General features: G+C 40.1%; 5 protein-coding genes across 5 annotated transcripts; 3 read left to right on the top strand and 2 right to left on the bottom strand.

Annotated features, from left to right (window-relative positions):
- Positions 1–8,529: 8,529 nt before the first annotated feature.
- rnf220b (ring finger protein 220b) lies at positions 8,530–37,230 on the top strand. The gene is given in 15 exon segments (XM_062424472.1): positions 8,530–9,116; positions 21,952–21,973; positions 27,003–27,118; positions 27,336–27,377; positions 28,236–28,332; positions 29,262–29,304; positions 32,319–32,356; positions 32,686–32,770; positions 33,124–33,220; positions 33,451–33,510; positions 33,784–33,857; positions 34,026–34,110; positions 35,145–35,253; positions 36,387–36,461; positions 36,891–37,230. Coding segments are annotated over 15 exon segments (1,602 nt in total). The 3' UTR covers positions 36,963–37,230.
- A 2,624-nt stretch (positions 37,231–39,854) lies between these two features.
- guk1b (guanylate kinase 1b) lies at positions 39,855–43,576 on the top strand. Its single transcript, XM_062424570.1, has 7 exons — positions 39,855–39,966; positions 40,198–40,239; positions 41,891–41,987; positions 42,635–42,773; positions 43,087–43,171; positions 43,249–43,334; positions 43,544–43,576. The coding sequence occupies exons 1-7, from the start codon at positions 39,855–39,857 to the stop codon at positions 43,574–43,576; spliced, it is 594 nt and encodes a 197-aa protein (XP_062280554.1).
- A 1,254-nt stretch (positions 43,577–44,830) lies between these two features.
- Positions 44,831–86,037, bottom strand: obscna (obscurin, cytoskeletal calmodulin and titin-interacting RhoGEF a). Its single transcript, XM_062424292.1, is given in 82 exon segments — positions 44,831–45,011; positions 45,181–45,330; positions 45,755–45,851; positions 46,094–46,108; positions 46,226–46,449; positions 46,948–47,187; positions 47,677–47,788; positions 47,917–48,084; positions 48,720–48,833; positions 48,951–49,079; positions 49,317–51,054; positions 51,252–51,329; positions 51,423–51,468; positions 51,802–51,954; positions 52,072–52,098; positions 52,952–53,124; positions 53,217–53,294; positions 53,384–53,444; positions 53,528–53,728; positions 53,818–53,905; positions 54,120–54,288; positions 54,691–54,803; positions 54,884–54,996; positions 55,546–55,654; positions 57,541–57,646; positions 57,730–57,859; positions 57,943–58,045; positions 58,626–58,793; positions 59,143–59,256; positions 59,522–59,699; positions 59,865–60,023; positions 60,255–60,419; positions 60,668–60,769; positions 60,895–61,054; positions 61,357–61,530; positions 61,763–61,845; positions 62,020–62,220; positions 62,324–62,436; positions 62,535–62,629; positions 62,725–62,797; positions 62,878–65,106; positions 65,228–65,494; positions 65,664–65,930; positions 66,167–66,433; positions 66,667–66,933; positions 67,139–67,407; positions 67,409–67,447; positions 67,571–68,345; positions 68,633–68,899; positions 69,200–69,466; positions 69,726–69,992; positions 70,247–70,513; positions 70,689–70,946; positions 71,114–71,392; positions 71,571–71,840; positions 72,261–72,527; positions 72,707–72,973; positions 73,102–73,368; positions 73,678–73,944; positions 74,046–74,312; positions 74,583–74,849; positions 75,541–75,567; positions 75,677–75,943; positions 76,347–76,622; positions 76,943–77,209; positions 77,937–78,206; positions 78,431–78,697; positions 79,169–79,435; positions 79,583–79,846; positions 79,932–80,204; positions 80,498–80,764; positions 81,055–81,321; positions 81,434–81,703; positions 82,137–82,403; positions 82,529–82,792; positions 82,913–83,179; positions 83,977–84,246; positions 84,377–84,643; positions 84,787–84,891; positions 85,055–85,216; positions 85,634–85,900; positions 85,998–86,037. Coding segments are annotated over 82 exon segments (19,449 nt in total).
- A 4,028-nt stretch (positions 86,038–90,065) lies between these two features.
- On the bottom strand, positions 90,066–96,027 carry zgc:153738 (uncharacterized protein LOC558115 homolog). Its single transcript, XM_062424394.1, has 19 exons — positions 96,017–96,027; positions 95,119–95,450; positions 94,847–94,959; positions 94,421–94,603; positions 94,267–94,338; positions 93,792–93,997; positions 93,587–93,671; positions 93,383–93,493; positions 93,150–93,225; positions 92,795–92,901; positions 92,505–92,591; positions 92,334–92,395; positions 92,154–92,236; positions 91,678–91,785; positions 91,383–91,582; positions 90,924–91,010; positions 90,665–90,842; positions 90,320–90,558; positions 90,066–90,179 (listed from the first exon to the last, which is right to left on the bottom strand). Exons 1-19 carry the CDS (start codon positions 96,025–96,027, stop codon positions 90,066–90,068), a joined length of 2,454 nt encoding a protein of 817 aa, XP_062280378.1.
- A 792-nt stretch (positions 96,028–96,819) lies between these two features.
- Positions 96,820–103,876, top strand: alkal1 (ALK and LTK ligand 1). Its single transcript, XM_062424784.1, has 5 exons — positions 96,820–96,863; positions 97,716–97,993; positions 101,045–101,098; positions 101,739–101,822; positions 103,812–103,876. Exons 2-5 carry the CDS (start codon positions 97,723–97,725, stop codon positions 103,874–103,876), a joined length of 474 nt encoding a protein of 157 aa, XP_062280768.1. The 5' UTR covers positions 96,820–96,863; positions 97,716–97,722.
- The last annotated feature ends 642 nt before the right edge of the window (positions 103,877–104,518 follow it).

A 104,518-nucleotide genomic window follows, 5' to 3' on the forward strand; every position in this document is an offset into this window, starting at 1 on the left:
TTAATTGTTTTCTCTTGGTTGGTGGAGAGACGTGCCAGTGTCTATTGATCTGTTTGAGCAGAGGCCACTCACAGAGCACGACTATGAGACCTTTACCTGACTGAACACCGATAGACTGTGTGTGTGTGTGTGTGTGTGTGTGTGTGTGTGTGTGTGTGTGTGTGTGTCTGTGTGCGTGCGTGCGTGCGTGCGTGCGTGCGTGCGTGCGTGCGTGCGTGCGTGCGTGCGTGCGTGGAGGGGCAGGAGACTGTGTGGTGATTAGAAATTTGACACACACAAAACCACAAGCTGCATGAAAGGGCCTCATGGGGCTTGAAGGTAGATAGACACACACAGAGGTGACACCACAGCAGAGGAGGTAAAGACAAGGGAATTGTAGTACAAGGTTTGCTATGCAGGGATTTAAATGATAGCCTGGGAAAAATTCCAGTTGAAATTAACACATATTTGTATGATTATCATGCACAGCCAGACACGCATTACAGAGGCAAGTGAGAAAAAACAGTATTCATACTATATGCGTAAATCATCAATAAACACAAAAAGCATGTAGTGGTTGAAAATATTGCGAAAACATTTATAGAATAGTAAGGTACTACTTGAGTATTAAGCTTTTATCCTCCTTGATATTACTGTTCTAGGACATTTCATAAGAAAATATTGAAAAACATGATGTTATAGAATATGATGCGTTTTAACAGAAAAAAAACATAACATATATAGTTTAATTAGTTAGCTCTACCTTGAGCAAGTGCAACAGTAAAATGCTAATGACACGTTGATCAGTAGTATTAACAATCTAATAATGTAAAACATTATAATATATCACTCACAGCACACCACCACTTTGATGATAAACCTTCAACTGAAACTGAAGTTCTACTTGAATATAATGATGGAATGGAAAGTAGGCAATACAATGTGTTTCATTATCAACTCAATGTATTATTTTGACTATTTTTCCTTAACTTTTCCAATTCCACTTTTTACAGCATAATTACTCTATGCTACGCTTTTCTTTGACACTGTCTTTATCATATTGAAAAGCATGTACATCTGAATGTTTACATTATGAATAACAGCAAACTCAGATGAATGTGTTCATCTTACTGTCTCCCAGTCGACCAGATCTTTCCCTCTGCAAAGATTATCCCCTTCAGAGGTCTCCTCTCCCTCTTTCATTTATTCTTTTGTAGCTGGTTGAATTTGTCAATTTGAACAGGCAAAGTTGGGAGATTGAGGGAAAGTGGGGAGTGAAAAGGAGGGTGTGCGAAGAGGAAAAGAGAAGGAGGGGGGGTGGAAGATAAAAAGATTGTGACAGTCATCCATTTGACCCAGGCTGTTGAGTGAGAGCAGTCTGGCTTGTCAAATCTCTGTGCTAACAGTGAATAGCCATATCTGTGCAGAGCATAGAAGGGTGTCATGCACTATGGTTTCATGGTTCAGGATAAGGCTGGATAAAGCCATTGGCTGAATGACACACAGGCAGACACACTTTCACTTTCTCTCTAACTCCTTGTCTCCCGCTTTCTCGCCTGAAATTGAGAAGTGTGGACACTTATTTCAGTCAAATCTGTCTGTTTATGTGGAAACTGACTATCAATGAAAACCCTGGCTGTATTTTTGAAGAGTTTCAGCAAGCGAGGAAACAGTTTCTTGGTCACAGATTAAACCTTGTACCCTGATTATTGAACAATGAGAACCCTCCACCCCGTCTCTGCCCTCCTCCTTCTTCTCCTCCTCCTCTCTCCACTACACAGTAATATCCTCCCCATCCACACACACAGGACCTATTACCAGCTCATTAGCCTGAATCATACAAGAATTAAACCCCAGCCGGCTGACAATAGCTCAGAGAACAGGCCGTTTTTTGCTCAGGAGTCATGGGTTAAGTTACCAATCAAGATAGCCAGGCAGATGTATTGAGACATTTTAATATTGGCCATTGTGGGAGCTCTAAAAAATTTTAATCTCTCACTGGCACGGCTGCCCCCCAAGGCAACTCAAATAACGCTCTTGAGAAGGGGGGTTGGTGCTCAAAAAATTGATGTACCCTGTGGCATTTGGATAATTGTGTTGGAATTGCTGCCACCTTGAACAGTTTTCAGGATGAGCGCCTTTTCTTCATTTTACCTCTTTGCTTACCTGGAAATATTTTTCTGTTCTCTTACCCCCAAGTGTTGGATTTAGTATCAGCGTCTCCTGAGTTTCAGTCCAGTTCCCACTTCTCCTTTAAACCCTTCCAACCAAGCTCCATCTGATGGAAATCAGAGGGACTCATCCAACACTACAGGAACCAATATACTGAGACTGTGTTAGCACTCTCAGTACATTGGTTCCTGGACAAAGTGGCCCAGGCGTTGCTTCTGTACCACAGATAATATAATGTGAACCACCAGAGGGGGCCAATGATGAAGACTGGGCCAGAAGTATCAGCAGCAACAAATCCAGACATGCAAGCTCACAAAACTGTTTTACATGTTTTACAAATGTAAAGCAAATTATTCTTATCTCACCTGTCAAGCCTCCTTTCCTCCACTTTATTTCCTCCTTCTACATATGGTATGGTCCTCGTCATCATCCACCACCTCCTCCACCCCCATCTCGTGGTCCTGTCCTCTCCCAGGGTTCAGACTAATGACTAGTGACAGTCCACTGAGGGGAGCGAGCTGTTTGCAGTCAGCAGTGCGTTTGTTGGTAATTATTTTCCAGAGTGTCACATTAGTGTCACCTCGTGGCGGTGAGAGAGGAGAGAGGACGAGGGCCCCGGCTGGCTGGATGGGTGAGGTGGAGAGCGAGGGGAGGGGAAAGGGTGTGATGTTTGGTGGTGGGTAGTGTTGTGTTTATGTGTGTTTGTGGTGGTGGGTTGGGGACACTGGCTGTCAGTGCTTTTTACCGTCCGCCTCTTGGTGAGCATATTGCTAAAGAGGATGGATGTGAGCTAAAGAAAAAAATCGGTGTACAGGTTTCTGCTGTTTTTTGCTCCTGTATCTGTCTTACAAACACACACTGAATACACATCTTAAAGAATAATACTGGTGGTATTTCATATTTTTGCTGTTGTCAACAAACCCGATGTTAAGAACAAAATCAACAAAAAATGTGTCCAACTGCCAAGTATAATCTGTGTAGCTAAAGCCTATACTGAAGTTTTTTCCTCTCTTTTATTGAACTCCATTGTTGTCCAAAACTATTAAGAGGGGAAATACACACGTTACAGCAGTGCAAGAAACAAGAGTTTCATGCAGTGTATTAGCTTTTTTCATTTTTAAATGACACAAAATTCATGTCTTCGGTATGAAGCAATGGGAAGTGTAGATGAGTGCAACACATAAGGTTGAGGAGTCTGAAAATATTTAGGAACACATTGATGGTTAGGTCTTTTTCTTTGTTGACAATATGTAAAGTAGGTTCCCTGAAGCCATGCACTCTGTGCTGCCTGTTCTTTCTCCTTATTGAATATTTTGCCTCTTGTAAAATCACTTAAATCCACAGAGTTCTGTTAAAACTGCATCCAGTTCAGGGAATTTAACTTCAGCAGTGTAGAGATAAAGTTGAGTACAAACAAACAGTTTTGGCCTGTCAACAAGGGTGTGCTGTGAATGTGAAAACGTACAGGATATGGATACGTGTGTGTGTTTGTGTGTGTATGTGTGTGTGTGTGTGTGTTTGATGGGGGCAGTCACCAGCCCTCTTGGGAGGAAGCGATCAATGATTGAGACCATAATGCACCTCTCTGTATTCCTCCTCACATTCACGCTCACTGGCTGCTTTGGGGAGCTGTCACACACACACATACACACACATACTTCCACTTTCACTCACACGCACACACACATTGTCACATGTTCGACAGCTCATCTCTCACACGTTCCCTTCCACTCCATCTTGTAGCTGTCTGGTCGATGGCCTCTCTCTCTGTCTCACTTCCACTGCTCAGTCTTTGGCAGACTGCTGTGCTCTGGCGCTGTCTCTCCCTATGTTAATATAGTAGCTAACCTCTCTCTCCATAGCACTGCTACCAGACAGTCTCTATGTTGATATACTGAGGAGAGTGTAGCACTCTGCCGCACAACTACTACCCAACTGACTCCAAAGAACAGAATACTCCTCATCTCCACCACTTCTACTTGAAGCTCCTGCTCGGACACTCTGTTGTCTCTACACTTGTTAAAACAGCTGAAATTTTGAATTTGTCACATCTGTCTTCAGCTGTACCAGCAGGTGAAACCACAGTTTTCTTTTTTGCTTTTGATTAGGGAACATTGTATGAATTTCGAAGGTAATCTGCAGTAATATGGGGTTGCGAGTTTCATAGCAAACAGCAATTATCACTAATTGGTCTGTGGAAATGATTACAGCAGTAACTTAATTTACTCTACGCCCCAAAAACATAAACTGGGAATGAAGCGGGGTAAAAAATAAAGACATGACTATTTAATGTTCACCAGTCCAATTACACATTGAGAAAGTTAAAAGACTCCACTGATGACCTCTGGCATCCTAATAAAAGAAGTGAATAAGTCTCATCATGTTGGTTTGATTTCATTTGCTTCATCTCCTCTCTTCACTGCACTGAAAAAACTAAGATGCGAAACTTATTTAAATTGCTTGTTTCATACCTGCATGTTCAACGTGACTATGCCAATAAACACAACAAAGACACAAAAAGAGACCAAATCAAGGCATAAATGGCATGCATTAAGATGTTATGCACTGTGTGTGCATGCATGTGTATACGGCAGTCAAGACGACAGCCAAGTGACTCACCTCCTGCCAGAAAATGAAGACATACAATTAACATCGCATCCCATCATCCTCAGCTGAGCGGGCGGGCCTGTAATTGGCTGGCTGACCAGCCTGCGTGGCTCCGGGTGGCAATTTATTCTGGGAACCACAGAGTTTACCCAGGGCGGCTAACGGCCCCTGTGCCATAACCTGGCTGAGGCAGCGGGGACATCATTAACACTTCACTGGGCCTGCAGGACCCATACCCATCATCCTATCATCCACTATACACACCACCTACAGCCACTAGCACACGGGGCAAACTGGAGGAACAGTGTAGAAATAATAATAATAATGTCAATGGAGCCACCTGCAGTGAGTCTGTCCACTGATCAGTTTGCCAATTAGGATATTTCTAGCTTTTTTGAGGAATGAAGAGAATACAAGTGCTGTTGGCATTAAGATTACCTTTGATTATTAATTTGGTCCGGATGTTTGTTCAGTCATGTCTCTCCTTTGACTGTCTTTTTGATGGTGTGTGTGGCAGCATGCGGCTGTCTAACCCCAAAACAATGTGTGAGAGGAGAGGGTGCTCCAGCAGTGGAGTAATGACCTTGCCTTGTCACAAGGGAGACATGTGTTCCACACTGCCATATTGGTCCGAGGGCAAGACTGTTACAGAGTCAGTCTGGACTCTGGTTTATATGTCCATTTAAAGGTTTGCATCTGCTGTCTGGGCCTCCAGCTCTCCACCAACCGGCTGTCTTTAGGTGTGAGAAGAACCGGCACGCATGGAAAGTTCCATCTCAGGGAACACTTTCAGGACTTGAGGGATAGATGAGGTGTCCAGGCTAAATCATGGTTCTCTTCAGTCTTAAGTAATGTGAACAAGAGAGTCAATATTCATTTTTTAATCCCAGTGATCCAGTGTGTTTTCAGGCTGAGCTAGCATGGTGAACCCACTGATTTCCAGCTATGTCTCCCTACAAGCCTCTTCCTTGTGTCTTCTTCTCGGCTGTGCTATTCCCAATTCACTCATTTCCTATCTCAGGACTCTCCCTCGCTCTCTGATCACACACACACACACACACACACACACACACACACACACACACACACACACACACACACACACACACACACACACACACACACACACACACACACACACACACACACACACACAGTCTCACAGCCAAATGGCTGTTCATTAAAGACAGGGACCTGAGGGGAAGCAATCGTCTGAGAGACGGAAATTGCGTGTCACATTAGATTAGCAGTGTAAAGCCTCTGGATTGGCTCGGGGGAATAAGGAATTATTTCAATTACATTATTTCAAAAAGTCTTTAAGCAATACCAATGCCGATAAAAACAAATTAAGAGTGATTTGGGCTGATTTGTGGCGCTCTGAGCTGTGCTTTCTGACAATGTGCTTGAAATCAGATATGAATTATGTAGATATTACACCGTCTATAATGTGTTGGAGTTGAAAGCAGATTATCTGTGACAAATAACGCCATTGGTTTGTATTGTCTCTCATCAAAAGGGAATGTTCCTAAGTGTCAATCACACAGGCTGAAGACTGTACAGTCTTGGTGAGCTACAGTATGGAGGAGAGGACTCCATCATCTGCCATTCACAATAACAAAGCAGTGACACCAACACACACTCAGGGAAAGTGATGAGTTGAGTTGGTTAACTTCTATATTCCACCTAATCCGCTGAATTGATAATTCTCATTGTGAAATGACTCAATGTGTTCCAATCTCTAATATAACTGTTGGAGTTGATCTTCCAAATTTGAAGGTATTTACAGGTTTACTATTCTTATAATTGTTAAACATGTATCATTATAGGTTAATGAGAGTGATCATTATAAGAAAAGTACAGTTTCTAATCACAAATACACTTTTGTAATTCTATATTGATAGTTATGTCATCTGGCACTTCTATGGCACAAAGTTTTCTTGTTTCTTTGTTTTTCCTTTGACTCTATTTCACTTTAACACATCTTAAGAAAAGAGCAAAGACACTGTCCATCACAGGCAGCGCGTCTCAAGGGGAGCGAACAGGGGAGAGGGGGGAAGAGGCTTCAGAAAAGAGGGCAGGGAAAGAGGGAGAGAGAGGGGGGGATTGTCACACGGAGCGCATGAAGGAGAGACCATACAGAGGAGGACCGACCCGCAGCCAGTCCACTCACTGATGCCCTGATCCTGCCCAGAAACGCAGCGACTACACCTCTCCAGACTACACACATCTCAGCTTTAACTCAACTCTCTAACACTCGCAGCATCTGGAGGACTGGAAAAGCCGGCGCTGCTAACAGCTGCATGTCTTTTTCTCCCCACTCTCTCTTTTTCCTGCGCGACCAGGAGAAAGTGCGGCGTCCCTGAAATTATAAATTGAAAGAAAAGGAGAGAGAGAGAGTTGCTTGACTGCAAAATAAATCTCGCTTCGAGTACTTCATCACGGTAGGTACCGGCTGGTGCTGCGTGATAGCATTAGTGATTACAGCTTCATTTGTTTTAATTGGTTTAATTGGTTATTTGATTGCCATGTGTTCTGTCGAGTGTGAGGCTTTGTGGTGGGTTTTTTTTCTGAAGTGAGGGAACTTATGCGCTCTCGGTGGAAAACTGCTCCCGGTTGTGAAACCTGCAATGTAAAGACTTTGAGAGCATGTTATGCCTTGTTCTTTTTTACATGTGAGTAAAAAGTGGTAGCGTCGCTAAATCGTCATTTAATTGCAAAATGTAGCCTAGGATACATTTTAAAAGTAAAGTCTCTCACGAGTGCGCAAACTTTCATACTCACCCCTGGAAATTAAAAAACGGATGTTTTTGGTTCATAAAGTGCGAAAAGACTGACGCAGTTCAGATATGTGTAATGTGGAATAACTGGGCCCAAACTTTAGTTTCCCATTAAGGCCTTTTTTAAAAGAACTAATATAAGTTTAGAAGACAGTGAAAACGATTTTTGGTGAATTTTTTCTTTTTTTTCTTTTTTCTTCCCATTTGTAATATATAATTATTCAACTTTTAACTCATTTAATTCAGTTGATCCTTAAACGTTTTTGTAGATTGTCGTTTCACAATTAAGGGGGGAAAACATGTTCTGCAGTTTTTTTTAATCATTATTGTTGTTGTTATTATTTTATTGTATTTGAAAAGACCCACCACCGATTTAATTTTATTGGGAACAATCCGCATGATTTACATGTATTTATTGATTGAGATAATTAAGAAAAAAAAAGAAATCGTCCTTTTTATTAACGTGTTGGGGTGTTTTTTCCCCCAAATCTATTTGCTTACCTCACTGTTCAATTTATCTCTTGCAGACTTCGGCTACGTGTGTGTTTTATTGGCAATTTATTCCGTCGTAATGATTTACAGGCACAGTAGGCCTCCTCCAACCCTTTTCTACTGAGATTAGTACAAAAGTGTAATTGCAAAAATACTTCCAGAGCTGCAACTGGGTGTGTTTTACAAAATGAAGAGATGAACACTGTGAGGATTTTGGCGATAGGAATCATCAAACAATTGCCCTTGAAGACTTACCAAAATCAAAGAATTAATTTTCTCAGCTCAAATCAAACTCATTATTTCAAGGCAGCTCAAAAGAATAATTATAATTCAACAGAGGTGTTAATAAAGAATTTCTTTAGAAGATAAAATAACTTAAATAGAGCTTTTTAAAATGTCTCTTTTCTTTTTATCTCACTCAACCTTTAATTCTGCAGATCAACACTCTCCTCCACCTGTGTTTGTCCTCTCCCTCTCTTCGTCACCACTGACAGGGAGGTGAATGGACCTCCACCGCCCCTTCAAGATGGACAGCCCCTCCTACCTGCCAGCTCCTCTGGCTTCCCCCGCCCTAATGGTCCTCGCCTCTACCGCTGAGGCCGGCCGAGATGCCTCCGTCCCCTGCCAGACGCCCAGACCCTTCGGTGTCCCTGGCTCCATGGAGAAAGACCTCCACCTTCCATTCCCCTCCGCCTCCTACACTTTCACCTCCATGTATCAGCGCCAGGGCCCCATGTCAGGCACCTTCCCCACCCGAGACTTCCCAGCCTCCCTGCTCCACCTGCACCCCCAGTTTACCGCACCAAATCTGGACTGCTCCACCCTGGGCATGCTCAACCACAGCGGAGTGGGTGCCTTCCGACCTTTCTCCTCGCCACAAGAGGAGAGGGAGACAGTTGGTTACCACTCGGCTTTCACCCCTGCGAAGAGGCTGAAAAGCTGCTTCTCGGAGGTGGAGGGGAAGGAGTTTGACTTTGGCTCCCCGGGAGGCTCCCTCAAAACTGGGGAGGACTCAGGGAGGAAGCTGTTCTCCATGTCCGGTCTGCTGTCTGACGGGGAAGCTTCATCGAGCCCAGAGGAGCGCAAAGAGCACAGTGAGTACACACTTGATTCACAGAAACACACATCTGATGCATGGTCAGCTATTTAAACACACAATCACTCATCACACATCTTTAGAGTATGCAGTGAAATATATCGAGCTTAATTGGCACATCAAAGACCTTTCTCAACCTGACGTGATAGTTCAAATGAGATTTACAAATCCTCTACAGCTGCAACAACTAAAGGTGACAAATTGAAATGAGCCTTTGTGAGTCAAGACGTATGTGGAAATATTTTCCCTTTTGCACTCTAGTCTTTATCGTCTAGTTGGGCAAAGTGTTTACAGCAACTGGCTGTGACTGACTTTGACACAGATGAATTGAATAGTGTCACTTGTTCAGCTTAGTGATCATTAGTCACATATGACCATTAGGCCTATTGGAAGTCAGGCTTTTCTTGGAGGCTGAGGAACACAAATACATCGGAGCGTATGGAGGGTTGACATAGGAGGAGTGAGAGTTGGAACGAATGACATCCTGTCAGCGATAACGAGGTGGCAGAGACAGAGAGGAACGGATGGAGGAGGATGGAGAAAAAAAAAGAGGGAGGTAGAGAGGGAGAGAGAGAGAGAGAGAGAGAGAGAGAGAGAGAGATGCGGCGATGCGCCTAAGCCTGAGCTTCCCAACGATAACCCTCATCTCAATATGGCCGCCCACACCAGCCGTCTGATTTGTTGACAAATGAGTGGGAGAGGTGTCAGTCAGCGCGCCGTGGAGGGAGAGACGCTCCTCATTACTCCCGGGGATAATTGCCCAACGACGCGGGGGCACTCGCCTGCGAGGGAGAAGGAGGGAGAAAGGGAACCGGAGTCAGAGAGGCAATGCTAGGCATGATGGGAAATCAAACCCCCTCAGTGGCGGTCGCCAAGGGGAGCGCCTGACAGATGAAAAGGACCAGAGGAAGACAGAGAGAGAGAGACAGGAAAGAGAGCACCCAAAGACTCGGCAGATCAGAGGGGGACACCATCGAAAATAATGACAATGAGAAGGGGGGGGGACAGAGATGGAGAGGGGCGAAGGCAGGAAGGAGAGACGCTGATACTCGCTCTCATACATATCACCTAAAAGAAACTTTCATCCCACACATAAAGGGCGGGAGCAGAGACGAGTTGTCTTAAGAAAAGTTTGGATTGTGTGCCTCTATGCATATGTGTGTGTCTTTGTTGAAACTTGCTGATTTTGTCGGCAGTTGGTGGCTGAGTGACAGGGCCAGGGAGGCGGAGTGGCAGGAAGGAATCTCAATATGGAATTTTAATAAGGACAGGAAAGAAGAGATGCCAGCCAGCATGCTGGTGTGAGAGGTGTGTCTGTCTGACAATGTTTGCTCTGTGCACTCGTGCATGCATGCTCCCCTCACCTCCTGATTTTTGGGAATCTCATTTGGGAAATGTTGACAAGGACAAAAGACGGGGTGGAATAGAACATGCCATATCTCCTCCAAAAAAAAAAAAGTTTGGGAAAAAATGGATTTGTGCACATTGGAAGCTGCTTTTCCAGCTTTATCCAATTAGATTGGAGCTCAGGCAAACTAAGAGCTTTAATGCAATTGAGCTCCCAGCACTTTTCTTAGTCTGACATACACTTGTTCCTCTTGACTGGGTAACAGACAGTCACTTCAGGACCAAAAGTCTTAAGTGTTAAGCTTGAAATCTTCTTGGGGTGTAAGAGTGTGTCTACAGTTTGCATACTGCAGTAGCAGTGGCAATGCAAATACGGAGTGAAGTATGAACTGCAACATAAAAACATTTTTTTTATATTTAAGTTATCTTCATTATTAAAATTATTATCTACCAGTGTCTGTGTTGGTTTCCTTCTGCCACTTCCCTTAAGCAAGGCATTGACATTAGAACTGGAGTCCATGGGTGCTGTACTGTGGCTGCCCAATACTATCTATCCTTAAATATAAAATGCAGAGGACAAATATACCTACAAGAATAAATAATGTGTAACTATTATGTAACGTATTATGTTTATACTTTGTTGAAGTATTTATGCATAAAGACTGAAATAATGCTGCAGCTTTTTGCTTTTTTTGATGACATGCCATAACTTTGATTTTCCACAATTTTTTCTAACTTACGACTTGTCTGTCTTGGAGATGTCCCATTGGACCTTATTTCAGACCTAACTAGTGTTGCCAAGGGTTTGACTTGCAGAGAATGCCCAGCATGAACAGTAAATGCATATTTTTGGCACAGTCTCCACTTCTGAGCACAAGTGACCAAGTGCTGCAGTTCCTCTCGGAGCTCCTTGTCAGCTGACATAACAAACAGGTAGGGGACCTGTTCCCATCTGCCTTATGTATCATAGCGGGTGGACGTCTCCCTCTGTCCATTTAGTGTCTTTCTTCTGTCAGTTTTCCCTTCCAGACTTGCCTCTGTTTTATCAGGGAAGGTCTGAGACGCACGGTGTGCTCTGACAGCTGTTCAAACAGCCTTGCTCTCTTTCAAAGGGCAGATGTCTTCACTGGAGTGAGTCATGCTTATTTTCCTCAGGGAGATGCTTTCCGCCACAGGCCTGAGCTGGAACTAAAATGGCCCTTTACCAGAAACATGAGTTTGGAAACCGGAGGAGTGGAGTGGCAAAAGACACCATAGCCAGACACTGACAGGGTGGTGTGGGTGTATGTGTGTGAGTGTGTGTGAGTGTGTGTGTGTGTGTGTGTGTGTGTGTGTGTGTGTGTGTGCGTGCGTGCGTGCGTGCGTGTGTGTGTGTGTGCGTGTGTGTGTGCATCTGTATATGACTGCCAAAGCTGGGAGAGAACTGTGATAACTGGAGCCAGATGTTTTTTGTCATTATCTCATGTTGAAAACTGGGTGAAATTGCCCCCTTGTTGACAACGCTAATGCGGGCCAAAAAAAACTTTAAAATGTCAGTTGCTACTTTTTTCATCAGACGTCTCCTCAGTTCATATTGCAAGCATACTATAAGTAAACCATTACAATACATACAGATTCACAAGCACATAAATTGCAGTCTAGCAATGGTGTTTGAATCTCACGTTAGATGATTTGTTTACTCACGTCAGGCGATGCAAAGCATGTATTATAGTATAAATCATTTATAATTAATAAAGACTTTGCTTGCTTTAATCATTCCTCCTGTTCATACTGGCAGTTAACAGACCGTTATCTATTACACTTTCAATGTAAGTGATGGGGGACAAAATCCACAGACTTTATTCCATGCAAAAATGTATTTGGCAGCTGAAGCTTATATTACCTTCAAATAAATGTTAAAATACATTTTTGAACAGACTTTGAATTGTGTCTCCTATCATTTACATTGAAATTGCATTAGGAAGAAATATTTTAATGGTCAGCATAAATAGGAGGAATGATTACAGCAAGCAGAATCTGTTTGGTCATATGGACACCTGACAGTTGTTATAAAACATATTTAAAAAATGTGAATCTGCCCTTTAAATTTCCCTTTTTTCTAAGGTGGGTCTTTTAAGTTTAGGTTTCCAGGCTGTCACTTAAAAAATATTGCTTGCGTGACTATTATGCCCCTGGGCTGTATTCATATACACACATGATTGATTTATATGTGTGTGTGTGTGTGTGTCATCTTTGCAGGTGAAACATGATGCAGCTCAAATAGCTCATGCTAAACCTAAATACAGTCTGGGTAATCTGTGCATAAGGCTTTTGAATCAGGCACAGACGCTGGAAGATTTGTTTTTCCGCTGAGACACTGACCAAATCGTCACCTGAGTGAAACAAAATCCTGCAGGAAGTTAATAGAGGGGAAACATTTAAGCGTAACACACACAGGATTCTCTGCCAGATGCATTCAGTGTGCAAGTGTCATCCACGGTCGCTTATTCATGGGTTGTTAGCAGACTAGTGTGGTGCTCGAACAGAATCAATATTACATAGATTCATCTTTGATTTGGAAGGATTATCTCTGCAGTGAAGTTTGATTGGTTTAGCTTGTTCCAGACACAGTTTACAAGGGTTGTGTGTGTGTGTGTGTGTGTGTGTGTGTGCGTGTTTGAAGGTGAGTGTGACTATGCATGTGCATGTTTGGATGGATATGATTTTGATTTTAGTATGTGGTCATTCAGTTGAAATTATTTCTTATTCATTTCTCTTATTTCTGCATAAAAGTTTGTATGGTATATTGACACATACACTTTAGTACAGGCCATATACTCTGACTGTGTGTACTGATTTGATAACAAGGAGGGCGTTTGTGCACTGTGTTTTCCGTGTAGCTGTCGTTGACGGCTGCCAGTATTGACTGGAGCTTCCTGTTGAAAGACACATTGTTTATATCCCACTGGCAGACCACAGGAGATGAATAGCAACCACTCGATTCTCATGCATACACATATAGTATCTGCTGCGCGCTATTATTCCCAGGGTGTACACTCCTTATCTGGCAGACTTGCATGTGCACTCCATGCATCAACAGTCACGCTCACCATATGCTTATGTGTAGTTTTATTTAACATTCTTTTGTTGTTGCTGTTGTTGTGATATATTACGAGCAAGCTTTAGTAAGAAAACTGAAGTAATGTAGCAATAAGAAGGTGTATATATGAACAATTTGGGAATGTTGGCAGATAGACACAAAAAAGGAAAAATGATGAAATAAATAAACTTGAATACAAATGTTTTTGGTTATCTGAATACAGATTTAAAAGAATTTTCTAATAAATCCTGACAGCACAACAAAACCCTACAAACCCCAAATATTGTTTTTGCCTGTGATGGTTTTTTAAACCAAAAAACATTAAAAATCCTTTCAGACCCTATTTGATAAAAACAAAACAAGAAATAAAATCTGGAAGTTAAGATATAAAACCCTTGGTTCCGAAAAAGCTTGTTTTTAAAGCTGCGTCATTCCAGATGAAGTGACATCTGCAACCAGCTCCCTCACTGACCACACTGGTAGTCTTGCTCTTGATTTCAGGGAGGAAGCATTACAATATTAATGGCGGTTGTGTTTGATGTGAGAGCACGCCGCGGTTGACTGTTCCCCCTCCTGTTGTGATGGTAGTTTGTTCTCCTAATGTTCTCCCAAGTAAAAGAGGCTTTCATCCTGGCAGGAGGGGAAACTCTTCTCTGCTTTTTACCTCCTTCCCTTCATCCTATAAGGTCTGGAGAGTGGGATCTTCATGTGTTTAGATTTACATGTTGACTGTGTGGTCTTGTATGTCAGCGGTTACCAAACTTTTTTGTAAGCCCTGTCAGATGAACTCAGACACCCCTTTGTCAACATAGCCTTTCATGTTCCAAATGTGTTCACTGAACTGAAAGTAAATTGTTGAGTTTGCAGAGGTTCTATGTTTTTTTTTGTATAATTTATTCATGACATTTAATTCACTATTTCAACCACTTATTCATTTAACCATTCAAACCATTTTCCATAACCTTTAGTAATGTCAACCATTTATCCACTAGTATTTGAACCATTTATACATTTATTTAGTATTTTAAACATTTCAATACTTTTAACAGTTTCAGCTCCTCTGCATGCTTGCTAACTAGTTTATATGGCCTCTTAAATGCAACATTTGGTGTTCAGGTGTTATTTTAAAAATCAAAAAGTAATTTAAATTTTTCTTTTTCAAACTAAGGAAAATTATCTGTCCACATACGTCAGAGCATGTCCTCCTGGTTGGGAATTACTGTTATGTGTGTATTTGTGAATGCGTCTGCTTGAGTGCAGTGTGTGTATCTGTGTGTGTGCCTGTGTGTTTTTTTGTACAGCTTCTATGCAGGCCGATGTATCTTCAAAAGTTACAGAGTGTCAGGCTGTGGACCACACGGCTTGTCAGAGACAGACAGGATTTCTATAAGTCTGGCAGTAAGCTTTTACAGTAGCAGGGGGAAATGTGTGTGAGTGGGGGTCTTTTTGCGATGACCATCAGCACCTGTTAAGATGGTCAACAGAACATTCTGCCGAAACATGAGTCATAACACATCTTGTAGTCACTGCATCTGCCTCCATTGCCTACTCTGATCGGCCCCACACAAACAGTGCTGCTTCTGTGTAGAGACAGAGACTTGAGTATGCTGAGAGACAGAGAGAAAGAGAGAAAAAGAAAGAAAGAGAGGGTCATAATGAGTGCAGGGCCCAGGGGTCGTTAAAACAACAGCTTTGTTTTAACAGAGGCCATCTTTCCTCTCTTCCCCTTTCCCCGTTTTCCCCTCGTTCCCCTGTTTCTACCTCTCTCTGCGCACCTGATCGACCTGCATCACAGCTGCCTCTGATCTCACATCAAAGACCTAGTTTGTGTGTGTAAATGTGTGTGCGCATAGGAAAGGCTCGGGGTAAAGGCGGAAGGGGTATTTCTGTAGATTGAATCGTGTGTTCCTAAGAAGTGGCACGCACACACACACACACACACACACACACACACACACACACACACACACACACACACACACACACACACACACACACACACACACACACACACACACACACACACACACATCCTTTGCCCTGTCCCCGGAGCTTAACAAATCAGTCAGGCAGAGAGGGCAGGAAGGCCAAATGCTGGGGTTAAGCACATGCTGTTGAAGAGCAGCGCAGACAGACAGCAAGACCACACCAATCCTGCACGCCTGGATGATAGCCAGGAACGTGTGTGTGTGAGAGTGTGTATGTTACTCTGTGTGCTGTACATGTGTGTTTGCCTAGTGTCACAGACAGACCTCATTACAGCATGTCACTTGTGCTTGTTGCAAGTAACCCAGCTGTGGAAGAGCTTGACAAATGCCAATATGTCAAAGGCATGCCAGGCGTGATAGCTTTACCTCAGAATACACGACATCCCAACATCATTCTGTGGCTTCATAAGCAGGATTTTCATCCATTGTGTGCATGTATTTGTAAAAAAAAAAAATCTAAATTTAATGAACAGGAAGACATCTTTTGGGAGCTGCAAAGTGTCAAGTGTAGACTTAGAGAGAAAGGTTTATAAAGTTATATTACTACGTGCATTTGATAGTTCAAACGCATTAAAGCACAGGACACATTACAGTGACTTACACATGCATCCTTAAGACCATCGGATCGATATAGTCACTTCCAGTGCAGCTAGCTGCTCGCTTAAGTTCCATCAGTGCTGGTGCACCCCTGCCTTAAAGGTCAAAGTTTGTCAGGATTGACCCTTCACCCCACTGTGTAAGGGTGTAAACACTCCCCCAAATCTCCTTAGAGAATAGCATTGAGTCTGGGCCATAAATCACAGGTCTGATAATTGGTAGGAAAACAGCAGTCCAGCAGTATATAACCTTTTACGTGTCGTCTCAACTCTTTATTATGGTGCTAATGAGTGGCCGAGGATCAGGGTTAGAGCCGCAAGCAAAGGGGGTGGAGGGGGGCTTCACCTCAGTAAAATACGGGCTACTGGCTAGTTACGCACACACTGGTAGGCAAGCACACACTCACACAAATACATAAACATAGGAACTCAGTGCGCACTGATTTGCACTTAACACAGACACACACACCAGAGGGCAGGCAGATGCTTCAACTACACACAGGAAGACATACATACTTACAGCTAAGGATATGCGCGTATGCAAACATTCCCTCACACACACACACACACACACACACACACACACACACACACACACACACACACACACACACACACACACACACACACACACACACACACACATGCATATGCAAACACATAGGCACACACACACACACACACACACACACACACAGTAGCTGACAGGCTCAGCAGTGTCCATTACAGACAGCCATTAGTATGGAGATTGTGCTAATTGTCCCCATAGACCACACAGGCAGTGCTCGGCAGGCCCGCTGTGAGTCTGTGAGGCTGAGTAAGAGCAGGGACTCCGCTTTACACATCCTATTGTCTCAGTCGTGACCCTATTAGTGCAATTACAAATTAATCACTGAATAATTATGGGATCCATCCTGTGTGATTGTTTCAATGCAAATAACTATTATAGAACATCAAGTGGCAATGCTACTGTAGATGAGTTTCACATGGGCAGAGTTGTACAGCACTAAAATCTTATATAACACTGTCAAACAGCCACCATTATGATTAAATCCAGACCACGTTTAAGGGCAGTTTGACCTGTTTTGAGGATATCGAGACATTTTTAAAAACAAAAAAGTTAAAAGTTACATTTCAAAGTAAAGTTTAACCAGTACAATCGTTAAAACGTTGGACGTTTTTTAACTTCACACACCCGATATGACAGAAATGCAGTTTTATAAATCATTGATTGTTTATGATGAATATATACTACACTGTCTGTTGAAAGCTTTGACCTGAACTGATTCCAGCACAATACTTACATCAGAATCCACAAAAATATGTGTGAATATGTTTTGTGATGAAAGAAAACTTTAGTGCCATGAAAAAAGTACTATTCTAATACAGTCTGCTAAAAACAGTTTAATACCTATTGTCATTTTTGGCATGGAAATCAAAAAATGGGAACTTATTAACATCCACTAAAATAACCTCAGTTTGAATCAGCTCATATATGTATATCCCTCTCTGCCTTCAAGAAAAATATTTTGTCAAACCTGTTAAAATATGTTTTTACATGGTATCATTTTTAAAAAATGATCATTATCACAGTCTTCCACAGTTTCTCTTTTTGCTAGTTTAACTTTTAGATTAATGTTTAAGTTTAAAACCCATAAAAAACACACTGACTCAGACTTTAAGAAACTATAACTAAGAGACTATAAGAGTCTTTAACCAATAATGCCAGATAACTTTTGTTGTTGTTTTATCCAGAATTCCAGTTGAAAATAGTGGCTTGTGTCTGAGTGGACTCCTGGACTCTTGGACTCTGGGTGGGCTGGTTCAGGGTCTTCCAGACTGGAGAGGGTCCAGTCTCATTAGCAGCGGCTCAAAGATCCTGATCAGTCAAGTAGAGGAGATTGAACTGTGAGCGTCTCCTGTGTGACCCCGCTGAGGGAGAACACAGGGGAAAAGATCTATACCCGCTGGCGCTGCCACAGGCCTCTTTGTTCTCCTGTGTTTGCTGACAGGAGGGATCGGAGGGGCGTATTGACGGGGGCTCACACTGCGCTGCACTCACCAGGGCTACAGTACACAGCAGTGTGTGTAAATGATATACATGTGTGCACGTACACACACACTCAAGTGTGTTTGTAGACACATTTCTACTCTGTCTCTCCCTCTTTCTCACACACACAAACTCACATACACACACATGTACAATAAAACTATCAACAGCAGTGATTTCCACTCTGATGTGGGGGCTGATCCATCCACTTAGAGTATTGTATTAAAGTTCAGTATGTCTTTCTCTCAATGAGACATCAGGATTGGGTCGAGTGTGTCCAGTGCTGGGATACCACACACAGTACGCAGGGATGCTGTGCCCTTTATTTTCAAAAGAAAACAACAACTATAAAGGCACTATTTACTGCTCATCCCTTTCTGCACTGTAATGCCAAAACCAAACAATATATTTCAACAGCAAGGCAACATATTTGCATATCTGAGCAGATTTTAATGCAGAATTTAAAGCATTTCTTCATGTGGAACAGACACAATATCGCAAATCCAATTCAACAGCTTCATGTTTTAAAATATTCACAGAGTAAGTCGTGTATATATAAATCTGAGACTCTATGTAGATAAAACATGTCATAAAATAATAATTTTGTCAATTTATGTTTTCTAGACATTAAAAAAATCAGTTTTCTTCCCAAATTTCATCACCTTTCAGTATTTTACATGTCCAGATTGGAAAATACAGAAGTTTCCCTTTAAGTGCCAGTCCTCACTCAGTGCTTTAAATGTTCCTGGCTCCTCTTTCCCAGTTGTGTGTGTGGGTTACATGAGATAAGCTGCTTAGTATCTGTATCTTTCCACTATTTGAAGATAAAACCATCATCATCTGCCATAATTGTTTGCTCATCCAGGCAGACACAATAACATCCTTTAGGAGGTGTGACTAGCCCAAACACAGGTGTATCACAGAGTGCCAGGTGCTTGTGGTCCTCTCCTACCAGCAGCAGTCAACACTGTGTTTCTGACAGTATCAGATGTTATCTGATGCAGTGGTGGGAGGGAGAGATGGCTTATCTGTAATGATGCCCGCTGATGAGGCTGAAGAGAGGGACGCTTTGGGGCGGTTAATAAGACTGACCGAAAACTTCAACAAGTTTTGACTGGAGGCCTTCGTGCACTGCGATCGAAGACCAATGCGGGGCCGCTCACTATAGCCTAATTGCCTGTGAGAACACAACAGTTTTTATTTGCTTTGAGGAACACTGGCAGCTTTAAGGATCTTAGCTTCTTAATAGCAAAGGTTTCCGCTGCTCACCTGCACTGCACACAGTGTATGCGGGACAGGTGTTTAAATGGGAAGCAGGTGGGAGTGTTTTCTTTGGTAGAGCAAGACAGGGTGTGTGTGTGTGTGTGTGTGTGTGTGTGTGTGTGTGTGTGTGTGTGTGTGTGTGTGTGTGTGTGTGTGTGTGTGTGTGTGTGTGTGTGTGTGTGTGTGTGTGTTTTAGCTAAAAAGCTGGCCAAACTTACCAGCTGACAGGAAAAAACAACTTTGAATCATTATAGATACACTGTGTTGACTCTACAAAAAGACTTTTCAGTGGTGTGTTTTTCTAATTCTTCTGGATTTCTTGTAATCACGCTGACAAGCCCAGTGTAAGTGCACAAAACGTATAAATTAAATCAATACAAATGCAGATTTTGTTGTCTTTTCATCAGAATCAAAACAAGAACTTATCTGTAGATATTTGTATATACAGCTTGACTGTGTGTTACACTTTCAGATAGATAGTACACATCATACGTCATGATTTTCTGATTTTATCATTGACAAAAGAAAGGACATTAAATGTGTGAGCCTTTCCCCCCCTGCTGTGTTTTATACCCCTAAATTTCTTCTTTCTAAATCATTTTGGACATCTTGCTTCTCTACTCTCAAAGACATCTGTTTTTTGTTCCTCTTCTTTCTCATTCCTCTTTTTTTGTGCCATATGTATTTTTATTGAATCTGTTAGTATTCTTATAGTCCGTACATTTAAATGTTTCAGTTTTCCATGAAATAAAACCATTTGTAAAACAGAACTCAGAACATTGTGGAAACACAAGATCACATATAGTGTTAAGTGTACAAGCAGGAAAAAAAGAGAGTTGAACGAAAAGCACATAAAATAAGACTTTGGTAAAAAGGAAAAGACAGATCCCCTAAGAGCTATATGACGAAGGAGAAAGAAGTTTAGCCTTCAGAGCAAACCTGATTCTTTCATGGTGAAAGGCCCAATGCAACACAGAAGATAGTTCTCATGTTTTCCATTGTTGTTGCTATTTTTCATTACTTTCTTTTATCCTATTTCTTTTAAATCTCTCCATCTTTTATATTCCTTTATTCCATCTTTTTTCTTTTAATTTCCCAGCAAATTCTTCTGGAGTCATAACTACAGGACTTTTGTTTAGTTGAGTACCCTTTTTGTTCAGTGTTGTAACTGTGCTAATAGCTTTGTCTTAAACCTCTCACCACCATCTGGGAACCTCATTTGATTTCATTGATGAGCACATGCCTTGTGCAACTGATAGCAGCAGTGAGAATGTCGTCAATTCCTGATTTTTTTCCCCACTGAAAAGATATTGTTTGCTCGTGAATGTGTTGTCACTCACTTTGCTATGATTGAGTCTCACTGTTAGAGTCTGCCAAAACTGTGGCGTGGGGTTTGTTTGAGGTGCTTGTGAGGGGTGAGACAGAGTTCCGGTGTGTTATGTGTCAAGTGCTGCATGTGTCAGAGTTGGCACCGCAGTCACCCACTTGATGCAACAAGTTTAGACATTCTTGCTGCGGGTGTTTTCAAGACATTTAAATAGGAAAAAAAAGGAAATACAGAAAATGGAGAATCAGACAAAACACCAAAAGCAGAATGAAGGAGGTTTCTTGTGTGGGCGCTGCTGTAAGAAAATTCTGCCAAGTGATAAAGTATGTAGTAAGCCTTGCTTTTGTAGGCTGTATAGTTGTCGTTTTCGTCCTGCTGTAATTAAACTCTTCAGTGACTTCCACAGTGACACACTGGTTGTCCGCGACTTTTTAGAAAAGTTGAGCACTCGATGCAAGCACTTCTCATTTTCTCCTTATTAACCACTGATTGAGAGAGCAAGAGGGGGAAAGGAAATGAAAGAGAGTTGATGAGAAGACAATGAAATAATAACAGAGGTAGAGTGAGGCAGGCAGACAGAGAGAGAGAGAAAGAGAAAGAGTATTAATGTGTATTAGTATTAATCAGTGGTCTGGGTAATAGTGAACTGTATTTTTGGAGCCAATCTAATTAGCCTGTAATGAGGGATTGTGATCTGTCCATTCTCTCTCTCTCTCTCTCTCTCTCTCTCTCTCTCTCTCACACACACACACACACACACACACACACACACACACACACACACACACACACACACACACACACACACACACACACACACACACACACACACACACACACACACACACACACACATACACACACACAAAAGAAAACAAAATGTATTGCTGCAATCATGTTTACCTTTGTTATTATAAGGGAAGCACTTATTGAAACCCAACTAAGTAATAGTTTGTTGTGTCAATTTGCTTAAATTGCTGCTACAAGTGCCAACAGCAAGGTGTTACTTTCATTGTTATCTGTAAAATAAAAATAGCCAACAGAAGCAGGTTACAGTTTTTTTTAGTTTGCCTATTACATTTTAGTGTAACAGAGTAAATGATGGTAAATTTAAAAAAACATATATAATACCTCAAAATAAATGTAAACATCAAAAACTCCAAAATTGACACCAGCAGGAAATGTAAATGAGGAGCATCAGTGAAAAATTGCTCCATGCTAGACAGTATGTACTTAAAATAAAACTAAATATGGCAATTGATTGCCTGAAGTGCACTGAGATCAGTTCAGTTCCTGACAGCGTGATATAGCGTGACAGTTATCTCGGTGTATTTCAGGCTCTTTTGCGAGTGCAGGTTGATGGCATCAGAATGATTGATGGGACACTGGTGAACAGCTCTATCGCTGTCCGCTGTCAGCAGCTCCTTGATCCGACATGACTGCACCAGCTTTGACAGACAGCAGTCAGCAAACCGATGTCAAAGTCTGCATTCAGCATTTTGCTTCCCTGAGTATGAGCCCGATTACATCTAAAGTATGGGTTTCATTGATATAAATGTGCCTTTCTTGAAAATTGAGTATTTCAGTAATAAAGTTTTTCTTCTCTCATTCCTCATGTTAAAGGAACCTCTTTGAACTTCAAAGCCATACGATAGTCATGACACCAACATTGAGTTTGCTTTGATCCATCCAATTCAGGTCCCAGATTTGGTACCATTTGGGCCTGTGAAAATCTTTGGTGTTCTGTAATATTGCCAAAATATACAAACCTAATTTGCCTCCATCAGGAATTATTATAATGTTTTTAACAAAACTCTTCCAACAGATTTGCAGATATTTTCTACTGATGCGGCTTGTAAGTAGCCTCACATCACTGCAAATACACAAGGACAATCCTAACTTTCCCCTGACTTCCATTCCCTCTCTCTCCAATCTGTAAGTCACTATCAAAGATCATTGAGCCATGCATCTCAATGAGGGCCAGATTGATTGGTTGGAGCGGAGTGGAGGCAGGGTTCGATCTTTGCCCTCAGGTCCTGAAAAGGGAAATATGGTCATAGGGACACAGTCGTCCAGATACCCAGGCCACTCTCCATCAACCAGATGATTGGACACATACATGCTGTGCCACGCCCGCACCTGATGGAACAATTGTAGTGACTAATGGAGAAGATGAGATAGCAAAAGAGCAATAGGGAGATGGAGAGACATTGGGGGTTTGTGTGCTGATTGACCTGTGGTCAGAGAGGTTATGTCCATTGATCTGTAGGGCAGAAGAAAAGGGCTTTAGCCTGAGGTGCTTCAGAATGAGTTTATTTGAGGTTTAGAATTCCTGTCCATTCCCAACAGGAGCTTTTTCATCATCTGACTCCCCAGGACTTAGAGCTGCCATCTCCCATTGCATGTGGCCGCTCCATGTAATGTACAGAGCACTACAGAGGCCAAAGGCCAATCAATGTTCTACAAGAGGTTGATACAGATCTTATTAGTCAATGAATGATCATTAGTGGTCTAACGAGCCATTGATTTGTGCAAGGGCCAAAGGTTGCAGTGGTTGTGGTGAGTGTCTTTAATACATTAAACACAATTGATTGCAGAGTAGGAGGGATATTTTTGAACAATGCAAGAATTAGATTGGACAGTGAGAGATTTTAGGTCAAGTCAGGAGAGAAAGCATACCTTCATCGGCTGTTGAATGTGGTTAGGACTGAACATGGATCCTAGCAGCACATTTGTCTTTTATGGATTACTGGTGTAGCAATTCTGCAATTAATAAAAAGCAGATATCTAGTACTAAGTCAAAAGCAACTGGACTTTCTGTTTCAAAGGCTGGAGCAGCAGCCTTTGAAAGCTGAGGAAATGACTCTGCTCATAGCAGATGTGTTACTACAGGGCCTATTATGTTGCTCATTAAATACCCAACCTCTCAATAGGCCATTATTTCCCCAATAAAAAACAAACGGCGGCCTGCATACTTTCCCCTCTCCCCACTCCACTTTAGAGGTTAGCTCTACCTCACAGACGGCAAAAAACCCTGACTAATATCCTGCATGTTATGCTTTTAAATAGGAAGCAGGCTGCACGATAGGGTGGGGTACAGGTGTGGCAGGAGCCAATGGCTTTTATAGCCCTCCATCTCCTCTGAAAGTTTGCCAAGGACCTGCCTACACAACCCACCACTGCAGTGTGAGCCGCCAAGCGTTAACTTTACTCCCCCCGCCAATCTCTACATGCCTACTGGTTATATAGAGTCTGTGCTTGTTATGGCTTTATAGAGGGATTTCTGATGTGCTTAGAGAATTGTTTGATGATTGGGATAATGATGCCAGTTGGAGTAAGTTGTCTCAGCACTTTATCGCCAACGAGCACAGAGAAAACCAGACCCAGCCGACAACAAGCACAACAAGCTCCATGCTTGCTTGCTCGTATGCTCGCATGTCCCCTGCCATTCAAAGCCATCCAGTCCTCCTCATGTCAATCAGAATTATACCATGTCCACAGGTTTGTCACCGGGGGGATGTTTGTCACCACGTCTCCCCTGCAGAACAGCCTTTTCATGCCCCAGCATAATGTCAGCGGGTGACATCCAGGCCTGATGTGATGTGGCATTCACTAAAGGTCACGTTAGGCATCTCCACTCCGTCTGCATCAGCAGAACTGGCAGCCATCATATGGGCGCTGGCATCGGCCATTACCCAGGCCCGCAGGGGGACTCAATGCTTTGAGGATTTGTCAGCGGGATTCTGATCTCTCTGTTTCAGGGGGCGAGTACTGAACCCTGAACAGTTGCAGACCACATCTTGATGCTGTAAAAAAAAAAAATTGGATTTGACCATCAGTCTTACAAAGAGAGGAGGAGGATGACGATATCTTGTTTTGTTTCAAAAGATGAACTTTACTATCTCGTGATGCTCTCGATAGTGGGGATAGGGCAGAGACATATCACAGCGTTTTGATGGGTTATTTGGCCCAGGGGAGTGTTCTCTTCAAATTCACAGAGAGATAAGATAGAGGATGTATTCACGCATGTTTGTGTATACTCATCTGTGTGATTCCTTCCTGACAACAAAAAAATGATTTATGGCAATGTTATGTCTGAGTTTTTGAGAAATGTATAAAAACAACATGGTAAAATATGTTTAAAAATAGAAGAAAAACAGTTTGATCAGTGACAACAAAAAAGAGATAAAAAGGAAATTGCTCCTCTCTTTTCAGGGATTTCTTTATAATATATGGCCGAATAAGCATCTTCACAAGTGGGAAGAGAGCAACTGGCAGCTGGACAAGGACTAGACAGCCAGGAAAGGAGGTCCTTGACTGGCAAGATACAAAGACAGAAAAAGGAAACAATCAGAGACACAGAGACAGTGAATCCATTACGAGATGGGACCGTCATACTCAGCACAACCCGATTAGAGAGGGCCAATCCATCCGAGCCAGTTGCTGTAGTGAGGGAACAGTTAACAAGCCCCATAGGCAGGTTTTACAGCCCCCTGTTGTGTGTCTGAGACCCCCCACACTGAAGAGGGGCTGAGGCTGACTGATACTGACAGGGTTTATGTGGGCGTGGGAGGAGGGCAGCGGGGGATGGAGACGTGTAAAAAGGTGGTCATGAACCAACAACTGTCACTTACGAGAGCGCAGCGCAAGTCAGGCCTCAGCAAAAGCATGCAAACACACACTCATCCATACATCCAAACATGCGCACTCCCACACCATTAAATCTGATGTTTGTATGGAGCAGAGGTGAAGGGTGGGGGAGAGGCAGTAGTTGCAGACAGGGGGGCTTATCCAAAAAGTGGACCAATAAAACACCTGAAAATCAAATCCCATTGCTCTTATCGCGGCGCCATTCAGAGACGTTATCTGTGCAGGTAATGTGGTTATAAATTCAATTTCAGCCCAGAGATTTCATTGTTTACTGATGCCTGCATGTTCCAGACGGCAGAGCGCAGAAAGCCCGGGAACGCTCGATGCGTGTCGGGAAAAGTCATTTAGGCTTCCGCGAGGGGATGCAAAAAAGGCGAGAGGATGGGGGGTGAAACCAGAAGAGCTGTCACTCTCCCAAGGACACCCGACTCCGCTTTCTATTTTCCACCCAATGTTTTATTTACAGGCCATTTTGTTCTATTTGGTTCCTCATTATGGGGGCTCATAGCTCAACTGATGTCAGGGGACGGCACTTGCTGACAGACATTGGCATCAGAACTTGTCATGTTGCTGGTCAATTGGAGAGGAGCTAGGGCAAAGTGTTTGTCTTGTGTTTGGAAAATACGGTCCTTAAGGAAGTTCAGTCCACCATGCTACACAGAGAGGGGTCAGAGACTGTCAAAAATACTCACCTGTTAATAATGTTTCATATGAAAAAGAGCTAAATTGTGATAGCCAGCACAGTCATTTGTTTTCCCTTGACTGTGCAAAGATGGGAAATTAGGTGCATCTTGCCTACTAGCTCTCTCTATGTGATTGATGGCTTTCAGGAGTAAATCACCTCATCTACTAGGTAAAATCTTGATATAGTAGAGCTCCTCAGGCTCCCAGCTGGCTGCTTATGGCAGTAATCCATCAGTGGGGCCCAATGGGCCGAGTGGCCCTCCTGGGTAATGTTCCTATTGACAGCCTATGATGTCAACACACTGACAGCAGGAGGCCATAGCAGTGTGTCTGTGTGTTTGTTTATGAGTTTATGTGTGTGTGTGTGTGTGTGTGTGTGTGTGTGTGTGTGTGTGTGTGTGTGTGTGTGTGTGTGTGTGTGTGTGTGTCCATCAATATCCTTAACTACTGAAAATTAACTAATATCATATTTACTTAATTTACTAAAATTTCCAGGTACTTCTTCTTTACTTCATTTAATGCTACTTTATACTTATACTTCAGTACATTTCAGAGTTAAATATTGTACTTTTGACTCCATCACATTAAACTGAGAGCTAAAGTTACTTTGCTAATTAAGATTTTTTGTGCAAGGTATATAGTGGGATAATAAGATACAGTGTGCTGTTAAATATGAAACTACCCAGCTGTAAGATATACTGTAAAACACACTTCAAAACAGCACCAGCATAATGAGTACTTTTACTCAACTAAGATTATGAATAAGATTATAAATGAGGACTATTTTACGATTTTACTATATTCCTCTCCATTGCCTCAAAGACCACATGAAAATCTTTAGGCTATGCAGTTTGTCTAACTCTTGCCACCCCTCCTTTATCCAGGCAAGGTGAAGGGTCTCTATGATGCCCAGGCCCCAGTGTGTCCAGTCTGCCAGGCTGTTTTACGACCAGGAGAGCTGCAGGAACACATGGAGCAGGAATTAACCAAACTTGCCCAGCTACAAATCAGGTATCACGATCCAGTCACAAATGATAATCGTCTGGTTTCACAGCATTCACTCTATAAGACAGTACATTTTCTCACATCATCTTTATATAACATTATGCCATCAAATGATTTTATCGCACTACATCTCCTCCTTCTAACCATGCTCTATTTTCCTCCAACTTTTCACTTCCTCCATTTATCCATTTGTCATTTCCTTTCTGTTCTGTTCAGCTTTCAGGTGACAATTAATGTTGACAGATTCTGTAGCTGTAGGCACCCCCCCCCCCCCCCCCCCCCCCTTCAGTTTCCCCAGGAGGTATCTCCCATCTTCTCTGTCACCTGTGTGCAGTGTTTACAAGCTGCCTCATTGTTCCCTACATATTTCATATTACAGCCTCTGGCCTCGAGGCGACAAATCATACATCGGGTGGATAATGTCCTGCTAATGGTTGCTTTGAGCCCTGCACACACGCACACACAATCACAGGCTAAAACACACACACACATATACAGACGCACACACATTACCTGCTGCTTAGACCAGAAGAATGATTTCTCCAATAAAGACATTACACTCCAAATCTGCTTAACGACCGCTCCGTGGACAGTAATGGTTTCAAATTGAACTTGGCCCACAGGGACACTGTGTGTGTGTGTGTGTGTGTGTGTGTGTGTGTGTGTGTGTGTGTGTGTGTGTGTGTGTGTGTGTGTGTGTGTGTGTGTGTGTGTGAGCGCGTGTGTGTGCATACAGTATCTGTGAGATAGACAGTGAGCGAGAAAATGAGTAAAATTAGGTTATACACAGACACAAATACAAATTCAGACAAGGTAAAAGTAGAGTGTTGTTTATAAGATGACATCTACAAGGCAATATTGCGTTGTATAGTGAGATAGAGTAGTCGATTTATGTGTGTGTGTGTGTGTGTGTGTCTGTATGTGTGTGTAATTTTATTTGTCTAAAATATGAGTTTATGTATTATTTGCCCCTTTTTTCAACAGTGCCACTCCAGTGCAGCACAACCACCTCATAAGGACGCCAAAGGTAAACACGGTTGATATCTTCATGAGTTGCAGTAAAACAGCTGCTGTCATCCTGCCTTTGACTCCTTTTCTTTGTCATTTCTCTCTCTTTTTTTGTCCAGTCTCTTTCACTCTCTCTGCATATTAAATGTGAAAGAGGTTCTCCCACCTCACCTCCTCGACTGGCTGAGGACACCCACTCTGATCGATATCAGGTGAGGTTAAAAACAAACAAAATCAATATCAGATATATCAAGTTCAGATTCTCATGATTGTGAACATGAGTGTTTGAATTTATATTTAAAAATTGATGCTATAAATGAATAATTACCTTGTTTTTCCCTTAAGATGGGCAAAAACTTGAGGTAGCATACAATAGTGCATTATTGTAATACATAAATATACAGTATTATATAATTTTGGAAATTTGCTTTATTTATGTTGTTGGCTAAGTGACAGCCTAATTTTTTTCAGTTTTAACTGAATCTCGTAAGCGTCACTAAAGAATGTGAGTGCTGGCTCTGTTCATTAGTGCACTAAAAAGCACTGGACAACTAGTAGTTAGCAACATCATAAAAACATTGTTTTTTCTTGATGTGGTGCCAGTGACTCACCAGTTTTATGGTCTGGGGTTGATCAAATGCTGTAGTCAACACTCAGCACCTCACTTAAAAGTAATAGGTTCATCAGGAGTCAAGTCAAGCGAATTTTATTTATAGAGCTCAAACACACGTTTGTCTCAGAGGGCTTTACAAACTGTTCAACATATGACACCATTAATCCTCAGACCCTTGATTCGGATGAGCAAAAACAAAAACATACAGAATAAACAGAGTAACAGTAGTACAATTAACATATGAAGAAACAGAATAACAATTTTAATAAAAAAATTCTGTGTTACAAGTTTAAGAGAAAAACTATACGCAGGTGATTTTGCCATTTGAACACTTGCAAGCTATAAATGTGTTTTAAGACAATTGAAGTGTTATCTTTGCTCTAGATGTTACTATGATAAGTTTTATGACAATCACACTCTACTTGGTTGCTGTTAATTTATTTCAGTTAAATTGCAGCAAGAGAAAATAAGATAAAATGATACATGAGAAAAATATGAAAAAATGTGGATACTGCTCTTTTGTTGCAGACGTTTCTCCGTGTGCGAGCCAACAGACACACAAGACTAAATGGTACGTTGACGCATGCAGAGGACTAAATGTTGTTTCATTTCTACCGACTCAGTTTGCCATTAAGAGATATTTCAATAGAGTAGACTATGTCAGCTCTGCAGTTTTAAATGGCTTCAACATTTTTTTAAAGTAAGGAGTCAGAGTTTTTTTTTAGCCCTTTAGCTTCCTTTGTTCAAATGCGACCAGTTGTGTGTTTTGTCCACCCCTGCTCCCTCACCAGTCGTTCAGATATCACCCCTTTTCCCACACCATCTCTACTGGCCTAGCGCCCACACGAGCAGAGGCGCTATTAACCTTTCAACTTTGACCTCTTGATATGTTAACAGTCGATGACCTCTGCTGGTGCAGGTGCTACGTCAAATCTGCCCCATTACGCCCCCACAGCGCAGGAGCCCACCTAGACTGCACACAAGCTGGTAAGACACATTGAGAAGCTTTTTTTAAATTCCCACACTCATTTTTTTTTTAGCAAACAGGTCCTGGATGTGAACTGATGTATATACATTTTATTGGTATAATCATGAATCATATGACACAAAAACACAATGATTAGATTTTTTCCAAAACAACTTTGCCAGAGCAATAAATTAATTAAATTAATTAGGTGATTGCAAATTAAATCAACAGTATTTTATCAATGCATTATCTGTTGAAATGACTTAACAGAAAAAAGTGAATAAACACTTCTTAAAAGGGATCGTTTTTACATTTTAAAAGGAAAAAATGATTGATAGATATTTTAAACTCACTCACCCACCTTATACAGCAGAGTTTTTATGTTTCTATGGAAGACATTAATTCATTATTCATTGTGTGGTTTCTTATGTTAGATGATATCATGATTAATTAATGTTGAATTAATCTTTGATGGTTTTCCTGATTTAAACTGTGTTCATATCACAGCTTTGCAGTGAGACAGTGAGGTGAGGTAACCTCCGACTTCTGCAAAGTTTTTGCTTTGCTTCCAAAAGTCTCTCAATTTAAAAAACCTAAATACCCTCGAAATACATGGTAACTCATGTAATAAATAATTTAGTAGTGCTGTAAAGATGAGTTATAAGCCATTAATAACTTTCCAGATACTAGATTGAGAAAAGCACCTTTAGCTGATGTTTGTTCTCCTAGAGCATGACACTTTTTTTGCAGTTATAAATGTTAGTCATTACTTTATTAAGGATTGTGAAAATAATCTATCCAGTGATGATCTAAATAGCAAGGGTGAACAACACTAGAGTTTCTTTTGCAGCCACTGTAGGTCCTCCTACATGCTGGGGTGGGTGGTGGTGGGTATACAGTAAATCCTACACTCTGGTCCTTTAATGTACCCTGTATGCTTTCCTAGAAACTAAATATTTTCAGCTGGCATGGTGGGATTACACACACTAGACGTTGACACTGTTGTGTTACACATCATGCCTCTGCTTCCAAAACACAGCCATGCTATCTAAAGTCACACACAAGGGAAGCATTATGCCAGCTATGTTTAATTCAGTATAAAAAAGCAAAGCCAGCAAAATGACGGGTCTTCTTTAAAGAAATATTGTGTGATCTCTGTATAGAAAGGGCTCTACAGAGCATCCTTAAAGCTGCAGCTGACACTATAGACATCTTACTTCTGGTATTATTACCGCTCAGATTCTCCAGCTCTTAGCTGACTCTTCAAACTGCCAGTGCTGTCGAGGTCTGTTAGCCTTTATTGGGCTTTATAACAGGACAGCATAATGAGCTTCTAAATACACGTCAGGGAGGGAAAAGAAGAAGCAGAAGAAGAGGGGAGTGGGGGGGTCTTCTGTTGATTAATCAACCTCTCTCGCTTTCCCTCTCTCTCCTCTCTGTTTGATGAGCTCTTCCTCATCTATGACCATCTCTTTAACCCTCATTATGTTTGCTGCAATGGCGGCACCCCCCTCACTACAGGGGCCACTGTCATCCAGCGGGGAATTAGAGGGCCCTAAAACTTAATGTCCCCTTATGCAATCTGCAGTCATTCAAGTCGCAGTGGGAGAGGAGGTGCAGTTGGTGTTCTGCCATGTTAACTTTTATATCAGAGAGGAAAGTGGGGAGGAGGAGGAGGGTGATGACAAAAAGGGGATGGGAGGATTGTTTTGTTTCTTCTACTGAAAAATCTACAGTTGCTGTTTACACAGAGCCCACATGTATATATCCTTGCTCGTAAGTGTAATGTTACTTCAGGGTCTGTGTGTGGATGTGGTCGACTCATTATGATAGTGTTACAGGTTAGTCCACACATTAAAATAAACATCAGTCAGGACATCAGTGGTTCCCAACCAGATGAGCTCAAGTACCCCTTCAGTGACACCAACTGTCATTTTCCAAATATGTTCATTTGAGTGAATTTTAAAATGGATGTGACTTAACACAAATATATACAAGCAGACAACATTACAATATTATTTTTCATATTTCAAGATAGTGATCCTGTAAGTGTTCACATTTGCACTCATACTGTAATTACTTGGAGTAGCAGAAGCTTGAACCTTCAACCATTTATCCATCACTGTTAGCTACATATTTACACACATTTCTATTTATAATCTAATAAACCAGTGCATTGTTTTGTAAAGATAAAAAATAAATCATAATTTGTATTAAACTAAAGTACTGTGGGTTGGTAACCATTTTTGTACCTGAGAAAATAAATAAAAACGTAAATTACAAAATAAAAGAAATGACCTAAAAATGAATCCTAAAAAAATACACATTGGAATAAAAGACTTGGAGATTATGTTGTGTTATGTATGTGATTTTCATCATCTTCATCACACAACAAAGTTAAGGTTTGATCTTATGATTGTATGTATTTTTTAATTGTAGGAACAGGCTGAAGATGAAAGTTTGTCTCAAATTTGGAAGTTTAAAAATCAAAAAGGTTTTTGTTTTTTTTCAACAACCAGAGTTCAAAACTAACACAAACAAATCATCAAGACAGAACAACTTAAGTGTCTGTGGCTTGTCTTTAATGCTTTATGTCTGTCTTTTCTGTCTGCCCTCAGTCAGGATTGGCAAGCTGAAGAGAAGGAAACCAGAGGAGGTATGTTTTATTCTTAACTGAGTTTCCCCTGACATTTTTATTGTAATCAGAGATTAATATATATGTAACATGTAAGCAGGCGGATCGCAGGTTGAGAGAATATCGGTAGTACAAACCCTCCGACACTGCTGATTGCCTTTGTTCACGTAGCATCAGGATCACTGTCAGCTCGTGTGTATCCATGTGAAAACACCACCGGCGTTGCTTCAGAGCTATGAAAACACAGAAGCAGATATGTAGCTTAAGGGCAATGGGAGGCATATGGACATATTCACCAGGACAGTGAAATTGTGTACTGTAGCCTATGTGTTTTATGTGTGTTGTAGGAGGGCTCTGCTGACTTGGTGCCATTGGAGGATGAGTGGAATGAGAGGAGAAGGATACAGATGACGTCTATAGTCGGAGGGTTTAAAGGTATGCATGTCCCATCAAGGTACCCATGTGTGTGATCTCGTGCAGTGGCGGGTGAATAATGTGACTGAGTGGCAGTTGAAAAAGCACTGAACTTTTCAGTCCATATTACAGCGGAACAAGATGCCTTGAAGGTTAGCTCAAAAAACGCTTTCCTCTGCTCTGACCTGCATACTTGTTACACGCAGAAATAGGGGGGGGGGGCCTTAATGTGAGATATATAAATCATATTAATCCACGTTTCTGCTTTGTCCCTCTACAAGCACCTTCTTACAGTCCAGTAGTTGTTGAAGAATCACTATATTTATAATAAAAGATAATATATAAACCATGTTCTTGTGAAAATGTCTCAACAGGTGCAATGCTTGTGAGCACAACATCTAAGGAGTGTCGGGACAGCGATGCAGACCTAGACGTGGATGGAGATGATACTCTGGAGTACGGCAGAGCACAGTATCCTTGAAGTTTTACTGTATAATAAAAGCAAAGATTAAGTGAGAGCAAAGTCAGCAAACTTCAGCAGTGATTAAAACACTGATGGACAATAATTTTCAGTTAGGGAGCCGTCCTATCATGAAAAATCGGCCTAAACTTGATATGAATTAATGTCTCTCTCTTATTTTTAGACAATCACAATTCGTATAATGTAATTTTTATTATTATTTCCTGAGTTTTGATCTCAGATACACAGAGACAGATGTGATCCCCTGCTCAGCAGAAAACTCCAAGGAGACAACAGTGAAGTATGTATCCCACCTGCTGCTCTGCTATTCACACATTGTCATATGTGTATATGTACATATGCACATATACACACACACACACACATATATGTATATATGTAAATGTACACACATACATACATATGTATATATGTATATATATATGTATATACACACACACATAAGGATATTCAATTCGTTATTAAATTGTATTTATTTCTTATCATTAATCACATCAAATTTCATTGTTTGTAGCATTTAAATATGTATGTATATTTTTGGTTCTTACAACAGCACCATTGGCAGCAGCAGCAGTACGTTGCCGGACTCCAGAGTCAACCTAGAATTTTCCAAATGGTCAAATGAAGGTTAGTCAAACAAACTGTGAATTAATTAATTGATTCAATAAGAAGAAAACATGGAAGGAATTACTCATGAGGATTGTACAAGAACAAGTTTGGGGATAGATTGGTCACTGTTTTTTAATTGATTTCATTTTTAATTTTTTTTTTTATGTATTTGATTGTTTCACTCAGGGAGTCCATCAACCAGTACTGGAGAGAAACTGGACGGCAGTGTAGCTGGTCTCCTCAAAACCTGCAAAAACACAGAGATAGAGACGTAAGTTTGTGCTGTAGAACAGCAAGCATGTATATCACATCTCTCATTGCCTGAGATTTCCTCACTTCTTTGTTAATAACTTGGTCACATCACTCAGTTAGTTGTGTGTTTCCGTGAAAAGACTTTTCAGGTTGTGATTTAGTTTGATTTACAGCTTGAAAAGGGAGCTGAGCGGGTTAAAAAGATTAAAGCATTATTTTTAAGTTTAAATTCTAATTATTAACCAACTGTGAAGTTCTTGAATTCACTGTTGCTCACTTTGTTAAATAATATTTTTCTTTAAGTCTTTGAATCTGTTGCTTTTGCTATCACACAATCTTCAAAATTGTAGCTTTTTGTGCTGTAAAAACTTTGATATAAGAAGTTTTGATTGTTGTGTCACGTAAACTTCGACCCCCAGAATTTACACCAAGTCAAAAATCAACCAAATATCTGTGAAAATCAGTCCGCCAGATAATTTTCACGCACAATTTGAACTACTCAAGAGGGGGATGAGGTGAGAATTAGGTATGTGTAGACTATGTGCCCCGGCTCCCACCAGCATGCAACATATTACTGTATCAATGTGATGATATCATCAATCAAGGTCATAACAGGCATCGCACGCGTGTACACACATTTCATCACACTTAATGCATTGTAGCCCGTCTGCCTCGCTGTACAGTATGTTTGTATATACAGTCTATCCTGTAATTGTGTGTGTGTGTGTGTGTGTATGTCTATCTCTATGAGGACCCTGACACCTCCCCCTTCCCCCTCCCCTCCGCCTATGATAAATGAGACAGCGAATGCAGGCAATGTGATTGCTGCTAAATTTCATGCTCAGTGTCCATGTTGGCCAGCGAATAATTTAATCTGTCTTCGATTTATAAATGACTTTCCAGTGTCTGACTAACTCACGCGCCCTCCCATCTCCCCTCCTGTTACCATCCGTCCGTGTGTGTGTGTGTGTGTGTGTGTGTGTGTGTGTGTGTGTGTGTGTGTGTGTGTGTGTGTGTGTGTGTGTGTGTGTGTGTGTGTGTGTGTGTGTTCAGGCTCTCAGAGGTGTCCACGCTGACAACTCTGGATGCACTTAAAGCTCGGATACGGGATTTGGAGAAACAGTTGTCTAAAGGAGACAGATTTAAATGCCTCATCTGCATGGTGAGTATGAAGGCAAATTAAGTTGACAGAACAGAGACAGGAGAAGAGTAATGCAGAAGCGGATGTGTTTTTGGGTCAATATTATTGCTCAAAGTCTTTCAAAGGAATATAAATATGTGATATCTTGATACAGGTTTTCTAGTTTCTAATTTGATGTTAATAAACAAATTGTGGGCTTTTAAAAAGATGTTAAAAACTTCTAGAAATACTTTTTATTTTACATTTAGGTTACCATGCAGCTTAATGCCATCATCCTCTGTATTATAACTTGTTGCGATGCTGCATTTGATGTGTAATACTGTAATGTAAAATGCTACAATTTAAAAGTAATTATTATGATTTTTTAGAGAAAAAAATCATAATAATTAACATCATACCTGGCTCTGACACATTGTGCAGCACTGCTAATTTGTTTACCATCAATAAAATTACCTGTAATTAATTATAAGTCACTAAATAGTCATTTATCTAGCATTTTTGGTCTTTTAACTGGACAAAACAGGTCATTCTAATACAGTACATCTATTGTGCTTTGGAAATTTATGAAAAATCAATCTATTGAAGTTTTTGGTGTTATCCAAAAATGAAGCTGTAGTTTTTTTTTACAGGCCCTTCATGGTCAGGGTCCACCCACACAGGTGTTTTCCTATATTAGTCTTGTTAGACTTGGTCTGAGGACTGTGTGGTTAACACCTTGATCATTCTTATTGGTTAATGAAGTTAACCAATAACTGTAGCTCCACTTAACTTCAACCTAAGGAGATCTATGTTTCAGACATACAAACCAGTTTGACCACACACGTATTTCCAATTTATGAAGACAAAAAAACCCATCTGGTGTTGTGTTGAAGAAATCAAGTCACTGATGTCTTGGAGTGCTGGACTGCGCTCTCATTTTGTTGGTGGAGTGAATTGGCAAAAAAAAAAGTTTTTAACATCCATTAAAGCTAAAACAATATAAGAAAAATCACATAAGTGCCATTTATTAAAGGGTCTTCAGGAAACGTTCAATGACAGTAAAATAAATGCCTCTTAATTCTGTAATTGTAGATTCATATGGACATCTAGTGGCAGCTTTTGGTATTACAGGTAAAAAAAAATCTTGTGTGTGTTCTGCTTGTTCCTTTATACAGGACACGTACACAACCCCTCTTACCTCCATCCAGTGCTGGCATGTTCACTGTGAAGAGTGCTGGCTTCGGACGCTGGTAAAACATCAGATTTGTTTTGATTGGTATAGAACTGCAACAATTAACTCAATTGATCGATTAGTCAATGAATAGAAAATTAGTCGTTAGCTATTTTGTTAATCGTAAAAGTATTTTTCGAGCAAAAACACCAAAAATTCTCAGGTTTCAGCTTTTCAAATGTGAGGATTTGCTGCTTTTGTTTGTTATATTTGATGTAAAAAAAAAATTAAACTTTAGATTTTAAATTGTTGGTTGGATAAAAATAGCAAATTCAAGACGTTATCACAGGTCTGTGATATTGTGAATACATTTTTCCAAGAAAATAATCTACAGATTAATAAAAGATGAAAATAGTCACTAGTTGCAACCCTGGATTCGTACAAACATGACAATGAAGTAAAATAACTGAATCATGTTTAATAAAATTGTGATTTATTTTTTCTTTAGGGAGCAAAAAAGTTGTGTCCTCAATGCAACACCATCACCTCACCTGGAGATCTGAGGCGAGTCTACCTGTGATGCTGCCACTCATGAGAGATCAGGGGAAGGTCTTTTTCTGTTTTAGCCAATCAGGGATGGACTTGTGGGCAGCTGGCCTGTCATAGACTCCCACCCCTCCTCCTCCTTCTTCTTCTCCTTACACCTTCCTGGTCCCACATGTTCCTCAGTGTGCTCCTAACATCCACTAACCCCCCGACAATTTGAAAAGCAGCAAGTGTGACCTTTGACCTTCCTTGTACAATATCCATGCTCCTGCTGCAACATCAACCAGATTGGAGGAAACATCTAAAACCAACTGAGAGCTCAGGCACTGAAAAACAAATGGAGGAAAAATGCTTTGGGACAATATTTATGAATTTTGTAATCCTTTCGTCTGTTTTGTGAGAAAAAAAATTCCATGCAAAGCACATGTACATAGTTTTGTGTATGTTTTGATTGGGGTGTGTATAATGAAGTTGACTAGTTGAACAACTACAGCGACTCTATTAACTGTACAGAGTTTGTCTTTGCTTACATCATTTATTATTTGTTTAGCTCCTCCTGTAGGTTGGAAACATATACAGTAATCTCATCACATTCAGGCTCATTTTGTCTTCGTCAATGATGTTTCTTTGTATAGGATCATTAAATCTAATTTTATCAGTGTTACTACAATAAAAACGTGTGTCCAAAAAGTTGTCAAATGTGAGTGTAACTTTAAGTCGTGTTCACCTGTTCATTATGTGAATTTGAAGCATCACTGGACAGTGAGCAACCAGCGCTGGTTAGGCCTGTTGACAGCCCCGTTATGATGACTCTATGCGGTGTATTTGTCCTTTAAGAAGTGGGTCGAAGCAGGATTAGCCAGGCAGAGCCCAATGCAGCTCATCTGGAGTCGAGGGACACTAAACCCTGCTATTCTGAGCTTTTACTGCGTTGGGGCAAGCTCAGGCACAGCAAGCAGAAAAAACTTCAACAAAAAAGTGGGAATTTGTTATTGTTAGTGTCAAGATAATTCTGACAGCCGGTATGAATTTTATAGCTGAATTTCTATCAGTTTTTAAAATTTACCTCCATTGTAGTGGGTAGAATGATAGAGCAGCACTTCACCCTTCCTCATTTCTACAACTGAGTTGCCCTTGGGGAAGGTTTTTAACCCCCAGTGTCTCTGGTGGAGCTCCTCAATAGACTGGCAGCCTCCAGGTGTGAAAATGTCTAAATTGGATAACATTGCAGTAAACCTACTTGGGATAAATTAAGGTAGAAATGCTTCTCCCAGAGGCACTTTCATACCACTAAATATTGAGTTTAACAATTATACAACAAAAATTGTCTTAACAATGCCCACCCTTTAAACCACATCCAGGAGACTGTCTGGTGTTTAATCAACACGTCTCTGGAGGCTCAGCAGAAACAAATACAACACAAAGCTTCTGCTGCAGCACACTGGACTAGATTTAAACAGTGACAGTGATTTGTTTATGAAAACCTTCTACCTGGACTGCTCAGTCATGTGACCTGTATGGACAGTGAGTGGATAAAAACAAGTCAGCATGCGCACATGTGATTGCTCACTGAGCTGAAAGGAGGGGATGGTAATTCAGCCTGACAGTGAGCTGCTTCAGTGTATCAGAGTGGCACACACACACACTTGTTGTACACAGCTCATTAAGAAGCTTTGGCTGAAGAATCATCTGCTATTCAACGTGTCAACGTCTGACAGTACAGTTGCTGTGAGGAAAGGTAAGGGGAAATTTTTGATTTGTTAGTTTTCTAATTTACTAAATGTATTTGCACAGTGCTAAAACATATAACAACACTTTTAAACATAAAGACAACAATATTTAATTACTGATCAATAATTTTATGCAGGTGGGATAACAAAGCTTAGTTCAGGTTGAATTCAGATGCAAATGAAAACTAGATGAAGAGTAAGTTTACCTGAATGTTCATCTTTTAATGTTTCACATTCATTACGATGCAGTTCTTGTTTTGTTCAGTTATTATGTGCTGCTCAATTTTTTTTAATTCTCTGCACTGTTGAATAAATTGTTTGCAGTAAATGTAAAGTCACTTAAGAAATTAAATCATTTAACAAGGGACAAAATAGTTTGTCTCTTTTAGATTATTACAAAAAAAAACAATTTTATGAGTGTCTGGGATGTTATTGATCTCTTAAGCTGTTTTTAACTGACAACAAAGGTTAAGGCAATGAATGAAATCCAGATTTTGAGAGACGGGTTGTTGTTTTTTTGTTTTGTTTTTTTGACTGTGACAGAGTCCTGTCTTATAAAATGATTGTGTTAATGAATTGATTCAAAAGTGTCCCTGAACCATCATCCTCTCTTAGTACAGCAGGTAAATAGGTCACCTGTCCTGGACCCTTTGTGCCGCCAGGCCCAGATCCAATTAATCCTGCTGACTGACCTGCCATGACTTCATTAACAGGCATTCTTAACATTAACCTCAGAGCCTCTGGCTGTCTAACGAGCCAGCAATTAGGGCATGGACACATTTTCATATTTAATTAAGGAAATAGGAAGTGGAATTTAAGTGACCACATGTCACATGACCACAATAATATAAGAGCAAAGGTCCACTTTTAACCCTCTACTATATAAGTGTGTTGGGATGTTTCCTCTTGCTGGTGTTGTGGTAAAGACAAGCTTGGATCAAAGGATTAAGCTTACTGCTCCTGAGATCAGTTGACATGATAGCTGGCCAGTTTTACCTAAATGTAAAGGTAGAAAATTAGTTTATTGATGTAAAATACTTGATAGGAAAAGTGTTTTTATAAAAGAAACACAAATCTTTGGTTCCAAACCTGAATAACCTTCATGCTCTCTTGCTGTGGATTTACACTGACTCTAATGTGCTCAACCTGAGCTCACTCTGTCCCCATCTGTCCATCCACCCATCTGTCTCAGAACAATGTCAGGACCGAGGCCCGTGGTGTTGAGTGGCCCCTCTGGAGCTGGGAAGAGCACTCTGATGAAGAGGCTAATCAAGGATCACGAAGGCGTTTTTGGATTCAGCGTGTCACGTATGTTTGGCTGCCAGCCTGTTATTGGCTTCCACCGCAACCTCCTGTCTGAGGAGGACATAGGGCAAGAAGCACAGCGTCTAATTCTGTACTGATCAGTAGACTTTGTGCCACACCATTAAATCTTGTAACAGCTTAGCATTTCACTTTAATTTCTATGAAAAGGAACATTACTCATGACATATTACCTTATTCTCAGGTGAGTCTAATGATGAAATTCTCTCCTCACAGACACAACGAGAAACCCTCGACCAGGAGAGGAAGATGGCAAAGGTACAGTAGTTTTTATCACAGAGGACTTGTTGTTGGTACTTTTTCGTTTCTTTATGTAAAACAAGCGTCACAAGTGGGTGGTTGATGTTTTAGCACCTTCACACACTAGTGGGACCATCTTGATTCACATGAAGCAGCCCTTGACTTGGATTTGAATCTGCAGAACTGTGATAAAAGTGTTTTTTTATCACTTTTATCACAGGGGGCCTGGGCTGCAATAATGCCTGCAATACTTCTTACTCCTAAGTGAAGTGCGCAACTGGTTTTGTCCCTTGTATAGCTCCCTTGATATAAAGGGATAAACATCTTTCTGTGCCTGTTTTCCTTTCTCCATAGGGCTGAACATTCTCCCCATGCTTCTGGGGGCTACTTTACTTCCAGTAGCAGACGTCTTTTCCTCTGAGGACTTAGATTTGTCAACCTCATTTTCGTGTCCAAATGAATCAGAAACCACAGAAACCACAGATAAAGGTGACCTCAGTGTGATTCCAGATCACAGTTTGTAAAGCAGAGGGATGGGGGTTACTTTCATCATCCTGGCTCGCAGTCATTGGATTTGTAGGAACTTGTCTTGTGACAAACAAAAAGAATAAAATTAAATGATGAGGAATCAGGATCATACAAATCTACACTTTGGAGTAAAAAGCTTTTGAAAATAGCCCCCTGTGATGCCTCAGTAGTGATTCCTATTTCCAGTCCCGTGTGGTTTATGTCCAATAAACTGCCCCATTTCTTACTGTGGCTGATAGAGCATTGATGATCCGCAACCAACCATTAGCATCACAGGAGAATGATTTAACAAGTGCATCTTTTCTGGATATTCAGTGTCCATCTGAGCTTTTCAAACATTGCTGTCACGTTAGCTCAGTGTGTTAAAACTTTGTAAAAAATATGCAGACAGACAGTCTTTATGTTTTATTTCTGACAGTGCTGGACATTAAATAGATTTTTATCAATGCAACATATGTTCCATCATTAAAGTACCTCATTGTCTCTGGTCAAAAGAAGGTTTTAATACTGCAAAGGCATCAGCTGTGTCCTGTATTGTGGTCAGGAGTGCTGTTTAAAATAAATGTTGCCTCATTTTTAGACCTGTTTGTTTACAGCACACACATACATACAGTACAGCACTTTCTATGCAGCGTTTTCCTTCAGATTGTTACTTCAGTATGACCAGGCTCATGTTGTTTGTGTGCTACTGCAGTGCCCATTAGTGGTAGTAGTATACTGTATGTGTTTGTTTCTCTGCTGTTTTAGATCCCCAGAGGTTTTGATGTTGTGAAGATTTAGGCCTATAGATCTGGTATGGACAGTATACTAATGGCATCTTTATAAAACATGCAGCAAAGAAACCCATTTCTAATCTTTTCACTTCCAGTTGAGAACGGTTTAAGTCTTTTTCCTTTATGTTTTTACAAAGTTTCAAATTTTGCTCAGAAGAGAACATCATATACTTGAACACACTAAATATTATCTATATTTTCTTTTTCTCTAATTTTGCCTGTGATCACTGTGATGTTCACTGATTATTGTGACAAAACTGGGTCATCGTTCACCAAAACAGTCAGTCAACTCCATCTACAATCATTTGTGTCCATTGTGCAAGTTTTAATGGCGGATCCAGACTCATTATTAATGTTGTATCTTGCAGACTACCACTACACAACAAAAGAGGCCATGCAGGAGGGCATTGAAAGGGGCGACTTCATTGAGAATGCTGAGTTTTCTGGCAACATGTACGGAACAAGGTAAATATTTACATCTCTGCATGAATGTCACCATATTTTTCCACATGATCGATGGCAACCTCAGAAAAACAAATGAATTAGACACATCATTCAGGCAATGATCTGTGCTTTTTGTGCACATTTTACTATCAATGATGTTTCTTTTTTCTTAAACAAAACTCAAAACTAGCAATACTTTAGCAAAATGTATCTATGATTTCAGGGAATTTTTTTTGTCAAAATGCTGTTTCAGAAGCTTTTCCATCCATCCTAGTGTAAAAATCTGAATTTTCTTTCAGAACTGTGTATAAGAGAATAGCTTTAGGCTGGGCCACAGGGCTCAAGGGGATAAAGTGGGTATATAATACTCTTGGGACAGATGGCACTTTAAACCTCCATGGTCAAAAAGAGCTACGCCAAGGCTCAGCACATTGTGTGTCACTTTTAATCTCGATAACACACTCACTACAGCAAGAGTCTGAGCAGCTTGGATCAATGCAGTGATCCTCTTACCTTAGTCGCTACATGTGACAAGTACAAAATTACTTTATTAAACTTTCATTATCTGTTTGGACATTTGCAACCCTGTTCAGATGTTTAGTCCTGGTGGTTTAAAAACCCTTTTGTTTGATATAGCTTGATATCATATCTATGCTTTGGTTCTCCAGTAAAGCTGCCATCGAAGATGTGCAGGCCCAGAACCTAATCTGCATCCTGGATGTGGACATCCAGGGGGTGAACAGGATTAAAGAGACTGACCTGAACCCCATCTATATCTCCATCCAGCCTCCCTCCATGGAAATCCTGGTAAATGTCCACTTTTACATATTGTATTATTAAACAGTTATTAATATTATCATTAATTATGATATATCATTGCTTGTGGGTTGGGTAACAGTGAATAAAAATGTATTTCAGTTTTTCGTAGCATACTTTGTCATAAATGTAGACCCAGATTTCTTTTGAAAAATGATCCTAAATAGGGAGTACGAGGATGAGTGGTTAAAATTGCAACTGTTCTGAGAAAATACTACTACAAATACAACTTTGTGAATTAACTGAATTGCATCATTCCTGCTGTTTTCCCAAAGATAATGTCTTGCTTTGTTGTCCTTCTCAGGAAAAACGTCTGAGGGACAGGCAGACAGAGACGGAGGAGAGTCTACAGAAACGACTGGAAGCTGCACGCATTGATATGGAGCTCAGTGAGTTACTCAGTATTTCTGCTACATAATGCTGGATTAAAGATAACCATTACAGCTGATTCAATTCTCTTTTTTAGGTAAGGAGCCAGGAGTGTTTGATGTTATTATCATCAACGATGATTTAGAGAGGGCCTACGAGGAGTTGAAAGAAATCCTTGACGAAGTGAGTTAAAGCATGAAATATCCAGGCTCCTATTTATTTAACAAATACTTTGCCTGTATTTCAAATGTTGTATAGACATCATCATGACAATTAACTCCTTCTAATATAGACTGTCTGTTATTTTATTGCACCTACAGTTTAATCTCATACTTTGTCATGGACAATACATTAAAAAAAAGTATTATAATTCTTGATCTCTCTTTCTACAGGAAATCAAAAAAGTTCAGGAGGCCAAATCATAAGCAGGAAAAGTGTAACCCAGATCTTTCTGCTGTTGGACAGAAGAATCAACTCTTGTGACTGAAGCCTGAATAACTCCATCTTCATTGACTGTGAATACACATGAAATAAACTGTCATCTGGAGAAAAACTTGTTGTTCTTTTACCCTCAGTGGTTTGCTTAGTACAATTTAATGTTCAAAGATGCTCTGATGGAAAAGAGGGACTCTGAATTTAAAGATGGTTCTTCTTTGTAAGAGAAAGGGTGGTTTGTATTAGATTTAGTACAATCAATGGTCGATTTCTAGATATAACAGTCCTAACCCATATATTTCTGCCAGATGGCATGTAAATGAAAAACATAAAAACATATAAGGCACATATGCCAAATCCTGTTCTACGTTAGATTTTTATAAGTCAGAAGTTTGCCACTGGCCAACCCACAAATGTGGAGTAGTACCACCAGTCAATATGCACGCTGCTCATCAGTTAGAAATTGTTCTGAAAATTGCAATTGTTTCTTTGGATTCTAATATGGTAGAAATAAATTCACTCACTTAACTAAAATCACTGCATGTATTACATGTATGTTTGTGTGTTTGTTCACAAATTAGACTGAATAAAGAATCTGAGGACAATGACTTGTCAGTTTTGTGACTCTGTAACTCATTCAGATGGGTGATTGACCAAAAAATATAAGTATTACGAAACTTAAAAGCATCCAATATAACCTATACATTTAATTAATTTCCCATTTATACATTGAAACTTTAAGGCAGAACATGTAAATATTTAAATAAAATACTATATATCACTCTGAAATATATGTGCTTTCTGTCTGAAGCATAGCACAGAAAATATTTTTCATTTATCACAGACAGCATGAAGCCAAACATGTGCATCTGTCTGATACTGTAGCAAAGGATCAAAACAAAAGTTTCTCATGTCACAAAATCAAAAACCCCTTCAACAATGTGCACTCTTGCATAAACTAAACCTTATCCCTGATATGTTTCAATATAAACTAAAGCAAAATAGATGCAGCACACTCACATTTACAATCTAATAGATGAATACACTTTGACAAAATCATTAAGACGCATCACATTTTCATAATCAGAGGACACTACAATGATTGATATATGATTTAGCTCCAGCTCACCTAAAAAGAGCCACACAGGAAACATTCAGCTAAAATGAAATGTGCTGGTTAAAAGGTTTCATTGTTTTTGATCATTGATTTTTGAAGGAAAATCCTACTTTTCTTCATTGTTGTCTTACTGAAAGAATGGACTCCGAAGCTTGGTGCAGACCTGGTCTCGTTTCTCCTCCTTCTGGCTGAGGTAAGCTTTAAGCTTGTCTGTGGAGAAACACACCTTGGAGTGTCTTGCTTTGTGTGGGGCACGATGGGCGCGTAGCCATGGGTTCTGGAGACACTCAGCTGCAGTGGGCCTCCCCCTGCAAATTGGATTTTATTATTATTTTATCAGGTCCTAATCCACTTATACAACCTTTCATTGTAATAATCACTGTTTTTGGCTGAAAAAACTGTATGGAAACAGTATGCATGAATTGTATGTTTAGTTAAACTGACTTATGCGTACAACATTTTAAGAGAGACACTCACCAGGATTTGTTATTCAGGCTGCTCTTCATGAAGTTTAAGGCTCCCTCTGACAGACCAGGGTAACAGCGTCCAAACTGGATTTTCCCTTTCCTGATGTTTCTGTCTTGCTCCCAGCCGTGTTCTGCATGAAATGGGCTTTCAGCACTCAACCTAGTGAAAAAAAGGAAGAAAAATAAAACAAATACTGGACATCACGCAAAAAAAAACCCCAAACAGAGATTACATATGTATTCATGTTGACACTTAATAATCCAAGACTTCAACCACTTAAAGTGACCAGCCTACACACCTAAAAGTAGGTAATGAAAGAGAATATTTTCTAAAGAAAGAAAACACTGATGATTCAATATGTAGAATTGTTACTGCAACCTTTGACACCTCATATTCTTTAGAAAATGTTTGTTCTGATATTGTAATAACTATTTTGCAAAAAGTGGGAGCCATGTTTATGAAAATCTCAAGTCTTATTATTTTGATGTTATTTTCGGATTAAATTGTTTCCAAATCAGTTTGAAGTCTGATTTTCACCCAATAAACATGACTTAGTATATGCAAATGTTTCATCTGTACTTACATGATGAAGGACAGAACTCCAATAGCCCAAACATCAGTCTCAGGCCCGACTCCCTGACCCTCCAGGATTTCCGGAGCTTTAGGAAGGACAATATAAACTGACAAAACAGACAGACACAGCATATCGTTCATAACAAGTTGAGCTGTTACCATGCCATTTTCACTCACATGCTGAATGTCTTTGTACTAGCTAAATTAATCAGAAAGAACTGAATATAAATGATAAGAAAGTGGACTTGTGTTTGTTAGGCTATAGTAGCTAGCTTCAGGTGAAGTGGATGAAGTTAGGACAGAGTTATTTCCTTCAGGGCTGAGTCGTCCTCTCTTAAACAATGTGTACCTTTGCTGCAGCAGTCTGTTGAAAGCCATGACAGTCAAAAGTTTAGTACATTAGAGAAATCTACAACTATGCAAAATTCATGATCAAACACAATAACTATATTTTGAATTGAAGCAAGAATCCCATCACTACCTTTGCTCTCCGACAGGCCCTGAATGTGCTCTATGTTGAGAGGCTGACCGGGTATGAAGAACTGAGCCGAGCCAAAGTCTATGATTTTCAGGCGGTTGCCATCGTCCACCAGCATGTTGTCAGACTTCAGGTCCAGGTGGATGACTCGACGGCTGTGAAGGTAGTCGACTGCGCTCAGAATCTGAACCAGCAGCTCTGCGACCTGAGCCTCTGAATAGAGATCTCTGAGAGGGCAAAAATACAGAGAGTCAAGTTAGTGAAGCTTAACTACAGTTTATAAGGGAGAGCCTTAAATGTCTACAGGTTCACAAGCATAACTTTCTTGACATAGCTCTGAAATGTGTTTTTTTTTTTCAATCAGTGTTCAATTCACCTATCAAAATCACCCCAAAAGTATGTTTAAATAACATTAGTATTTTTATAATATTAAATAATTATTTGAAACACTAACATGGCAGTTTTTGCCTGTTGGTTCTAATAAGAGCCAATGGACTAGAGTTAACCACAATCATTAGAAAATTATCCTCATAATAACACAAACCTCCAAACTTTATGACAACATTGCCGGCAGATAACTTGCTGTGTTAGGTGGACAGACCCACTTACTTTGCCATCTAGCAGTGTAGCAAAAAACATGCATATATGTATTTTTTCTTTCAAACAGATGCATGATAACACAAACTATTGGCTCCTTTGCTTGTGTATTTCCAGCCTTCCTTTACCTTCCAGCCAGACTGCAGAGCAGCTCTTTACCAGGGCAGAGCTCCTCCACTAATACCAAGTAGGAAGAGGTGATGTAGGCAGTGTGCAGCTGGACCAGGTGGGTGTGATGCAGCTTCTTCAACAGCTGGTATTCCCTCAGCACCAACTGTCTCTGCTCTGCTTTGTAAGGGGTGATCTTGGCAGCAAACACTTGGCTGGTCTCAGCATCCCTACACAGGGTTACTATGCTGAAACGACCCCTGAGAGAGAAGACAACAGAAGATGAGAGGAGGAAGAAAAAATGCTGAAAAAAGCAGGACGCACAAGTTAAGAATATCTTTCACTTAATGCACGCTGGAACTGCTTCCAGTTCTCTATTAACCTGAACAAGCAGATACAGAAAATGAATGGATGATTGTTAACATTCTTCTTTAGCATTGTTCTGAGATATCAAGAATGATTACAGGGGATAATGTTTTTTAACATGAAAGGAGACAAAAATAAACTTGTGAAATATCAGCACAAAAAATTCAGTTCAGTATAGAAATATTACTACTTGATAAACCTGAAAAGTTAGACCAAAGGTTCAAAATGCAACCTAAAACAATGAAAATATTAGCAAATGCAAACCAAAAGACGTAAATGCTACAGTAAATAAAAACATATACACTCTCGTTATGATGAATCTGAAGAAAAAAGTTATGGCTGTTATCTTGCTCAAAAACTGCAGCTTCTAATTGAAATCGCACCTGTTGATCTCAGAGAGAAAGTTGTAGTCCGTCTGTGTTGTCTGTTGCCGTGACCGTACGACCTTTGACCCCAGGGACTCCAGGGAGGTTTGGATGAGAGGAATGTGAGTCTCTGTACAACGGTATAGTAAAAAAAGGTGAAACAATATAGCCATCCATGAAGTGGCTCCCTCTGTAAAATAATAACATATGAACAATAAATGGATGAAATAACACAGTGTTTAAGAGAATTTTTCTTGCCTTCAGGGTGAGTAGCCATAACAACAGGTGATGAAGTATCACTAAAAGGTCCTGCTCCTGTCTTAGTGATGCAGCCCACCCTGAACACATAAGAAGCTCCTCTTGGTAAATCCTTCACCACATAGCAGCTATCTGTCACCTCCTCCGACAGGACTGTCCACTCCCCACCTGAAGAACACAACATTTTAATGCTCATGCAGTAGCTTCAAACATCAGTGATATCAGTGATATTGTGTGAGGAAGTGTACGGCCATGGCTTAAGATTTACTGATCAAGATATATTATACAAAAACTAATTTTGTATTCAATAATAATATTGTCTTCAAATATAGCTACTGTGTCACAAAAAAAGCAACACTCCTCCCTGTCTGTTGAAGGCACTCTTCTGTATTTTTTTAGCTTCAACTGTCCCCTTACTGGACCTTTACTGACTGATGGATCCACTAAATAAAAGGATGTAAAAAGCTGACTGGAGGATTTATTTTGTAACTTCAAATGCTCACATGCCTGATGGAAAGTGGTTTGGTATTGATGAGTGAGGAAAGTCAATCTTAACTATTGACTGGCATTAGTTCAAAAATGAAATAGTAAAAGAAAAAGCTTGAATTTAATGAATACAAACTCTGTATTATATTTTTTATCTTGATCATCATCATCATAAAACATTCATACCATGTATGTACATTAAATGTTATACTTCTGTAGTAGGATCTACAGAATATAATATGTCAAACATAAAGCTATTAAATGTCCTTTTAACATCAAGTCATTTCTCTGCTGCTGTATTGTCTCTGTGAACCCACCGTCTGTACAGTATTGCACACAGTAAATGACGGGGTCACTAGACTGGACTGGCCTCCACACCAGCAGGACACCACCTCCATCTAACTGGAACACATCAGCCTTGTTTGGACGGACTGGCAGATCTGAAAATTGGGCCAAAAGTAGCTTAAATTATTACAGCATAATAATAATGTCAGGATTTCAGGTCATTTTGGAGTGGATATGCATAACCAACAGAATGATTCTGCTACCTTTTGTCATTTTGAATGCTGGTATTTTCAAAGAAGGCAAGAGTTTGGAAGTCTTCTTTTTTGAACTCTCAAGACCAGTACCACGCTTCCTTTCAGGTGGGATGGGAGCTGATCCTTTTACTATTGGGCCTGTAATGAAGGACAGACAACATAAAAATGAAAACATGCATTAAGATTAAATATGCAAAATGGAATATACACTAACTATTGTTTACTATATATGTAGTATTACGATTCCACAACTGAGGACAAATCTGACAAATGAAAATAAAGAATTAAAACTTATCCCGGTCTACATTATTTTTAGTTTTTAGGATGCTACTTGAAATAATTTCCTGTGTAATTATAATGATTGCAATAGCTTACCTCCTTTACTCACATCCTCCTTACTGGAAGACCTTGAAAACAGTTTGGTCAGGCTGGAGGCCGAAGCTCTCATTTTCTTCCTCAGAGACATGGTGGGAGTATCTGGCTTCATTATCTCTCCTAGTGTGGGTCCTAACTCTGTGTCCTCTAGCTGCGCATAGGAATGGCCAGTCCAGGACTGCCTGCGGAAGATCTTCAGCAGTCCCAGCTTGGGTGATTTTCCTGTAGGTGGCCGCGCTTCAAGGGCGGGAGCAGATGCATGCCTCTGGAGGCCGTGGCCTTCCTTCTTGTCTTTGGCCCTGGGAGGCCTTTCTGGAGCCTGGAGAGAGGAGAGGCTGGGGCTGGGACTGGGTGTTAGTGAACTCCCCATCTGACTTCTGAGGTTTGCAGATAAGTTGGGGTTGGAGCGTGTGCGGTTCCGTGGTGGTGCCTGGGGAAATGAGCTTCTGGGTTTAACTTCTTGGAATGAGCAGCAAGGTGATGGTGAAATCAGAGGTTCCCCTTGATAATCGTACTCCTCACTCCCTCCTGATCTGTATCTTCCTCTGTGACGACCATGACTCAACTCCTCATGAGAGCCGAGTCTACTTGAAGACTCTGAGCCACCTTGTTCTAGAATAGACGACTCAGCCAGGGAACCCTGGGAGCCAGCAAAAGTGTCTCCTTCTGTCCGCTCCTGATTCAGCCTGAGGCTCCCTCTGTCTCCAGTGAGGAGGCTTGAGGGACGACCAAGTGTGTGAGTCCCCTGTAACGGTGCAACAGAGCCCCTTCTTCTTGCAGGTCGCCGAGGACCTGGAACGGCCAACAACTTTTTCCCTCCCACTTCATCATCTGTCGAATCTTCCTTCAGACTTTGAGTGCCCTCTTTGTCACCTGGCTTGGTGCGCTTGGGTGAGCTGGGAGATCGCCGAGAATACTCATCCAGAGACCTGCTCCTCCTGTGAGGGGATATGTTGGTGTGGGCGAAGCCAACTCCACTGTCAAAGGAACAGGATTTCTGCATTTTGGGCTGGATAGATGCCCGTCTCTGGCCACGATTGGTCTCTGCCTCATCCTCCACATATTCAATAAGAGGTTCATTCAGGCGTCCTGAAAAGCTTCTTCGGAGTGGCTTGCGACCTCTCTCTTGCTTTTTGGCCTGGAATTTGTCCCGTAATGTCATGTGTCTGGCAGACATAGGCGAAAGCTGGTGAGAAGTGCTATAGAAAGTGCTTCGGATGACGCTACCTCGAGGGATTCGACCTCCATCACTCCCTGAACCCTCATCTCCGTCAGACAGGTAGAGAGATTGACTACTGTCCTTGCTGAACCTACGCTCCCTCTGTGGTGTGTGTTGGTACGACACTTCTGATGAAGTAACTGACTGCCGACTTATACTCCGCTCTAGCACACTCCTCCTTCCTACAATCTCCCCATCCTCTTCCTCCCCTAATGTCACTTCCTCTTCCTCCTCTTCATCTAGGTTGAGTTTGACAAAAGGCTCAGGGATCAGCGCTCTCTCCATCGGAGGGTCATTGTCCTCCTCTGTTTCTACCTCCTCCTCAGTTTGGCTGTAGTGCTGGAAAAAGTCCCAAGAGTCAGCCTCATCATATTCAGACGATGAGCCACTGCTCACTGAGGTGCTGCTGTGTTCCTGGGGCTCACGGGGCAATGTCACTGCAGTCTCCCTGAGAGGAGCATCCAGCAGTTCAGGGACGGGCCTCAATGTGAGCACTGAACCAACGCAAGTCAAAGAACGCTGGGGAGATGTGAAAGATTCAGGTGAGAACATGTTTACTAACAAATATTTTTTAGGCAATTAGGGAATCTACTGTGTTTTCATCAATGTAAATATATTAAACTTGAACATATCAACATTACAAGAAACCAATTAGTGCCTTTTCCCTCAGAGGTTGTGGTTTCAATGAAAGATGGTGTGCCAGAGGGGTAACTCACTTGCCACTTTCTTTTTGAGAGGAAGACTTTCAAACTCTTTGTGTTGATTTCATCAGTATCTTCACCAGCATGTGCATCCTGAATACAATTACAGTGATTTGTGGGGTTTATTTTGTTCATAAGTTGGGAAGCTTGAATAAAACATCCATTGTGCTGTATACTTTTTCTAACCTGGATCCATTGGTGGCTCAAACACTCAAAGGCAGACGGACGCTTTCTACATTAGATGGAGGAACATTGGGAGTGGTCAAACGTTTGCTATGTACCTGCACCTGTAACCACACCTAACAGTGATGTCAAAGTGCACTAAGCACCTTGAGTACACTTCTACATAACAGCAGCACTGTGAGAACTTCAACCACTGAAGATCAGAAAAAGAAATTTACACTAATGTTCAATAATTTAATAAAGTATTTCTTTAAGTAGTTAATCTCAGGCTTGGTTTATTTACGCAAACTTTGCAAGGAAACAACTGTTATGATTTTACAATTGTGTTTGACCTGAGTATGGATAAGTGGCAGTGTAAGTAATGCAGGAACAAGTTTCTTACTCTGGATCTGGCTGAAGGAGCATGCGGAGAAAGTCCTGGGCCTCAGGGCTCCTGTACATGACATCAGGGGCTTCCCAGTTCAGGGTCCCTTCACCTACCCTCAGCAGTGTAGCACGATCGGTCTCACCCACAAAAGGGCATCGGCACACCAGACTATCAAGAGGAAGAATGGTTTGCATAGCTACCAGAGACATATGTACAACTCTGACATAATCTAATTAAATCTAATTAAATGTTTGAGTCTATTATCAAAAGCGCAGTGATACATACCATAAATAGGTTATAACACCCACAGACCTGACAGAGAAAAATACATATTTCTATTATGCCATGTCATTTTGCAAAACAATTTACAATAGAACAGTTAAAAATGTTAAGGTTTAAATTCAGTTCAAATTATAAGTATGCTTTATTTTGTGCTTGTTATGTTAGATGATATACATACACACATACATATATACGTACATGGGTCAATGACGTATAAGGATTTTCAACAACTCAATTTTAGAATAATAAAAACAAGCATATCTAATGCAGTGGTTCAAACATTCAGAAAGTTGTGTACCTGAAAATTCATATTACAATTTGAAAGTGATTTTAGTGGGGGTTTTCAAGATTAATTGGCACTGGCCTTAAAGTCATGTGGTGCGACCATGATTCATCTTGAAATATCTTATATGAATAAAAGATCATCATTTACAAAATTAAAAAAAAAATGCAAATACTTTGTTTCCAAACACTTCATATTACTGAAAACTTGTAAAAAAAGATGTGAAGCGTGTTAAGTAAATTAATTTATTTCAAGATGAATCATGGTCGCACCACATGACTTTTTTTAAGGCCAGTGCCAATTAATCTTGAAAAACCCACTAAAATCACTTAATTTCAAATTTATAATATGGATCTTCAGGTACACAACATTCTGAATGTTTGAACTACTGCATTAGATATGCTTGTTTTCTATTATTATACAATTGAGTTGTTGCAAATCCTTATACGTCATTGACCCACATACTTAAAGCATCAGCAAATTCATCATAGAAAAACATAGAGTAAAAATAAAAAACAAAAAAAATCTTTCGGCACTGATTGTGATTTCATGAGTGGTTAACATTATCTACCATCTAGCAAAATTGGTAATTAAACTCACCAAATATCTGTGGCCGCAGTGACTGGTTCTTGGTGAACAATCTCAGGTGCAACAAACTCTGGTGTACCGAACATGCTGTACTGATGTCTGGATGTGTCTATTTCCTGGCAAAAGCCAAAGTCACATATCTTGATCTCATCTCTCGGTGGGTACACCATTAGGATATTCTCAGGCTGAAGGGAATATAAATGAAAATTAAATTATGGGTTGCATGTAAAATAGTGCTGCTGACAATAATGCAATGTTGTTTGGCCCAAAATCTCACTTTAATGTCCAGATGCAAAATGTTCATGCTGTGAATGTGACCAACTCCCTCAAGGATTTGCTGGATATATGACTGAACCTGAAATGAAAATATAGGAAATTTGTCAAGAGTCATACATCCTATTTGCAAGAAAAAAATATTTTCTGGAGGAAAATATAATCTTTTACCTCTTTCTCGGAGACTGAACCTCTCAATAATAAATGGTCCACAATTCCATGAGAACAGCAGCTAGAAATTGTGTTGAGGAACAAACTAAATCCACTGTGAAGAAAAAGTTGTAGTCATATCATAACATTTAGCAGAAAGGATACATTTCTGTGATGAGCACCAGTGTGCGTCTTGTGCAAAAGAAATCCAGCAGACAGGCCACTCTGGGATGAGCCAGACGGGAGAGCAAGTCCCTCTCCTGGAAGGACCTGGTCCGAGTGCTGCTCCGCAGAGGCAAGAACTTAGCAGCAAAGATTTCAGCTGTCCTTCTGTGGACTACACGCTTTACTACCCCAAATGTTCCCCTAAAACAAAGCGAGAGGTGAAGATGGTTCTATCAAATCTCATAGATTGTGGGCAGCTTGCATTATGTCAATATGAAGCATGGGTTCACCTTCCAATTTCCTCATGGACGTCATAGACAGAGAAGAGCTTCCTTCTCTTTCCCAGTTCCACCTCTCTCTCCTGAAACTCCAGTGGACCTACAGAGACACCACATAATTTGGCTGAAACAGGTACAGAGCCTGGATTGAAAGCAATCACAACATATTCTTTGCCTTCCTTGCAACAACGTAATTATGTAACATGCTTTATGCCTAAACTACACTGACCATTAAACTTAGTTAGATTTTAGAACGTATTAATTTATCAATGTACTGAAACACCGATGAGTAGCAGTGCATGCTGTTGTCTCACCTTCCTCCACTGTGAGCTCAGCCTGGCATGAAGCATGCCCAGAATCATTGTAGGAAAGGCAGGTGTATATGCCACTGTCCTCACCCTCGGGGCACACTATGGTCACTGAGCAGCGGGCACCATGCTGTACTATTTCCACATTCTCATCGGCTGTGAGTTCCTCTCCATCCTCCAATCACAGATGAGACAGTACAGTTATAATGAGGATAGCTGTATCAGTGTCTTTGGTTTACAAACACTGGTCAAACCTTTTACATTGTGACCTTTTAAAAAGATGTGATGACCTTCTGTGTATCAAGAGTAGAGGTTTAACCAAGGTTATTCACAGGTTTATTAATTTTCAGAGTAGGCAGTATGGCTAAAATCTATTTACTATTTTACAAGAAAAAACACAAACTAAAAAGAAATCAATACAGCTATAAACAAAGAAATGTACATCTGTGTAGTTAACCATAAGTACATGAAAATCATAAAAAATAAATTTATGGTAGGACTAGGAGTTTTCTATGCCTTATATCATGTTTCACCCCTACCCCAACCAACTCCCTGTGGGTGGGAACAGTGGTCCTACCTTGTACCACTGTATCTTAGGGATAGGCCTTCCTGTGATGATGGCAGTAAATGTAGCTGGTTGGCCAGGCTCAACACACAGGTCTTCAGTGGGTACCTGGATGGAGGGAGGAGCTGAACAGGAAATGAGAGTACTTAGTGATCACACAGAGTTAGATAATAGTCACACTCTTATGTTTAAGCATCAAGGATACCATCTGTAATTTCCTGCATTGGCTCTGCGATGTAGATCTCTTCTTCCTCTTCCTCTATATAATACAGAGGCTGCTGTTTCATGGATGTAGAGGCAGGAACAGTCTCTTCAGTGCTACACTCAGTTCTGGAGAGAAAGAAAAGATAAAAAAGCAAAGGTCGAGAATCTTAGAGTTTCTGCTGCGCACCATAAACTTTCACGTTCACACGAGAAAGTTCCAAATGGACACTCAACTAAATGACCAGTACAAGCCTTCGAGTTTGATATACGTTTTACTCCTTGAAAGCACTGTGAACCAGCTGTGCGAGCAGAATAAACTACTATGCTACAGATCAACACTTGCAACAAGGCCAATATCAAAGAGGATTCCCCTGAATACGTCTCAATAACTTTATTGGATACATCTTCGGACTTTCTCCTCTGCAACCTTTGTGTTATCAAACATAATTGTTGTGGACGTTTGTTCGGAACTTTAAACTTGTGTGTATTGGATCATTAAACATAGACTACGTGACGAATTGTATGGATTTATTAAAGAAGCTCTGCATTTTGCCTTCTTGGCTTCAGTGTGTATGCTTACAATACTTCAACTTTCTGGTGCACACCAGAAACTTTAAAGGAAGGAAAAGAAGGTCAATATATCAATGTTGGTGCTGAACTCACTGTTCATTGTATCCAGGAGGGAGGATCATCTTAGCAGTAGATGAGGGGCTAAAGTCTGTTTGTAACCATTTCTTAACAAAGGCAGTGGACCATCCCTCTGAGTCTTCATCTATGACAAACAAAATACCACTCAGCAAGAATTTAAGGGTTAGAGACTGAAAATAAATATATTTTAATAAAATATATCTCTTAAAGAATTATCACTTTTCCTTGATTGGTATACTAATCATTGAAAAAGAAAAAGTACAAAAGTACATTACCTTACAGACCAGGAGCAGTAATATTGCATTTCTTACCTCTGGACTTGTGGGTTTAACTCAACTAACCCACCACATCAACTGTACATGGGCACATGCCCACTCCTGCAGGGACCACCTGCTCAGCACATGACCATCTTGTGTTTGTTGGAGTGAAGAGTTAGCTGGGCATGCATTGGCAAGAGGAAAAGGGTGAATGTTGAGCGATTATTTGTTATCATGATAATGATGACTTACATGGAACGATCCATGTGAAGAACTTCCTGCTTTAGGACAAGTAGAGGGAAGATGGAAAAACATGTAGGTTATAGACAATGGAAGGGCATACATGGTGAACCAGTGTCCAAAAGCCAAAAATAATATATATGTGAGTGAGAAAACTTTGTAATGCATATAAAGTATATAATACTGTATGTCAAACTTACAAAAAGTTTTCATCAGCAACACTGAATTTGGTTTAATTCTATTCTACTCTGTCTTACTAATTTAATTGATTACTGTTTGTGATAATAACAGTGGTAACTTACAGCTGGAAAATCACGTTATAATTTAGGACAATAATATCAGTGATTTCTATCTTTATATCTAAATCAAAGCTGTTAGTTGTGGCACCTCAATGCTTCACCTGACTTTTGGATCCTAAAGTCAGTCTAATGAAGGAGGAAGGAATGGCCCTAGTTTGTTTCAATCCATGCCCTCTGTGGAAAGTGGAAACATGATGAAAAACACAAAAACATTCCATACAATAAATGTATCAATGTCTTTTCATGGGTGAGGATGCTGGGAGGTGCAGTATGGTGTCTATGTTGAATGGTGGCCACTAGATCCCACTAGGTTATGGCAATGGAAGGTTGTTTAGACATAGTTAGAGATAGTTATGGTTAGATTTGAGGGTTGTTTTTTCACATGATTGCCGTGTGACCATAACAACGCTTGAGGTCTGAATTACAAGAAGAGGTTAAAGTGCCTGGGACTTAACGTCAGTTAGTACTGAAGTGAGAGATGAACCATATTCAAAACCAAAGAGCACTAGTTCAATTTAGTTCAGAGATGAGTTCAGGATGGTGATATGGGAGAGTGGTTAGCCACTGATATTTGCACTAAAACAGAAATACACACGGTGTGCAATTATGAATTGATAAATACTGTATATTTCTCATTTAAATTTTAAATTAAATTACAGTTACACAATCAAAGAAAGAATGAGAAATTGAAATAAAATGTGTTTCTCATGCATAATCACTATAAAATGCAGTTAATAGTTGTGAGACCACATTCACTGTACTGTACATGTCATGTACTGTTTCATCTTGTTGGCATTCATCTACACACTTCACTCAAAGCCAAAATCCCTGGGGATCTAGTGACAACTGATATGGTAGTTGGAACTACTTATGATATGAGTGTGTGTGAAATGGGAAGAAGGAAAACATGAGTAAAGTCTGAAAATGGTATAAACTTCATAGAATGGATGAATGGTAGTGGTTGAAAGTGGAGGCAGATGCAAACTGTTGCAACATGTTGTAAAGTGAAGAGATGTCACATGATGTGATGCAAAAAAGGGTGACTGGATAAGAAGTGAAGTGGACTGAAGTGGAACCCGGACAATGACATGTGCTTATTCTCCTCTCAAACAGAGCTGCACTAGTGAGAGTTTGGAGCATCCACATGAAACCCCTTTCATGGTTTTCCCTGCTGTGTGGAGGATAGGTACCTTCAGCAGCTCTGACTGTCATACCTTTAGGAGGTAAATCCTGTGGTTGGTCGCTCTCAATGTCAATCGGTGGTACATAGGCTGGGCACAGGCCTGCTTTGCACTTGACGCAGCCAAACTCATTCCAAAGCTAAACCAAACAGAATATTAAATTACTTTGATAATGCCAATTATTATGATATAGTGTAGATTTTATAGATATGAGTATCATACCTCACACTCATACTGTCCAATATCTGCCTCTGTTGCACAGGTGACCGTTAGAGACAAGATCCCACTCCGAACGTCGTTCAGGACTGAATATTTTTGCTGTTCAGTCAGCTCTCTGCCATCTTTCAACCACCTGCCAAGCCAAAATATGGGTGTGTTTGGCACGTACAATGACCAAATGAATCATATTGCAGTTACTGTGTTGCCATACTGTACCTGATTCGTGGTAAAGGAGTGGTGAGTGTGGAACAAGTGAACTGGATATCCTCTCTTTCTATCAGACAAGCACTCTCCAGCCGACTCACAAATCTGGGTGGAGCTGGAGAGAAGAACAAATTCAGAAAAAAATATCATCCCACAACTTGGCAAGCTTAGAAAGACCAGCAGACAATAAGTAATGTAGTGGTACACATGTTTGTAGTAGTATTATTGATAGCACATAGTTGTAGTATTTATAGAAACAGTAATGGCAGTAGTAGAAGTATGAGAACTATAAAACTACTACTAGTAGTAATAAAAATAGTATAGTATCTTATAAGTGAAAAGTGTGAAATTGTTAACTCATCTTACTCAACTCAGCTCCACAGTTTTAAATTGTAACTTATATACCTTGAACTAAAACCAAATAATGAAGCATTAATGTGTATGGCTGCATGAATGCAAAAAAGGGTAACAGAGTAACAGTGGTTGAAGAAGTAGTAGTATGAGCATCAGCAATGGTAGTAGTATTTTTTGTTAACAGTAGTAGTTTGGTAGCAGTCATAATATGAATAAGTAATAGTAATATGATGAGATCCCATAGCGGTCATCTGTGCCCCTGTGTCACTGCAAGCAAGTGTAGCATTCACCTACAGTTAAACACAGCTGGAATAACACACCATGGGCATCCACAGACTCACCTTGCACTACAACCTTAGCTAGAGTGCCAGCACTACCCATGCTGCTGGCAGCGTAGCATGTGTACTGTCCAGAGTCCTCTGCAGTCAGGCTGTCAAGGATGAGACAGCAGGTGCCTGTCCGGTCTTCTGTAATAATGTGATGGGGGTCATCCTCCAGAGGGAGGCCATCTAAGGAATAGACATCAGATTCTTACTGTGTAACATTTATTATTATTATTATTATTATTATTATTATTATTATTATTATTATTATTATTATTATTATTATTATTATTATTATCATAATCAGTATTCATGTTGTTGTTGATGATATGAGGCTGAGAATAATTATTTTCATTTACTGCCAATAAAACAAAAAAACAGTGAACATTTTTTCAGCACTACAAAGGAGTGTACATGTTGAAGAAAACTTACCCTGATAAATTAAGGTGGAAAACACAATAGGTAGCAGTAGATAAAAGAAAAGAAAAAATATCCAAATGTTGTAAATATGGATTTTTAAAAAGCCTTTTCTGACCTTTGAGCCAGCTCACTGCTGGTTTGGGTGATCCTGTGACCTTGCAGCTCAGTTTGATAGTCTGTCCTATCTTTGTTGTGCAATCAGACAGCTGTGACTCAAACACTGGTGGGCCTATTAATCGACACAAATATAAATACAGAGATCACACAAGAAGCATTTGGAGAAAATGTTTGACATATCACAACTTAAAAAATATTTTGTCACTCAACAATTGTGAGAAAAACACAGGACAAGACCAATAGGTTCAGAATGTTAGAAGTCAACGTAATCCTGTAGCTGCCATTGTAATTTGAACAATACTGATTGAAAACAGGGAAAGATTTAATTATCTTATAATCATTGTCTTGACCTGGTGTTGACTTCCCTTCAAACGTACTGTTAGTGGGCAGGCAGGAACGTTGCTGTAGCTCCTTGAGATCCTTGAGCCAGGAGAGTTTAACCATTGTGGAGCGGCCTTGCAGTGTATACCTCCGCACTGAGCCCCTGTGCTCATGCCACAACCCCCAAGACTTTTCATCTCCAACCAAAGTCTCCTTTATTTCCACATCATTCAGCTGGATAGATCACAAAAGAATGAATGACAAAGACTGGTGAGTAGGAATGTGAGGTCAAAGGTGGAAAAAGCTATGAGAATATACTGATATACAGTAATTGTCATCATGTGTTTTTTTTAGTAGTGGTTCACATTTGAAAGTAGATTAAGTTAGGATAGACGTTACCTTCATTTTATTCTTGAAGGTGTAGGTATCACAGTTCATGCCGGTTTCTCTTTTCAGTTTACAAAGTACAATACATTCCTTGAAGAGAAAGACTTGTCTCTGATGCCCTCTAGAGGTTGTCTTCATTTCAGGAGATTCCTCCCATACTGTGAAGACTCCCTGGGAGGAAGACAGCAAGCAAGGACCATATTTTTATCATGTCAGATGTCATGACTTCAGGCCAATAACCTTTTAAGTAATTTGTGCATTTTTAAATATATAATTGTCAGGTAGTAATGTGGAATAACAGAAAAGAGGGCCTTGCAAAAACCTCCAAATAGTACTGAGGTTCATAATTGTGTCAAAGGTTAACCTGGATATGAAAACATCTGTAAAGTCATTTGTACTGACCTGTCGCACAGGCTCGCCCAAAGCAACAAGAGGTGCTGGGTAATTCTCGATGAGGGAGACCTGGTGCATGTTGTCAGACCTCCAGGGTAGACAGGAAACCAGAGAGAAAGCATCTTCCAGTAGGAAACAGCTCTGGCCACTCTTTGCTTTGTTCTTGATGAATTCCTATCAATAAAGTTTCCATTTACAGACCAAATGTTCAACTGACACTCTCTCAAGAACAAACTACAATGCAAAGCAAAAGAAGCTAATTAAATGCTGTAAGTTGAGAATGATAATGCAAATATGGAAAAAGGGGTTGCAAGAAAATACTACTTAATTTATGAATAATACACCTTTAGCTAACACTAATATCATGCTGACATTAAAGAGGTTTCACAGACATATTTGTAAAAACAAAACTGTATACTGACCTTCAGTAAAGCCTGGTAGGTCTGAATCCTTTCTACTGGTCTCTGAAGGTAGGTAATGACATCCATGACAGGAGCTTCAGGCTTACCAGATTCGGTTAACTCCTGGAATGTAATGAGCAACATATTGAAGAAAACACATGAGATCAGTGTCATAATGTTGCTCATTAGCACCTTAGTTTCCACAATGTTTGTGTTAATATTTATGTTTAAATCCTGTCAAGACATACTTTGAAATATTGCTGGATAGCCTTGTCAGTGACGCATGCCTCTGCTTGTGCCTGCCCCACCATGTAGTAAAGATACTTTTCAAAGTCTTCAGTGTGCTTGATGAGGTGCATAGCAACATCATCATCTGTGGCACAGTCTCTCAGTCTGGGAAGAATGGACCTGAGATGGTATAAAATAACATTAACATCAGACTCTGTTTGTCAGTAGAAAAGGACAAAGTTCAAAAGGAGATTCGACAAACGGCACAACACACAACATTGTCTTTTTAAAACTAAACTAAAGGGGAAAAAAGGTGAATACAGTGTACGAAATTACCATTACAAACTTCTATGTATTGACTATAGACTGATGAATGATGAAGCAGTTTGATAATTATGTATTTTATATTTGCATGTTGTATTAACACATTCGAAATGGCATTATATTAATTACAGTAGACTACATATGAAGGTGTGTATTACCGCTCATGGAGAGAAACAATGTCCTTGATATTCCTGAAGATAATCTCTTTCTGGTTGAGGACGTTGACGGGGGCATGGCAACTAGAGTCCAAATATTTTAGCTGATGAGAGGTGAAGACCCTCATCTCCTTTACAAACTCCTCCTCTCCATCAATCAGGCCTTGAATCAGTTGGCTAAATAAAGCAGTATTTGTTTTATTGTGAGATTTGTCAAGATAAGGCAAGGGAGGATTACTAGAGACAACCAAACTTTAGAATACATTTAATTATGCAAATAGATTGATATAATCACAAGAATGTTAATTAAATTTGTTCCAAATACCTAAGTAGCCCAGTACACGGGGACATTGTTTACAGTTTATTGAAGTTCAGTACATAAATCAGTATTTAATGGTACAAAACTGACCTCAGCGTTCTCCTGTACTCTTCACCTGTAGATCCAATACCATCAAGATCCTCTTGAGGTGCTCTCAGTTGTGGGAAGGTCTCCTGTTTAAAACAGCATGTATTACTAAAGGATTATTTTTCCTTACCTGGTTGATCTTTCAATTGAATATGATGTCTCTGTTGACAGTATTGCACTGCAAATGAACATGATTATTTTTTCAGAATATGGCATGTTTGCTAAATACTACAACTGACATCTGGATTTTCAAATTCTACCTTTCTCTTCTTCTCCAAGTAGGCTGGACACACCCACCCCTGCCGTGCAGGGTTGGTTTTGGTGGGTTTGGTCCTCACCAGCCATCTGTCAGGATGAACAGAGTCCACGACCTCTACATACTGGCCCTCTTTGAGAATAAAACTGTCCTTATTTCCACTGATAGGACTGCAGTCAGCTCGAGCCACATACATTTCAAATGTCTAAGGGAATTAAAAAGCAAATATATTACATCATTTAAGGCACATAAAATATAATTGTACTAACTTCCACTTCAATGTTTGCATACATCCAAAAAATAAATACCTCTTGTCTATCCTCTTCCCCTTCAGACTCTGATCCAGAAACAGTACTAGTTAAGGGTGTGTGGGCACAATGATGTTTAGGAGATGGTGTCCTCATTTTGCCTTCATGGGTTCCTATAAATTACAGACAAAGATGGTTTTAGTATAGGAACGTGTAGGGGCAAGGCGATAAGTAGTTAAAAACAATAAAGAAAGAAATCAACATTTCTGACCTTTGACCTTTAGTAGGTTCTTAGGAGGTTGTGGAGCAGCTATCTGCTCTTTACTGTCTTTTGGAGGCACTTGGTCCGCTGCTTTTGGTTCTTGCCTGTGACAATATTCATAAATATCCATGAGCAAAATATTTTTAAAAACTGCAATAAAATTCAGTTTACAAAACAAATCTTTCCAATGCTCCCTGACCTTCGTATAGCTGGACTGATTTCAACAGGTTCCATTATATCTGGAGCAGTGTCATAATCAGAGGGACTCGACACTGTTGAGAGTAGGGTTCATGGAAATCATAAGCACAAAACCATTTGTTTAATTATTACGGCTTATAAATGTGTTACTCACTGGAGCTGGAAGCAATGAGGGAGGATTTTCTCCTCTCTTGGAGGTTGATCTGAGTATCCTGCTCTGTCAGATTGTAGGCCTCCCACAGAGAGACGTTCACACTCTCTACATAATTTGCAGCATCTATAGTTGAAGTAGGTACCTGGGTTTTAGTCTGAGGTAGATTCTGAGTCTGTGTTTTGACCTTTGCCTCAGGCTGCAATGGGGCGAGTTGCAGAGGAGTAATGGTTGCAAGAGGTGGGTGTACAGGCTTCTGGACAACTGTTATGTTTCCATTGTAGGAGGTCACACCAAACTTATTCACCACCTCACATGTATAGATGCCACTGTCATTGGTGGTCAGTTTGGTGATCACCAGAGTGCATACACCATTCTCTGTAGTCTCGATATGGCATCTCTTATCATTAGTGATTTGCTGTCCATCTTTCAGCCAGTTCACTGTGCTGAGTTTTCCATCTACAACACACACTAAAGTGACTGTACTGTTAAGATCTGCACTCTGGTTCTTAAATACCTCTTTGAAGGCTGGTCGCATGTCTTTGCGAGTTTTGTAGCCTTTAAAGGCAGCCTGAATCTTTACTGCAGCCTCTTGCATTTGTGGTTCATCCTCAGTGCTAATGTCCACCTCAGGTGTGGCCTCCTCTGATGGGAGGGTCCTCTGGAGCACATTAACTGGAGAAAGGCTGGAAGGTTGGGTTGACCTCTCAGTAAAAGAGCCAATGGGTTGGTCATTGCTGTGGTCTGCTGGTAACTCAGTCAAAGCTTCTAAGAAAGTTTCATCTTCAGAAATATAAAGAAGAGGAATGTTTCCTGTTGTTTGTGGTTCCTCCTCCCTTCTCATTGGCTCAACTGCCAGTGTCATTTCCCGGTCCACGTCAGGTTCTTTTCTGATGGGTTTTACTGGTTGTTTGATAGGCTGTTTAGTGATTGCATCCTTCTCTGCAGCTTTCACCTGTTGCTTCATTTTCTCAGGTATTTCGGTGTCTGTTGTTACTGACTGGTTTCTTTCAAATGTTGGTTTCTCTACAACCTCTTGTTTCAAAGGCCTTATTGCATGTTTTATTGGCTCATCTTCAGTTGTTCTCACCATACCTCTTGTCAGCTGTTGTTCATCTTGATCTGTCTCAGTGTCCCTCGATAATTGTTTTTCCATTCCCCCCCTCGCTTTGCTTTTTGTCCTCACAGGTGGTTTCGGAGGGTCAAGTTCAGCCTCTTTATTCACAGGTTTTTCTGGTAGTTTTACTGCTTGTTTGTCCAGCTGATTCATAGAAGGCACCTGTTTCACTGGCATTTTCTCTCTTGTTGTCATGTTGTCTCTCTGTTTAAGGTCTTCTTCAGAATCCGTTATTGTAGTGTTTAATGATTGAGGAATTATCTCCTCAGTTTCCTTTGCAACATAATTAAATGGTTCCCTTTCCCTTGGTACCTTTACTTTAGATCTTATTGGTGGTTTCAAAGGCTCCTCTTCTGTCTTGTTAATTTCAACCTCCTTAACTGAAGACCTCACTTCTTGCTTCTTCATTGTTTCCTCCCCAATTAGCCTCTCAAGTGGTTTCAAGGGCTCTTTTTCGTCCTCGCTGTTCTTCCATACATCTGTTCCTGGAGGGTTCACCTTCTTCTCCACTTCCCTTGTTTTCTCTGATGGTTTTCCTGGTTGATTTGAGCTCTGTTCAGCTTCAGGTTTCATTTGTTTACCCACTGTTTCTCCAAGAACCCTATCTGACTGACTTACTTCATGGCCAACCCTAACCAATTTCTCCAGATTTCTTTCTGGTTGCATCCTCTCCATGAAAATTTCACTTTCCATTTCCAAAGGCCTACCTGGCCTTTTCACTTTCCCACCATCCTTCTCAAGTAACACCACTGGTTTATCATCTTTCTTGTAAATCTGACTGTCTTTGTCCTTATTCCTCTCCAGCTGTTTTACATTTACAATATCAAAGTCTCCCTCCACAGATCTTGTAGGTCGGATCCCATTTTGGTCTTTGTTATTCTCACTCTGCATAGACTGTATAGGCTGTTTTACGTCAATCATGAGTTCCATATCTTTTTCTGAAACTGTAATAGACGCTTTTCGCATTGTCCTCTTTTTGGGCACTGGAGGAACAAGTTGGGCGTCTGGAAGGTCAGGCCGCTCATTCTCTGGCGTAGGAGTTGGTTCTGAGACAGTACCTTTTGCCCGAGGCAGTATTGTGGGAGGCTCTGCCTTATGTGGAGCAGATTGTAGTTCTAAGCAAGAGTAAGAAGAAAAGATGCTGTTGAAGCTGATTTATACATGGTGGAAAAAAGAAAAATCTATAAATTTGTCTTGCCCTGTAAAATTTCCCATGAGGTACCTAAACATACACACCTTTTACTGACACAGTTGCAGTGGTCTCTGCAGTTCCTGCTTGACATGTATAGCTGGCACTGTCCTCAGGTTTGAGATCCTTAATGTGGAGCTGAATTAGGCAACCATCCTGCTTCATCTCATACTTCCTGTTTGCTCTCAATGGCAGCCCATTTTTGTTCCATTGCACTGGCACTCCAGGTTTAGACAGCTCACAGTACAGGAAGGTTGTACCTCCTTCCTCAGCCTCCATGTTTTGCAATTCTTTCTTGAAGAAGTGAGGGAGTTCTGAGAAACATTGTCACATAAATTATGAAATGTTATAATTTCATCAACACTAGCTACATGCATGTGATTGGCGGTTGGCAATTGCTATGTCGGAAAATACAATGAGTAAAAATGAATGAACTCATCTTGTCCCTATAACTTTGCCACGTGGGTATCTAGATGCACACACCTTTTACTGATACAGTTGCAGTGGTCTCTGCACTTCCTGCTTGACAGGAGTAGCTGCCACTGTCTTCAGGCTTGAGATCCTTGATGCTGAGCTGGAGGAGACAGCCATCTTGTTTCATCTCATACTTCCTGCTGGCTCTCAGTGTCAGTCTGTTCTTCTTCCATTGCATGGACAACCCAGCCTTAGATATCTCACAGCATAGAGAGGCTGAACTTCCCTCCTCGGCCTCTACATTTTGTAAGTCTTTCTTGAAGAGTGGACGGAGCTCTGAAAAAATTAGTGAAAAATAGAAAATTATTTTACAGCTTTAGTGATATGGGAAAAACTTAAGGCCTAACAAAAAATAAACAAAATTGTTCATGATTGTAGAATGCAGGTCATAGAATGAAGATGATGGGATTGTAATATTGGCAACTTACTACATGGCAGAAACTTCAGAAAACATCAAGAAATTTCTTGCATGCAGTGCTAACACTGAATTGCTCACTGCCAAATACACATACCTTTCACTGTCACAGTAACAGTGGTTTCTGCGCTTCCTGCTTGACATGTATAACTGCCACTGTCCTCGAGTTTGAGATCCTTGATGTGTAGCTGGAGGAGGCAGTGATCTTGTTTCATCTCATACTTTCTGCTGGCTCTGAGTGGCAACCTGTTCTTCTTCCACTGTACTGACACTCCAGGTTTGGACAGTTCACAGTACAGGGAGGCTTCACCTCCCTCCTCGGCCTCCACACTTTCTAATTTTTCCTTGAAGAATAACGGGAAATCTGGGGAAGTGGGCAAAGATTGAACATAATCTTTTAGCTTTTGTGAATTGGGAAAATGTTTGAGATCTAAACAGAGCAAGAAAAAAATGTAAAAAAATACAATACATACGGTATCAGGATTTTTTAGCCATTGTGCAGTGTAGATGTTGGGTTTGCAACACAAGCACCATAATTAAAAGTTTAGTGTTATCACTGAACTGTTCATTGCAATGCAAACTAGTAAACGGAAATACCTTTGACAGAGACACTTGCAGTGGTCTCTGCATTTCCTGCTTGACACATGTAGCTCCCACTGTCCTCAGGTTTGAGATCCTTGATGTGGAGCTGGAAGACGCAGCCATCCTGCTTCATTTCATACTTCCTGCTGGCTCTCAGTGGCAGCTTGTTCTTCTTCCATTGCACTGACAACTCAGGCTTAGTTACCTCACAGCACAGTGAGGCTGTTCCTCCTTCCTCAGCTTCCACATTTTGTAAGTCTTCCTTGAAGAATGATGAAAGCTCTGCAAAATGGGCAAGGATAGGAAAAAACGGATTATTCAGTCTTTATTATTGTGGAAAAATGCTTGAGACCTAACCAGAAGGACACCAAATTAAGACCTTAGAGGCAACTTACAATTACAGGCATTCAGATTGCAATATAAGCAATAAAAACAAACCAATAACCTAACATTTTGTTGTGTAGATAAATTAATACAGTGGACACACCTTTTACTGACACAGTTGCGGTGGTCTCTGAATTTCCTGCATGGCATGAGTAGCTTCCACTGTCTTCAGTTTTGAGCTCTTTAATGTGAAGCTCATGGAGGCAGCCATCCTGCTTTATGTCATACTTCCTGTTGGCCCTCAGAGGCAGCTTGTTTTTCCTCCACTGCACTGGCACACCAGGTTTAGACAACTCACAGCACAGGCAGGCTGTACCTCCCTCCTCAGCCTCTACGCTTTGTAAGTCTTCAGTGAATAAAGGTGGGTGCTCTGGTAGAAATGGTTAAGGATTGGAAAAATATTATTATGCATCTTTAGCATCATGGGAAAGGAGAGAAGAACAACGTTGTTTTAATGAATGCATACATTACAATTTTTTTTTTTTTAGCCAATTCACATTGTGGATTGCATTGAATTGTTTTCTGTCAAATAAACACACCTTTCACTGACAGTGATGCAGTGGTCTCTTCACTCCCTGCTTTACATGTGTAGCTACCACTGTCCTCAGGTTTGAGCTCTTTGATGTTGAGCTGAATGAGGCAGCCATCTTGCTTCATCTCATACTTTTTGCTGGCTCTCAGTGGCAGCCCGTTCTTCTTCCATTGCACCGGCACTCCAGGTTTAGACAGTTCACAGAACAGAAAGGCCTCACCTCCCTCCTCAGCCTCCACACTTTGTAGGTCTTTCTTGAAGAATGGAGGGAGCTCTGGGAAAAGTGTCATTTTAACAAACTTATGAATACTTTTTAAGTTTACTCAAACAATCTATATACTATAATTTCTACATTAAATAAGTGGGTTCACACAATTTGTTTTGCATCACACGAAGACTACAAAATAAATCAGACAATTTAGGTTTTTGTGTGATAAACTGCATGCAGAACTTATACAAAAACATTCTGATACAGTCAGAGTTCTCTACAGAAATCTCTACATGCACACACCTTTAACAGACACAGTTGCAGTGGTCTCTGCACTTCCTGCCTGACATGTATAGCTCCCACTATCCTCAGGTTTAATGTCCTTGATGTGTAGCTGGAGGAGACAGCCATCCTGCACCATCTCATACTTTCTGCTGGTTCTCAGTGGCAGCTTGTTCTTCATCCATTGTATGGCTACATCTGGCTTAGATACCTCACAGCACAGTAAGGCCGTACCACCCTCCTCAGCCTTGATGTTCTGCAATTCTTCTTTGAAAAATGATGGGAGCTCTGGGAAAGATAAAAAAACAGAAATTATGTTTATTAATGTTTAATGTTTACAGCGTTACCAGGTAATATATAGAAATTGAGATATAATATGTAGAAAGATGTCAAATAAATAAAGTAAATGATGTTAATGTTGTAGCTCTCTTGTCTAATTGAGGAGTGCAGTTGCTCCATTAAGAAATACAAACTTTCAAGAAGTTTAGATAATTACTAGCTATTATTTAAAAATCATTTAGGTATAGTTGTCTATTTTTTAAAGCTTGTTGACACTGTAAAATTTGTGCCCACACCTTTCACTTTCACAGTTGCAGCCGTCTCTGCACTTTCTGCTTGACATGAGTAGCTGCCGCTGTCTTCAGGTATGAGATCCTTGATGTGTAGCTGAAGGAGGCAGCCATCTTGTTTCATCTTATACCTTCTGCTGGCCCTCAGTGTTAGTCTGTTCTTTTTCCATTGCACTGACACTCCAGGTTTAGACAGTTCACAGTACAGAAAGGCCTCACCTCCCTCCTCAGCCTCCACACTTTGTAAGTCTTTCTTGAAGAATGGAGGGAGCTCTGGGAAAATTGTTAATTTAAAATTTTTTTACACATTTTTCATTTATAATGTAATAAGAATGCTTAACAAATCCTGACTATAAGTGTATTTGTAAATACTTTCTAAGTTTATTCAGACAATCTATATACTATAATTTCTACATTAAATAAGTGGGTTCACACAATTTGTTTTGCATCACACAAAGACTACAAGCTAAATCAGACAATTTAAGATTTTGTGTGATAAACTGCATGCAGCACTAATACAAAAAAGTTCTGATACAGTCAGAGTTTGTCACACAAATCTCTACATGCACACACCTTTAACAGACACAGTTGCAGTGGTCTCTGCACTTCCTGCTTGACATGTATAGCTCCCACTATCCTCAGGTTTGATGTCCTTGATGTGTAGCTGGAGGAGACAGCCATCCTGCACCATCTCATACTTCCTGCTGGTTCTCAGTGGCAGCTTGTTCTTCTTCCATTGTATGGCTACATCTGGCTTAGATACCTCACAGCACAGTAAGGCCGTACCATCCTCCTCAGCCTTGATGTTCTGCAATTCTTCTTTGAAAAATGGTGGGAGCTCTGGGAAAGATACGAAACAGAAATTATGTTTAATGTTTAATGTTTGTGACACTACCAGGTAATACCTACTGTATATATAGAAATTGAGATATAATATGTAGAAAGATGTCAAATAACATAATAATGTTAATGTTGTAGCTCTCTTGTCTAATTGTTTTTAAGTTTACATAATTAGTAGCTATTATTTGAAAATCACTTAGGTATAGTTGTCTATTTTTTTAGAGCTTGTTGACACTGTAAAATTTCTAAATTCCCACACCTTTCACTTTCACAGTTGCAGCCGTCTCTGCACTTTCTGCTTGACATGAATAGATGCCACTGTCTTCAGGTTTGAGATCCTTGATGTGTAGCTGAAGGAGGCAGCCATCTTGTTTCATCTCATACTTCCTGATGGCCCTCAGTGGCATCCTGTTCTTCTTCCACTGTACTGACACACCAGGTTTAGACAGCTCACAGTACAGGGAGACTGTACCTCCCTCCTCAGCCTCCACACTTCGCAATTCTTTCTTGAAGAATGGAGGGAGCTCTGGAAAAAAATTGTTCAGAAAGACACGATTTTATAGTTTTAGCAAAAGAGAAACAATGTGTTGAGATGTCACCACAAGAAGACAAAACAATAATATAGTTTGGCATAATAGTAAATGTAGTATTGGTGGTGTTATAATATAGGACAATACAATAAGTCACAGACAATGTATGTATGCTTGATCATATGCAGTACTGACATTGAAATGTAATGATAAAGTTACATTTGTAATACACATAGTAAACTCCACACACCTGTCACTAACACAGCTGCAGTGGTCTCTGCACTTCCTGCTTGACATGAGTAGCTGCCACTGTCCTCAAGTTTGAGATCCTTGATGTGGAGCTGGAGGAAGCAGCCATCTTGTTTCATCTCATATTTCCTACTGGCTCTCAGTGGCAGCCCGTACTTTTTCCATTGTACTGGCACTCCAAGTTTAGATACCTCACAGTACAGAGAAGCTGAATCTCCCTCCTCGGCCTCTACACTCTGCAATTCCTCCTGGAAGAATGGAGGGAGCTCTGGGAAAAATGTGAGAGGAATGACAGGATTGGAGACATTTGATGTGACAAGAATCTTTCACAGCAACATTGTGAAAATTGTTCTTTTTAAAGAAAGCAGGTCTTCAAACATGCTATTCATTAGAATGTGTTACATCAATTAACCTTCTTCAAGCAGCATTACTTCATTTTGTACCTGTTATAGTAAGCTTGGCACTGCTCTGCTCATCTCCAGTATCACAGGAGTATATTCCAGTATCCAGGGGCTCCACATCATGGATCAGCAGCAGGTTAACTTTTCCCTCCTTACATATCTTGTATTTATCACCATTTTGGAGGGGGATATGGTTGCGTCTCCAAGTTACAGGAGTGGTGAAGTCAGAGGTTGTGCAGGAGAGAGTAGCAGTCTCCCCTTCCATTATCACAATATCTTTAGGCTCCTCCTCAAATAAAACTGAAATTTGAAATCACATGCCACTTTAGAATGTCGAAGGATAATAACATTAAAAAAAGGACTGTACTTGATATATTTTTGGTATATTGCTCAGTGGGAGCAATGGAAAGTGATCAAAATTATTTAAAAAAACATTTTCACCCTATATATCTCATGTTTCTGCTCACCTTTGGGCTTAGGAACCACTAGCAAACATGCAGAGGTCCTCTCCTCCCCAACAACAAATGTCACAGTGCCTGTCTCCTCGGGTGTTGTCATGGTGAGGACCAGTCGGTGTTGGCGACCCTGGCATGACATCTGGTTCATCTCATTCTGCTGCAATTGACTGGAGCCAAGCCACCAGACACCCTCAGTCACATCAGCGTGGCTCAGCTCACACACAAATACTGCGTCCTGTCCCGCTGTCACTGTCATGTCTCGCAGCTCTGTAACAATCTGCACGCGCTCTGTGGAGGAAGAAGGAGCTAGATACAGCTGGATTTTTAGAGATGGAAACTCATATATTAACAACAATGTAGGTGAAAACCTGTTGGTTTTATTCATGTTGTCCTTCTTTTAAAGTAAAGGAGTTAGCTAAATATATCAGTAAATAAGGGATTGGTTTCTCCTGTTGTATCCACCTACCCCTCACAATCAGCTTAGCAGTGGTTTTCTTGCCCCTGGTGATACAGCAGTAGTCGCCAGCATCATACAGATGCAATTTCTTGATCTCGAGTGTGTGTTTAGGACCTTGTTTCTTTAAAATGTATCGTCCTCCATCTTCCAACACAGTGTTGTCCTTCTTCCATGTTACAGGGACATTACCACTGGAAATCTCACAAAACAGCAGCACAGATTTCCCCTCCATCACTGCTTGGTTCTCCAGCTCCTTCTCAAAGAACACTGATGCTGCCGCTGGTATGAGGAAAAGGGGATATTATGTTACTAAAGTTGAATTTCCACCTAAAACAATGAATACTGACTGGGTGTTGAATGAAGGAACTTAAGTCATACAACACATGTAGAACATGTTTGTTATTATGTAAAACAGGGTTTATCTTTAGTGTGGAGTTAAGATCAAGTATAAACAAAGCTGTGCAGAGCTGCAATGGGTAGTGACCACTAAGAGTCCCACAGAGAGCCTACAGGTGGATGTAGGAGAAGAGGTTTGAGTTATGTAATAATAGTGAAGAGCGTAACAGCTGAGTCATTAGCCTAAACCAACCCACAGGCTTTGTTCCTCTGTACTACTAACAATTTGGATTCATTATGGATGCAACCAAATGCAATATTAGTGTCTAGGTGTCAAGGGTGGAGCAAGTGCATGTCAAATACCTCTCACATTCACTTCAGCTGTCGTCCTTTGCTCTCCAAAGGTACAGCCGTACTCTCCAACATCCTCTGGCTGGATGTTTCGAATGTGCATTTCAGCTATCATCCCCTTCAGTGACATCTGATAACGTCCTCCATGATAGAGCTGGTCTTCCCCTTTCCACCACTGTACAGGCACCCCAGCCCTAGACAGTTCACACCGAAGGGTCACAATGCCTCCTTCAGGGGCCTCCTGGTTCTTCAGACCCATCTTAAAGGTTAAGGGGATAGCTGTGGAATAGTGTGAAAAATCAGACAGTATGACCAAGACAACATTTTACTGCTATTCCTATAATATAATATGGTCATTAAATTACATCCTTCACCAATTCATGTCAATACTTCTTTCTCTCCTAAAAGTTTAACAATCCAAACATACAAACATGCTCACATTTACAGTCTTGTCTTACATGTAATGGTGATGTTGGCAGTGGTCTTGACATCACCGTAGATACAGCTGTAGAGTCCACTGTCCTCCAGCTGTGCGTTTTTAATGGTCAGCTCCAAGGTGCTAGTTCGATTTTTAATCTGGTACTTGAAATTGTTCTTCAGCAGCTCATTCCCTTTCCTCCACTCCACCGCAAGGCCAGGCTTAGACAGCTCGCAACCCAACGTGACACTGTTCTCTTCCTCCACTTGCTGGTTCCTTAACTTGGTTTTGAATGTGATGGGAGGAGCTGCACAGAAAGTATAGTGGTGATCAGTTCATATCATAGAAGTAGTAGCAATTATGGTTTTATTATAATAAAATACTATGTGAACTATTGATTCAAATAGATGTTAAAACCTGGTAAAAATGACAAACCTTTGACAGTGAGCTCAGCAGTTGACTGGCTGTCTTTAGTCTTGCAGGTGTATTTCCCAGCATCACTCTCCTCTATGTTATTAACAATCAGTTTTGCAAGATGTCCCTCCTGTTTCATCTCATATTTGTAACCAGTCTTAAGGATGACTCTGCCTTTCCTCCAGTCCACTGGACCTCCAGGCGTGGAGAGCTCACAACAGAAGACTCCACTGTCCCCTTCCTTTACCTCCAAATTCTTCACCTCTTGCTTAAACGTTACAGGAAGTGCTGAGAAAAAGCCAACAAACGAAAATTAAGCAGGGTCTAAAATAAGATATAGCTTGCTCTCAGGCTCAGCCTTTTATCAATGACGATGACTTGACACATCAGAGAACTTATCTACTTTCAAAGCATTCTGAAGACATATTTCCACACAGTCCAAAACTGTCACTTCATAGACTTCTTTGTACATCTACTATATTTACTGTATGGAAATTAGCAGGTCTGTCTCATTGTTGTTAATACACAAAATCAGCGTCATCAAGTTAACTGTATATTTGCTTGCCAATGAATCGTATTGGCTCTAGTAAAGCATACCTCTTACTTTGATGTCAGCTGAAGTCACAACAGTGTCAACAAAACAGCTATACTCCGCAGCATCTGTGAGAGCTAAATTTCTGATCAGCAACTCAGACAACCTGCCATCTTGCTTCATCTGATATTTTTCACCCTCCTTCAGGAGTAAAGCATCTCTCCTCCACTCGACTGGGACTCCTGGCTTAGAGAGCTCACAGCGCAGTGTCACACAGCCCTCCTCCACAGCTTCCTGATTCTTCAATTTCTGCTTAAAAGTCACTGGAATCGCTGAGGAGTGAAAATCCAAAAATACATGATAGAAAAAAAGAATGAGCAGATTACAAAGCATGATTATGTTTTTTGTTTCTATAATGTGTGATGCCTCTCACCAGTGATTATAACAGTAGCAGTAGTTTTTATGTCTTCACAAACACAGCTGTAAATTCCACTGTTCTCAGGCTGGCTTTTCCTGATGAGAAGCTCCAGAGTGGAGCTGCTCTGCTTCATCTGGTACTTATCTCCATTGGTCAACGCATTGTCTCCCTTCCTCCACTGCACTGGGACTCCAGGTCTGGACAGCTCACAGCGGAGAGTTAGAGCATTGCCCTCCTGCACCTGAATATTTTTCAGTTCTTGGAGGAATCTGATGGGACGTTCTACAGAGGACCACAAGTCAAACATCAAAATTATTGAAAACCTAAAGTTTGTTACTCTGTATTCTTGACAGATAAGTCATGTTAGCCAGACATGGCATGTCACACAGACACGCAAGTCAAGTTTTTACAATAAAATGTTTCCTGTGGCAGCACCAGTGCTTTCTGCAAAATAAACACGAAATGAACTGTAACAACAAAACATCAAACATCTTAAAACTTAGGTATAACCTAATCTCAACAAAATGCATATATAGTGTATGCAGCACTCACCGTTGACTAGGATAGAAGCTGTTGTCCTTTCTTCTCCACATATGCAAGTGTATTCTCCGATGTCATCTAGACTGATGTCCACAATCTTCATCTCCACCTGCAATTCCTTCTTCCTCATCTGGTATTTGTCTCCATTCCTCAGAAGCCCCTCTCTTCTCCTCCACTCCACCGAGGGAGCAGGTTTGTCAAGCTCACATCGCAGAACCACACTGTTGCCCTCAATCACCTCCTGGTTAACTAGTGGCAACTTGAACCTTGGTGGCAAAGCTGTCAATCAGAGAAGGACAAAATGAAGGACAAAACCACCTAAGGAATGAAAGACAAAATAGTGTATCCTACACTTAGTATTGATGATCATATTAGAATAAACCACAGCTTGCACATTATTTACTAAATTCACTGGATTCAATGGAAACATTTTTAAATTACTCTTTGGAATAACAATGATCATAATAAAAAATACCATGGCTGTTACATTGCAGCAGTGATGTATGCAACATGGTAGGTCATGCTCAAAATCGATTATATCTAAGTAATCCTTCTAAACTGAACAGTGCAATGGATTATGATAATCCATTAAAAGTGGTTAAATCCTGTACCAACATGTCACATGACTATATGACATGTTGTTTCGGTTAAATGAAAAACACTAAACCTAATACCAATGCTAGGTCTTAGTTACACACATGCTTGGGATGTTTCTAGTCACAAACTATCTACGTATCCCACATGATGTGATTCTTTCAACATACTTTTCACCTGGGTAACGCAAAGTAATGTACAGTACACACAAACTACATTGTACTGTGACATTTATCCATTAGCAGGATGACATCAAAATGGATGACTAGATAGGACACATTTGTCTCTAAATTAAGTCTTGGTGAAGCTACATGAAGAGCTCACACAGTGCTAATACCCACTGGGTCTATTTTAATTTTACTATTATGGAGCTGACCTCTTTCACGTCTGCGCTGTGGTGATTCTGTTGGATACAATTCATGATTAGTAGTTTATCTTTAATTAATCAGAAATATGCTGTGCAAAATTAATAACACATATCTGCAGCAATGTCTGACTTAAAAATGTCTCACCTTGGACAGTGAGCTCAGCAGTTGATTGGCTGTCTTTGCTCTTGCAGGTGTATTTCCCAGCATCACTCTCGTCAACGTTGTTGATGATCAGTTTAGTGAGACGTCCCTCCTGCGTCATCTCATATTTGTCTCCAGGCTTCAGGATGACTCTGCCTTTCCTCCACTCCACTGGAGCGCCAGGTTTTGAGAGCTCACAGCAGAAGAATCCACCATCTCCTTCCGTCACCACCAGATGCTGAATCTCCCGTTTGAATGTAATGGGCAGTGCTGTTGTGGGAATATTAGAAATTGAATCCACAGATTTTTTTTCTTTTTTTGTAATACAGGAGCAGGAGCTTTTCTTTCTATAAAAAATGTCACCCTTTTTTATGGAATTAATGTAATTTTACACTATACCAAATGTGCAAATCACCTTTGAAATCTAATTATATCTCTGTATTGGTAAGTCACATGAACATAAAGTTTAAAAGGAGATGCTGTTGAACGACATGAGATATACTGAGACTGTCTAATTCATAATTATATCATTTTAGATACTATCATCAAAATGTCAGGGTTATAACCCCAATTCATCATTTTAAATGTACTGAAAAGCTAATGTTAGCAAGAGGTTGTGAAATACCTTTTTGTGCCCATATACTAATGTGTTCTCATCAGTCTTCAAACTTACGTTTCACTTTGACCACAGCAGTGGTCTTCTCATCTCCTGTGATGCAGCTGTACTTCGCTGCATCCTCTGGTTGAACATTGAGAATGGTCATCTGAGCTGTCTTTCCTTCTATCTTAATCTGATATTTTCCTCGAGATACCTCCTCAGACAACACCTGACCCTCCTTCTGCCACTGCACTGGGACTCCTTTTTTTGACAACTCGCAGCGTAATGTCACGCTGTTCCCCTCTTCAGCCTCCTGACTTTTCAGACTCACTTTAAATGTGGCAGGAACCGCTGTAGTATACATGTAAAGCAGAACACAAGCACTGAATTATAAAACATATAAATTACAACAAAAATACTTATGACTACAACTGTCTAAAATATTTAGCTATAGTATGCATTTCAGGCAACATAACTCTCTTACAACACTTGTGAAGTCCTACAATGCTTATGAGGTTTGTATTATATCACTGTGATTATTACTGATATATAAATTCCCAGTACTTGACATGTAGCTCAATACATTTCTAACAAAAAGTTTCATCATACAATAAAAGAAACAAGATTATGCATCAGGTTGGCCAAACACACACATCACACACTGAACATACCTATTACTTTAACAGTTGCCTTTGTCTTCTGCTCTCTACAGACACATGTATAGACTCCGCTGTCCTCTAGTACAGCATCTCTGATGGTCAACTCCAGGACTGAGTCCCTCTGCTTTATCTGGTACTTCTCTCCATTTTCCAACAGATCTCCTTTGAGTCTCCACTCCACAAGGACGCCAGGTTTAGAGATCTCACAATGCAGTGTGATGTTGTTTCCTTCCTCGACTTGAAGGTTCTTCAGCTTTTGCTTGAAGGTGATGGGAAGAGCTAAAAAACAACATTAAAGTAAGGTTATGGAAATTGAATAGAAAAATTGAAGCCCTTGAATTCAAGTTACAGTAAAAGGTAACATCATTATGTTATTGTCTTTAAAATTACTGTGCTTTGCCAGTCTAAGGCAGTGAATAGTAAACATTTTTGGCCTGTGATCCCTTAAAATAAAGCAAAGTCTATCTGGGACCTCGGGGTCACATGTTGCATTGTTTATCAGTTACATGAAAGAGGACTTAATTAGTTTTGTTTGAATAACTTTTAGAGGCTTGAGGGGATAACATGCGGTTATTCACAAGAAATAAGGCAAATACCAAAGTAAATCTTGAAAAAATAACTGTTTTGGGTGTCAGAAATATGTTTCATTCTGTATCCTCTGTATCCTCTGTATCCTGTATCCTGTCCTATTATCTTCCTATCCCTTAAATTAATCCAGTGATCCCCAGGTTGGGAACTACTGGTCCAAGGAGGTGAAACTTAGCAGCTTTCTAGATGACCGCTAATTGATATGATATGATTCTACTGTATACTTAAACAAAGTCAGGGGTTAAAACAGTATGTTTACATAGTTCAAGCATGTGAACTCCCTTCTCATTTTCAAAAAGTGCATATTGCCACGTAAGTCACATATGTCTCTTATTCTTGCATGTAGAACTTTTATTAGTATGACTTCCTGTTACGTAAATAGAAAACAGAATATGACTAAATACTATAAAACTCCTACCATTCACAGTCAGAGTTGCAGTGCTCTCTATGTTCCCACAGATGCATGTGTAGATATCGCTGTCTTCAGGTGTCACATTAAAGATCCTCAGTTCAATCAGCATGTCTCTCTGCCGCATTTGATATTTCTCACCATTCCTAATGGGCTCATCCCCACTCTTCTTCCACTCCACCGAGTGACCCGGTTTAGACAACTCACAGCGTAAAGTCGCAGTGTTGCCCTCCTCGATCAGTACATTCCTCAACCTCTGCTTGAAGGTGACTGGGAGAGCTGTCATGGGTTACATTAGAAATAATTTGTAGTGATAATTAAGGATGATAATTGTTAACTTTTTCTTGGCACACCTGATAAAACTTACAAAAACACTGATTATGTGGTCATATTCCTCTTCTAAAACAAAAGGCCCTCCCCAATTCAATTCATGCATGATGACAGAACCTTACAATTCTATTATCAGCAAAGTCTAGTCTGGTGGAAAAAAAGACATTTCCTACCAGTAATTTTGATAGTGGCGGTTGTCCTCTGATCAGCACACAGGCAGCTGTAGACCCCACTGTCTTCAGGCCCAGGCTTCCATATGAGAAGTTCCAGCGTGGTCTCTCTTTTCCTTATCTGGTACTTAACCCCATTCTTCAACAGTTCATGGTCCTTCCTCCATTCCACTGGTATTCCAGGTTTGGAAAGTTCACAGCGCAAGATGACATTGCTGCCCTCCTCTGCTTGCATGTTCTTCAGCTGCTGTACGAATGTAATAGGGATAGCTGGAAAGCAAATGGTGTCAATGTATTGATAAATATGCATATAAGCAAAATATTTCATGTAATTTATTCATGATACACATAGGTCTGAAAGAAGAATCAAGCATCTTCAGTACACTGAAGATGTGCAAGGTTAAGGTGCAAATGTTCATCTGTTGCTTTTCATTTCTGTCTAACTGTGATATTTAAGACCATAATCCATAGACAGAGTTAATGGGCACGTGTCCTGTGCAAATGCAAGTAAACAGAACATTACAAAATCTGCACTGTCCCTTTAAGACAATGTCAGTTAGTTATGAATAAGAAAAAATGCATAACTGACTTTTAAATACACTCCTGTGAAAGTGTGGTTTGTTATAACTGCAAATACCACATTTCTACTCAAGTCTAAAGAAACGGGAAAAAATATGTGTAAGATCAACCATTGTAAAATGTACATGAAAGTACGGAATACTAAATAACTTTGGCTTTTACCGTGTACTTTAAGGCTTGCTGTAGTGCGGTGGTCTCGGCATTGACACGTGTACTCTCCTGAGTCCTCAGACTTCAGGACTTTGATGGTGAGAGAATTGATCGTCTTCCTCTGTTTCATCACATATTTGTCTCCAGGCCTGATGTTCTCCAGACCTTTCCTCCAGTGGAACTGGACTCCAGGCAAAGAGTATTCACAGGTCAGGATAACAGTCTCACCTTCTTTGGCCTCCACCATCTGTAGAGGCTGAGTGAACTCAGCTGGGATGGCTAAAAAAAGACAACAAAGAGGGGACACTGTTACACAAAAACAAAACATTTTTCACACCCTAATAAGCAGGCAAGATCATGTTTTAAACATTTTTAACAACAGCAAGTAATAACAGTCCTCTACTAACAGACTAATCTCATTCATACCTTTAACTGTTACAATGGCCCTAGTTGTAACAGATCCAGCACTGCACTCGTACACCCCAGCATCACCACTGCAGACCTCCCGAATGGTTAGCCGAGCCTCGCAGCCGGAACGACTGGCAAAATACCTTGAAGAGTTCCACATCAGGCAGCCATCTTTGTACCACAGGATGTGACATGGCTTGGAGCTCACACAGGACAAAACCAAACCACCTCCTTCAATAGCCTCACAGTCTTCCAGCGCTTTACAGATGGTTGGACGCCTCTCTGGCAACATGAAGAGATGAGGCCAAATCAAGTCCAAATGAAATGTAACAAATAATATCACATAAAATGCTGAACAAAGCCTCACCTCTAACCAACAGTGAGGCATATGACCGTTTGTCCCCTGCTGCAAATGAGATAGTGCCAGTGTCTTTGCGGGCAAGCTGTCTAAACGTGAGGGTGTGGTAGCCTCCTGGCACCATCTGGATCTCATTAAGATTATTGGTGTACAGTAGTGTCTCATCCAGATACCACTTGACCCCTGTATAGTCGCTGGGACAGATCTGACACCTGAATGTGACCGTATCCCCCTCTAGGCACTCAACATCCTGTAGTTCATCCAGGATTAATACCTTCTGGCCTGAGAGAAACATGGAAAAGACGAAAACATCAGAAATCCCATAAATCTTATATAGGGACTGGATCCCGCAATCAAAATCAATCAGTGCACATGTAATGTGCATTAATAACATGAATTGGTTGATAGTTATGTTCCCATCCTGCCATGAAGTGCTGTTAAACCAACTTTCTGTCTGCATTTCATTGGAGATTTTGATGCTTTAACCTTTTAGCTCAACTAATACGTGGCCCCACTTGAGTCTTAATCTAAACAACCCTGACCCACAGTGATGTAATGCCCAGTATTCCCCTCACCCTGTACAGTCAGCTGTGCCCAGCTCTGCATGGTACCAACGTCACATGTGTAAATATCCGTGTCCGATTTCTCCAGACAGGTGATGGTCAGGGAAAGCACCACACCCTTCTGCCTCAAGACATACTTCCTACCAGACCGCAGCTCCATCATGCCCTTCCGCCAGGTCACACGCTTGGCTGGCCGCCTGGTCTCACACTCCAGAGTCACTTTACCCTTTTCCTCTGCTTGGGTGTCTTTTAACTCCCTTGCAAATGTGTGCTGCAGCTCTAAGAAGGGAGAGTAAAATTCAGAAAATTGAGTCAAGCTTCACAATTGCAATTGCAGGCTCCAATCCACATTGAATAATGGGGTATAAAATTGAGAGTGAGCCATACAGATTTCCATAACTAAAGTTATAAAGTGAAGAACACTACATTGTATTATAGGGTTAGCTGAGATCAAGGTGGAATTTCTGACACAACGCACAACATTGTATTGGACATAACAAAATATCTTGAAACAAACATGATCAAATCTTTACTCTAGAAAGCCTTCTATTTTAAAAGCCCTCACCTACCTCTGATCTCCACCTTGGCACGGGAGGCGACACCGTCTGCTTCACAGCAGTACTCTCCAGAGTCTTTGATGGTGGTATTTTTGATTACCAGCCTTGCAAGGTCTTTCAGCACACCCATCTCATACTTTGGGCTCTGCCTAATTAGATGTCCATTTTTCATCCAGCGGATCGTGGCTTCAGGTTTGGTGATCTCACAACTCAGCTCTGCGTCCTCACCCGGCACAGCCTTGACATTTAGCAGCTGCCTATAAATGTGCACTGGCTTCTCTAAAGGAGAAACACATTTATGCACATTCAGGCATATTTGTATAAATACACCTACCAATTGGTATATCAAAATGCATAACATTCATTTTATCAGAAGGAGCCAGGTATTCACCTTTCACAAAAAGCATGGTCCTACAGCTTAGGTCTTTAATTGTGAAGACCACATCTCCAGCGTCAGACAGTACAGCATCTCTAATGGTCATCCTATACCTGCGGCGATTGATGAAAACCTGGATTCGGCTGTTGGTGACTACCACCTGGCCATTGATGGTCCAGGAAGGCTCATCATTGAGATCATGAGAGAGCTGACACTCAAAAGTGCAGTTTTCGCCCTCCATAATAGAGGTTGTCTTCAAACGTTGAATAATGGTGATATGCAAGTCTGTTGATGAATATAATCATAGAGTAGCTTTATTAGACATATTGTATCTCAGCAGTTGTTTATGTATGTCACAATGAGTTGTGCCATTTGTGTACCTAACCTCAAAGCAGGAGTCATTTAATATAATCTTTGAAACAGTATGACATTAAATGTCTCTATAGTCTTATTCCTGAGTGCACGAGTTGTGCCATTTGTGTACCTAACCTCAAAGCAGGAGTCATTTAATATAATCTTTGAAACAGTATGACATTAGATGTCTCTATAGTCTTATTCCTGAGTGTATTTGTGTCATTTAAAAAGAATGTATTATCTGAAGTTAACAAATTAAAAAGAAAAATCAAAAATACAAAATTTCTATTTCGAAGTTGGTTCTGTCACTGTTGTAAAAAGCCATACAGCTTACCATGACGATTTCTATATTTCTACTACCCACCATGTACACAAACTTTAGCTTTGGTCTGGCTGGTGCCCAGGTCACAGGTGTACAGGCCAGCGTCATCTTTGCTCAGGGAATGAACAATTAGTGCCATGGACTTCCCGCACTGAAGCAGCTCATGTTTGTCATCAGTCATCAGGACCTCACCGTCCTTTCTCCAAACAGGGGTCAGTGTCTCTTTGGAAATTTCACACTGCAAGCAGACCTCCCCTTGCTCTTCTCCTACTGCATCCTCCAGAGACCTCAGGAACACTGCTGGGCGCTCTGGAGGCAGGGTGCAACATGAGCTCATTACTGGGTTCACGTTTCTCAGAAATTAGCAATTAGAAATTTACAACAAGACAATTTAAGTATCAGACAAACTCCTTTTCATATGTTTGATAGCTGACCTTTGACCTCTAAGGTTGTTGTCTCCGAAAGAAGGCCTACTTTGAAGGTGATCATGCTCTGCTGTGGCCGCAGCTTCTTAATCATAAGGCTGTGCATAGTGCCCATGTGCTGTATCCTGTTGATGGCGTTGGAATAAAGGCGGACATTGTTGAGGAGCCACTCCACATTGGCAACCACATAGTTGAGCTCACATGAGAATGTGGCAACACCGTCCTCCTCAATTTCCACAGCTTTAAGGTGTTTCACTAACTTTAATGTTCTCACTACAATAAAAGAGGCAGGTAGTTATTACAAGTCATAAACTGAACTACATATACAGTACAAATCTGAAAATACTTGATGTCAATACAGAAAGTGTTATTACTTCAACACGTTTAACCTACCTTCTACCTTCACATGTGCTGTGCTCTGTGAACCCCCAGCCATGCAGCGGTACTGTCCTGCATCCATCCCTGTCAAGCCATGAATGGTCAACTCTGCTCGTTTCCCCTCTCTCTTCATGCTGTACTTGTTTGAGGTCTTCAGAGCTGTACGACCTTTAAACCACCTCACCACCCTGGGAGAGGGGGCAAATGCACAGCTCAGGGTCACAGAGCTGTTCTCTTTTGCCTCTGCATCATCCAAATGGCGGGCAATCTGGAGAGGTCGCTCTAGAGGAGAGAAATGTAAAGCCAGCTTCAAGACATACTCCCAAGAAATTCATTCACTTTACTCACTCGATCCTTTCAATGATTACGCAGAGAATGAATCATTTCTTAGAATACATGAGACAGGAAGCAGGACAAAACACTGGAAAGGCTGCGTGTCCATTGCAGGGCTAACACAGAAAGCAGGGACTCACAGTTCAGAGTCTGCTGTGAGATGTTCTTTTAAAATGAAAATGAAGTCTCCTTGCAAAAATGACTCTTAAAAGTTCAAGAAAGTGTACTGTAAACAGAGAATCCTTCCAAAATCAGCTTACAAAAACTGAAATTTTACCATGCAATGTTTTAATTGTCCTGAATAGTAATGCCATACAAAAAACATGTAATTAATACCATATAAATAGATTTTAAAAAACATGCATAAACATGTGTATGTTGCAAATAACCCCCCAAAATCTAACAACTTAGAAACAGAGTAGATAAGCAAGCTTTTGTCAAGAAATTTGAACATAATGATCTTTAAATATGTTTTCTAAATCAGTGCAAAGATATGTGATGGATGTATACAGTATAGTGTGACACTGTTGGGAACAATAAGAAATGCAGTCAAAACTGCACTGCAGTGTTGTTCCTTTGACACTTAATAATAATAATAACATTAAAACAATAATTAAAACAATATACTCTACGTTGTCTGCAGACATTTTATTTGAAACCACAATTTTCTTATGATGAACATTAAGAAAAAAACTTTAAATAGTTTTCCTTGTGGTTCGTACTCAATGGAGATCTGGGCTACTCACCTTTCACAGTCAGCTGAGCAGAGGAACGACTCTTGCCAGCGACAAAAAGCACAGGTCCAGACATGGAGCTTTCTGTGGAGGTGAGACAGAGGCTGTGGAGGGTGCCCTCTCTGTCGATGTTCACCGCTGCACCGTGCTCCAGCACCTCACCGTTCAGGGTCCATTTAGGTGGCCTCCCTGACTTCAGGCTGGTCTCTACCTGGAACTGCGCAGGTTCTGGCTCCATCACCTCCACTGAGCTCATCCCCCGCACAATTTTAATAGCCTGCTCTGCATGGACAGCAATAATACACATTACTGCTACTGACTCATAAAAAAACCCACTACTGATTGTATTGGGATTAGAAACATGTGCAAATCAACAATTGTGACTGATATATTTCTTCTTATGTCATCTCACCCTCCACCAGAAGCTGACAAGAGGTTTTGTCATCTCCAGCATCACAGGTGTAGGTATCCTCATCAGAGGAGCAGACGTTGTCGATGGTCAGCTGCCTATAGACATCTTGGCTGATCAGCTGGTACTTCTTACTGGGCAAGAGCTCCTTCCTGTTCTTGTACCACCTGACCTGAGCATTAGGCCGTGACACCTGGCACTCCAGAAGACCTCGGTGGCGATACATGGCTATCTTGACCCTCAGAGGACGCACTATTTGGATAGGGAGCTCTGAAGAACAGAGGGACATTCTTAAACATGAACTGTCAGAAATTAATTTATCATTATCTTAAAGAAAATCTTAGGTTTTTTAGTTTACCTGCCCTCTATCAGATCCATGTAATATTGTTTTAGAAAAACATCTGGTGGCTCACCTTCTACTGTGAGAGTGGCATAGGATGAGACACGCTCTGCAGTGAATCTGATCTCTCCAGCATGCTCTGGCCTGACTGACTTAAAGGACAGGGTGTGAGTTTTACCTGAAATTAGATCAAGAACAAATGTATTTTTTTATCTTATTTTATCTTATTTTATCTTCATCTTAGTACTTCTAGAAACTGGCCATTACAGGCTGGTACAGCTGGAAATCTGTGTATACTGTGCTATTACAATAACAAGACTAAACTTCTAAACTGGTTTTACCCTGATGTCTGATCTTGATGTTGTCCCCAGGTCGGATTCTGCAGTCATCTCTATACCACCGACCATCCAAATCCACCTGGTTAACCTCACAGAGGAAGCTTACAGGTTGACGCTCCATCGTATCAACATCCTCCAGCTCCTTTTCTATGTGGATGTCCCTAGCTGGCAGAAATAACCAAAACATGACTGTAAATTTAATGAATTTTGACTTTTAATTTTTCAAGACCTCTTTTCTACGGACCTGATTTGGCTCTTCAAATTGTACTAGCACTTTTTGGATGTTTTCACAAACGAACTAGAAACATATTTATGCATAGGTTTTCTTTATTGAATGGTTTATGATTCCAAAATGTAAATGGGGTCTCTCTATCTTACATACATTACTTATTATAACATTTGATGGTTATTAATGCATATTACTTATTACTTATTGCACAAGTAAACAATAACCTTCCTCCATAGGCTGTTTGGAATCATATTATGAGTAAGCCACCCCTGATTACCTGGTACAGTCACAGTCTTGGACACATGGACACAAGTGTAACCATGGAAGTAGCTCAGTCTATTGGACCACCTTACCTCTGACACTGAGTCTGCTCGAGGTCTGAATATCATTGGCCTCAAAAGAGATCAAGCCAGCGTCTCCCAAAGCCACCCTGCTCAGTATGAGGGAGTGTCTCTTCCCGTTCGTGCTGATGCGACAGGTGGGCTTAGACTTGAGCCTCATCCCATCCCTGGTCCACACACCCTCGATGTAGGCCAAGTTGAGGGTCACCTCAAAGGAGCAGCTCTCACACTCAGACGCCTCCACATCCTCCAAACCTTTCACCACCTGCAGACGGTTCTCTGGCACATGAGGATAAACACAGCATTGGAGATTCACAAGCTTAAACAACATTGTAATTTGTAAAGCTGTGAGTAAATGTGTGAGAGAAGAACTTACTTGCAGTTGCTACTATTCCTCCAGGTTTATTGTCTCCCATGCCTCCTGTTCTTCTCTCGGTGTGATTGGTGAATCTTTGCTTTCTACCACAGTTATCACAGAAGGACTACACTATAATGTGATAAGAATATACATCTATTAGGTAATCTGGTGGTCTCTGGCCAAAAAGATAACTATATGTTTAATCACTGGTATAAAGGATAGTCAGTCTGCCTTTTAATCCACCAGCTCATTCACACCTCATTGTCACTTACTGACATTCAGCTGCAGAATTGTTTCAGATTCTCTGTATTGTTTTGTAGATGAACTGTTGCAATATAAGCACTGTATTTTTCTGGGCATGAAGTGTATTGCATAAAATAAACTCCTCTCAGGACAACAGCAAAATACACTACAACTAACAAAATGGCAACATGGGAAGTTTTTGACCTATTAAAATGGATACACATCATCACTCTTATATGGTTGATCTCTGTAAAGGCACGCCAGTCCTCTTCAGTAATGAAGAGCACAGTAATCTCTGTCACCTCACTTGGCTGAGCTCACCACCACCAATATAGACTCAGCTGTGATGCCACCTCCATCACGCTGTATGCACTGAACTCTGAAAAAATGAAGCTTTAAACAAAACAAACAAGACTCTAAATGAGAACTGCCAATCACTGAACTGATTGATATGATATCTGAGATCATGAAACACTTTTGAGAGCCTGGCGCCGTCCACTACCATTAGGACCATGAGGATTTCTATGTACTCCCAAATGGGGGTCATTCTATCACGTTACCTATCAGTTGATATGGTATGTCATTGTGCGTCACAGAGCAACACTGAATTTGCAAACAGTTATTTAGATAACCATAAAGGCCTAAATGTTATAAGACCAATGAGATGTTCTCCAAGAGAGGCTTTAAATCAAAAGGTTTTTTTGTGTGATTTCCATGGTATCATTTCCATAATACTATGGGAATTACACAAAAAACCTTTGCAATGAGTTGTGCTAAGTCAAAACAACTGAGAGTGAAATACGGTATACACCCATTAAGACTTTTATAAAACTTACAAATCTTAATACAACTGTAAAACATATGATTTAACTAGTTTTCCCTTAAAAATGTAATACCTTGCCTCCCTTGTTAAATCAAAGTATGCAAACAAATACAAAAAACCCATGACTAGACATGTTACCAATACAGCAAAGGAACATACCAGATCACATGCAGTTATGTACCTACCTTCAACTTAGACAGATGTTTTCTAGAAAGTATCCTGCATCTTTGCATACTCTTGTGTTGCACTGATGACAAAAAACAAACACCTTCACCTGGAAAAAGAGCCAGACAAAACATCCAACATGGCAACAGATCAGTCCAAGTCTTGTCTTGTTCCTTACAAAGCCTTACAGATTAACAACAAATCTACAGCCACAGGAAAGCATGCCCAGGTTCGCAAGCTGCGTCCCAGTCCCAAAAGCAGACAGCCTATAGCGCTTTCTCTTTTTTTCCTGCTATGATGGAGTGTACTGCTGAACAGCTGACATATCTCTCCCCACATACTAACCTCCAAAATAGCTTTGTCAGTATGAGGGCAAAGATAGCTTTGGCTTCTTCAATAGTGTGAGGCAACTCATGTCCAGCATCCGTGGAGCCATTAAAATCAATCAAAATGTATACAACATGCTAAGTGTGTTTTGATGATTTTCTAGGCTGTATGAATGAGTGAAAGTTTAAGTGACCTTCATGTAGCATGAGGATTTGGGTGACTGGCCTTCATATTGTTTTGTGTCTACACAGAAATATACTGTTTTAGATGTGCTTTCATTAATCTCTTACACAGTTACGTTTTACAACTCATTTTACCAGGTTGCTGGTACTTGGATTTAATATTCTTCCAACAAAACGGACTGGTCTAAGATAGTAATAAAGCAATCCCCACAGTATGAAGCTGTTGTAGTTTTAATTGCATGCTCTTTACAATACTGACCCATATCTGTCAGTGTCCTAAACCTCAGGTTTGAGAGATCAAAGTCTATGGAACTCCACAGGGGGTTTCCACCACTGCCACAGTTGAAAGGTTACAAAAGATTAAGCAATAATAAGCTCCCATTTCACTGGGTCATCACTACGGAGTTCACACATGAAAGCACTTACACACTGTCCCATCCATACACACGCACATGCACAGACACAAGAGACACACATATTCTCTCTCAAATAACACCTATTTGTAAGGTAATTTACCCACACAGGAGTAAGTGATAAGGTGATTTTATCACTACATAGTATGATGCCTGAGCTCTCACTAGTAGGAGCTCAAATGACGTCTACTAAGACTAAAAAACCCAGAAAACATCTAAAGTAACCAATGCAGCAATGCAATGCAGATTTAAAATAGATGGTTAATAGCTGCTCTAACTCCTCTATACATTCAGGTGTTTGTTAGCATTACATCAACTGGGTTTGAATTTGTGGGGTTCCCTCATGTAGACCAAAAGACAGAACAAAGCCAGTACAACACAGCATTGTGTTTGCCTCTGCTTGATAGACAGTTCCATGTGGTACTGAGCACTCTTAAGTCCAGTGAAACTCTATCGAAAGGATAATCTCTGTGCTGTCCTGCTGTGCCACAAAAAACAACTTGTCGTCACTGAGAGAGGAATAGTGGCCCACAGTAGCAAACCAGTGTCAGTTTTCAGATCTCCACTAACCCATTTATCACAAAGCTTTAAACATTTTTTTTGTAAATGTAAGTGGGAAGAGGATAAGATGGTTAGGGGGACTTTTTTTGGCATACTCAACATAACATTTTGTAATTGTGGTGCTACTTTCTAAAGAGAATGTTAAATCCTATTAAAATGAAATTCATTAATGTAAAATAGGATAGAGCACCTGGTCAAAAGATCAACGTGACGTCTTGAGATGTGGGCCTTAACGTGTGTAGCATCCTATTGATGGTGCACATGGGCTAAAAATAGCGTAATGCTAAAGGAACCAAGGCAATGTGAGGATGTGATGAGTGAATTTAGAACTTGACAAAACAGCTGAACACTCCACCTAAGCCTCTAGATCCCAGTTTGGAAGCACTCCCACCGTGTGTCACATTTCCTCTGGTCCAGACTTTCTGGACCTGTAATTGGTCATAATAAAGTAAACATACACGTATATATTCCATCCCAAACATGTTCTTAATGTGGTCTGATGTAGTTTTACCATACATCCAGACCAGTTGAGCGAAAAAGTAATTTCATCCAGGCCTGAGTTCACAACCATGTCAGACCCAGGCAACCATGATTATACTGATGATTATGGTGTCCTAGGTATGACATTAGATGCCCTTGACTGAAGAAAATGAAACAGTCTTGGCATGTCTAATTACAGCATGGCCTTGGGAATGATAACTTTAGCCATAGTAGTAGACTGTCTACCAGAGCCAGGCCACTAAATTCATTTCATATTTATATATATATATATATATATATATGTGTGTGTGTGTGTGTGTGTGTGTGTGTGTTTGGCAGGCTGCATTTGAGCGACTGTAATGGGTTATGCTATTGAGGCAAATATTTAATCAAGAATTAGTCATCTAATAGATCAACCCTGAACTGTCACAAGCAGGTTTAAAGCATCACATAAGACATGGGGACTTGATTAGTGATGAGAACAGAAATAGAATGACAATTTATTTTCTGATGTATTGAAAAAAATGATCTACTAATAAAAACTGTTAATATGATGGTCAGAAGACAGGAGTTAGCACCCTCCCTTATAGATGATCCAAAGTCCTCTCAGCATTTTGGGAGCTATGGTATTCTGTCTCCTTCAACCAACTTTTATTAACAAGCTTTCATCATATTAAAGACATACTCCATCCTTGCTCTCTTGTGATTGGAAGTATCCAACCTCTACTACAGTAACCAGAAGCCCCAATTGATTAAGTAGCAGCAAAACAACACAAAAACAATATGACTACTTTTTACTTTTTTATTTTGTAAGAACAAAAAAGGAGAGTGGTTACATGCAAATTTACACACAAGTTTCAATAAATGTTTAACTACATTCAATTGTGATAATTTATTTTTTCCCTTTCTTCTTTGCATCTTTGCCTTTAACTACTGCTTCTTCCTCTTCCTTTCCTGTAGCAGCCTTAATCCGCTTCTTTCCCAAGGGGGTCTTTGCATACCAATTCTGTTAACAAAAGATACAAAATCCGCAATAAAAGCACACTGTATAAAAACAATGATCACATTATTGAAGCAAATTCACAATAAATTAGCCACATGTCATAAAAAAGTACTGAAAACTTAAATAAGACATGTCCACTGTACTTTAAGGGCCTCTTCCTCTTCCTGAAACACAGGGTCGATTTTGGCTAAAGGGGGGACAAACTCAGCAGCTGTCAGTGGTCTTTTTGCCTGCTGCAGGATGCGACGCTTGGTAACAACACTCTGGATGACCTGGACCATGTGACCTGGGGTGTAGCCATCAGAGATTTTTGCCAGGGAACTGAGGTCCAAAGCCTTGGTTATCTCACCTCCCTGCCTTTTAATTAGCTGCTTCCACAAGACTGAAAGCAAACACAGTTGACAGTAAGTTTTCATATTAATTTGATATAGACATCATGATCATAATATTAACAACTCAAATGAGTTTCACAATGTGTTTGTCCTTACTGTATCTTGAGCCGTAGTCAGGTCTTGGGATGAGGATGATTTTGCTGTACATTTTACATAGTGACTTGATGTCAGCACTTAGGGGGTCTTTAGTTGTTCCTATTATAAGAACGCGGTCCTCCCCTTTGATCAACTTGAGAGACTTTGGCAAATCTTTCTTCAATCGTTTGGGATCTAACTGTGTATAAATGTGAAATGTTTTCAATTTTAATGTAAATAGATTAATTAAACTACATAAATTAAATTTGTTCAGGTATACCTCTTTCTCTTCCTTGGGAACTTTCTTGTAGAACATTTTCTCTGCGTCTTCAATCCATATTACTGAAGGTTGCAGCAGTCTTGCAATCTGTGCAAAGATAATTATGAAAATACTCTGGGCAAAATACCTGTGAGAGGTACTTCCAGGAAACTGTGATGGTGTGTTAATATCAACAGCGAAAAATAAACTTAACCACATGTGCTATGAAGGTATGCAATGATAACATAACGTACATTTCCCCGTAGATCACATACCAGTGTCCAAGAATATGCACTGCTTGCATTTTTGGGGGTATTTGACTTACAGTATGTAGTCATAAAATCTCTAATGAGGTTTAGTGTTGGGATTATAGGTTGGAATTTGTAGATTATGACTTCAAAGCAAAAAATGACTCAAATATGGTTTGAAACTAGAAAACATTATGACCATTATTGTCATTATTAAGTACAAGTGTTTTACCTTAAAGACCATGTGAAGCATCATGGCAAGGCCACTCTTGCCTGGATACTTTCCGGCCGTGTTCAGAGGAGACAGATCAAACAGGTTGGCGCCAGTCTCTTGGCAAATTGCATGAATCAACATCTTCTTACCTACACCGGCCGGCCCTACGAGCAGGATGGCCTTTATCAGGGGAGACTTCTCATGTACCACTTGGGAGCCTACAAACAAAACATATTTTTACTGTATGTTCAAAAAAAAAAAAATTGTTTAAATGGTTATGTTTTGGATGTCATGAACTAAATCAATTTCATACCTAATGGTAAAATTGCATACAGAGATAAAACCTGCCGCACATCTGACAATGATGGCATTGGTTCAATGTCATTTTGCCTCAGTGTGGTCCCTAGGTAGCTAAAGTCACCTAGGAACAGAAAGAAAGAGCCATTAGACCAGTAGTTAGTTAGTTTACTGCAAACATTTGAGAAAACTGCAACACAGGACTTTAAAATCTGTATCATAACAACAGTGATTATATATTGTACCTTGAAGAAATTGTTCATTATAATCACAGTGCTTTTGCAATCACACACCAGAAGAGGGCAGCACATCACTAGTAAATCATTTCTAGATACCTTGAAAGCTACAAAGTGCTCAATTCTCAGTTTCTTTGAGGTGTCTACACATCAACTGCAATCAAATCAAAAGCTTACATACAGCCATGATCAATGGAAGACAAAACGTTCAGGAAGATAGCACACCAGTCTGCACAAAAAAAATGAAATGTCTTACCCAAGTAATCCTGCATCCTAACATTATTTGCCTGTTTCAACAAGCCCTGCTCCACCAGCTCCTGACATAGAGATTCAAGAGTCCTGGCAGATGTGAATAAATGATGAAATCGTGTTCTCTTCATACAACTCAATTCTGTACTGAAAATAATACACCTTATGAGTTTCTGTGTGATCTCACCTATCGGCTGTCAAATCTTTCTCCTTTTTCTTCTTTTTCCCACTCTTAGATCCTTTCTTTTTCTGTCGAGTAAATAAAGACAGTTCAAGGTAATCAATGCAAACTGTGACCAAAAAATCCCAGGCATTTTATAAGATAAAGAGTGGATTTCTTCATCTTTCACTTTAATACCTTGGCATTTCCTTTAGTTTTACCACCCTTGTCTTTATCCACAGCTAGCTTCCATTCAACCAGCTCTTGTCTCATCTGTTCATCCACCTGAGAAGGACAGAACAGACCAGCGACTTCAACTGCAGGTGGTGCTGTCAGCAGTTTTAAACACTAGCGATGTATAGGACACTGAACTTTTAAAATTGCAGAATCACTGGCCACTTTTTTGTTAGTTAGTTAGTTAAATGAACAATGTGAGTTGTTTGAAATATGCAACTCTTATAAAATGTTTTGTATTCTGTAGCCATCACCTGTACTCGAATCTCTGTCTCAATGACACTTCTCTTTTCTTCCTTAATCAGCTCCACCTCATGCATCTGACAGAAGTTTCTGGACTCATTGCGGTTTTGCCAAAAATCTGAGGATGACAAACCAATGACAAATCATGCTTTATTGTGAATAAGTAACTATTGTTTTAATTTTCATTGAGGTGGCATACAGTATTCAACATATTCTCAAACTGGTTTTGAACTTAATACAGACTTTTACTGTATTCCTTATTTTCAGCTTGTCAGGATGTTACAGGTGTTGTTTTATTTACATTAGTTCTACTCTAAACAGACTGTTAACCAATGCATACTTTGCCTGTTTTAAATTTAAACGTACCTTGATAGATTTTGTTTCCCACTTCCAAGTCTGACAGAAAAGCCGAAGGAAGCATCTTCAGCCCTGCCTCCTCTTCCTGTGGTCAAGAAAAAATGTATGCAGCTATAGCTAACAAGGATTGGTTTAATAACTCTTATATTTTCATTCATTTAAAATTGGCTGATATAACCAGGATTTACTGAATGTTATATGAAATTGATAAAACTTCATTTAATACAGCTGTGAGCTCTTACCTCCTCCTCATCCTTCCCCTTATCCTTCTTCCCCTTTTCCTTTTTTTCATCCTTCCCTTTTGGTTTGCTGTTGGAATCCTCCTCTTCCTTTGCAGTTATTTCTTCCAATAACTGAAAAAATGTATTGTGAAATGCATCCCCCCATTGTAAACCACTATAAAAAGTATTCAATGAATCTTGTTTTTGACTGATGATGCATTTTACCTGCTGAGGGGTCTTTTCAGCAAAAATGAGAGCTGAGCCTCCATCTTCGTCATCTGGGTAGTCTGGGAACGACCCGGTAGAATCGCTATAAAAAAACAAAAAAAACAAAAGAGGAAGGATGTGAAAGCTTGACTGATTTCACTGAATGTGTAAATGTTCTACTGATACAATAAAAATCCTGACAAGCCTCTCTGTGTCATCTTACCGGCATTCAATGAACCACTGTCGGATTTGCTCTTTCATTGTCTTGCTTATGTCATGACCCTCCACAACTCGTAGCTGGTTTGTGACTGCAACTAAAGACTTCAGGTAGTCTTCCTCATAGTCCTCCTGTTTAGTCCGTGTGCAAGCTTCAATGCCCTGGGTGGTGATTTCTGCAGGGCATGGCACCTGGTATTTTGGATCCATGGCCTGAACAGAAGTTAAGGAAATATACTGTGTTGTTTGCAGGGTCTCACAAAGAAAGAACAATGCAGGAAGGGGAAGTAAACATTTAAAGGAAAAAAGTAACTTGAGCAACTGGTTGGCTACTTCATGTTGAAGTGGAAAAAGGACACATCGCAATACAGCAATATAGTTGCTCATATTTAAAAGAAAAAAGTTTGTAAGTATATCTGTTTTTATATCTATTGTTTAACAGTTTAAGACAATAAGTAAAATTGATGGCCCATTTCACTCACCATTCCCAGAAAAATCATCTCTTCATCCCGAGCAATCTTTGCCTTCTTCCTCTGTGTGTAGCCCCTCCACATCTGAAAATCACATTCAACCAACACTTTCAGCATTAAAGAAGAAGATGAGGAGGTGTGTATTATTATGTTAATAACAGAGCACCTTCTGAATGCAGACTGCAGCTAACTCAATGCCAGCTGTCCCTTGGTCTTTGGTCCGATACATCCTGTTCATATTTCGGCTCTCTTCATTCAACTTTGCCCTCAGGCGTCCTTGGCGGGCCCTCTCCACCACTTGTATGATCTTAATGGCCTCCTCTTGACTCATGTTCTTGACCATTACAGGCTGTAGGGACCAGTAAAGAAAGAGTGAAAAAAGAGAAAAAAGTAAACAAAATAAAATATTTATTAAATCTATTAATTAATGGAAACTGTTAATTTCGCTTCCAAATTAAAGCTCAGATGTGTAAAATTTTAATTTTGATGACATGTTTTCTATGTTAAAAAAAGAAAAAAGATAAAATGAAATAAGAAAATGTAAGGTCCTACACATAGGGGATTTAACTAACTATAGCTAGTTTTAACCCACCTCTCTTTCAGTAACTTCCACCATTTTAAGGATATCTGTCAGCATTGACTTTCGCTCTTGAAGTTCCTTGTTGCGTTCACTGATAAAATAGCGAGGGATAGGGATCTCAAGGTCTTCCTAAAGTAAAAACAACAACAAAATGACTGCTGAGTCAGGCTGTGTCATTATGAACAACCATCTCTGATTGAGCCAATGCCTGGCGTGGATAAGACAGTGTAGTTTTGTTCAGGTAATAGATCGAATTTAATCACACTTGCTCTCAAAAATGAAACTCACAGGTGTGAGCTTCAAGTCGTGAAGGACATCATCCATGTAGTGGTACTCTGAAAACTCTTTTTCCACCATTTCATTCTTCAGCTCTAACACCCTCCCTATCACACCATCCAGAATCGCCCGAATGACTCGTCTCTTCTGAGGGTGAACCACCTGATCATAGATCTTCTCCAACTGTCGAAAGATTTGGATGTAGCGCACATAAAGCATGGCCAGACGCTGGAAGAATACCACCCTGTCCTTTTCTGGGCGAGGTGGCTCAGCAGGCAGTTCTTCAGTTAATAGACGGCTCAGCTCTAACTGGGCATCTGCCCACAGCTGGTTGTATGTCCTGAAACAGGGTACAAATCTGAGGTGAGGGCAAAGCTGGGAAATTAGTATTTTAATTAATGGTAAATGAACGATAGTAAAGAAAAAATATGTCATCATTTATGCAGGCCATACCTTATTAAAAGAACAATTTATCAAAACAAGAACCAGATGAAAGTACAACTGTTTTGTTCCTGTGTGTGTCTGATTGTGGTGTAGTAACATCACTAGCAGATTTGTAACAAAGCTACTCCATGAATACTAAAGGAAAACACAAGACGAGTCTCATTTGCAAACAATCTTTGGAGAGACAGAACCTTGCAGAAGCAGTAATAAGCGAGTTGATCCCACCTCATACTGTTGGACACTGACGACACCCTGCTGCCACGAAAAAGGTTACTTTAAACATCCTTTTAAACTACTCCTGACATGTATTTGCTTTTTGCTACGTGTCTGATGCCAACTAAAGGTTATTTGACGTTTCCAAAGTTAAATAGGCTTTATCATTGTCAGGGCTGTGTGTAGACCTAGCTGGGTTAAACGTTAAACTAATGAAGTTAAGCTAACGTTAGCACTAAACAGCTTTACCTTTGCGACATGTCGATCCGGAAGAGAGACAAACTGAAGTGTTTTCGGTGTTTCTTCTTCTCCAAACAAGTTACATATTCTCAACTTCAACTTTTGTTGGCTAAAGTGCATCAAACATGAGGTGTGCTCTCCCAAGTTGACATAGTAGTTGCCCGTCTCCATAGTAACAGTTATTCCGGAAGTTACTCACCTAATTCACTTTCCTGAAATAATAATAATGAATTCACGTTTTGGTTTTTACCTGTTTGTTGCTATACTTTTTTAATAGAAATCACTAATGCACCTGGAAATAGGAACTATTGATAATAATAGGCCTATAGTTTTTAAACCACACCAAGCGAGACCCCACTGGATGACGTAATCCTTTGGGTTCACTTTGGACACTTAAAACTATGAATGTGGTCAGTATGCGTTTTTCTTTTAATGTATCATTTCATGGGAGCCAGTGCCAGACTACATCTCGACAGATGTAAAGGGGGCGTCGCCAATTAAATTCTCACTAAAGGAAAGATGAAAATATGAACCAATCTTGAATCAGACTTCTTGCATAACTAATTATAATACTCATTTACCTTTCACTGCAACTGTTTGTGTGACTTCAAAAAGGGCTTATATTAAAGACAATGCGCTAGCAGTTCACTAACTTTTCCCACTCTTTTTCAAATTAATTAGTATAGATACTCTCGAATTTTATAAGTTTCCAAAGCTGGATCAGAATTATAGACTTTTATTCATTAAGGCTGAAAACAGCCGGATGGCTGCTCCTGGAGGCGCATTCTCTGCAGCGCTTAGGCGGTCACAAGACTTGGACATCTGTGAACAAAAACATCGACACGCTGACAGGTCAGCTAGAAGCTTACAGGCCCACAGATTCTTCTCTTCTCTGCATCCAACATCCAACAAGTTGCTCCATTTGGAAAACTGCTGTTTGCGCGCTGCCGCGCCACGGTCTTGGTCTTTAATTTTCTTAATGGAAACTTCAGTGGGGCTCTTTTTTTAGATGTTAAACAGTTACTCTGCCTGGAAAAGGGAGATTTTCATTTGGTGTTGAACTATCCTGTAAAACTACAACTAAAGATGTTTTGGTGCGTAAAGGAGGGGCGCATGCCAAATTGAGCGAGTGCCACTGGAAGAAATTGCACCAAAGATGTCAACATTGCTTTACCACCCACTCGAAATCGATTGTATTACCTTCAAGAAGGTGGCTCCTCGTATAAATAGGGACGCATTATTTCAAGAAAGACGGTGGTGAGCACAATCTGCTGGCTGTTCTCTCTCTCCTAACGGAACGCAGACAACGCCTGGAAGAATTTGCTCAAGACAACTGTGTCCACTCTACAGGACATAAGCATCGTTATCTCCTGAACTAGTAAGTGTAAAGTTTGATTAACTACATTTGTTTTCCTTTGTGATTCCCTGGGAAACATACGGGTTTGCTTAAAGTGGACACCGCCAGAACATTCTTGGTGATGCATTCCTCTGTTAAAGTCTATGTATGTTACCTCTGACATGGAATTTGTTGAGTAATTTTGAGGGATGTGAGTAATTTGTAATGGCAAGCAATGTTGATATAACTGTTGAGGTTAGGTATTATGCAAAGTGCACAGCTGTCTTTCTTTGGTAGAAATAAATAATTTACTTCATATAAAATATGTAACTTCTGTGTAACACTACTTATGTGCTTATGTTTTCAGACAAGTGAAGTCATGCAGGTGGAGAGGAAATGGCACATACTGTTGACTATCTTCTTTCTGCTCATCACCTCGGGCCAGTGCATGGACAGCAAGGAGGTTAAGCAGAAAGAGAGAAGAACCCTGTTGGATCTAATCTTACAGGTTATCAGAGACAGCCAGCAACAGGACAAAGCCGTTTCCAGGCGCTGTAGCAGTGGACTCTTCACTTCAGCACAAGACATGAAGCTCTCCTCCCGTGAAAAGCCTTTCTATGTTCCTAGGCTGGATAACAGTAGACTCATAGGTAAGCTGATAAGATTTATTTTTAGGTCCTGATGATGAAAGCATAATCCCCATTTTACCACGGGAGACAGCTGTCATTGGTCTGGTCTGTGCTGTACAACTTATTAAGGAGCCATATTCAGTTTGGCTGAATGGAAGTTGAATTATGCATTGTGTTAATTCAAGAAATATTGAGAGTTAAAATCTGGTTTGCTCATCCATATTTAGCAAGAGTTTGCTTAAAAGACTCAGTGTCCAGCTTTCTATATCCAACTCCATTTAAAGTGGTTATATAATGGATGTAATGCAGATATACTTGTTTAGGACAAAGAGGTTGTGTGACATTTACCACACTTGGTTTTTTTCTCATTGCTAGCAGATACCGGTTTTTCCCAAGTGCTCCCTCATTCAAACTGTGATTGACTGATAGACGGAGATGCTATGAATTCATGTAGGAGGAGCATCCTCCTGCCACACTTGTGAATGATTCATTCAGGATGATTCATTGTGGAATCTTAAACATGAATGATGACCGCCGCACACACACAAAAACACACTGTGACGTCCCAGAAAACATCTCCAATCACCAGCATCTCCACAAGACACAGCAGAGATCATTTGTGTTTTGTCAAATTCGTATAACATGCAGCTCTGCATCACAATCACTGTTACTCCAACACTCTTTTTGACTTAATTATGAAATTATGAGACTATATGAGAAGACTCAATAAAGATAATGCACTTACTTTATGTGTTTAGAGTACCCCAAGGTATGTTACCTTTTTTAGCTTCTAAATCTTTTAGAAACAAATTTATAACATTTAATATTATTTATTCTAATATTGATCCTTATGTTTTTCCCTGAAGTAAGTGGTTGTTGTGGTAAATCTGAGCTCGTTGACAACTGAGAATGTGCTTAGTTCTGCTCTGTATTTATTTTTTATTATTATTTTAATATGTCCAGACAGGAATTTAGCCATTTAAGTAAATCTCTGATACACATCTCTTCAATTATCTGATGATCCAAGCCATAAGGTTTGCCTGAAATGGAGCGTAATGAAGACAAGCTATCAAGAAAATCCTTCTTATGTACAGTAACTGTTTTTATCGCTGGAACAGACAACGTTGACTTAGAATATAGCTTGGGATTATGGCTTATTGGTACAGTATATGCAGTCTGAGTTTATTAAGTGCCGAGGTGAACATAACGTGTTGTTTATTTTCAAATTCCCCCCCCCCATCACTATCAATTAGATCATTTTTCAAAGATGTTGCACAGACATCACACAGCTCAGAGTCTCAGCTCCAGCTTATGCAATTGGAAAAGTACCTTTCTCAGACCACTGACTGGATGGAATTTATCTTTTGAGGATATTAAAAGCAGCATATTAGCAACTGGTGCGTGTGACACGTCCAAAGATCCATGGTCACGCAAGGATAGACGTTTTGAACACAACGAGGAGGAAAGGAGAAACATCTGTAAACCCACTGATGTCTTTCACCCTATAGTTGTCCCTGTGTGTTTCCTCAAAAGCCATGGCTGTGTCATCAAAGTGGCAGCTATGGCAAAACAGCCATTATATAAGGGAACATTTATTGTATAACTGGCTTTATCTGTTATGGTTTCTATCTTTTTTTTATAGGTATAGCTCAAGAAAGAAGCTTTACACTGGCAGCTATTTTATCCTTGCTGACATGCATTTATTAATGCCCAGGAAATGCAAACCTCAAACCACATTGGCTGACTTCATGTAATTCTTGATGTCATTTTCACTCTTCACATCTGCGTTTTGTCTTGAATGCACAGTTGGTTCTTATGTTCCGTAACTCTTTATAATCCTAAAATAGAGATGGTGTGTTTGTTCTTGAAATTAGTGTGAATCAGGCTGTTTTAATTTGGCTTACTGGGGGGCTCTGTGTGTTTGGACTTTAAAAAGCCTCTTGTGCTGGCATACAAATTTACTAAATGCTTATTTTTCATGCTTGCCTCTACAGTGCCATGCTTCCACAGCATTACATGTTCCTGGGTCTGGGGGCTAATGTGATGTTACCCCAGTGATTACTTGCATGGACTTATTCTGATGAGCATTAAACCACCATACAATAATCTCTTTAGCTTGTTAACATGGCCAATGTGTTAAATACATTGGCATGTGTGCTGTCTGTTTGGAGAGTGAGTAGGAAGGGGGTTCTTGCCCCTACAATATTTAACACCAGATCTCCTTAAATAATAATGTTAACGTGTGAAAACATCATAGACATAATAGATTTGCTGTACAGTTGTAAATGGGATTCAATAGATAATGTTCACTTAGAATAGTGTTGCCAGAAAACCTACATTTGTTTAAAATGCAACAATTGCAGTATAATTATTTTGATCCCTAAAATAATGTGTATGAACTATTGATCTTGATTTTGAACAGACATTTGTGAAGCCCAGAGGATGAATCACGATGACTTTGGTGATTCTCTGACCTTTCATCTAGCTTGAATGAGGCTGACATTTGTGGTTTCAAGTGACATGTGAAAATGTGAAACTACTGAATGGATTGCCGTGAAATTTAGTACAGATATTTGTGTTCCCCCCAGGATGAATTGTTTGTCTTTGGTGCTCTTCTGGCACCATTTTTCATTATGCAATACTTTGGTTTATGACCAAATACATGCAAAACTATCACATTCCCATCAGCCTTAGCTGTGCTCTGTGCTAATTAGCTAATTTTAGCCTGTAAACATACTAAACTAAGATTGTGAACGTGGTAAACACCATACCTGCTTTGAATCAGCATGTTAGCATTGCCATCATGGGCATGTTAGCATGCTGACATTGGTATTTAGTTTAAGGCACTTTGTTGTGTAATTACAGCCACTCAGAGCTGCTCGCATTGCCGTAGAGTCTTGTTGAAGTTGAGAAGTTGAGACATTTCTACATCACAAAGTATGATGCATGATAGATGCAGGGAAGGGTGATCGATGGCCATTTTCATCATTATTACTGTATAACTGTTGGCAAGTTTCAGCTGTTGTTAAATGTCTGATGCTTGACAAGCTAACAGTGATTTTTCTCTTCCAGAAATTGTCCCTCGAGATGTAAACATGAAAGGCAAATTCATTCAGCATTTCACAGGTAAGAAAATTGCCATCAAAGACAGCATGCTGAGTACAAAGTTGCAGTCTTGATTACAGCTTGCTGCTGTGTTTCCAGACATTGCAAAATCTTTTTATCTAGCAAACAGATCTTTTCTAGCATAGTTGGCGCTTTTCCCACTTTTGGCTGTAAATTTATATTCTTGCCCCTTTGACAAAATTGTTTTCATTCCTTTAACATACAGTATGGTTAACTCATAGGAAGCTTCGGGAGCACTGGCACTGCTATGGTCAGGAGAGGGTTGTCCAGCTTAGCTGTAGGGAAATAGTACAGAGAAACGGCACATGGTCTGAAGCAGAAAGAATTAAGTTGACTGCAGTGCAAGGTTAAGCTGATTATTTGTCTCAGAACTTATGAGTAGACTTCATTATTGGTGTGAAAATCTGGAAGCTTAAATGTTAGCAAAGAAACTCTTAGAAAGGTGCTTATAATTGAAGACTATTTTTCTGTTCTAAGTCCAGTTGAACTCTGACTCCTAAACATGCCTGTGGCAGCTCACTGTTCACTTTCACTTTGTGTTTTTCCTCTTTTTCTGATGGTTACTTACAAAAACACACTGTGGGTTTAGGCATTGCTATATTACCTTGAAATATAGTCTGATGAGACCTTTTCTATCAAGCAGGACCAGTCAAGTTCTCGTCGGAATGCAGAACACACTTTCATAGACTTTATCACAACACAAGGGACTGCTCAAGACCAGCATGTATGTATGCATTTCTCCTGTCATGTTCTACAATGTAGATTATTTCAGTTGAAATATTATTTGTGCTGTTTTCTTTTTTTTTGTTTATTTGTGCTCTCCTTACTGGTTTAAAATGGGCATGGTCTAGCTGAAAAAAGTTGATGTCACATACTTCACTACCAATCAGAATTTAGCACTTAAATCAAAATCTCATGACAGTTGTTGGGTTGTTTGTCATTGTTGTCAACAGAATCTGAGCAAACCACAGCCACACTGATGAGACAGATTGGAGCTTTGAGTGTTAATGTTTTAATAAATCATAAACACAGATGTTTTTCCCCCTCAACTTTAAAATGAATGTAGCATATTTAGTCATTGATATTTAAGGCTAAAGACAAATACTTCAAACCTTTTTTAGGGGCTACCCTAAACTGCCCTTCTATTGAGGAAACTGCTGGATTTGACAAGCTGAATATTTATATAATTGCTTCCTCTGAATTATATAAAAACAATGGTTCCCAACCTTTTTGGCACATAATTTTTTTAAGTGAAGCAATGTGTGTTTGACCCCTTGGCCTTCTGACATGTTGCATATGTCTATGATTTGCAAGCAGTTTAACCGAAGAGTGATATTTCCTTCACAGAACACTTTTCAGACTCATAAAGATGTAAAACTATCCAGTATTTCATTAAAAAAAAGTTTACAAAAAGACTGAAAAGAAAAACATAATTTGTGCAGCTGAAAGCTTCTTAAAATATTTATTAATAAAATCATGAGCCTGAACCCCAGGTTAGGAAGCACTGACAAAAAGGGAACAAGAGCCATAACTTCCCTTTGTAAATGGAGGGATCAATTCTTTTCTTCTGGGATGTTTACATTCGGGACTTAAGAAGATGACGTCAAGCAGACATCAGACAATCATTTTTACTTACCGCAGATGGAGTTTTGGAGAAGTTTTGCCTTAACTGTGGACAGAGTGAATCAGAGAAAGAAGCTCCTCTTTTTTTGCTCTGCCTTTTGTATCTGTGATGCAGTCTAGTAAGCATAAAGACCGACATTTTAAACACGGTTGTTAGTTTAGGACAGATATCAGTATTTTAGGTCTACTTCTCCTTTCAGTTCAACTGTGCAACATATATATGTTTATATATTTATATATTCTCACTTTAAACTTGTGCAATAACAATCTCTTATTGCATCAAAAGCAATATTACTTATTTACTTGTGTACATAATGTTACTGTTAGTATTTAGTGTATTTTTTACTACTATTGTTTTTTATTGCTTTTGTACTTGTTATTTATTGTTCTTTATTCTTTTTATAGATTTTTTTTGGTACACTTTGCTGATGCAATATTGTAGATTTCCCCATTGTGGGACAATAAAGGAATATCTTATCTTATCTTATCTTATCTTATCTTATCTTATCTTATCTTATCTTATCTTATCTTATCTTATCTTATCTTATCTTATCTTACATGAAGACATAGAGATGGCACCTGAGTCATAACCAGGATTAATTTATGTTTGTTGGACTGGAATGACGCAGACTATTGTTGAATGCAACACCTATGGCCATTTCTCATGCTAATTTACTGGGGGTGATATTGGAAACATGATTGATTGTGTACTATACATGCTATTCTGTTAAAGGAACATTACAACTTTAAATGCCCCGTCAGGAAGTAACATATTGCTACATCTCTGACATCAATAATGCTTCTTATGTCTTTTTTATTGGTATGAATATTTTTTGTTTGTTTTGACAGTATTATGTATGGAGTATTGTTTAGTACATGGTTAAAGGAGTCCCAGTACATGAATGTTTTGAAAATACATTTGCATCATTTGTACTTCATCACACCTGACCTGTATTAGAGTTTATTGCAGAAAACATTTGCTTCCAATTTTCAAGAATCCAGCTGTTTAGAGAGAGGTATTATGTTGTGGGTTTTTGATTGGAATACGATTTCATCATGTTAATGGACATTTTTAATGTCTTTTTTACAGATTACAAAAGATGTGCAAGAATGCTAACAAGATTAGCAATGAGTCCACTCTGCATGCAGTCGTAGATATTGCATGTGAGTAAAAGGGATTTTATCTTCTTGGGTGGGGTTCAGTCTGCTTTCCAAACATGATTAAACTGATTCCATGTCACCATGTGTTAAAGTAAAAAGGTTAATTACAACAGATAGGGTAATTTTAAATGCATATATTTTAGTTTTAAGCGTGGTGTGGAGGAATTTCTTTGTTGCTCTTGGTCAGGTTTATTCTAATTTGTGTCTGATGTGCAACTGAAGAAAACCGATGTTCATATAATGAGAAACGTATCTGTAGTGCATCTGTCCAACATTTGTATTGTTCAAGAACATAGTATTTTTTAGTCTTGGACACACTGAAACACTTTGCTGTCAGAGGGAGGTTCTTATGTATTTAACCTTAATCCAACCTTTTTTGAGGTCAGTCATGGGTGGCTGAAGTTGCACACAAATATATTTCATCACAAGTAGGACAGCAACAAGGACAGAGAGAGAAAAAACGATTTATATTCCAACATTTAACTTGTTGAGCAAATGTGGTACATGAGACTGTGATGTGTCAGTAATTCTACACCCCAGTTTTTTTTAGTACTCTATTTTAAGAACCTAAAGGATAGGTATTTACAATTTTTCAAGTCCATCTTAAAACAATATTCAGGTGCCAAAACGAACATC

The sequence above is a fragment of the Scomber scombrus genome, chromosome 8 (assembly GCF_963691925.1).
Source record: "Scomber scombrus chromosome 8, fScoSco1.1, whole genome shotgun sequence".
Classification (NCBI taxonomy): domain Eukaryota; kingdom Metazoa; phylum Chordata; class Actinopteri; order Scombriformes; family Scombridae; genus Scomber; species Scomber scombrus.

Coding starts and splice junctions, on each gene's coding strand:
- zgc:153738 (XM_062424394.1), bottom strand. Junction 92,902..93,149: donor GGGAAACAAAATCTATCAAG/GTACGTTTAAAT, acceptor TGTCATCCTCAG/ATTTTTGGCAAAACCGCAAT. Junction 90,180..90,319: donor AAGAGGAAGAGGCCCTTAAA/GTACAGTGGACA, acceptor TTTTGTTAACAG/AATTGGTATGCAAAGACCCC.
- guk1b (XM_062424570.1), top strand. CDS start 39,855: ATGTCAGGACCGAGGCCCGTGGTGTTGAGTGGCCCCTCTGGAGCTGGG. Junction 41,988..42,634: donor GGCAACATGTACGGAACAAG/GTAAATATTTAC, acceptor TTGGTTCTCCAG/TAAAGCTGCCATCGAAGATG. Junction 42,774..43,086: donor CTCCCTCCATGGAAATCCTG/GTAAATGTCCAC, acceptor TGTCCTTCTCAG/GAAAAACGTCTGAGGGACAG.
- alkal1 (XM_062424784.1), top strand. CDS start 97,723: ATGCAGGTGGAGAGGAAATGGCACATACTGTTGACTATCTTCTTTCTG. Junction 101,099..101,738: donor ATTCATTCAGCATTTCACAG/GTAAGAAAATTG, acceptor TTTTCTATCAAG/CAGGACCAGTCAAGTTCTCG. Junction 101,823..103,811: donor GGACTGCTCAAGACCAGCAT/GTATGTATGCAT, acceptor TCTTTTTTACAG/ATTACAAAAGATGTGCAAGA.